The sequence below is a fragment of the Brassica napus genome, chromosome A6 (assembly GCF_020379485.1).
Source record: "Brassica napus cultivar Da-Ae chromosome A6, Da-Ae, whole genome shotgun sequence".
NCBI classification, from domain to species: domain Eukaryota; kingdom Viridiplantae; phylum Streptophyta; class Magnoliopsida; order Brassicales; family Brassicaceae; genus Brassica; species Brassica napus.
The window spans coordinates 13,717,108-13,861,286 of record NC_063439.1 but is presented as its reverse complement, the minus strand read 5'-3'; the positions used below and the strand labels follow the sequence as shown (position 1 = coordinate 13,861,286).

Sequence of the window (144,179 nt, the reverse complement as noted above, 5' to 3'; positions counted from 1 at the left end):
CTTAAACGCAAATGGGAGAAGTCGCTGCATAATGACGTGACAATCATGACTTTTCAGACCTGAAATCTTGCTATTCGTCTTGTCTATGCACCTACCTACTAAACTTTGAAGCGTACCCATCTGGAAATTCTATATCATTTTTCAACCATCGCAGAAATTCTTTTTTTTCCTCCTTCGACAACCGGAATATCAGGACTGGCATCGTTCCATCATCCTTCATACGTAACTCGGACCATCTGCACAAATCAGGTAGATCCATCATCGACTTTGCATTATCTTTTGTATTCATGTGAACATTAAGCACCGTGTTGATAAGATTATCAAAGAATTTTTTTCTCAACGTGCATGAAGTCCAGGTTGTGGTGAAGAAGAAGGTTTTCCCAATACGGCAACTCCCAAAAGATATTTTTCTTCAACCAATTGTGGTCTTTGCCGTAGCCGTTTATTGTACTCGCAGGTTTCTCCTATCTATTTCCTCCACAATCAACAGTTTTCTTTAGTCCTTCGGTGTTGTTGATTCTTTCACGGAGAATTTCTTTTCCCGTCAACCATGGTGGAGGATCATCAGTTACTGTCTGCCCCTTTCGAAAAGTTTGGACATTTTTTCTGTAAGGATGCTCCCTAGGCAAGAACATTTTATGGCAGTCAAACCAGATATGCTTCCTTCCATGTTGCAACCAAAAAGACTTTATATCATCAAGACAATATGGACAAGCTAAACGGCCATGAGTCATCCATCCGAACATCATGCCGTAAGCGGGAAAGTCATTAATTGTCCACATTAGTGCGGCTCGCATCGCAAAATTTTGCTTCTTGGAGACATCATATGCTTCAACTCCATCGCTCCACAAACCTTTTAGTTCTTCAATTAACGGCTGCAGATATATATCAATGGTTTTCTTTGGATGCCTTGGCCTAGGAACTAGTACTGATAAAAAGAAATATTCTCTTTTCATACACATACCAGGAGGTAGGTTAATACGGGGTTAAGATGACGGGCCAAACCGAGTGGGATTCACCGCTCATACCCACTGGATTAAATCCAATTGTAGCTAATCCTAGATAAACATTTCGACTTTCCGCAGCGAAATCAGGATATACTTTGTTAAAATGCTTCCACGCTGCTGCATCAGAAGGATGGTGCATTTCTCCTTCTGGCGACTCATGTTCTTCGTGCCATCGCATTTGTGATGCAGTAGCCTCTTGTTGGTAAAGACGCTTCAACCTCTCTGTAATAGGCAAATAGAACATTCTCTGTTTTGGACGCATTTTCCCCTTTCCATGGTTCTTCTGGTGATATCTATCTTTTCCACAAAACCGACACGCCAACAGTTCGCGATCTTCTTTCCAAAATAACATGCAATTATCCTCACAAATATTGATCTTCACAACAGGGAGACCAAGCGTCTTCGTCAGCTTCTTCATCTCATAATATGACTCAGGAGCTACATTTTGTTGTGGCAAAACATCTCTAAAAGTTTGTAATATCCCATCCGTACATGACTCCACCAAATTATGATCAGTTTTTACTTTCATTAAACGAGATGCCAAATATAGTTGAGAAATACCTTCAACACATCCATCATATAGTGGTTGATTAGCGGTTTCGAAAGCTTCAAACACTCTTTCTTCATATTGCTCTTCATTGGGTTCTTCCATCAAATTCTCTGGTATTTCAGTTGACCCAAAGTCTCCTCCAGAAATGTTCTCTTCATATGGCCCGTCTGCATATCTTGCTTCATCTCCCATAAATTGACATCCCGTCAATGATTCTCCAACGTCATAGTAGATTTATCCATGGCTTCACCATACATAATAATTACTTTTGAAGCCGACTCGATAAAGATGGCAAGATACGGTTCTTACATCACATTGCTTTCGGTTTCCACAACTTACACAAGGAAATAGCATGGTTTTTCGCTCCATGAAAGAATTTTGACTCAAGGCAAAGACGATAAAAACTTCAACACCTTCGCTAAACTCTCTCGAAACGTTATTATCAACTGGATCAATGTGTCGATCCATCCACTCTCGATTTTAAAAATAACAAGACATTGAAATCTCTTTTTTTTGGGGAAAAATGGTTTGATATCACGTTTTGTTTGCTGTTATGGTTGTTGCAACGTGATGGAACTCTCGTGTGTTTGCTTGCTTATATAGAAAAAAACCTGGCCACGTTTCTGCCATGATTTGCCAAGATATTTGCTACGAAATGCCACTAAAATTGCTACGGTTTCGCTATGATTCTTTTCGTGGCAAATATTAGAATCTTTTCTGCGCCCTATCAGACGGATGTGATTGCACTGAGAAAGCTTGCCACAAAATTGCCCACGAAACATTTCATGGCTGCTTCAGTTTTTGTATTTATCACTGCCTTATGTGCAGGATTGGATTGATGGGATTTTTTCGGTGGGCTAGCCACGGCTTTGCTACGATTCTGTTCGTGGCAAATCTTTTTTTTTGTTTTTTCTGGCCGACTAGATAAAATAATAATATATGTCGATACCCTCGATTAAAACGTAGCTTTTACGTTTTTGCCACGAAATTCGTGTGGCATGTTCCTGGTTGTGGCCTTGTGTTTTACTAGTGCAAGAAGGGGATGATGAACTTATTGATTTTGCTTGTTATCTAACCACACCATTCTAGACTTACTAGTTGCAGATAGTACTAAAGATACCAAAGTGGATCAACCTGTCAACTATGTTACACTTGATGAGAGTGTTTGAAGGAACCAAAGCTGACCTCCAACCTAATTGAGCTCAACTCTGCTTGCAATGGGGCTTGGTATACATGGGATCGGATTCTTCAAACAAGTCTGGAAGGTAAACCCTTGTGTAGATTTATCACCCGTTCTCTCTCTATTTTCGAAATATAGATAAAATTATAGTTATTATCCAAAAAGAAAAAAAAATATTTATATATATATATATAGATAAATTAGGAAGATATTCGAACATGATTTGGTGGCTACAACCACTAAGGCTTGCTTCATAAAAATTCTATAGGTAAAGAATTAGAACAGGACTTGGTGACTACAACCATTAATGCTTGATTCACAAATAATCTTAGGACTAGGATAAGATCCGCGCCTTGCGCGGGATTAAGTTATTATTTTTATTATATTTTGGAGAATGAAACAATAGTTTGGCTTCATTTGGATTAGGGGTGTTCAATCCGGATATCGGGTTGGTTTCGGTTCGGTTCGGTTTGGTTTTTTTCGGTATTTCGGTTAGTAAAATATAACTACTATTCTAAATCCATATTTACTTTGACTTTAGTCTTTCACATACTTTTGAAAGATTTCAACTGGATGACTAAATTGATCAGCCAATCTTGTTGCTTTAAATCATTAGTATTTATATATATATATTATATAGTTTGAATATTTATTAAATAAGAATTCAAATGCGTTATATTTTATGATAATTTGTAACTTATTATAACAAAAAAATAATCTATTGATCACAAAATTTTCAGAGTGGGAATCTTCAAATTTCTAATAATATATACACGTTTTGAAAAATTCAAAATATAACATATAAGAAAAAATATAAATGTTTTTATTATATATTTAATGTGATTTTAATATCTTTCAATAATATAAAATAAATAAAAAAAGAATTAAGATACCAAAATTGTTATCAAATATTTATTATTCATAATAATTAATTATCATATATACGTTATTCATATTAGGTAATTTCGTAGCTTCTAATTAAGGAAAGTGCAAAAAATAATTTGGTAGTATCAATTCAATAGTTAGTTTAATAAAAAATATAATGTAAGTTAAGATGGACCAACCTATTTTTCTATGAATAGTATATTTTATATAGTCATTTATTAAATGAGAATTTATAATCATACAGTTCTATGATCATTCATATCGTTTTATAACTGAATATTTAAATCATCTATAACAAAATTTTCAATGTGAAATCTTTAATAAGTTTATAATTTATAAATGTTTTTGAAAATTCATTGAAAGTTCTAATATTAAAATATTTACGTAATCTTATGGTATATATTTTAATCTATATATATATATATATTTCATTATTAAACGATATTTTTTACTCATGTGGTTTTAAAATCATGTGTATATTCTTATAATATTAAATAAAAGTTCATATTAATACAATTTTATGATCATTTGTAACTTATTATGACAAAAAAATAATATATTGATCACAAAATTTTCAGAGTGGGGATCTTCAAATTTCTAATAATTTATAGACGTTTTGAAAAATTTAAAATATAAAATATAAGAAAAAATATAAATGGTTTTATTATATATTTAATGTGATTTTGTAATATCTTTTAATAATATAAAATTAAAAAAAAAGAACTAAGATACAAAAATTGTTATCAAATATTTATTATTCATAATAATTAATTTTCACATATACGTCAGTCATATTAGGTAATTTCGTAGCTTTTATTTAAGGAAAGTGTAAAACATTTTTTGGTACGTTATTTATCAATTCGATAGTTAGTTTAATAAAAAGTGTAATATAAGTTAAGATGGATCAACCTATTTTTCTAAGAATAGTATATTTTGTATAGTTATTTATTATATAAGAATTTATAATCATACGGTTCTATGATCATTCATATCGTTTTATAACAAAATATTTAAATCATCGATAACAAAATTTTCAATCTGAAATCTTTAATAAGTTTATATTTATAAATGTTCTTGAAAATTCATTGAAAGTTTTAATTTTAAAATATTTATGTAATCTTATGGTATATAGTGTTTAATCTATATATATATATTTATTTTATTTTAAATGATATTTTTTACTCATATGGTTTTAAAATCATGTGTATCTTCTTATAATAAAAATGTTAAACCATTGATCATTAATTTTTAACATAATAATTTTAATAATTTGGTCATTTATTTTTGTTTTTAAAAATTCAAAATATAACATATACGAAAAAATCTAAATTTTACTTTTATAGCTAATTTGATTGTTTAATTTATTTTAATAATATAAAATTAAACAAAAAATGATGGAGGAGATATAAATTGTTATCAAATCTTTATTATTAAAATCATTAATTGTCATATATATATTAGTCAATTATGGTAATTCCGTAGGTTTTATTTAAGGAAAGAAAATAGCATATCATATCATTATATCATATAGTTTGACCAACTTATGTATCTAACAACATATAAAAATCGAATGTGTACCTACTTATTTTTCAGTTGAATGTAATTGACTACCTAATTGAGTGCCACCTATGCATTGGGGCCTCTTTTAATTAATACAAAATTGAGGTTACATCTTTTTAAATGTTTCTCAATTAATATATAGGGGATATAGGTAAAAAAGAAGTGAACATGATTTGGTGGCTAAAACCATTAAAGCTTGATTCATGGAACCTTTCCAATCTTGGTCAATGATCTTGCAATATAAGCAAACTTTGACTGAAAGAGAAAATTAGTAGAGATAAAGGATAGGAACTATTGTTTGCCTGCAGGTCCAGATACTTGTTTGAGCATCCTTGTATCCTGCGATCGATACTCCCAAGGTAAAGTGATACCACTCAAATTACCCTAAGGAGTGTTACTCTCATCAAAAGAGGTTCAGATGTAGTATTTAGGGATCGAATCCACAAGGAGCTATGGAACAATTAAATCTAGTGTTTATTAATTCTAAGAGTTGTAAATGTTTAAATGAAATAGCAATAGTAACAAGAGAAGTAAATAGTAAATGTAACTTGGTTGGAAATGATATTAGACGCAGTGCCACTATTCAGGTGTTGGAGATTATAATATCTATAGATGCCTATTTATTGCATGCATGATATGTTAGAGCTCAACCGTTTAACTCAGTGATCAGCTGTCGCATGTTTCACTGGTTAACAAACTAGATCTCGTGTCTCAACGGTTAGTATGTTAACAACGAAAGAGTGTCGATCGATGGTCCTATAGGGACGTCGACCGATAGTCAGTTGAGGACATCGATCGACGGATTCTAGCCAGGCCTATGCGCGAGTATGATATGCGCTATTAAGATACTAAATTGACGTTAGCCCTCTCTAGCAGTCCTAATATGATAGATAGATGTCAGGATGGGATAACAAGGGTGCTTGAGTATGCAATCCTATGATCATGTTCTAGTTAGCAAGGCTAAAACAAGGAATGAATACAAATCTATCATGAATATCACAACAAGGCAGATCTATAGTTTGGGGCTAATCCCACGAACATATCTGAACCCTGGATCTAATAAATGAACTACTCAGACATAGCAAAGCAATTCATGACAATGAAGAAATGGGAATTCATAGTATAGATGAAAAGAAATGAAAACAAAGAGTTCCAATCACGAGTGATCTTCTCTCCAAAACTCTCTCTCTCTCTCTCTCAAAGTAAAACTGTAAAAAAAAAGCTCTCTCTGCCGTCAAAACACTTCGGCAGTATATAATCTACTAGGTTAAAAACTCGTAAGGGCATTTTTGTATTTTAGCTTGGACTTCAAGTCCCCTGGATCCAAAATGTCGCATGTCCAATATCTCGACATCGATCGATGGTACTTGTGTACATCGATCGATATTAATCTTCATTTGTCGAGGCATCTCATGGTGTCGATCGACAGCACTGGATGTGCATCGATCGATTGTTCTTCCTCTCGTCAACCTCTACATGGTCAGCTCGGATGAAATGTCTTTTAAGCTCCAAAATGCTCCAAAGTCATAGCTTTACTCCGAAATGCACCTGAACCTGAAAACATACCTAGAAGAGTAGAAAACATAGATATATATAGAGTAAAACACCTATATATCATGGATGAAAACGGGTCAAATCCAAGGTATATCAACTCCCCCAGACTTACCCTTTTACTTGTCCTCAAGCAAAACATACAAGCAGTCTCTCTGAAAGAGGTTTGAAAAAATATTAGGGACTACAGATTTTAAAGCATAGAAATCTTTTTCTCAACAATTTTGCAACCACATCTAAAAAGTCCTAATCACAGAAGCACACTATGCAATATCCTAGCTTAGCAACCATTTCTAACATAACACAACTCAGCAATTCACGTCTGACATCCCCTCTACTGACTTCATTTCTTGGCATAAATATAAAATGAATGTTTTACCTTGGGAGTATCGATCATAGATGCAAGGATTTCAGACAAGTATCTGGAACTTCAGGTAAAAGTTAGTTCCTAATTTCTCTCTCTCTCTCATTTTCTCTCTTGAGTCAAAGTCTGCTTCCATTGCAGGATCAGTGACCAAGATTGGACAGGCTTCCATGAATCAAAACTTAATGGTGGTAGCCACGAAGCTCTGTTCACTTCTTTTTGACCTATATCCAAGAATTCTTTGTGAAAGCGAGCCTTGAAGATTGCCGCCTCCAAGTCCCGTTTCAAACTCTTTTATTGGAGTCTTTATGAATCAAGCCTTAATGGTTTTAGCCAGCAAGTCCTGTTCAGACTCATCCTAAGTAAGCAATAGATTTTTTTTTTAATGGGTAGAACTGAAATATAAATCACTAACTAATCTAGGGTCGAAATTTAGAGAGAGAAAATGTAATAAATAATCTACACAAGGCGTTACCTTCCAGACCTGTCGGAAGAATCTGATCCCATGTATACCAAGCCCCAAGACAACCGGTTATGTCAGGTTTAGTGTTGGAAATCAGCTTTGGTTACTTCATACGGTCAAGGCAAGTGTGTAGTTGATAGGTTGATCTGCTTTAGCATCTATAGTGCTATCTGCAATCAGTAAATCTAAAATGGTGCTAAAGATTGGTTAGATATTCAAGTTTAAATCAATATAAGATCATAGTCCCATTTTCAATAGCTAAGCATAATTTATTAAAATTCTTTTTATATAAGAATAAAATAAATTATATCAGTAAATCTCCCCCCAGACTTAAATTACACTGTCCCAGTGTAACTCAGTTGGAGTTATGATGGAATAATTCATAAGTACGAAATGTAACAAGTAAGGAAGATACATCTGACCGGATTAGATATCGATCGATGTGAAAATGTTGCATCGATCGTCGTGTGTTTGTCTATATCGAGCGATGTCGACATCTCGTCGGCGGTCGATATTCAGGTCCTCCTACTTGGGTCTCCTAAATCTGAAAGAAATAAAACGAAAGTAAGCAAATGCTAGCTACTAAAACCAAAATAAAATACCTAATAGTGGGTTGCCTCCCACTCAGCGCTTGGTTATAGTCATTTAGCTTGACTGTGGTAGTGATTGGCTATTTGGTGGATAAACAGCTGCTTGTTGGAAAACAAGCATCCACGTCATCTCTGCACATTCTGGACCAAGATGCAATGAAACTTCTTGTGGCCTCATCATTTCTTGTCCACTTGTCATCCATCTTCTTAAGTACATTGGAGATGTTCTGTAGCCTATCTTGAACATTTTCAATGCTGACCTGGTGCCAGCCAATGTTGTCATAGGCGTATGCTGAAAGTTCTGTTAGTTCCTCGTGCATTGACTCTATCGTTTTGTGTATCAGCTGCTCACCGACTGGTGTAGACTCGGCGTCGATCGATGCGATTAAGTGTTCGTTGGTCGATCTCGACGAATTACCATCGAGCGATTTCGCTCGCTTCCTGTCGATCGATGCTGATATCTGGTGTTGAGCTACGAGTTGCCTCTGAATGGCTTTGACTTCTTTCTGTAGCCATTCTGTGTGGCTGTATAGTCCACTGATTCTGTTGTCGAATGGAAAGTAGATGTCATCGCAGCGTTTGTCAAGTCGTTCCTCTATGGTGTCTATAGCAGTGTAGATCTTGGATGTGATCTTGTCAACCTCTGCTGCTGTGTAGGGAAGTAACTCTACAGGATTCTTGCCATCGATCCATGGCCCTTGTAGCCTGTCGATCGAAGATGAGTTTGCCTGCATTTTGATTAGTAATTTTATCAATATCCCTTTGGGCATGAAGAATTTGACTAGACAATTTGTTTAAATATAGCATGACTGGTGATACGAAGCGGTCATGCATGTCCTTGTAAGTTTGCTCCCTATCATCCATGGCTAAGATCTTAGCGTCGAGCGATGTGATGGTACACACGTCGATCGATGTGGCTGGTTGTTGGTCCTTCTTGCGAATAGTGTCCAGATCTTGCTGTAGTAGCTCGATTTTAGTGCTCAGCCAGTCCACGTTGTTGTTGAGAGGGTAGTACACGTCATTTATCCTCGTGCTGATGTATGAGACTTCCCATTCATCCTTGTGTTCTGCTGAACATTGAGGTTCAGTAGGGATATGGGCTGTCGGAAGACTGACGTCGATCGATGGTGCATGTGGTGCGTCGATCGATGCTGAGGTCGTGGCTTCCTTCTCAAGTTGATGTCGTAAACTCTCAATTTATGTCCTCATTTCTACCATACTTCTGAAAAGCTCATTGTAGTCTCTATCCAAAGGTTGATGTGTATCTTCTACCAATGATTTGAGCTTCCCTCCCAGTTTTTCCTGAGCTCCACAAATACCAGTCACCATCTCGTTAATTTCATCTTTGGTGTAGAGTTCTGGTGCCAGTCTTGTGAGTGTGAAGGAAGTGGCTTGTTCTGGAAGACAGATGTGGCTCTCTTCAAAAAGAGATGCTCTTTCCAGTAATTTCCTGATGTCGTCCTTTGTGACAGGTATCATCTCACCAGCTACGCCTCGTGCGTGTCCACACTCATCTCTGTAGACTCCATACTCGTCCCTTCGTTCCCAAGTGAACTTTCTGGCTCCGTACATGTCAAAAGCCCGGTATCCAAATTCATAACGTCTGTCGATCGACGTCGGGTCATCCTTATCGGTCGACGTTGGTGTTATCCTGTCGATCGATGTCCGAGTTGTCCCGTCGATCGAAGCTTGGCCTTTTGTTTGGCATGATAGATCTGGATTGATTTCTGTTGCGGCGACTCCTACGTGTTTGTTTGGATTGGTTTGATTGACGTCTGGAGTGCCACGTTGCTGTGAGAATAGGTTGTCAGGTCCATTGGCCACTTATAGGATATCTGCTATGTCCTCTCTGGACACTTGTAAGATCCTTCCATCTATTGCACGTGCGTTGCCATCTGGGTCCCTGAAAATACCAAATTCATCAGGTGTTAGAAAACCGTAATCAATGTTTGCATTATCATTCAATTTAGAAATAGAAAGCTTAGGTTTAAGAATAGTATCGATCGATGTTGATACAGATGCATCGATCGAGGGCAGAATAATTTCTGCAGAACTTGTGTTCTTGAGATGATTGCTCTTCATGGATTTTCTTGTTGATGTAGACGGAAGAGTGTTCATCTTTTCTGCTTGTCTATCTGCTCTGGTGTGTGGAGGTGGTTTCAGGGGTGCAAAACGTTTTAAATAGGTATCTATAAACCTAGTTGGAGAGGGAATATTCTCCTGCTGCTGGATTTTCGCTGCGGCGCGAATATCGATCGATGTTCCTGTATGGGTGTCGATCGATGTGAGCGGTTATTTTGCTGGACGAGGGTGGGTATCGACCGATGTGGAGTACACTTCGTCGAACGATGTTGGAAACGTGTTGGTGAACTTATGTGTTTCAAATCTTTCATCCTGCAAAGACATTTCTATTGCACGTTCCTTCCAATAATCCTCATAGTATTCCTCTGTATGTTCCTCGTTAGGTGAAGTAATTATAGTGTCAACTGCAAAACTTTCATGGAAACCACTGTCTGCCCAACTGCCTTTGGAATAATCATCACGTCCTCTCTTGCTTGGAGGTTGGAAGGCAAAGTATGGGTAACAATGATTAGGTAGAGCGAAATGGTCAACCGGCTGATCAACGTCGAGCGACGTGTTGTTGCGGTCATCGGTCACCGTTGACTCATTGGAATCGGTCGATGGAAAGGTGTGGGTGTCGATCGATTCCGAGTACTCTGTTTTGTACTCTGATTCGTACTCTGCTCCACAATGGCATGCGCCAATGAAGCCAAGTTCTTTCCCGTAATCCACAGAATTAATAATTTTTCTCTTAGGTCGGATAGGGTCATAGTGGATGTTGGGGTCTATCAGCGTCAGACACAATTTGTTTTTGTTCATGTAACATACAACTCCTACTGTAGCTAGGAAAGATCTTCCAAGCAGAAGTGAAGAGTTCCAGTTAAGTTTGATGTCCATGACATGAAAATCTACCGGGACAAGGGCATTACCAATCTGTACCTCCAGATCTCTGATGATACCTCCTGATCGTTTTTCTGAAAGATCCACGAAGGTGAAGGATTCTGTTGAAGGTTCGATGGTCAAACCAAGATGGTCTGCCATGATCCTAGGGAGGATAGTGACAGATGCTCCTGTGTCACACATTGAATGGGGAAATTCAAAACCCTTGACTACGCATGGTATTGCAAACTTCCCAGGATCACTCTTCTTCGACAATGTGATCATGTGTCTCATCTTCTCTCTGACTTGATGAAACATTCTCTTAATGACCTCCTCAGTTACCTTTGTTTCTCTGAAGAACATCCACAACATGTGTGTGAAGTAAGCTTCATCAAAAGGTTTTTCGATTGGGATTCTGAGGATTCTTTTAGTGAAACCATCCATCTCCTTATCGTTAGCTTCCCTCTTAAGGTTCTTAGGAATTTTCTCCTTTCTTTTCCTTAACCTTCTCCCTTCAGTTTCCTGATCTTCTTGAACTGGTTCTGGTGATCTATTTAAAGGGTTGGGTTTTGGTTAGGGTGGGCTAACTAATGGTTTCGGTGGTGGTTTGAGTGCGTTGATATAGTCATTATCGATTGAGGGTAACCGTACTCGGTATGTCAGAGGTGCCGGCCGATCGATGGGAGGTGTGTTGTGACGATCGACGTCGGACTCATTCTGTCGATCGACGTCGGACTCATTCTGTCGATCGATGGTTGGGTCAACCGATCGATCGATTTTATCATAGAAAGGGGAGGGTGGGTGAGGATGCTTAGCTGCAAATTCCTCATGAGTTAGAATTCGAACTGCATTGCATTCAGTCGATTTAGCGGACGTCGTCGATCGATGACTGGAGTAATCCGTCCATCGATCTCCGTCATGGTCTGTCGATCGATGCGAGTTCATCGACATCGGCCGACACCATTGTGATCCGCCGAGACTCATGGAGCTTTCGATTTCGAAGTCTCCCTCCTCAAGCTTTTCATGTCTCACCACTTGCCAGAAATCATCATCTATGATGGCATTTACGTGGTGTTTTCCTTTGTCAGCTCCTACCTCTCTAGCGAAAGCTTCTTGCCTCTTTGTAGTTTCGCCAGTCCGAATCACTTGCGTTTCAAGTTTTCTCACCTGAGTCCCTAAAGTCTCGATTTTGGTGTTTAGATTGTTGTAAGCGGGGTCTATTTTACCGTTGACATCCATAGTGAGTTGTTGTTGTCCCAACAGTACTCGATCAAGCATTTCTTCGATCTTGCTTTCTTGAGTCTGGGGTGGTGGATTCTGGTAGTAGGAGTTCGAGTAGCTTTTGTTGTTGTTGAAGGGTTTTTGAAATTGTGAACTCTGGTTACTTCTTTGACCATTTCCAAAGAAGTTTCTGTTTCCGCCCTGGTATCCAAATTTCTGGAATCTGGTACCTCCGATGTAGTTCACATTTTCTTCTCCTTCCGTATCTGCTACTTCTCCTTCAGCTAAACAGACTTGCTTCCTAAGAAGCTCGTGCATCACATCTAACTTAGCTCTTACTTCGTCCATCTGTTCCTTCCTGATATAGGCTACAGATTTCTTCCGTTCAGAGTCAGTGTTTTTGGTGCTGCTGCTGTTAGCAAGGTTTTCGATAAGTCTCACAGCTTCTAATGGATTCCGAGTAGTGAAGTTTCCTTCACTCGCCGTATCAAGAGCCATTTGATACTGTAAGGCGAGACCTCGGAAGAAAGTGCTTAGCAGCTGCACTTCGTTAAATTCGTGGTGTGGACAGTCTCGCTGGAAGAACCTAAATCTAATCCACGCATCTTTGAAGGACTCTCCAGCCTCCTGCGAGAATGTGGAAATTTCGTTTCGAATTTCTTCAGCGCGCGCCTCATCGAAGAAGTTTCAAAAGAAAGCATTCTTGATGTCAGCCCAGGATGTTAAGGATCCTGTGGGTAGCTGCCTAAGCAAGTGCATCGCTTCTCCATTCAGCGTGTATCTGAAGATCTTGCACAGCAGGTAATCTTCGGGGACTCCTTCCATCCGAATAGCAGCGATTAAATCCTCGAACCGTTCTAGATGGTCCATAGGATGCTCGTGCGGTAACCCATAGTAGGGTATCTGCGACATGAGAGTGTAGTATTGAGGCTTCAGCTCGAAATTCTGCTTCTGGATCTCCGGAAGTCAAATAGCTGATCTGTTGGAATAGTACTCATCTGGGAGATTGTAGTCGGCCAGTGGTTTCGATCGAGCGTCCTCGTCTACAGGATGAGCAGCTCCTGTAGCATCAGCATTAGGGATTACAGTCCCCTGAGCGTCTATTTTCTGACCTGTTGCATTACGCAGATGACCGTCCTGGTCATACAGGTTTCCATTCTCGTCCTGTGTTAGAATAATAACGTTTACCATTTTTGACGACACGGTATCGATCGACGTACGCGGTGTAATATCGATCGTTGTCGAACGATTAGGATCGATCGACGATGAAGGTCTGGTGTCAGTCGACGGTTGGTTGTGAGTATCGATCGGCGACGAAGTTGTTGCGTCGAGCGATGTGGAACATTGACCTCTACGGATGGTGCGTTCCAAGTGAGCAGGATCGTCTGAGAACAGCAAGTCTTTCTCCTTGTTGCTTCTGGTACCGCTGGGCATTCACCTGAAAAGACAAGAAAAAGATTATGTTAGAAATGAGGTAGAGAAGAGAATAAGAATCAACAAAACTAAATCTAATGGCGATCAAAGATCCTCGACAATGACGCCAAATTTGATACCACTCAAATTACCCTAAGGAGTATTACTCTCGTCAAAAGAGGTTCAGATGAAGTACTTAGGGATTGAATCCACAAGGAGCTAGGGAACAATTAAATCTAGTGTTTATTAATTCTAAGTGTTGTAAATGTAACTTGGTTGGAAATGGTATTAGACGCAGGGCCACTATTCAGGTGTTGGAGATTATAATATCTATAGATGCCTATTTGTTGCATGCATGATATGTTAGAGCTCAACCGCTTAACTCAGTGATCAGCTGTCGCATGTTTCACTGGTTAACAAACTAGATCTCGTATCTCAACGGTTAGTATGTTGACAACGAAAGAGTGTCGATCGATGGTCCTATAGGGACGTCGACCGATACACCTTTACCTACGTCGACCGATAGTCAGTTGAGGACATCGATCGACGGGTTCGAGCCAGGCCTATGCGCGAGTATGATATGCCATATTAAGATACTAAATTGGCGGTTAGCCCTCTCTAGCAGTCCTAATATGATAGATAGATGTCAGGATGGGATAACAAGGGTTCTTGAGTATGCAATCCTATGATCATATTCTAGTTAGCAAGGCTAAAACAAGCAATGAATACAAATCTATCATGAATATCACAACAAGGCAGATCTATAGTTTGGGGCTAATCCCACAAACTATCTGAACCCTGGATCTAATAAATGAACTACTCAGACATAGCAAAGCAATTCATGACAATGAAGAAATGAGAATTCATAGTATAGATGAAAAGAAATGAAAACAAGGAGTTCCAATCACGAGTGATCTTCTCTCCAAAACTCTCTCTCTCTCTCTCTCTCTCTCTCTCAAAGTAAAATTGTAACAAAAAGCTCTCTCTGCCGTCAAAACACTTAGGCAGTATATAATCTACTAGGTTAAAAACTCGTCAGGGCATTTTTGTATTTTAGCTTGGACTTGGGCTTCAAGTCCGCTGGATCCAAAATGTCGCATGTCCAATGTCTCAACATCGATCAATGGTACTTGTGTACATCGATCGATATTAATCTTCATTTGTCGAGGCATCTCATGGTGTCGATCGACAGCACTGGATGTGCATCGATCGATTGTTCTTCCTCTTGTCGACCTCTACATGGTCAGCTCGGATGAAATGTCTTTTAAGCTCCAAAATGCTCCAAAGTCATAGCTTTACTCCGAAATGCACCTGAACCTGAAAACATACCTAGAAAAGTAGAAAACATAGATATATATATAGTAAAACACCTATATACCATGGATGAAAACGGGTCAAATCCAAGGTATATCATAAAGCCTACAGTTTATTTATGTAAAGAATTAAAGTTGGTAGAGGGGATTGTCAGACATGATTTGCTAAGTTGTTGACTAGATGAATTTGGTTGCTAGACTAGGATATGGTATAGTGTGCTTCTGAGACTAGGACTGTCTAAGGTGTTCATTCTAAGTTTTAAATTATATGAGTTCGTTTGTTTTCAAACCTCTTTCAGAGAAACTGCATGTTTGTTTTGCTTGAGGACAAGCAAAAAGGTAAGGTCTGGGGAGTTGATAGACCATGGATTTAAACAATTTTTACCCATGGTTTATAAATATTTTAACTACTAACTAGATGTTGACCCGTCCTTTCAAAGGGTGGGTATATTTTTTATTTTATTTTTTTGGAGAAACTTAATTTTTCTATTTGTGTTTTTTACAGTGTTTTAAAACACGATCCAGACCCGCGGTTGAACCGGTAAACCTGGTGATCCAATCTAAAACCGATTCGGGTTTTGTGAAAAAACGATATTTAAAAACATGTGTTTTTGTAATTAATATAAATTTAATTTAATGTATTTTTTGGTAACAATATTAAATATGTCAAGTTGCATAGTTATATGGGCAATTGTCAATAATAGCATCTTTTGAAGTTTATGTCTCAAAAATAGCACTAGAAGGAGAAAGTCACAAAAATGACATTCATTAAAGGGTAAAATATCCCTAATACCCTTGGTTTAGAATTAAATAAACAAACAAAAATAAATAAAAATAAATAAAATAAAAATATAAAAATATAAAAAAAAGAATATTTTTTTATAGTTTCAGATTATGTGTTTTCAGATTCGAAATTTTTATAATTTTTTTTGAAATATTTTTTTTCGAAATTTTTTTTTATTTTTTTTCAAATTTTCTTTTTATAATTTAAAAATACTTTTTGAAACTGTTTTTAAAATTTTTATTTTTTATTTTAGTATTTATTTTTTATAAAATTTTAAACCCTAATTCCAAAACTCCATTCCTTAACTCTAAACCCTAAGGTTTGGATTAGTTAACCCAAGGGGTATAAGTGTATATTTACCTCTTTAATGAAACCTATTTTTGTGACTTTGAGCCTTGAGTGCTACTTTGGGAACAAAAACTTGGTTTGATGCTATCATAGTCTTTTTCTCTAGTTATATACTTATGTCATATGCATTTCATAAACTATTTTTAAACTTTATCTCTAAAGTTTGCAACACATTATATTTTTTTTAGTAGTTACCTAACATAATTAGTCAAGAATATTCTTATCCAAAAAACCCGACTCATAATCGACCCGAAAATCCAAGTCTCATACTCAGTGTTTTGAAATCCGAGCCGGATCCGTGGTGTAACCGTAAATCCGGTGACCCAAGATAATTTTGGTTTGGGTTTTGTAAAAAACAATATTTAAAAACCTAAGATATCTGAGTATGAGACCATATACATTGGGATAAAATTTATTCTTTTTTAGTTTTTAATTATTTTTAAAATCCGTTTTGTATAGTTTTTAATAGAGAAGTCAAGTTTTTCATTTTTGTTATCTAGAATTTAATCAATTTATTAATAATGTTTTTCCAACATTTTTGTTTGGCGGTTGCTATCTTGGTAGTCCTAAAATATAGGACTTTAGTGGTTATGAACTGCCTTGTTATTTAGATGCCATATTATTTAACGTTAGATTTTAGGTTAAACAGTTATGTTTATTTACGCATGTAAGCAGTTATATTTAAATGCTCTGTTTTTAAAATTTGGACTGAACTAATATCAATTGGACATGTTTCTAATTTAATAGTATTGATTATTAAATTATAGAGTCAATTTAGCATATTTATAGAATCAAGAGTGATTTGGAGGAAAGTGACGATTTTGTAGTATTTTGGAGATATTTGGAGTAAGCATCCGAGATGACCATTGAGCACGACCATCGGTCCACATTGAGGAAGAATAATCGATCGATGTTTACATCTTAACATCGATCGACAGCGAAGTGCGCAGAAAGCCCATTTGGTCTCAGCCGACTTAGAGCCCAAGTCTTCACCTAATTACAAGATTATCCCTGACAAGTTTTAACCTAACTATATAAGCTTTGCCAACATGTTAGAAGAAAAGTATGTTTTCTTATTTGGCTGATTTTACAGAAAACGTTTTCTAGGATTTTTAGTAGATTGGAGAGAAGATCCAAAGAGATTTATGATTGGAACTCCATTGATATCTATATATTTATCTATGCAGTTTTTATACTTTATTGTCGCTATGAATTGGTTGACCATGTCTGAGTAGTTCTCTTGTTAGATTTATGGTTTAAATAGGTTATGAGGGATTAACTCCAACTATAGATTGCTAAGTTATGATATTGATACCACTCAAATTACCCTAAGGAGTAAATTACTCTCTTAAATAAGAGGTTCAATTGCAGTACTTAGGGATTGAATCCACAAGGAGCTGGGGAACCTATTAAATCCAGTCAGGTTATTAATTCTAGGTGTTTGTTGTTTTATGGGTTTAAAAGTAAATAGCAATCCTAATTGAGCAAGTCTATTACTCGCTAACAAGATGATTGGGGGTGTAGCTTTATTGGAAGATATTAGATGCAGGGTTTCTATTCAGGTGTTGGAGATTATAATCTTATAGATGCCTAACAGTTGCATGCATGATATATTAGAGCTCAACTCCTTAATCACAGTGATCTGCGATGGCAATGTTTCACTGGTTAACTAACTAGATATTGGATCTCAACTGTCGTCTTTTGATCACAAGAAAGTGTCGATCGATGATCCTATAGGGATATCGATCGATACACCTTTCACAATATCGATCAATTGTCAGATGACGATATCGATCGATAGCGTCTAGGTAAGCCCTAGGCACAGGTTGATAATGCTCACTAGTCTCCTAGATCAGCGGTTAGCTCTCTCTAGCAGTCCTAGCATGACAGATTAGATTCCGGACAGGATGATCAAGGATGCTTGACACATGCAAATTCCTAGGTTCAATATTCTAGTTAGCAAGGCTAGAACAAGCATTAAGAAAAATCAATCAATGAATATCACAACTAAGTGATTCTATAGTTGGGGCTAATCCCTCTAACCTATTTGAACCCTGAATCTAACAAAAAAACTACTCAGAGATAGCTAAGCAATTCATGACACAAAATATAAGTAAAAACTGCATAGAATAGAACATATGAATCAATGCCAATCACAAATCTCTCTATGATCTTCTCTCATAAAACTTTCTCTCTCTCTCTCTCTTGCTGAAAGTAAGAATACAATGATTGTAAAAGCTCTCTTTTTGCCTCTTAACACTTAGGCAAGTATATAACTATTCGGTTAAAAACTCATCAGGGGTAATCTTGTAATTTGGTGAAGCCTTGGGTTTAAAGTCGGCTGGAACCAAGTCACGCGTTCTGCGTCTCGACATCGATCGATGGTACAGGATGTACATCGATCGATCATAATCTTCAATCGTCGAGGCTTCTCTTATGTATCGATCGATGGCACTGGGTGTGCATCGATCGATTGCTTCTGCATATCGACCTCTAATGGTGAGCTCGAATGAAATCTCTTTTAAGCTCCTAAATGCTCCATAATCATCACTTTACTCCAAGATACTCCTGAACATGAAAACATACCTAATAGGATAGAATATATCATATATGGATAGTAAAACACTTTTATACCATGGATAAAAATGGATCAAATCCATGGTATATCAGATATTCATCTTTAGGATTGTCATTAATGCATGTTTCTAGATTAGCTACCTAGAACTTGCCCTAGAAGTTGTAGACATAAGCGATAGCTTGCATCTCACCCTGAATCCATCCTAACTGAGCTTACATTGCTAGAGTAGGCGAGAGCTCATATAGGAAGCTTAGTAACCATATTCGATCTGCGCATTAACGCTTGACCAAGAGCGGCGATCGATATTCCTATCGAATAATCGGTTGACGTTTCAACAAGTGTATCGATCGATATTCCAATAGAATAATCGATCGACACTGGTCAATAGACAAACCAAAAAAGCGAAAGCCTAATGGTTTGTTATTAAGTGTTGAGCTCTATAATATCATGTATACAATTTGTTAGGCATTTGTAGGATTATAATTCTTAATACCTGAATAAAAGCCCTAAATCTAGCTATTTCCATTTAAGTACCAAAACCCCAATCAATCAATCGAGCAACTTGCTCACAAACCTGCAACTTTACATTTAAATCATTAAGCAACCTAGCTTAACAAATCTGATTAGATTTGTTAAGTTCCTTAGCTTCCTGTGGATTCAATCCCTAAGTACTACAAATGAACATCTTTTTTTGAGAGAGTAATTCACTCCTTAGGATAATTTGAGTGTTATCAACCAGAAATCCTACAGAAACAACTACAGCAACAACAACAGGAGTTATCAAAACTCATCTTACCAGAAGCCACCACCACATACTCAGGAGAGCAAGATTGAAGCGATGCTTGATAGGGTTCTTGAGGGACAGCAGAGCATGACTGTGGACTTCAAAGGGAAGATTAACTCTGTCTACAACAACCTGAACACAAAGTTTGAAACTTTGAGCACTCATGTGAAGAAGCTTGAGATGCAGGTTGTTCATACATGAGAAGCTGCTAAGAGGCAAGAAGCCATAACAAGAGGGGTAGGCGATGATGTGATGAAGCACCACGTGAATGCGATCATAGATGATGATTTATGGCAAGTGGTGAAGCAGGAGAAGCTCAAAGAAGGATATTTCAAAGTAGAGAGTTCTATGAGTTTCGGCGGATCGCATTGGTGTCGATCGACGCCAGATCTCGAACATCGATCAACGGATTGCAAACAAAACCGATCGACAGCCTCTCCAGAGCATCGATCGACGACACCTACAGAGTCAACTGCAACTTTCAATGCCGTGAGGATCATGACTCATGAGGATTTTACAGCAAGACACCCACTTCCGCCCAGCCCTGTTTATGTAAAAATCGATCGGCAAACTTATCCTGCCATCGATTGACAGAGAGAGACCACCGTCGATCGACAACCTCCAGCGCCCATCGAGCGACACGCACCTCTCACATATCGAGTGTAGATGCCAAAGATAGACGTCACCCGTCTCAATGCACTCCGGCCACAACCCAAACCTTCATTTAACCCTCCAGAGACCACCAATATACATTCAGATGATGAAGCAGAGCCTATGGAAGTTGATAAGGTTCTTATGAGGAGAACCTTGAGGAAGAGAAAAGGAAAGGTTGCTAAGCATCTGAAAAGGAGAGCTAATGAGAAAGAGATGGAAAGTTTCGAAAAGAGAGTTTTCAAGATTCCACTTCAGAGAGACCAGAGAGGACATTAGTAGAATGTTCTATGAGGCAAGAGATAAGATGAAGAAGAGGATTACACTGAAGAAGAAGAGTGATCCTGGGAAGTTTGCAATACCATGTATGGTGAAGGGTATTGAGTTCTCACATGCACTGTGTGACACACGCGTATCAGACAGCATCCTACCTAGTGTTATGGCAGACAATCTGGGTCTGAAGGTGGAGCCTTCCACGGAATTGTTCACTTTTGTGGATTGTTCTCAGAGAAGCTCAGGAGGAATTGTAAGAGACCTAGAGGTGAAGACTGGTAATGCCCTAGTTCTAGTTGATTTCTATGTCTTGGATATCAAGCTAAACTTGAACTCTTCTTTGTCGCTTGGGAGAGCCTTCTTGTCAACAGTAGGAGCAGTGTGCAGCATGCAAAGCAACCAGTTGTGCCTGACGCTCGTAGACCCACATGTCTACTATGATCTTAATCCAATCATGAAGCCACAGACGTCCTTCAGAAGAATTGATGATTCAGGACTCATAGCAGCATGCCACTATGGAGCTGAGTACAAGGCAGAGTACTCTAGGTCGATTGAAACTCATACCGCAACATGGATCGATAGTCCCAATCAAAAATAGATCGACAATCACAAGGAAGAATCGATCGACAGTAGTCCAGACGATTGGGAGAATGACTACTACAATCCCACCATGGCGATGCACACTGCTACCCTGCATACAGAGGAGTATGATGAGGATTACGAGGAGGAACGAGCTATAAAGTATAGAGCGATCCTTGCAGAGGAAGATAGACTTCTCCACCTTTCCTCTTGGAAATGGAATACGATGTCGATCGACAAAACCGTCCCAATATTGATCGACATTCGTCTTCGTCAGACAAGCTGCAGACGAGCATCGACCGACAGTGCCTACTACCCATCGATCGACACTAGAGTCGACCATGCACGAGAACGAGATTACTCAATTGGAAGTTGGGCAGATGATCACTATCACGAGAGCTTTGTAGTAGAGACAGCAATATCTCAACCACACGCAGAAGAGCTTCATAAGGGTTTCACTCCTGAGGAACTTCTAAACATGCAAGAACGTGATGAAGTAGATCAACATTGAGCAAAAGCTTGTGGGGAAGGAACACATTTTAGCTGCTTTTTCACGAGAGCTACCCGACCGTCGATCGACATTGACGTCCCATCATCGATCGACAGACGCGGCACTAGGAGATTCCACTAGGAGGAGAAGGATTAGTATGGAGTCTACAAAGATGATCATGGACATGCCAGAGATGTAGATGGACACATCATCCGTGTATCCAAAGATGATATCAGATGTCTTCTGGAAAGAGCCTCAATAGAAGAGCACAACTATCTATGTCTTCCAGGACATGCAAGGTCATTCACACAAACCAAGCTAGTACCAGAATCTACACCAAGGATGAGATCAATGAGATGTTTTATGGAGTCTGTGGAGCCCAAGAAAATAATGAAGGTGACTTCGAGATGAAGCTTGATGGTCTCTACTACCCACTGCATGATAGCATCAGTTGGTTGACTACATGCATGTAGGAGATGAGGCAAGACATAGCCAGGATACAGACACAACATGCGGCCGAAGCAACTACACCAACATCGATCGACAAACATCTCTCAACATCGATCGACGATGACCTCAAACATTCAAATACGATGAAGTCTCAACCAAATTCTTACACCAGAGCAGAGATTGATCAGTTGGTAGAAGAGATCTACAGAACTCTGGAAACATCATAAGAGAGGCTTGATAGAAGATGTGATGACATCTATTTCCCGATGGACCTTACAATGAGTTCTTTGACTTCTCAGATAGAAGCAATACAGATGGAATTAATGGAGATTCAGAGATACATGGCTCGTCGACCAGAAGCATCAACATCGATCAATAGACGCAACAACATATCGACCGACAATCATAGACAGACATCGATCGACGGAGCTACAAACCGAGGGAGGCTAGTACCAAAGATGACATCAGATATGTCTGATACAAACAACCATGGAGAGGAGATCTCAGACGACGCATATGCCACACTCCTAAGGAATGAGTTTCAACTTGAGAGTCTTGAAGAAAGACTGCTGAAGATAGAGAATGAAACTGTAACAATGAAGGACAAATGGCGCAGAGGAGATGAAGCAATGCGAGACTTCACTGGTACATGGCTCAACAAGCGCATAGAGGAGATGAAAACTTACGTCCCAGCAAGTCCTAGATTTCCACATTAGTAGCCAAATCACCTCCATAGTCAAGCTAAATGACTATAACAAAGCACTGAGTGGGAGGCAACCCACTATTAGGTAATATCTAATTGGTTTTTATTAGTTTAGTACTTATGTTAGTTTTTAATTATTGCAGGTCATAAAAAGAAAAAAAATAAAAAAGATCCGAGTAGACGATTGCCATGAGTATCGACCGAAGAAACACTGTCGACATCGATCGACAGAACATCACCTGCCGCGACCGATGACAACACAATTGCATCGATTGACATCTAATACGTTCTGGTATATCGTTCTAACTTGTTACATTGAGTCCTTATGTTTTAGTTGTCACCATAGCTTCGACTTAATTTACACTAGGGACAGGGTAGTTTAAGTCTGGGGGGAGGTTTACTGATATTAGTTTATTCATGAGTCTTATGAAAATATTTTCAGAAAGAGTTTTTATTGAGTCAAGAAGGGGTTAATGAACTTGTTGATTTTTACTTATTATCTAACCTTACTAGTTGCAGATAGCACTAAAGATACCAAAGTGAATCAACATGTCAACTATGTTAAACTTGCTCAGAATGTTTGAAGGAACCAAACTTGACCTCCAACCTAATTGAACTCAACTTTGCTTGTCTTGGGGCTTGGTATACATGGGATCAGATTCTTCAAACACGTCTGGAAGGTAATGCCTTGTGTAGATTTATCACCCTCTCTCTCTCAATTTCGAATTTAGGTTTTTATTTATAATATATATATATATACATATTCTTATATATAATATAGATAGAAATAGAAAAACTTAGGAAAGAATTAGAACATGACTTGGTGGCTACAACCATTAAGACTTGATTCATAAGAATTCTATAGGTAAAGGATTAGAACATGACTTGGTGGCTACAACCATTAATGTTTGATTCACATATAATCCTAGTATATAGGTCAAAAAGAAGTGAACATAATTTGTTGGCTAAAACCATTAAAGCTTGATTCATGGAAGTTTGTCCAACTTTGGTTAATGATTTTGAAAATAAAGCAGACTACAAAAACTCCAAAGCAAACAGGTTAACCCTCGCGTCATTCTTGATCAACTGAATCACCAGAAACCTCAGGAAGATCGAGGCGACTAAGGGAAGGATCCGACACCGAGGCAACACCATAATCAAGATCAAGCGAGATCTCCCGGTCTTTAAGACGCCCCAACTCTTCTTCGAGCTCGAAACCACCTTCGCTGTACCCGGTCAAAGCCTTAATACGAGCTCGCACCTCCTGCAAACGAATTTCTGCAGCCGTCTCTTCCTTCTTCTTTCAGAGATTATCCTTCACCACGGCAAGAACCGTGTCGTACTCTTGGGCAAGAGAACGACGAGCAAGACTGCGTTCCTTGAGAGTTGTCGCCTTGCAACCTTCTATCTCCCGCCTATGCTTTTCCTTCATCAAGTCAATGTCAGTTTGGAGAGCAACCTTCTCCGCCTCGGTAGCAACCAACTTCCCCTTCAATCCCTCGACCTCGACCTCGCGCTGCTTCTCTATCACTCGAATGGTCTCCAACTCACCTCTGAGCTGTTGAATCGTGAGAAGGTGACCTCCAACCTCCTCTTTGCTCGGAAAGTCAGCCAAGCGCTTCTCCATCAAAGCGGTGTATTCGTTACTCGCCTCCATAGCCTAAGCAAAAGCAACAACAGATTCAGGCAATCATCAGCTAACCCGACAGAACATCAGAAGCAATTGCGAGACATATTACCTTAGCATTCGTGACCGCTATCCGCACTTAAGCATCATGCTCACGCATATCGTCCAGAGGAGGAAGCTCGCATCCAGAGAGAAGTTAGAGAACGCCAAAAGAAGTCGAAGAGTAAAATTCTCTTCGAGAAATAGAACAAAGAAAAGAAGAAACTCTAAAAACCTACCAATCTCGTCGGACCACACCCTAGGGATCGTCTCAAAATCAAAGTCGCCGACCGACGCCGGATTAATCTTAAAAACGAATAATTTCTCCCTCCACCAGTATCCCTGTTAGGAATACCGTCTATAACATAACGTCCAGGCCGAGGAGAAAGAATCATTGTTCCAGGGAAGCAATTGTTCCTCTAAATAGAAAACAGCTGCTTCAATTCTTCAAGGCCGAACCTGAGACCCTCCTCTCTAGCTCGGATCCACGAAGTCAAGAAATAGCGCCAGAAATTAGGCGCCATCTGGGCAAAAGCCATCCCAAGCTCCGCGAGCGCCTCGAGAAGGAAGCGAGGAAGAGGAAATGACAAACCTCCGTCTTGGAAATGCGACGTGTAGGCCCCACAATACCCCGGCCTCACAGTCTCTGGAGTTTCGCCATCTTCAGAGGCCTCGATCTCAACGGCATAATCGATTCCCCAGAGCTCGTAAAGGGTCTCGATAAGTTTCGGCTCGATGCTCGTTGGGAGATGAGGACAAAAATTTTCGAGAGCCATAGATTCGAAACAGGAAAAAGAAAATACCAAAGATGATGAAAGAGAAAAAAGGATTGTAGTGTCGAAGAAGACGATCTATCCAGTGAAGTATAATATATATAAAATAAACGGTTCCCGAAACACTAAAGATTAACTGACCACGAACTCTCGATCTCAACCACACGATTTGAAAATGGACGACAAATCAAATCAAGCCGATGCGCGTGATGTCCCACTTTCCGAGAATAGCGACGCCGCCAGGTAACGTCAGTTTTCACCCTTTCGGTTTCCCAAATAAACCAAAAGGCTGGGGGACAAATGTTGGACCCAATTTCGATCAGTACATTAATGGGCCACGATCAAAGATATGGGCTGCAAGGAACTGAAGCCCATAGCAAGCAATCAAGCTCGAAAACGAAAACTTCGAAGTCCCGGAGATCGCAGAGCAGTCACGAAGATCGCGGAGCAGTTACGAAGATCACAAGGTCGACTCACTATAAAGGAAGAGGAACCGACATGAAGAAGGGGACGTTAAGAACCCTAGAGAGAGCTACACAGGGAAATCGGCCAATTCCTACATCAACAAGGACCAACGGTCCCGATCAGTACATAAACATGTTACCTGTGCGAAAACATACATCAACTACTAGAAAGTTTAATTTTCATACGCAAACTTTCAAAATTTAGTTTTATCATACATTGACTTAATTTCCGTTAGTCAAACGTTGAGCTGTCGTTAACCAGTAACAGAAAATTGGCTAATTCCTACATCAACAGTGATCAATGGTCCAGATCAATACATAAACACTTCACTTGTACAAAAACATACATCAACTAATACAAAATTTAAATTCAATACATGAACTTTCGAAATTTTTATAAGACATGCTGTCAAATTATTTGAAAAAAATGCAATTAATAAAGTAGTTAAGTTGAGTGAAAATAAGGAAAAAAAAGATGTAATAAATCTGTTGAAAATAATGTTAGTTTTATTTTGTAATTAAATTTAATAAAATAGATTTACCTAATTTCCACTAGTCAAATAATACCGAAAATAAATGGTATGTCATGTATTGATTAAGTAAAGTTTTTTATTGTATTATGTGATAATTAAACCATAGTACGTAGTAATTGACAGAGAGAAATGAAAATGTTTAGCTTATCGAAGAAATTCTCTTTTCTCTTTGTTCAATTTTGTCTTCTTTCATTATTTTGGTGTTAGTGTTTTCTGTTGTCGTAAAAGTTGAAGAAAAAATTAAAGAGAAAAACTAACTAATAAATTACACACAAAAAAAAATCGTTTGACATACATGATTTATTTTTCTCATTCAATTACCGCGTAATACAGTTTAATTACCACATAATACATTAAAAACCTTACTTAATCAATACGTGACAGACAATTTATCTTCGATATTATTTGACTAGTTGAAGTTAGGTAAATATCAAGCTTTAGCGTATGTTAAAACCAGATTTCAAAAGTTCATGTATTGAATTTGAATTTTGTATTAGTTGATGTATGTTTTTGCACAAGTAAAGTGTTTATGTATTGATATGTATCATTGGTCCCTGTTGTTGTAGGAATTAGCCGGTTTTCTATTACCGGTTAACGACAACTCAACGTTTGACTAACGGAAATTAGGTCAATGTATGATAAAACCAAATTTTGAAAGTTCATGTATGAAAATTAAATTTTGTACTAGTTGATGTATGTTTTCGCACAGGTAACATGTTTATGTACTGATCGGGACCGTTGATCCTTGTTGATGTAGGAATTAGCCGATTTCCCGAGCTACACACATACATCGACCTTGTTTTCATCCCAATCTTAGATCCTTTCTTTAACGATCTCATTTGTATCATTCGATCTAGTTCAACTCATTATATTCTATCTTATTCATCAATAAAGTCCATTTTACCTACTGGAAACTGTTTACATCATTGTGTACTAAAGATATTGTTGCCTACATCATTTGTCTTCCCTAGATCAAACTCCAGATCACTATCAAATACTTAATATATATTTTGAGTGGTGGTGCTTGTTCTGTTCCGGCGAGGACTAGACCGTGAAAGACAAGGCTTATGGAGTTGGATACCAGACAGAAAGAGAAAGAGAAGGAGAAGGAGGCAGCGCAAGGAGACCGCACGCCTAAGGTCAGTGGTGTGAATTGCGGACCATCGGCCTTAGCCGATGGATGATCTGATTGTTCCTTGGGGCCGATTGTGTACCGGTTGCATCCTTTCTATCCCTTCCTCTTCAAACCGCCTTCTCTCTGTATATTGTGTTGATTTATACTTGATCTGATCTGGAGAGACTGAACCAAGGCCTTGGCTGGTTCAGAATCAAATTCCTTGGCCTTTGGCCGAACTTAGGCATGTTCGGATACACCAAAGGATGATCGGATGATCTAGATCGCCTTGTGTGTAATCCGCTTGAGGCCTTGCTTGGGCGCGCTTGATTCTCTTAAGAATCTAAGTGTGGCCGGTTGATATATGTACTGACTGGATAGGTTTTGAGTAGAGAACTCTAGGAACCGAACCATGCAATGATAGATCAGTGTGTTAGGTTATCTGATCATATGTTTGTGTGTTGTGATGTGTTGGTTTCAGGTACGGACTTGGACCGTGGTAAAGGAAAGGAACTGTGAGGACTCCAGCCGTGGGAAGATGTGTGGTGAATGGGTCATTCCTAGTAGATGTGAAGTATTGATAGCCTATTGTGCAAACTGTGAACTTATGATAGACTAGTGTGCAACGATTGAATGATGTATGAATCTCAGTTATTATTTATAAGATGTCGATTTGTCCTACTTGATTCTGATTGTTTAAGTGTGATTGAATAAACCTCAAAACTCTGATAAATACTTAAAAAAATATTACACTTATAATCGGAAGTAAAGGAATCAAACTGAATAGAAATGGTTAGGTAAGTCGCGGTCTGGTTGAATATACGCTTCCAACACGTACATGCTTCCTATTTTTTTTTAAACATCTCGCTCATCCGCTTCAAACAATTCTGCTTCCGCATACCCGCTTCTGATTCCATGTAACATAGCTAGCAGTTCTATGTATCAACAATTCATCAAAAACCCTATTAAACCCATAAATTTAACAAGATGATTACTCAAATATAAATAACCAAAGGATAAAGAATGGCTAATAAATTGCATAAATAGATAGCGTAATAAATACTAGTGTTTCAATACAAATCTTCGAAGGAGTCTTTGATCTTCTCTAAATATAAAACTGGTTTCTAAAGGGTGGTCTATTTGCCTAAGCAATGACAAAAGCTAGAAATACTAGGTAGAAAGTCGGCCAGGGGAAATCTTGTAATATGTGGGAATTCTTGGCTCAAGTTGGTTTTGAATCAAGTCAGGCCCGTCTACTCGGGTGGGTGTCGAGCGACACCAAGGAAGAGGTGATGATCGATGCTTCTTCTAAATCTCGGCTCTGACTTATGATTTCTTGAATAGTTAAAGGTTTCCTCATCCATAAGCTCTAAAATACTCGATAATCTCCATAGTGCTCCAAAAATACATGGACCTGAAAAGACTCTAAAATAGACTGCAAACTTGATATAAAGACTCTAAAAAAACTTATACTATGGCTAAAAACTCGTAAAATCCATAGTATATTAATAAAGATAGGAGTTTTACTCATCATCCTGTGTTGAATACCCAAAAATAAGAAAAGGAGATTTTTTTAAAATGATTTGCATATTGATGTGAGCATGTTACATGAATAATGAATGGGAGAATAAACGACGAGTGGCTGAAGTTGATTAATCAAGAGAAGCTGTTGGAGAGTTTGTTTTAGTGGCAGCCTAGCGGTAATCTCTTGGGATTAGGTGTGTAGCCACGTCAATCCTAAATTTAATTTCTTTTGGAAACTAAATTATTCCTATTTTTGGGCTTAAGCTTCTGCCCAAAAAGTTGACATGGGCTTTAACAGACATCCAGTTCACCACATGGCATTAGTCGGAAGGTATTCCAAATTCGGATTGGCAGTGTGGTAGCCAGTCCACTATGTAATGCTAAGTGTGTTCCATCCGTAGATGACCGGATCACCTGATAGGTGTCAATTTACTAGCTTTGCCATTGTTTATGTTTCACAAGTTGTTTATTAAATATAGAGAAAGAAAGTGTAGAATCTTATCCAAAAAACTCATTTGTAAACTCTTTCTAAAAACGCAATAGATCTTTGATTCTCTGAGTTCATTGTTTGTGGAAGATACTTCTTAATCCGCTATCTCTTGCAGGTGAATTTCGTTTTAGGAACGTTTATTCGAATATTTGGTAACTCATTTACCTTTAACAGTGGTATCAGAGCTATTGTATCCTCAAAATCAATGGCAAAGACACGATCACAAGCATTTTGAAGGAGACAATAGTACGGGAAACAGAGGAAGCTATCGGAAACACATTTGAAGCTTTGGAGAAAGCGTTCGCATTGCAGAACGAGAAAGTGGCGATTCAAAATGAGAAGACTGAACGCAATATAACAGAGATTGTGGAACCAAAACGCTTCCTGTGTCTGGTGACTGAAGATAAGGAGATGTCGTACTTATCACATACGGACAATGATAACTGTCATCAACTATATTTTGACCCCGATAGAGGATGCATGAACTGAAGATGTGCTAGGGCGACATGGTGATGATGACTACAACCTATGTTTTTATAGAATCATTTGGTTCCCGTAAGCAATACTTGGATTTTGATCTATTGTGTGACTATCTCTGTGAAACAGGCTTTCCACAGGTGCTCGTACTCGAATGCGGGGTGAGATTCAGGCTTGTCGACCATATGGGGAGCCGGATGAGACTCATGACCGCCAGAGCCATGCGAACACTTACGATTAACAGAAGCGGTTAAAAATAAAATGCCTCAATATTTTAAATTACAATAATAAAATACTATTATTATATAGTAAAAGGTCAACAAACTAAATATTCATTCTAAATTTTTAAATATAACTTTTTGTTCTTTTTTACAAAACTGATAACCAAATTTTCAAATGCTTATGAATCTTTTTTGAATGAAAAAGTAGCTAATATTACTTATTTTTTTCTTATCTTATTTTATAATATTAGTTGTTTTTTATTATTATTTTATCTGCTTATTTTACTATTATAACTACTAAAATATCACTAAATAGTCATGCTATTTCAGAGAGCTCATGGTTCTTGTCTGGAACATTGCTTCAGGTGGTGGTAGGCCATGGAGTGTGCGCTGAGCTAATGCCCATTGAGCCTCCCTCTCTCCTTTGCCGTAATCTTTCTTTGTTGTAAAGGCGGTCTGCAAAACATTAAACATCTATGAAGATCACAAGCTCCATGAATTCAAACAAAATTCTTTAATTAAATTTTTATTGATTTTTTCTCACTTTTTGTTGGATCATATTATCCCAAGCCTTGCCAGTGAGAGAGTAACGGATGGTGAACTTGAGAATGTCAAGAGGAATGTAGGTAATGATACTGTATAACCATATGACTCCAGCCCATCCCCATCCACAACCTAGGATCCTTGCAAATCCCCAGTTTGCATACACAGCGATCAATGTAGCAACCTTACTCGTTGAACAAGATAAACACAAGTTTCATACTAACAATAAAATGTAAATAAAAATGGTTAGGAATATGGTAACAAGACAATCTTCTCACCAGCTGTGCTATAACAAAGGCTATAAGGAGCAAAAACCCAGGACGTTCGACAAATGACCAACTCCTTGATCTGGTGACAAAAATAAGTGCTTGGCTTATGATGCTCACTTGAAGGTACAGAGCTGCCATAAGCTCTTCCTCATTCTCTTGAATGGACCTCACACCAAATGTTTTCTGAAATTTTATATTGAAAAATAAGTGTAGTAGGGGAATATAATTGATATCATATTGTATCCTACTTACGCTGAAGAAATTAGTATCATGAGCTAGCCAGAAAAAGAGAACTGTGGTAAGAGCCATGTAGGTTCCTAGCACAACACCCGTAGCAAAAATCTCATTGAGCTTCCATGAATCAGGGACAGGAGAAGGTTTAACTCTGTCCTTCGAGATAGTCATGATAGTTCCATCATTAAGGATTGCGATAATCAAAACCATGAAAGGTGCAAAATCAAATCGCCATATCAAAGCCACAAGCATGAATCCCAAAACAATACGAATGGTGATGGAGACAGCATAGATCGTGTAGTTCTTCATCCTCTGGAAGATTGCACGACTTGTAAGAACGGCACTCACTATCACGCTTAGTCCAGGTTCCGTTAGCACAATGTCAGAGGCGCTTCTAGCCGCATCAGTTGCATCAGCCACAGCGATTCCAATATCTGCTTTCTTCAAAGCTGGAGCGTCGTTTACACCATCTCCAGTCATCCCACAAATGTGCTTCCTCTCTTGAAGCTTCTTTACAATCTCATACTTGTGCTCTGTGTAAGCCAAATGAAAAAAATTATATGTATATATATATTGTTCTTGTTGAATATTTAAATTTGACTAGAACATATAATCTATAGTTTGCGATAGTGTGGTATACTAGTTAAAAAAACATTCGAATTTATATATATTACCAGGGAAAACTCCAGCAAATCCATCAGCTTTCTCAATGAGCTCATCGACAGGGATCCCAACTAATGATTCATCCTTTGAATTTCCAAGGAGTGAAGTGGATGGGTACATATTTGTTCCCATACCAAGCCTACGCCCGGTCTCTATTCCAATGGCAAGTTGGTCACCAGTAATCATTTTAACGTTGACACCAAGCTCAAGGGCTCGTCTGATCGTTTCTGCACTATCATGTCTTGGGGGATCAAACAGTGGCAATAGACCAATAAACTCCCATGGACTACCATCGCTTTCCTTGCTCTTTTCAGGTACAGTCTACATTTGAACACAAACGAATGTAAAAGAAAAAAAATACAATTGTAAAAACGATTTTTAAGTGATGAGTGTTTCTGTTACATACTTGTTGAGCAACTCCAAGAGAACGAAGCCCACGTTCAGCAAAACCATCAATCACTTCATGAGCTTTTCTTCTAGCCTCTCCTTGGAGATTGCAGAGTTCAATGATCTTAAAAAAAAAAAGGTGGTATTAGGTAAAAGAGAAAACATATAATAAGTTTCACTAATATAGATCTTAGTTTCTATTACTTGCTCAGGAGCTCCTTTGCTGCTCCGATACCATTCTCCATTTTCATCAATGTATGTAATGGCTGTACGTTTATCGACAGGGTTAAAAGGCAAGAAATGCACCTCTTTGATTCCTTCTCTCGCCTAGTGATCACATCGTGATTAGTTGCAAAATAAGGATAAAGAGTTGACCAAAATCAACCAAGTTTCACAAAAAGAAGTACCTCTTTTGGATCACCCAACATGCCAACAATGGATGCATCAATGGCGTCTTGGTTTTCGATTCTAGACGCTCTTGCAGCCATCAATACAACTGCATCGGTATCCAAGTTACTTGGAAATACTTCAATCAATGACTTGTCTACGGAGAGCTTGTTAAGAGTGAGAGTCCCTGTCTTATCACTGCAGAGAACATCCATTCCAGCCATTTCTTCAATCGCAGTCATCCTCTTGGTGATGGCACCTTGTTGAGAGAGTCTATGTGATCCAATAGCCATTGTTACCGACAAAACTGTTGGCATGGCGATTGGGATTCCTCCAATCAAAAGCACCAAAAGATTATCAATACCGTCTCTATATGTGCGGTGTTGAATAGGGTACATTACTACGATCTCAATCAACATCCCAATTCCAATTGAGCAAATACAGAAGTTACCAATAGCTGTCAAAACCTGAACAAAAGCCAACAAAAAAATATGTTTGTGAGAATGTAGGCTGACGGTTGCATCATCTAACTGTTGTTCGTTTCTGAAATTAGTTTCTTACCTTTTGGAAGTGGCCAACGTTGTTGGTACTGTCGACAAGATGGGCAGCCTTACCGAAGAAAGTGTGGACACCAGTGGCTATGACAACGGCCTCAATCTCACCTTGTTTGCAAGTTGAACCCGAGAATACTTCATCTCCAGGGTGTTTGGTGACTGGAAGAGATTCACCGGTGAGAGCAGATTGGTCAATTTTCAGAGGATCTCCTTGGAGGAGACGAGCATCAGCAGGGACAATGTCACCCAGTTTGACGCTTATTAGATCACCTGGAACTAGAATTGAAGCGTCTTGCTCTCCCCATTTTCCATCTCTCAACACCTACATTGCATTAAAGCTCCTTTTTAAGAATATATATTAAACTTTGTATTATAAAATTTGGATCACTGCATACCTTGGTTTTGGGTGCAAGATTAGCCATGAGAGCTGCAGCAGCATTGCCGGCATTATTCTCTTCAATGAAACTAATGGTGGAATTGATAACAAGTAACACCATAATACCGATGAAATCTTGCCAGTCCGGCGGCTTTCCACCACCATTGGCTAAAACAATGGCCATAATTGCAGCAGACTCCATAACCCATGAGAGAGGATTCCACATAAACCCCAAGAATTTTAAAAACTTGTTTTCTGATTTCTCCTCAAGCTTGTTTGCCCCAAATATCTCAAGCCTCTTCTTACCTTCATCACTTGACAAACCTTCTTTTGTGCATTTTAGTTGCTGAAACACTTCTTCCACAGGGATCCGCTCCTGCAGTTGTCACATAATAATTCTAACATCACAAATTTTCAGAGAAAAAAAGTTTTGCAGTTTCGTCATTAATAAGATACATCAGATAAGTAAAGATATATATATATATATATATATAAAAGTGAAATGTGTTAAATAATTTTTACAAGATCCACGTTCTCATTCTTGATTTCGTCCCAAGAGATTTCAGATGCCATTTTTGCTCCTTAAAAGAGATATGATCTAACAAAAGTAAATAATGAAGAAAGAAAGATATAAAAAGATATATATCCGTTGGAAGAATCAAGTTCTTCCTTCTCTCCTTTCTCTAAAGCCTTTCTCTTAGACGGTCATGGAAGACAGTTCAAGAGGAGGCCATTAGAGGGAGGCAGAGGAAGAAGAAGCTTGTATAAGAGAAAACCTAGGACAAAAAGAAACACAAGACAAGAATACACTTGACACAAATCGTTGTTGTGTTACATTTAAAGCTGTAACCAGAGATCCAACTTTTTTCTCGGAACTATTTTTCCTCTTCCATTAATCAAGTTGTCTGTGGTTCACCTATGTTTTTGCATAAGTTTTGCTGTCTACATTACCTAAATTTCAGTTAGGTTTCTAAAAATACTGCATCTAAAATTTAAAATGTTCACTTTGATAAAAAAAATGTTAAATTGTATCCCAAAATAAACAATACTTCGAGAGTCTAGAAATTCTTCAATAGGAACACCAAATTCCTTTAGGGAATTTGCCAAATATAACCTAAAATTGTTTTGAAATACAAAACTAGACCTCATATTCTATCAACTGCAAACTAACCTAAAGAGATGATAAAAATATTATCTATTTCTTATGCCAAACAAAAAACTTAAAAGTTATTTTATGATTTTATCATTCGAAAGTCTATATTTTAATTTTAAAAAAAAAGTCTACACGGTATCCTTATTCCGAAGTCTACCTCGTAGTTTAGTATAATAATTTTATTTTGAAAATGTATAAAAATAATTTGTGTGAACTTTATTATAAATCATCAATATAAAAATCAATATGAAGTATATAAACTCAAATTTAATACAACTGAATCATTTAAAAATATATATTGGTTTGGTAACCATGTGTTAGACAATGTTTATGGTTTGATAAGTAAAGGTTCAAAGATGTTGTAGGGTTAGATTTTAGATTTAGATTTTTGTTTTATTAACATAAATTTACGTATAAATATTTAATAATTTATGTTTTAAATATTAACTAGTTCTCAATTTCAAAAATATTAAATTATTGATCACAAAATTTTCAATGTGGGACTTTTAATCGTTTTCATAATTTATAGTCATTTTAAAAATTCAGAAATATAACATATACGAAAAAACCTAAAATTTTATTATATGGTTAATATTATTGCTTAATTTATTTTAATAGTATAACATCAATAATTAAGGATATGTAAATTGTTATCAAATCTTTATTATTAAAATAATTAATTTTCAAATATATATTATATTAACTTTTGGTAATTCTGTAGCTTTTATTTAAAGAAAGAATGAAAATATTAATTGTAAATTGTTAATTAATTTATGGTTAGTCTAATGATAAGTATATAGTATATGTTTAGTAGACCAACATATTTCTGGAGACTTTAAGAAGCATTTTAGTGATGACACGTTTCAAAGTTAAAATGTTGTAATGCTTCTCTTTTAATATATAGGAGATGTTTAAAAAATTAAATTAGTTTTGTATAAATTGCAAAATATAAAATCATATATTAAAACTACAAAAACAATAAATAAATAAAGTTAAAATATATATTAAAATTATTAACATAATAAAAATAAATAACAGTAATGAAATTTTTGTAGTAGACTTCCAAAAACGTTTACTAGGTAGACTTCCAACGAAGTTTACTCAATAATTTTAACTTTAGTAGACTTCAAGGAAATTCACTATGTCGTAAATTTTTACTTGGTTACAATTTTTTTCTCTCTCTATATAATGAAAATTTATACACACTCTCTCTAAATTGGTTTCACGGATTTTTTAAATTATCTCTCTTCTCTCTAAAACTCTTTCCATTCTCTCGAAAACTCTCTTATTTCCCTCTAACTTCTTTGAATTTGGAGAAAACATTAGTTTAATTTTTTAATGCAGTAAAATACTTTGAGAAACTACCTATATCTTCTTATGGATTGTACAACACAAATATTAATCTAATGGATATAGAAGATATAGTAAAATGAGAAGTTTACAAAATACCTTAATGTTTGACATGAACAAGTTAGACTATCTTGGTAATGTGAAAAGATAAACTGATTTATGTGAATATCTATTGAAGAACTAGAAGATTCTTTCAGATGATTTTCATATGTTGTTTTCTCACAAGAAAAATTGATAATACGGTTTTCACTATCCATAATATATTTGGAATCTACTGGCATGGATACAAGGAGATGTTGCTGGACTGATCACTGTAGATCCTAAAATCTACCCTAAGTATTTTGTAGTGATTGAAATTTTAATCTGGGAAAGATAAGATGATGTGGGCAACGATATATTTAGAACACAATGATATAATCAGATTCCAGTAGGCAAAGATGGATTTTATTGATGAGTTAGATTGAATACAACAAGAGAAATGAGATCCGACATTACAAACTTGATCGATAAGAGAAAAGACTCAAAGCAAAGTGAAACGAGGTCGATGTGTGTGTATAGCTCTCTCTAGGGTTTTCTGTGTGTCTTTCTTCGTGCCCATCGATCTCTTCTTATAGTGGACCGATCTCGGATTTCTCTCAACTTCTCCGCGATCTCCGGCTCTTCAGATCTATCTTCTTTTGCTAACCAAAATCAGGCTCTTTTGCGCGGCCCGGGTTATTTTGGCCCAATCACATAGTTGACCGAAATTGGGTCCAACAATCACCACTATGCATATTTCTAATCCTTGTGAATTTACGTCTTAAATATTTGATGATTATTATTTATCCATTGGGACACATAAAGACACAATATTAAGACAACAAGCAATAAAAAATTACCACCTTTGGTTTGGGTCAAAAAACCAATCATTTCACATTTAAAACTTTTGGATGTGTAATATACATCCCAGTTGCTTTTTCAAACGAGATTGGAAATATATTTTGGATGTGAATCTCTATTGATCTTATGAATCTAAAGCCATCTAAGAAAGATATATGTAAGACTCGATTTGTAGAAGATATACCATGGATTTTACTACTTTTAGACCATGGTATATGTGCTTTTTAGAGATTATTATATGTGTTTGGAGTTTATTTTAAATTATTTTCATGTTCAGATGCGTTATGGGGAACTTTGGTGATTTTGGAGCCTTTTGAGGTGTAGAACTACACAGACGTTTAGCTACGGATGGAGACCTTCCCAGAGTGATACTGAGCTGATATTTGGACACAAGATATATATTTAGGTAGCTTTCCAATGCCACCGGTATGAGGTCAATAATCACCCTTTAGAAAAAGTTATGAATGTCGATCGACGACACAGCCTTGCTGTTGATCAACAGTGATCCAAGAAGACGGGCCGAGCCTACTTCATGACCGAGTTAAGTCCAGAAGTTACCACGAGTTACCAGAATACCGATGGACTACTCCTAACCCTATTTATGTATATTTATAAGCCATTGTTGCGGCTACGCTTTATTCTATTCATTGTTCTTAGTTTTAGAGTTGGAGAGAAGGGAGGAACTCCTTCAGAGTCCTCTTGGAATTTCATTGGTTTTGGTTTTATTATTTATTTCTATTGCTTCTATTCATCTATGATTTATGTGACATATATCATGTTTGAGTAGATCCACTTCCTAAGTTTAGGGATTTTCTAGGGTTTTGAATGAACTTCTGAACTATACGATTGCTAGGTTAACTATAGATCTTAGACCAGGATTACTTGTAATACTAGGATCTAGAGTAGCTAGAAAAGCACGAGAGTGTGACTGATTATTTAAACATAGAATCATAGGACAATTGAGAGGCATGGTATTGCAATCGATTAACGAAACTGAATCCTACTGGATTAGATACCTAGGCGCATACGAGAGTTGGTCCATGAATTTAGTTGAAACTTATCGATCTGAGCGTCAATGCTTGTCTGACGAAGCATCGATCTATACCTAGTCAGTAGTATCGATCGACGCTCATTACTAGTTCGCATGCGAGAGCTGAACAAAGACTTTGTCATTAGATTAGACTTACAGCGAGAGCTGGTCTTCTTTTGCATTAGATATCGAGTTTTAGGATCAACCCTCAACAACTATAGATATAGTTCTGATAATGATATACCATGGGTTTGACCCATTTTCACCCATAGTATATAAGTATTTTACTATCTATATACTATATATTCTATCATATTAAGTATGTTTTCAGGTTCAGAAGTATCTTGGAGTAAAGTGATGATTATAGAGCATTTGGGAGCTTAAAAGAGATTTCATCCGAGCTGACCATAAGAGGTCGATACGAAAGACGAAATCGATCGATGTACATCCTGTACCATCGATCGATGTCGAGACGCGGAGTGCGCGACTTGCTTCCAGCCGACTTTAAACCCAAGACTTCACCAAATTACAATATTACCTCTGACGAGTTTTTAACCTAATAGCTATATACTTGCCTAAGTGTTAGGAGGCAGGACACAGTTTTTACAGAGTTTTTTTACAGAGTTTTTCAGCCACCATTGTGTTCTTAGGAGAGAAGATCATAGAGAGATTTGTGATTGGAACTCCAATGATTCATCTATTCTATTATATGCAGTTTTTATCTATATTTTGTGTTATGAATTTCTTAGCTATGTCTGAGTAGCTTACTTGTTAGATACATGATTCAAATAGGTTAGAGGGATTAGCCCCAATTATATAATTGCTAAGTTGTTGGTATTCATTGATAGATTGTTCTTACTGCTTGTTGTAGCCTTGCTAACTAGAACATGAACCTAGGAATCTGCATGAGTCAAGCATCTTTGACCATTCCTGTCCTGAATTTAGTCTATCATACTAGGAATGCTAGAAAAAGGCTAACCGCTGATCTAGAAAGCTAGTGAGCATTATCAACCTGCACCTAGGACTTAGCTAGAAGCATCGATCGATATTGTCTTCTGACAATCAATCGATATTGCGAAAGGTGTATCGATCGATATCCCTATAGGGATATCGATCGATGATCCTATAGGGATATCCATCGCTGATCACTGTGATTAAGGAGTTGAGCTCTAATATATCATGCATGCAACTGTTAGGCATTTATAGGATTATAATCTCCAACACCTGAATAGAAACCCTGCATCTAATACCTTTCCAATAAGTTACACCCCCAGTCATCTTGTTAGTCGAGCAATAGACTTGCTCAATTAGGATTGCTATTTACTTTTAAACCCATAAAACAACAAACACTTAGAACTAATAATTTAACTAGATTTAATAGGTTCCCTAGCTCCTTGTGGATTCGATCCCTAAGTACTACAATTGAACCTTTTATTTGAGAGAGTAATTCACTCCTTAGGGTAATTTGGCGCCGTCGCCGGAGAGGTTTGATCGCCTTTAGCTTTAGTGTTATTGATTCTTATTCTTTTCTCTACTCCCATTCTGACACAAAATTTTTTTCTTGTCTTTTCAGGTACATGCCCAGCAGTACCAGAAGCAACAAGGATAAACGCTTGCTATTCTCAGAAGATCCTGTTCACTTGGAATGCACGATCCACAAACACCAACGTTCCACATCGCTCGACGCAGCAGCTTTCACGTCGACTGATTCTCGCACCCAACCGTCGAACGACACCCGACCTTCATCGTCTACGGATCCACATCATTCGAATTCGCTTACATCGATCAATCCTCAGTCGCGAAACATGGTTGTGATTGTTATTCTCAGACAGGATGAGAATGGAGACCTGTATGACCAGGATGGTCGTCTTTGTAATGCAACATGTCAGAAACTAGACTCTCAGGGGAATGTATTCCCTGATACTGATGCTACAGGAGCTGCTCAACCTGTAGAAGAGGCTGCTCAACCAAAGGCACTGGCTGACTACAAACGTCCAGACGAATACTAAAGAAATTTTTGCAGTTGTAAAAAAGTGGTGAAATTTTCAGGGTGAGACAAGAAAAGGGACTAGTGAAACCCTACGTGATTTTGCATTCAGGGGCTGGATCAAATTGGAAAATGTTGATAAGGATTTTAAAACCTTTCAGAGACTTCCTAAAGTTCCTTCTTCTGACTATTGCTTTTTCCACAGCGATAAGGAAACAATATGTGTGGGTACTCAACTAATTGTCATTGGAAGAGAAATAGAGGGAATTGTGGTGTTTCGCTACGAGCGATAGAATCATAAGTGGTTCAAAGGTCCTTCAATGATCACACAGAGGGTCATGTACGGTTCTGCTAGCTATGGAAAAACCGCATTCTTTGCAAGAGGCATTCAAATGGATGACAATGGGAACCCTATTGTTGTGCGAACTGTAGAAAAGTATAATGCTGATGCAAAAAGTTGGACTATGATTAATGGAATGCATAAAGCAAGGAAGTTCAGCTCATGATGTTTCTTGCTTGGAAAATTTTATGTCCTTGGTGGCCGTGATGAGAATGATAAACACCTCACTTGTGGAGAAAGTTATGATGAGACCACAAATTCTTGGGAGTTGATACCTGACATGTTAAAAGACATGACATTCATTACGCCTTCCCAATCTCCGCCTCTTATAGCTGTGGTTGATGACAATCTATACATGTTGGAGACATCTTTGAACGAGCTTCGCGTATATGATATAAACACAAATATTTGGAAGAAACTTGGTGTTGTCCCTGTGAGCGCAAACACTACCTTTGGTTGGGGGACTGCGTTTAAATCGATGGGAGATAGACTTCTGGTTGTTGGCTCTTCTCACTCTTGGCATAGGAAAGGAATAGTCTACTCATCCTGTCCTTCTCCAGACGTGGAAGAGCAGCACTGAGAAGAATTAAAATATTGGTGCAGTGGTGCTAAGCTCCCACAGTTTATTCATAACTGCTGTGTGATATTTGCTTAAAGTTGTTTCCAAGGCAAACTTGTTTTGTATTTGTGCATACAATAATTTTGTGGCCATGATGCCCAAAACAATTAAAATTCTGGTTTTATGTTGTTTTTGTTTTCTGAAATTTTGTTTTGTATTTGGGATACAAATGTTGTTGTTTTTCGTTTATCTTAAGTGCTTATGTTTGTGCCAAAAAACAAAGATTAATGTTGTTTATGTAATGATTATTGAATTTTATTGTTTTGTTTTTCCCATCTTTAGCCATTAATGTCACCTAATCATGTTAATTTAAAATCTCTATCATGTTTCAGTTTGTTTTTCCAAAAATATAGGTTTACAAAATTATATACCAAACTGAAATCATATCTAATTTTTACTTGCTTGGTTTGGATAACTAGAATTTTCAGGTTATTTGGTTTTAACCATAAACAATGGTTGTAATTTTTTAAAATAAAATTGCCTATTTCATTTTACATGGTTTGATGATGGATTTACTAAAAACATAGAATGTACTAATTTAATTTTGGTAAGAAAAATTATTATATTTTATGTGAACCCAAATTGTATTATTTACACAGAGTAGTTGCAAAATAATGGAGTTATAATTAATTAAAAATAAGAAAGCAACAGTTATGACAAATGTGCTTGTTTTTCTATAAATAATGATAAGAAAAATGTTATTATTTTTATAATAATATTCATCAGTTTGATATTAGTGGCTTGATCCCCGTCACTAGTTACTAGATAATCCCAATTTGAAAATCCATGATCAACGATTTGACTTCACTATATTTTTTTCTTTGAAGCCGATTTAAGGAACAATTCGAAGCTATAGGGGCATCAGATTTTTCTTCGTAGAAGTGAACATTGTGAACTACTTAAAAGGGTATCAGAGAAGCCGCAAAATATCTATTGCTTTATAATAAAAATACTTTTTTATAATCTAAGAGTAACTAAATACAGTTTGGTTTGAATCAGATTAATCACAGGGTGTTAAATTAATACTTGACTTTCTATTTCTAAAGTTTATGTGTTATATATACAAATCGACTTTGATCGAAGAAAAAATAGACAAATTGAATTTCATTATAACTGGAACGTAATCTTTTAATTTGAAATGTGACCTTTTTATTTCACAAGTATTAAATTTGTTATTTATTAAGTTCTTTATTAATGCATACATACTTTTTAAAATTCCAATGAATTAAAATAAGTAAGTTAACTGAAAGCCAAAAATTATTCAAAACACTATTTGTCAAAGTGATAAATATTCTCAAGCAATTAACAAAAAAATAGTCAAACCTGCAAAGAGTCACTAATTAGTAGTTTTATGATGTATGGGAAAAACTTAAACAAACTAACAAACGTTTAGTCAAAATCTCTAGAGAATGTATTACTTTGATTTATGGTAGAAGGCTGAATAACCATATTGCATTACTATGGTAAGAAAATTAAACAAAAGATAATAATTATGGTAGAGAATTTAAAACAAATATACTATATATATATATATATATATATATATATGAGTAACTGAGTCATGATTTCATATGTATCTTTTCATCTAACAATATATAATTGGGAATAAAGTGTGAGTTCAATAAAGCTTTTTCTATAAGCTAGTAAGGTACACATGCAAATTTTATAATAAACCTAATAACTAATTATAATAGTTCATACTCAGATTTTTATACTGTATCACTATCAATCATAAAATATATCTATCTTTGTCATAATATGCTTTTTTGAAATTTTATTTTATTAATTTACATTAAATAATACATATTCCCATTTTCATATTTTCTAAGTTCTCTAAATAGTAAAAATTGTAATCATAAAAAGCTTGTAATTATATGTTTTTAGAACTGTGATTTTCCATTTCTATCGTGTTACAAAATTTAAGATTGCATTTATTCTGTTGTTTTATTTATATTAGCTCTCGCAATTGTTTAAAATAATGATTATATTTATTTTTTACTCTCTTGAAGTATCAATTTCTGAATACATCAGAAGTTTACAAAAACATTAACTAATAATTATAAAAAAAAACATTATTGACTTCAATTTAGCTAATGCAATTTTGAATCTCTTTGACTTTCCAGTTTATATAAAAAAAAATATTTCTTGTTTATTTTGAATAAATATTGGGAGTTCTAATTCTTAAATTTGTAATTATATGTAGTAAATTTGTTCAGTCAGTTTTTTGCAACTGAGTGATGTTACTCAAAGTATTATTTTGGAATTTACAGGAAATGATGTCAAAAGATATGGCTAAAATAAATCAAGATATGCTAATGCTAAAGGATGACCAGACTCCTAAAGTTGGAGCTAGCTTGAGCCAATCTAAACGAAGGAAGATTTCAATTGTTGGCATTAAACCCAACATACCTGACCTGAATGTGAAACCTTGTTATGATTCTGATGAGGAAGAAAAAGGAGAAGTTAGAAATATATTTCAGAATCTTGCAGGTTAAAAATCTCATGATGGATGCTATGTTCATCATAAGCTTTTGTACGAGCTTGAGGTCGAGATCTTTGCTCGTCTTCCATGCTTCGAATACTGGAAACTGCAGTTTCTTAACAAGAAATTTTTGCAGTTGTTAAAAAGTGGTGAAATTTTCAGGGTGAGACAAGAAAAGGGACTAGTGAAACCCTACGTGATTTTGCATTCAGGGGCTGGATCAAATTGGAAAATGTTTGATAAGGATTTTAAAACCTTTCAGAGACTTCCTAAAGTTCCTTCTTCTGACTATTGCTTTTTCCACAGCGATAAGGAAACAATATGTGTGGGTACTCAACTAATTGTCATTGGAAGAGAAATAGAGGGAATTGTGGTGTTTCGCTACGAGCTAGAGAATCATAAGTGGTTCAAAGGTCCTTCAATGATCACACCGAGGGTCATGTACGGTTCTGCTAGCCATGGAAAACCGCATTCTTTGCAGGAGGCATGCAAATGGATGACAATGGAAACCCTATTGTTGTGCGAACTGTGGAAAAGTATAATGCTGATGCAAAAAGTTGGACTATGATTAATGGAATGCATAAAGCAAGGAAGTTTAGCTCTTGATGTTTCTTGTGTGGAAAATTTTATGTCCTCGGTGGCAGAGATGAGAATGATAAACACCTCACTTGTGGAGAAAGTTATGATGAGACCACAAATTCTTGGGAGTTGATACCAGACATGTTGAAAGACATGACATTCATTACGCCTTCCCAATCTCCGCCTCTTATAGCTGTGGTTGATGACAATCTATACATGTTGGAGACATCTTTGAACGAGCTTCGCGTATATGATATAAACACAAATATTTGGAAGAAACTTGGTGTTGTCCCTGTGAGCGCAAACACTACCTTTGGTTGGGGGACAGCGTTTAAATCGATGGGAGATAGACTTCCGGTTGTTGGCTCTTCTCACTCTTGGCATAGGAAAGGAATAGTCTACTCATGCCGTCCTTCTCCAGACGTGGAAGAGCAGCACTGGGAAGAATTAAAATATTGGTGCAGTGGTGCTAAGCTCCCACATATTATTCATAACTGCTGTGTGATGTTTGCTTAAAGTTGTTTCCGAGGCAAACTTGTTTTGTATTTGTGCTTACAATAATTTTGTGGCCATGACGCCCAAAACAATTAAAATTGTGGTTTTATGTTGTTTTTGTTTTCTGAATTTTTGTTTTGCATTTGAGATACAAATGTTGTTGTTTTTCGTTTATCTTAAGTGCTTATGTTTGTGAAAAAAACAAAGATTAATGTTGTTTATGTAATGATTATTGAATTTTATTGTTTTGCTTTTCCCCTCTTTAGACATTAATGTCACCTAATCATGTTCATTTAAAATCTCTATCATGTTTCAGTTTGTTTTTTCAAAAATATAGGTTTACAAAATTATATACCACACTGAAATCATATCTAATTTTTACTTGCTTGGTTTGGATAACTAGAATTTTCAGGTTATTTGGTTTTAACCATAAACAATGGTTGTATTTTTTAAAAATAAAATTGCCTATTTCATTTTACATGGTTAGAAGATGGATTTACTAAAAACATAGAAATACTAATTTAATTTTGGTAAGAAAAATTATTATATTTTATGTGAACCCAAATTGTATTATTTACACAGAGGAGTTGCCAAATAATGGAGTTATAAATAATTAAAAATAAGAAAGCAACAGTTATGACAAATGTGCTTGTTTTTCTATAAATAATGATAAGAAAAATGTTATTATTTTTATAATATTATTCATCAGTTTGATATTAGTGGCTTGATCCCCGTCACTAGTTACTAGATAATCCCAATTTGAAAATCCATGATCAACGATTTGACTTTACTATATTTTTTTTTCTTTGAAGCCGATTTAAGGAACAATTTGAAGCTATAGGGGCATCAGATTTTTCTTCGTAGAAGTGAACATTGTGAGCTACTTAAAAGGGTATCAGAGAAGCCGCAAAATATCTATTGCTTTATAATAAAAAATACTTTTTTATAGTCTAAGAGTAACTAAATACAGTTTGGTTTGAATCAGGTTAATCATAGGGTGTTAAATTAATACTTGACTTTCTATTTCTAAAGTTTATGTGTTATATATACAAATCGACTTTGATCGAAGAAAAAATAGACAAATTGAATTTCATTATAACTGGAACGTAATCTTTTAATTTGAAATGTGACCTTTTTATTTCACAGGTATTAAATTTGTTATTTATTAAGTTCTTTATTAATGCATACATACTTTTTAAAGTTCCAATGAATTAAAATAAGTACGTTAACTGAAAGCCAAAAATTATTCAAAAAACTATTTCTGTCAAAGTGATAAATATTCTCAAACAATTAACAAAAAAATAGTCAAACCTGCAAAGAGTCACTAATTAGTAGTTTTATGATGTATGGGAAAAACTTAAACAAACTAACAAACGTTTAGTCAAAATCTCTAGAGAATGTATTACTCTGATTTATGGTAGAAGGCTAAATAACCATATTGCATTACTATGGTAAGAAAATTAAACAAAAGATAATAATTATGGTAGAGAATTTAAAACAGATATACTATAAATATATATCTGAGTAACTGAGTCATGATTTCATATGTATCTTTTTCATCTAACAATATATAATTGGGACTAAAATGTGAGTTCAATAAAGCATTTTCTATAAGCTATTAAGGTACACATGCAAATTTTATAATAAACCTAATCACTAATTATAATAGTTCATACTCAGATTTTTATACTGTATCACTATCAATCATAAAATATATCTATCTTTGTCATAATATGCTTTTTTGAAATTTTATTTTATTAATTTACATTAAATAATACATATTCCCATTTTCATATTTTCTAAGTTCTCTAAATAGTAAAACTTGTAATCATAAAAAGCTTGTAATTATATGTTTTTAGAACTGTGATTTTCCATTTCTATCGTGTTACAAAATTTAAGATTGCATTTATTCTGTTGTTTTATTTATATTAGCTCTCGCAATTGTTTAAAATAATGATTATATTTATTTTTTACTCTCTTGAAGTATCAATTTCTGAATACATCAGAAGTTTACAAAAGCATTAACTAATAATTATAAAAAAAACATTATTGACTTCAATTTAGCTAATGCAATTTTGAATATCTTTGACTTTCCAGTTTATATAAAAAAAAATATTTCTTGTTTATTTTGAATAAATATTGGGAGTTCTAATTCTTAAATTTGTAATTATATGTAGTAAATTTGTTCAGTCAGTTTTTTGCAACTAGGTGATGTTACTCAAAGTATTATTTTGGAATTTACAGGAAATGATGTCAAAAGATATGGCTAAAATAAATCAAGATATGCTAATGCTAAAGGATGACCAGACTCCTAAAGTTGGAGCTAGCTTGAGCCAATCTAAACGAAGGAAGATTTCAATTGTTGGCATTAAACCCAACATACCTGACCTGAATGTGAAACCTTGTTATGATTCCGATGAGGAAGAAAAATGAGAAGTTACAAATATATTTCAGAATCTTGCAGGTTTAAAATCTCATGATGGATGCTATGTTCATCATAAGCTTTTGTACGAGCTTGAGGTCGAGATCTTTGCTCGTCTTCCATGCTTCGAATACTGAAAACTGCAGTTTCTTAACAAGAAATTTTTGCAGTTGTTAAAAAGTGGTGAAATTTTCAGGGTGAGACAAGAAAAGGGACTTGTAAAACCCTACGTGATTTTGCATTCAGGGGCTGGATCAAATTGGGAAATGTTTGATAAGGATTTTAAAACCTTTCAGAGACTTCCTAAAGTTCCTTCTTCTGACTATTGCTTTTTCCACAGCGATAAGGAAACAATATGTGTGGGTACTCAACTAATTGTCATTGGAAGAGAAATAGAGGGAATTGTGGTGTTTCGCTACGAGCTAGAGAATCATAAGTGGTTCAAAGGTCCTTCAATGATCACACCGAGGGTCATGTACGGTTCTGCTAGCCATGGAAAAACCGCATTCTTTGCAGGAGGCATGCAAATGGATGACAATGGAAACCCTATTGTTGTGCGAACTGTGGAAAAGTATAATGCTGATGCAAAAAGTTGGACTATGATTAATGGAATGCATAAAGCAAGGAAGTTCAACTCAGGATGTTTCTTGCGTGAAAATTTTATGTCCTCGGTGGCAGAGATGAGAATGATAAACACCTCACTTGTGGAGAAAGTTATGATGAGACCACAAATTCTTGGGAGTTGATACCTGACATGTTGAAAGACATGACATTCATTACGCCTTCCCAATCTCCGCCTCTTATAGCTGTGGTTGATGACAATCTATACATGTTGGAGACATCTTTGAACGAGCTTTGCGTATATGATATAAACACAAATATTTGGAAGAAACTGGGTGTTGTCCCTGTGAGCACAAACACTACCTTTGGTTGGGGGACTGCGTTTAAATCGATGGGAGATAGACTTCTGGTTGTTGGCTCTTCTCACTCTTGGCATAGGAAAGGAATAGTCTACTCATGCCGTCCTTCTCCAGACTTGGAAGAGCAGCACTGGGAAGAATTAAAATATTGGTGAAGTGGTGCTAAGCTCCCACAGTTTATTCATAACTGCTGTGTGATGTTTGCTTAAAGTTGTTTCCGAGGCAAACTTGTTTTGTATTTGTGCTTACAATAATTTTGTGGCCATGACGCCCAAAACAATTAAAATTGTTGTTTTATGTTGTTTTTGTTTTCTGAATTTTTGTTTTGCATTTGAGATACAAATGTTGTTGTTTTTCGTTTATCTTAAGTGCTTATGTTTGTGAAAAAAACAAAGATTAATGTTGTTTATGTAATGATTATTGAATTTTATTGTTTTGTTTTCCCCTCTTTAGACATTAATGTCACCTAATCATGTTCATTTAAAATCTCTATCATGTTTCAGTTTGTTTTTTCAAAAATATAGGTTTACAAAATTATATACCACACTGAAATCATATCTAATTTTTACTTGCTTGGTTTGGATAACTAGAATTTTCAGGTTATTTGGTTTTAACCATAAACAATGGTTGTATTTTTTAAAAATAAAATTGCCTATTTCATTTTACATGGTTAGAAGATGGATTTACTAAAAACATAGAAATACTAATTTAATTTTGGTAAGAAAAATTATTATATTTTATGTGAACCCAAATTGTATTATTTACACAGAGGAGTTGCCAAATAATGGAGTTATAAATAATTAAAAATAAGAAAGCAACAGTTATGACAAATGTGCTTGTTTTTCTATAAATAATGATAAGAAAAATGTTATTATTTTTATAATATTATTCATCAGTTTGATATTAGTGGCTTGATCCCCGTCACTAGTTACTAGATAATCCCAATTTGAAAATTCATGATCAAAGATTTGACTTTACTATATTTTTTTTCTTTGAAGCCGATTTAAGGAACAATTTGAAGCTATAGGGGCATCAGATTTTTCTTCGTAGAAGTGAACATTGTGAGCTACTTAAAAGGGTATCAGAGAAGCCGCAAAATATCTATTGCTTTATAATAAAAAATACTTTTTTATAATCTAAGAGTAACTAAATACAGTTTGGTTTGAATCAGGTTAATCATAGGGTGTTAAATTAATACTTGACTTTCTATTTCTAAAGTTTATGTGTTATATATACAAATCGACTTTGATCGAAGAAAAAATAGACAAATTGAATTTCATTATAACTGGAACGTAATCTTTTAATTTGAAATGTGACCTTTTTATTTCACAGGTATTAAATTTGTTATTTATTAAGTTCTTTATTAATGCATACATACTTTTTAAAATTCCAATGAATTAAAATAAGTAAGTTAACTGAAAGCCAAAAATTATTCAAAAAACTATTTCTGTCAAAGTGATAAATATTCTCAAACAATTAACAAAAAAATAGTCAAACCTGCAAAGAGTCACTAATTAGTAGTTTTATGATGTATGGGAAAAACTTAAACAAACTAACAAACGTTTAGTCAAAATCTCTAGAGAATGTATTACTTTGATTTATGGTAGAAGGCTGAATAACCATATTGCATTACTATGGTAAGAAAATTAAACAAAAGATAATAATTATGGTAGAGAATTTAAAACAGATATACTATAAATATATATCTGAGTAACTGAGTCATGATTTCATATGTATCTTTTTTCATCTAACAATATATAATTGGGACTAAAATGTGAGTTCAATAAAGCATTTTCTATAAGCTATTAAGGTACACATACAAATTTTATAATAAACCTAATCACTAATTATAATAGTTCATACTCAGATTTTTATACTGTATCACTATCAATCATAAAATATATCTATCTTTGTCATAATATGCTTTTTTTTGAAATTATATTTTATAAGTTTACATTAAATAATACATATTCCCATTTTCATATTTTCTAAGTTCTCTAAATAGTAAAAATTGTAATCATAAAAAGCTTGTAATTATATGTTTTTAGAACTGTGATTTTCTATTTCTATCGTGTTACAAAATTTAAGATTGCATTTATTCTGTTGTTTTATTTATATTAGCTCTCGCAATTGTTTAAAATAATGATTATATTTATTTTTTACTCTCTTGAAGTATCAATTTCTGAATACATCAGAAGTTTACAAAAACATTAACTAATAATTATAAAAAAAATATTATTGACTTCAATTTAGCTAATGCAATTTTGAATCTCTTTGACTTTCCAGTTTATATAAAAAAAAATATTTCTTGTTTATTTTGAATAAATATTGGGAGTTCTAATTCTTAAATTTGTAACTATATGTAGTAAATTTGTTCAGTCAGTTTTTTGCAACTGAGTGATGTTACTCAAAGTATTATTTTGGAATTTACAGGAAATGATGTCAAAAGATATGGCTAAAATAAATCAAGATATGCTAATGCTAAGGGATGACCAGACTCCTAAAGTTGGAGCTAGCTTGAGCCAATCTAAACGAAGGAAGATTTCAATTGTTGGCATTAAACCCAACATACCTGACCTGAATGTGAAACCTTGTTATGATTCCGATGAGGAAGAAAAAGGAGAAGTTACAAATATATTTCAGAATCTTGCAGGTTTAAAATCTCATGATGGATGCTATGTTCATCATAAGCTTTTGTACGAGCTTGAGGTCGAGATCTTTGCTCGTCTTCCATGCTTCGAATACTGGAAACTGCAGTTTCTTAACAAGAAATTTTTGCAGTTGTTAAAAAGTGGTGAAATTTTCAGGGTGAGACAAGAAAAGGGACTTGTAAAACCCTACGTGATTTTGCATTCAGGGGCTGGATCAAATTGGGAAATGTTTGATAAGGATTTTAAAACCTTTCAGAGACTTCCTAAAGTTCCTTCTTCTGACTATTGCTTTTTCCACAGCGATAAGGAAACAATATGTGTGGGTACTCAACTAATTGTCATTGGAAGAGAAATAGAGGGAATTGTGGTGTTTCGCTACGAGCTAGAGAATCATAAGTGGTTCAAAGGTCCTTCAATGATCACACCGAGGGTCATGTACGGTTCTGCTAGCCATGGAAAAACCGCATTCTTTGCAGGAGGCATTCAAATGGATGACAATGGAAACCCTATTGTTGTGCGAACTGTGGAAAAGTATAATGCTGATGCAAAAAGTTGGACTATGATTAATGGAATGCATAAAGCAAGGAAGTTCAGCTCAGGATGTTTCTTGCGTGGAAAATTTTATGTCCTCGGTGGCAGAGATGAGAATGATAAACACCTCACTTGTGGAGAAAGTTATGATGAGACCACAAATTCTTGGGAGTTGATACCTGACATGTTGAAAGACATGACATTCATTACGCCTTCCCAATCTCCGCCTCTTATAGCTGTGGTTGATGACAATCTATACATGTTGGAGACATCTTTGAACGAGCTTCGCGTATATGATATAAACACAAATATTTGGAAGAAACTTGGTGTTGTCCCTGTGAGCACAAACACTACCTTTGGTTGGGGGACTGCGTTTAAATCGATGGGAGATAGACTTCTGGTTGTTGGCTCTTCTCACTCTTGGCATAGGAAAGGAATAGTCTACTCATGCCGTCCTTCTCCAGACGTGGAAGAGCAACACTGGGAAGAATTAAAATATTGGTGCAGTGGTGCTAAGCTCCCACAGTTTATTCATAACTGCTGTGTGATGTTTGCTTAAAGTTGTTTCCGAGGCAAACTTGTTTTGTATTTGTGCTTACAATAAATTTCTGGCCATGACGCCCAAAACAATTAAAATTGTGGCTTTATGTTGTTTTTGTTTTCTGAATTTTTGTTTGGCATTTGAGATACAAATGTTGTTGTTTTTCGTTTATCTTAAGTGCTTATGTTTGTGCAAAAAAACAAAGATTAATGTTGTTTATGTAATGATTATTGAATTTTATTGTCTTGTTTTCCCCCTCTTTAGACATTAATGTCACCTAATCATGTTCATTTAAAATCTCTATTATGTTTCAGTTTGTTTTTCCAAAAATATAGGTTTACAAAATTATATACCACACTGAAATCATATCTAATTTTTACTTGCTTGGTTTGGATAACTAGAATTTTCAGGTTATTTGGTTTTAACCATAAACAATGGTTATATTTTTAAAAAATAAAATTGCCTATTTCATTTTACATGGTTAGATGATGGATTTACTAAAAACATAGAATGTACTAATTTAATTTTGGTAAGAAAAATTATTATATTTTATGTGAACCCAAATTGTATTATTTACACAGAGGAGTTGCAAAATAATGGAGTTATAAATAATTAAAAATAAGAAAGCAACAGTTATGACAAATGTGCTTGTTTTTCTATAAATAATGATAAGAAAAATGTTATTATTTTTATAATATTATTCATCAATTTGATATTAGTGGCCTGATCCCCGTCACTAGTTACTAGATAATCCCAATTTGAAAATGCATGATCAACGATTTGACTTTACTATTTTTTTTTCTTTGAAGCCGATTTAAGGAACAATTCGAAGCTATAGGGGCATCAGATTTTTCTTCGTAGAAGTGAACATTGTGAGATACTTAAAAGGGTATCAGAGAAGCCACAAAATATCTATTGCTTTATAATAAAAAATACTTTTTTATAATCTAAGAGTAACTAAATACAGTTTGGTTTGAATCAGGTTAATCATAGGGTGTTAAATTAATACTTGACTTTCTATTTCTAAAGTTTATGTGTTATATATACAAATCGACTTTGATCGAAGAAAAAATAGACAAATTGAATTTCATTATAACTGGAACGTAATCTTTTAATTTGAAATGTGACCTTTTTATTTCACAGGTATTAAATTTGTTATTTATTAAGTTCTTTATTAATGCATACATACTTTTTAAAATTCCAATGAATTAAAATAAGTAAGTTAACTGAAAGCCAAAAATTATTCAAAAAACTATTTCTGTCAAAGTGATAAATATTCTCAAACAATTAACAAAAAAATAGTCAAACCTGCAAGGAGTCACTAATTAGTAGTTTTATGATGTATGGGAAAAACTTAAACAAACTAACAAACGTTTAGTCAAAATCTCTAGAGAATGTATTACTTTGATTTATGGTAGAAGGCTGAATAACCATATTGCATTACTATGGTAAGAAAATTAAACAAAAGATAATAATTATGGTAGAGAATTTAAAACAGATATACTATAAATATATATCTGAGTAACTGAGTCATGATTTCATATGTATCTTTTCATCTAACAATATATAATTGGGACTAAAGTGTGAGTTCAATAAAGCATTTTCTATAAGCTATTAAGGTACACATGCAAATTTTATAATAAACCTAATCACTAATTATAATAGTTCATACTCAGATTTTTATACTGTATCACTATCAATCATAAAATATATCTATCTTTGTCATAATATGCTTTTTTGAAATTATATTTTATTAATTTACATTAAATAATACATATTCCCATTTTCATATTTTCTAAGTTCTCTAAATAGTAAAAATTGTAATCATAAAAAGCTTGTAATTATATGTTTTTAGAACTGTGATTTTCCATTTCTATCGTGTTACAAAATTTAAGATTGCATTTATTCTGTTGTTTTATTTATATTAGCTCTCGCAATTGTTTAAAATAATGATTATATTTATTTTTTACTCTCTTGAAGTATCAATTTCTGAATACATCAGAAGTTTACAAAAACATTAACTAATAATTATTAAAAAAAACATTATTGACTTCAATTTAGCTAATGCAATTTTGAATCTCTTTGACTTTCCAGTTTATATAAAAAAAAATATTTCTTGTTTATTTTGAATAAATATTGGGAGTTCTAATTCTTAAATTTGTAACTATATGTAGTAAATTTGTTCAGTCAGTTTTTTGCAACTGAGTGATGTTACTCAAAGTATTATTTTGGAATTTACAGGAAATGATGTCAAAAGATATGGCTAAAATAAATCAAGATATGCTAATGCTAAGGGATGACCAGACTCCTAAAGTTGGAGCTAGCTTGAGCCAATCTAAACGAAGGAAGATTTCAATTGTTGGCATTAAACCCAACATACCTGACCTGAATGTGAAACCTTGTTATGATTCCGATGAGGAAGAAAAAGGAGAAGTTACAAATATATTTCAGAATCTTGCAGGTTTAAAATCTCATGATGGATGCTATGTTCATCATAAGCTTTTGTACGAGCTTGAGGTCGAGATCTTTGCTCGTCTTCCATGCTTCGAATACTGGAAACTGCAGTTTCTTAACAAGAAATTTTTGCAGTTGTTAAAAAGTGGTGAAATTTTCAGGGTGAGACAAGAAAAGGGACTTGTAAAACCCTACGTGATTTTGCATTCAGGGGCTGGATCAAATTGGGAAATGTTTGATAAGGATTTTAAAACCTTTCAGAGACTTCCTAAAGTTCCTTCTTCTGACTATTGCTTTTTCCACAGCGATAAGGAAACAATATGTGTGGGTACTCAACTAATTGTCATTGGAAGAGAAATAGAGGGAATTGTGGTGTTTCGCTACGAGCTAGAGAATCATAAGTGGTTCAAAGGTCCTTCAATGATCACACCGAGGGTCATGTACGGTTCTGCTAGCCATGGAAAAACCGCATTCTTTGCAGGAGGCATTCAAATGGATGACAATGGAAACCCTATTGTTGTGCGAACTGTGGAAAAGTATAATGCTGATGCAAAAAGTTGGACTATGATTAATGGAATGCATAAAGCAAGGAAGTTCAGCTCAGGATGTTTCTTGCGTGGAAAATTTTATGTCCTCGGTGGCAGAGATGAGAATGATAAACACCTCACTTGTGGAGAAAGTTATGATGAGACCACAAATTCTTGGGAGTTGATACCTGACATGTTGAAAGACATGACATTCATTACGCCTTCCCAATCTCCGCCTCTTATAGCTGTGGTTGATGACAATCTATACATGTTGGAGACATCTTTGAACGAGCTTCGCGTATATGATATAAACACAAATATTTGGAAGAAACTTGGTGTTGTCCCTGTGAGCACAAACACTACCTTTGGTTGGGGGACTGCGTTTAAATCGATGGGAGATAGACTTCTGGTTGTTGGCTCTTCTCACTCTTGGCATAGGAAAGGAATAGTCTACTCATGCCGTCCTTCTCCAGACGTGGAAGAGCAGCACTGGGAAGAATTAAAATATTGGTGCAGTGGTGCTAAGCTCCCACAGTTTATTCATAACTGCTGTGTGATGTTTGCTTAAAGTTGTTTCCGAGGCAAACTTGTTTTGTATTTGTGCTTACAATAATTTTGTGGCCATGACGCCCAAAACAATTAAAATTGTGGCTTTATGTTGTTTTTGTTTTCTGAATTTTTGTTTGGCATTTGAGATACAAATGTTGTTGTTTTTCGTTTATCTTAAGTGCTTATGTTTGTGCAAAAAAACAAAGATTAATGTTGTTTATGTAATGATTATTGAATTTTATTGTCTTGTTTTTCCCCTCTTTAGACATTAATGTCACCTAATCATGTTCATTTAAAATCTCTATCATGTTTCAGTTTGTTTTTCCAAAAATATAGGTTTACAAAATTATATACCACACTGAAATCATATCTAATTTTTACTTGCTTGGTTTGGATAACTAGAATTTTCAGGTTATTTGGTTTTAACCATAAACAATGGTTGTATTTTTTAAAAATAAAATTGCCTATTTCATTTTACATGGTTAGATGATGGATTTACTAAAAACATAGAATGTACTAATTTAATTTTGGTAAGAAAAATTATTATATTTTATGTGAACCCAAATTGTATTATTTACACAGAGGAGTTGCAAAATAATGGAGTTATAAATAATTAAAAATAAGAAAGCAACAGTTATGACAAATGTGCTTGTTTTTCTATAAATAATGATAAGAAAAATGTTATTATTTTTATAATATTATTCATCAGTTTGATATTAGTGGCTTGATCCCCGTCACTAGTTACTAGATAATCCCAATTTGAAAATGCATGATCAACGATTTGACTTTACTATATTTTTTTTCTTTGAAGCCGATTTAAGGAACAATTCGAAGCTATAGGGGCATCAGATTTTTCTTCGTAGAAGTGAACATTGTGAGCTACTTAAAAGGGTATCAGAGAAGCCGCAAAATATCTATTGCTTTATAATAAAAAATACTTTTTTATAATCTAAGAGTAACTAAATACAGTTTGGTTTGAATCAGGTTAATCATAGGGTGTTAAATTAATACTTGACTTTCTATTTCTAAAGTTTATGTGTTATATATACAAATCGACTTTGATCGAAGAAAAAATAGACAAATTGAATTTCATTATAACTGGAACGTAATCTTTTAATTTGAAATGTGACCTTTTTATTTCACAGGTATTAAATTTGTTATTTATTAAGTTCTTTATTAATGCATACATACTTTTTAAAATTCCAATGAATTAAAATAAGTAAGTTAACTGAAAGCCAAAAATTATTCAAAAAACTATTTCTGTCAAAGTGATAAATATTCTCAAACAATTAACAAAAAAATAGTCAAACCTGCAAGGAGTCACTAATTAGTAGTTTTATGATGTATGGGAAAAACTTAAACAAACTAACAAACGTTTAGTCAAAATCTCTAGAGAATGTATTACTTTGATTTATGGTAGAAGGCTGAATAACCATATTGCATTACTATGGTAAGAAAATTAAACAAAAGATAATAATTATGGTAGAGAATTTAAAACAGATATACTATAAATATATATCTGAGTAACTGAGTCATGATTTCATATGTATCTTTTCATCTAACAATATATAATTGGGACTAAAGTGTGAGTTCAATAAAGCATTTTCTATAAGCTATTAAGGTACACATGCAAATTTTATAATAAACCTAATCACTAATTATAATAGTTCATACTCAGATTTTTATACTGTATCACTATCAATCATAAAATATATCTATCTTTGTCATAATATGCTTTTTTGAAATTATATTTTATTAATTTACATTAAATAATACATATTCCCATTTTCATATTTTCTAAGTTCTCTAAATAGTAAAAATTGTAATCATAAAAAGCTTGTAATTATATGTTTTTAGAACTGTGATTTTCCATTTCTATCGTGTTACAAAATTTAAGATTGCATTTATTCTGTTGTTTTATTTATATTAGCTCTCGCAATTGTTTAAAATAATGATTATATTTATTTTTTACTCTCTTGAAGTATCAATTTCTGAATACATCAGAAGTTTACAAAAACATTAACTAATAATTATAAAAAAAAAAACATTATTGACTTCAATTTAGCTAATGCAATTTTGAGTCTGTTTGACTTTCCAGTTTATATAAAAAAAATATTTCTTGTTTATTTTGAATAAATATTGGGAGTTCTAATTCTTAAATTTGTAACTATATGTAGTAAATTTGTTCAGTCAGTTTTTTGCAACTGAGTGATGTTACTCAAAGTATTATTTTGGAATTTACAGGAAATGATGTCAAAAGATATGGCTAAAATAAATCAAGATATGCTAATGCTAAGGGATGACCAGACTCCTAAAGTTGGAGCTAGCTTGAGCCAATCTAAACGAAGGAAGATTTCAATTGTTGGCATTAAACCCAACATACCTGACCTGAATGTGAAACCTTGTTATGATTCCGATGAGGAAGAAAAAGGAGAAGTTACAAATATATTTCAGAATCTTGCAGGTTTAAAATCTCATGATGGATGCTATGTTCATCATAAGCTTTTGTACGAGCTTGAGGTCGAGATCTTTGCTCGTCTTCCATGCTTCGAATACTGGAAACTGCAGTTTCTTAACAAGAAATTTTTGCAGTTGTTAAAAAGTGGTGAAATTTTCAGGGTGAGACAAGAAAAGGGACTTGTAAAACCCTACGTGATTTTGCATTCAGGGGCTGGATCAAATTGGGAAATGTTTGATAAGGATTTTAAAACCTTTCAGAGACTTCCTAAAGTTCCTTCTTCTGACTATTGCTTTTTCCACAGCGATAAGGAAACAATATGTGTGGGTACTCAACTAATTGTCATTGGAAGAGAAATAGAGGGAATTGTGGTGTTTCGCTACGAGCTAGAGAATCATAAGTGGTTCAAAGGTCCTTCAATGATCACACCGAGGGTCATGTACGGTTCTGCTAGCCATGGAAAAACCGCATTCTTTGCAGGAGGCATTCAAATGGATGACAATGGAAACCCTATTGTTGTGCGAACTGTGGAAAAGTATAATGCTGATGCAAAAAGTTGGACTATGATTAATGGAATGCATAAAGCAAGGAAGTTCAGCTCAGGATGTTTCTTGCGTGGAAAATTTTATGTCCTCGGTGGCAGAGATGAGAATGATAAACACCTCACTTGTGGAGAAAGTTATGATGAGACCACAAATTCTTGGGAGTTGATACCTGACATGTTGAAAGACATGACATTCATTACGCCTTCCCAATCTCCGCCTCTTATAGCTGTGGTTGATGACAATCTATACATGTTGGAGACATCTTTGAACGAGCTTCGCGTATATGATATAAACACAAATATTTGGAAGAAACTTGGTGTTGTCCCTGTGAGCACAAACACTACCTTTGGTTGGGGGACTGCGTTTAAATCGATGGGAGATAGACTTCTGGTTGTTGGCTCTTCTCACTCTTGGCATAGGAAAGGAATAGTCTACTCATGCCGTCCTTCTCCAGACGTGGAAGAGCAGCACTGGGAAGAATTAAAATATTGGTGCAGTGGTGCTAAGCTCCCACAGTTTATTCATAACTGCTGTGTGATATTTGCTTAAAGTTGTTTCCGAGGCAAACTTGTTTTGTATTTGTGCTTACAATAATTTTGTGGCCATGACGCCCAAAACAATTAAAATTATGGCTTTATGTTGTGTTTGTTTTCTGAATTTTTGTTTGGCATTTGAGATACAAATGTTGTTGTTTTTTGTTTATCTTAAGTGCTTATGTTTGTGAAAAAAACAAAAATTAATGTTGTTTATGTAATGATTATTGAATTTTATTGTTTTGTTTTTCTCCTCTTTAGACATTAATGTCACCTAATCATGTTCATTTAAAATCTCTATCATGTTTCAGTTTGTTTTTCCAAAAATATAGGTTTACAAAATTATACACCACACTGAAATCATATCTAATTTTTACTTGCTTGGTTTGGATAACTAGAATTTTCAGGTTATTTGGTTTTAACCATAAACAATGGATGTATTTTTTAAAAATAAAATTGCCTATTTCATTTTACATGGTTAGATGATGGATTTACTAAAAACATAGAATGTACTAATTTAATTTTGGTAAGAAAAATTATTATATTTTATGTGAACCCAAATTGTATTATTTACACAGAGGAGTTGCAAAATAATGGAGTTATAAATAATTAAAAATAAGAAAGCAACAGTTATGACAAATGTGCTTGTTTTTCTATAAATAATGATAAGAAAAATGTTATTATTTTTATAATATTATTCATCAGTTTGATATTAGTGGCTTGATCCCCGTCACTAGTTACTAGATAATCCCAATTTGAAAATGCATGATCAACGATTTGACTTTACTATATTTTTTTTTCTTTGAAGCCGATTTAAGGAACAATTCGAAGCTATAGGGGCATCAGATTTTTCTTCGTAGAAGTGAACATTGTGAGCTACTTAAAAGGGTATCAGAGAAGCCGCAAAATATCTATTGCTTTATAATAAAAAATACTTTTTTATAATCTAAGAGTAACTAAATACAGTTTGGTTTGAATCAGGTTAATCATAGGGTGTTAAATTAATACTTGACTTTCTATTTCTAAAGTTTATGTGTTATATATACAAATCGACTTTGATCGAAGAAAAAATAGACAAATTGAATTTCATTATAACTGGAACGTAATCTTTTAATTTGAAATGTGACCTTTTTATTTCACAGGTATTAAATTTGTTATTTATTAAGTTCTTTATTAATGCATACATACTTTTTAAAATTCCAATGAATTAAAATAAGTAAGTTAACTGAAAGCCAAAAATTATTCAAAAAACTATTTCTGTCAAAGTGATAAATATTCTCAAACAATTAACAAAAAAATAGTCAAACCTGCAAGGAGTCACTAATTAGTAGTTTTATGATGTATGGGAAAAACTTAAACAAACTAACAAACGTTTAGTCAAAATCTCTAGAGAATGTATTACTTTGATTTATGGTAGAAGGCTGAATAACCATATTGCATTACTATGGTAAGAAAATTAAACAAAAGATAATAATTATGGTAGAGAATTTAAAACAGATATACTATAAATATATATCTGAGTAACTGAGTCATGATTTCATATGTATCTTTTCATCTAACAATATATAATTGGGACTAAAGTGTGAGTTCAATAAAGCATTTTCTATAAGCTATTAAGGTACACATGCAAATTTTATAATAAACCTAATCACTAATTATAATAGTTCATACTCAGATTTTTATACTGTATCACTATCAATCATAAAATATATCTATCTTTGTCATAATATGCTTTTTTGAAATTATATTTTATTAATTTACATTAAATAATACATATTCCCATTTTCATATTTTCTAAGTTCTCTAAATAGTAAAAATTGTAATCATAAAAAGCTTGTAATTATATGTTTTTAGAACTGTGATTTTCCATTTCTATCGTGTTACAAAATTTAAGATTGCATTTATTCTGTTGTTTTATTTATATTAGCTCTCGCAATTGTTTAAAATAATGATTATATTTATTTTTTACTCTCTTGAAGTATCAATTTCTGAATACATCAGAAGTTTACAAAAACATTAACTAATAATTATTAAAAAAAACATTATTGACTTCAATTTAGCTAATGCAATTTTGAGTCTGTTTGACTTTCCAGTTTATATAAAAAAAATATTTCTTGTTTATTTTGAATAAATATTGGGAGTTCTAATTCTTAAATTTGTAACTATATGTAGTAAATTTGTTCAGTCAGTTTTTTGCAACTGAGTGATGTTACTCAAAGTATTATTTTGGAATTTACAGGAAATGATGTCAAAAGATATGGCTAAAATAAATCAAGATATGCTAATGCTAAGGGATGACCAGACTCCTAAAGTTGGAGCTAGCTTGAGCCAATCTAAACGAAGGAAGATTTCAATTGTTGGCATTAAACCCAACATACCTGACCTGAATGTGAAACCTTGTTATGATTCCGATGAGGAAGAAAAAGGAGAAGTTACAAATATATTTCAGAATCTTGCAGGTTTAAAATCTCATGATGGATGCTATGTTCATCATAAGCTTTTGTACGAGCTTGAGGTCGAGATCTTTGCTCGTCTTCCATGCTTCGAATACTGGAAACTGCAGTTTCTTAACAAGAAATTTTTGCAGTTGTTAAAAAGTGGTGAAATTTTCAGGGTGAGACAAGAAAAGGGACTTGTAAAACCCTACGTGATTTTGCATTCAGGGGCTGGATCAAATTGGGAAATGTTTGATAAGGATTTTAAAACCTTTCAGAGACTTCCTAAAGTTCCTTCTTCTGATTATTGCTTTTTCCACAGCGATAAGGAAACAATATGTGTGGGTACTCAACTAATTGTCATTGGAAGAGAAATAGAGGGAATTGTGGTGTTTCGCTACGAGCTAGAGAATCATAAGTGGTTCAAAGGTCCTTCAATGATCACACCGAGGGTCATGTACGGTTCTGCTAGCCATGGAAAAACCGCATTCTTTGCAGGAGGCATTCAAATGGATGACAATGGAAACCCTATTGTTGTGCGAACTGTGGAAAAGTATAATGCTGATGCAAAAAGTTGGACTATGATTAATGGAATGCATAAAGCAAGGAAGTTCAGCTCAGGATGTTTCTTGCGTGGAAAATTTTATGTCCTCGGTGGCAGAGATGAGAATGATAAACACCTCACTTGTGGAGAAAGTTATGATGAGACCACAAATTCTTGGGAGTTGATACCTGACATGTTGAAAGACATGACATTCATTACGCCTTCCCAATCTCCGCCTCTTATAGCTGTGGTTGATGACAATCTATACATGTTGGAGACATCTTTGAACGAGCTTCGCGTATATGATATAAACACAAATATTTGGAAGAAACTTGGTGTTGTCCCTGTGAGCACAAACACTACCTTTGGTTGGGGGACTGCGTTTAAATCGATGGGAGATAGACTTCTGGTTGTTGGCTCTTCTCACTCTTGGCATAGGAAAGGAATAGTCTACTCATGCCGTCCTTCTCCAGACGTGGAAGAGCAGCACTGGGAAGAATTAAAATATTGGTGCAGTGGTGCTAAGCTCCCACAGTTTATTCATAACTGCTGTGTGATGTTTGCTTAAAGTTGTTTCCGAGGCAAACTTGTTTTGTATTTGTGCTTACAATAATTTTGTGGCCATGACGCCCAAAACAATTAAAATTGTGGCTTTATGTTGTTTTTGTTTTCTGAATTTTTGTTTGGCATTTGAGATACAAATGTTGTTGTTTTTCGTTTATCTTAAGTGCTTATGTTTGTGCAAAAAAACAAAGATTAATGTTGTTTATGTAATGATTATTGAACTTTATTGTCTTGTTTTTCCCCTCTTTAGACATTAATGTCACCTAATCATGTTCATTTAAAATCTCTATCATGTTTCAGTTTGTTTTTCCAAAAATATAGGTTTACAAAATTATATACCACACTGAAATCATATCTAATTTTTACTTGCTTGGTTTGGATAACTAGAATTTTCAGGTTATTTGGTTTTAACCATAAACAATGGTTGTATTTTTTAAAAATAAAATTGCCTATTTCATTTTACATGGTTAGATGATGGATTTACTAAAAACATAGAATGTACTAATTTAATTTTGGTAAGAAAAATTATTATATTTTATGTGAACCCAAATTGTATTATTTACACAGAGGAGTTGCAAAATAATGGAGTTATAAATAATTAAAAATAAGAAAGCAACAGTTATGACAAATGTGCTTGTTTTTCTATAAATAATGATAAGAAAAATGTTATTATTTTTATAATATTATTCATCAGTTTGATATTAGTGGCTTGATCCCCGTCACTAGTTACTAGATAATCCCAATTTGAAAATGCATGATCAACGATTTGACTTTACTATATTTTTTTTTCTTTGAAGCCGATTTAAGGAACAATTCGAAGCTATAGGGGCATCAGATTTTTCTTCGTAGAAGTGAACATTGTGAGCTACTTAAAAGGGTATCAGAGAAGCCGCAAAATATCTATTGCTTTATAATAAAAAATACTTTTTTATAATCTAAGAGTAACTAAATACAGTTTGGTTTGAATCAGGTTAATCATAGGGTGTTAAATTAATACTTGACTTTCTATTTCTAAAGTTTATGTGTTATATATACAAATCGACTTTGATCGAAGAAAAAATAGACAAATTGAATTTCATTATAACTGGAACGTAATCTTTTAATTTGAAATGTGACCTTTTTATTTCACAGGTATTAAATTTGTTATTTATTAAGTTCTTTATTAATGCATACATACTTTTTAAAATTCCAATGAATTAAAATAAGTAAGTTAACTGAAAGCCAAAAATTATTCAAAAAACTATTTCTGTCAAAGTGATAAATATTCTCAAACAATTAACAAAAAAATAGTCAAACCTGCAAGGAGTCACTAATTAGTAGTTTTATGATGTATGGGAAAAACTTAAACAAACTAACAAACGTTTAGTCAAAATCTCTAGAGAATGTATTACTTTGATTTATGGTAGAAGGCTGAATAACCATATTGCATTACTATGGTAAGAAAATTAAACAAAAGATAATAATTATGGTAGAGAATTTAAAACAGATATACTATAAATATATATCTGAGTAACTGAGTCATGATTTCATATGTATCTTTTCATCTAACAATATATAATTGGGACTAAAGTGTGAGTTCAATAAAGCATTTTCTATAAGCTATTAAGGTACACATGCAAATTTTATAATAAACCTAATCACTAATTATAATAGTTCATACTCAGATTTTTATACTGTATCACTATCAATCATAAAATATATCTATCTTTGTCATAATATGCTTTTTTGAAATTATATTTTATTAATTTACATTAAATAATACATATTCCCATTTTCATATTTTCTAAGTTCTCTAAATAGTAAAAATTGTAATCATAAAAAGCTTGTAATTATATGTTTTTAGAACTGTGATTTTCCATTTCTATCGTGTTACAAAATTTAAGATTGCATTTATTCTGTTGTTTTATTTATATTAGCTCTCGCAATTGTTTAAAATAATGATTATATTTATTTTTTACTCTCTTGAAGTATCAATTTCTGAATACATCAGAAGCTTACAAAAACATTAACTAATAATTATTAAAAAAAAACATTATTGACTTAAATTTAGCTAATGCAATTTTGAATCTCTTTGACTTTCCAGTTTATATAAAAAAAAATATTTCTTGTTTATTTTGAATAAATATTGGGAGTTCTAATTCTTAAATTTGTAACTATATGTAGTAAATTTATTCAGTCAGTTTTTTTGCAACTGAGTGATGTTACTCAAAGTATTATTTTGGAATTTACAGGAAATGATGTCAAAAGATATGGCTAAAATAAATCAAGATATGCTAATGCTAAGGGATGACCAGACTCCTAAAGTTGGAGCTAGCTTGAGCCAATCTAAACGAAGGAAGATTTCAATTGTTGGCATTAAACCCAACATACCTGACCTGAATGTGAAACCTTGTTATGATTCCGATGAGGAAGAAAAAGGAGAAGTTACAAATATATTTCAGAATCTTGCAGGTTTAAAATCTCATGATGGATGCTATGTTCATCATAAGCTTTTGTACGAGCTTGAGGTCGAGATCTTTGCTCGTCTTCCATGCTTCGAATACTGGAAACTGCAGTTTCTTAACAAGAAATTTTTGCAGTTGTTAAAAAGTGGTGAAATTTTCAGGGTGAGACAAGAAAAGGGACTTGTAAAACCCTACGTGATTTTGCATTCAGGGGCTGGATCAAATTGGGAAATGTTTGATAAGGATTTTAAAACCTTTCAGAGACTTCCTAAAGTTCCTTCTTCTGATTATTGCTTTTTCCACAGCGATAAGGAAACAATATGTGTGGGTACTCAACTAATTGTCATTGGAAGAGAAATAGAGGGAATTGTGGTGTTTCGCTACGAGCTAGAGAATCATAAGTGGTTCAAAGGTCCTTCAATGATCACACCGAGGGTCATGTACGGTTCTGCTAGCCATGGAAAAACCGCATTCTTTGCAGGAGGCATTCAAATGGATGACAATGGAAACCCTATTGTTGTGCGAACTGTGGAAAAGTATAATGCTGATGCAAAAAGTTGGACTATGATTAATGGAATGCATAAAGCAAGGAAGTTCAGCTCAGGATGTTTCTTGCGTGGAAAATTTTATGTCCTCGGTGGCAGAGATGAGAATGATAAACACCTCACTTGTGGAGAAAGTTATGATGAGACCACAAATTCTTGGGAGTTGATACCTGACATGTTGAAAGACATGACATTCATTACGCCTTCCCAATCTCCGCCTCTTATAGCTGTGGTTGATGACAATCTATACATGTTGGAGACATCTTTGAACGAGCTTCGCGTATATGATATAAACACAAATATTTGGAAGAAACTTGGTGTTGTCCCTGTGAGCACAAACACTACCTTTGGTTGGGGGACTGCGTTTAAATCGATGGGAGATAGACTTCTGGTTGTTGGCTCTTCTCACTCTTGGCATAGGAAAGGAATAGTCTACTCATGCCGTCCTTCTTCAGACGTGGAAGAGCAGCACTGGGAAGAATTAAAATATTGGTGCAGTGGTGCTAAGCTCCCACAGTTTATTCATAACTGTTGTGTGATGTTTGCTTAAAGTTGTTTCCGAGGCAAACTTGTTTTGTATTTGTGCTTACAATAATTTTGTGGCCATGACGCCCAAAACAATTAAAATTGTGGCTTTATGTTGTTTTTTTTTCTGAATTTTTGTTTGGCATTTGAGATACAAATATTGTTGTTTTTTCGTTTATCTTAAGTGCTTATGTTTGTGCAAAAAAACAAAGATTAATGTTGTTTATGTAATGATTATTGGACTTTATTATCTTGTTTTTCCCCTCTTTAGACATTAATGTCACCTAATCATGTTCATTTAAAATTTCTATCATGTTTCAGTTTGTTTTTCCAAAAATATAGGTTTACAAAATTATATACCACACTGAAATCATATCTAATTTTTACTTGCTTGGTTTGGATAACTAGAATTTTCAGGTTATTTGGTTTTAACCATAAACAATGGTTGTATTTTAAAAAAATAAAATTGCCTATTTCATTTTACATGGTTAGATGATGGATTTACTAAAAACATAGAATGTACTAATTTAATTTTGGTAAGAAAAATTATTATATTTTATGTGAACCCAAATTGTATTATTTACACAGAGGAGTTGCAAAATAATGGAGTTATAAATAATTAAAAATAAGAAAGCAACAGTTATGACAAATGTGCTTGTTTTTCTATAAATAATGATAAGAAAAATGTTATTATTTTTATAATATTATTCATCAGTTTGATATTAGTGGCTTGATCCCCGTCACTAGTTACTAGATAATCCCAATTTGAAAATGCATGATCAACGATTTGACTTTACTATATTTTTTTTCTTTGAAGCCGATTTAAGGAACAATTCGAAGCTATAGGGGCATCAGATTTTTCTTCGTAGAAGTGAACATTGTGAGCTACTTAAAAGGGTATCAGAGAAGCCGCAAAATATCTATTGCTTTATAATAAAAAATACTTTTTTATAATCTAAGAGTAACTAAATACAGTTTGGTTTGAATCAGGTTAATCATAGGGTGTTTAATTAATACTTGACTTTATATTTCTAAAGTTTATGTGTTATATATACAAATCGACTTTGATCGAAGAAAAAATAGACAAATTGAATTTCATTATAACTGGAACGTAATCTTTTAATTTGAAATGTGACCTTTTTATTTCACAGGTATTAAATTTGTTATTTATTAAGTTCTTTATTAATGCATACATACTTTTTAAAATTCCAATGAATTAAAATAAGTAAGTTAACTGAAAGCCAAAAATTATTCAAAAAACTATTTCTGTCAAAGTGATAAATATTCTCAAACAATTAACAAAAAAATAGTCAAACCTGCAAGGAGTCACTAATTAGTAGTTTTATGATGTATGGGAAAACTTAAACAAACTAACAAACGTTTAGTCAAAATCTCTAGAGAATGTATTACTTTGATTTATGGTAGAAGGCTGAATAACCATATTGCATTACTATGGTAAGAAAATTAAACAAAAGATAATAATTATGGTAGAGAATTTAAAACAGATATATACTATAAATATATATATCTGAGTAACTGAGTCATGATTTCATATGTATCTTTTCATCTAACAATATATAATTGGGACTAAAGTGTGAGTTCAATAAAGCATTTTCTATAAGCTATTAAGGTACACATGCAAATTTTATAATAAACCTAATCACTAATTATAATAGTTCATACTCAGATTTTTATACTGTATCACTATCAATCATAAAATATATCTATCTTTGTCATAATATGCTTTTTTGAAATTATATTTTATTAATTTACATTAAATAATACATATTACCATTTTCATATTTTCTAAGTTCTCTAAATAGTAAAAATTGTAATCATAAAAAGCTTGTAATTATATGTTTTTAGAACTGTGATTTTCCATTTCTATCGTGTTACAAAATTTAAGATTGCATTTATTCTGTTGTTTTATTTATATTAGCTCTCGCTATTGTTTAAAATAATGATTATATTTATTTTTTACTCTCTTGAAGTATCAATTTCTGAATACATCAGAAGTTTACAAAAACATTAACTAATAATTATTAAAAAAAACATTATTGACTTCAATTTAGCTAATGCAATTTTGAATCTCTTTGACTTTCCAGTTTATATAAAAAAAAATATTTCTTGTTTATTTTGAATAAATATTGGGAGTTCTAATTCTTAAATTTGTAACTATATGTAGTAAATTTGTTCAGTCAGTTTTTTGCAACTGAGTGATGTTACTCAAAGTATTATTTTGGAATTTACAGGAAATGATGTCAAAAGATATGGCTAAAATAAATCAAGATATGCTAATGCTAAGGGATGACCAGACTCCTAAAGTTGGAGCTAGCTTGAGCCAATCTAAACGAAGGAAGATTTCAATTGTTGGCATTAAACCCAACATACCTGACCTGAATGTGAAACCTTGTTATGATTCCGATGAGGAAGAAAAAGGAGAAGTTACAAATATATTTCAGAATCTTGCAGGTTTAAAATCTCATGATGGATGCTATGTTCATCATAAGCTTTTGTACGAGCTTGAGGTCGAGATCTTTGCTCGTCTTCCATGCTTCGAATACTGGAAACTGCAGTTTCTTAACAAGAAATTTTTGCAGTTGTTAAAAAGTGGTGAAATTTTCAGGGTGAGACAAGAAAAGGGACTTGTAAAACCCTACGTGATTTTGCATTCAGGGGCTGGATCAAATTGGGAAATGTTTGATAAGGATTTTAAAACCTTTCAGAGACTTCCTAAAGTTCCTTCTTCTGATTATTGCTTTTTCCACAGCGATAAGGAAACAATATGTGTGGGTACTCAATTAATTGTCATTGGAAGAGAAATAGAGGGAATTGTGGTGTTTCGCTACGAGCTAGAGAATCATAAGTGGTTCAAAGGTCCTTCAATGATCACACCGAGGGTCATGTACGGTTGCTAGCCATGGAAAAACCGCATTCTTTGCAGGAGGCATTCAAATGGATGACAATGGAAACCCTATTGTTGTGCGAACTGTGGAAAAGTATAATGCTGATGAAAAAATTTGGACTATGATTAATGGAATGCATAAAGTAAAGAAGTTCAGCTCAGGATGTTTCTTGCGTGGAAAATTTTATGTCCTCGGTGGCAGAGATGAAAATGATAAACACCTCACTTGTGGAGAAAGTTATGAAGAGACCACAAATTCTTGGGAGTTGATACCTGACATGTTGAAAGACATGACATTCATTACGCCTTCCCAATCTCCGCCTCTTATAGCTGTTGTTGATGACAATCTATACATGTTGGAGACATCTTTGAACGAGCTTCGCGTATATGATATAAACACAAATATTTGGAAGAAACTTGGTGTTGTCCCTGTGAGCACAAACACTACCTTTGGTTGGGGGACTGCGTTTAAATCGATGGGAGATAGACTTCTGGTTGTTGGCTCTTCTCACTCTTGGCATAGGAAAGGAATAGTCTACTCATGCCGTCCTTCTCCAGACGTGGAAGAGCAGCACTGGGAAGAATTAAAATATTGGTGCAGTGGTGCTAAGCTCCCACAGTTTATTCATAACTGCTGTGTGATGTTTGCTTAAAGTTGTTTCCGAAGCAAACTTGTTTTGTATTTGTGCTTACAATAATTTTGTGGCCATGACGCCCAAAACAATTAAAATTGTGGCTTTATGTTGTTTTTGTTTTCTGAATTTTTGTTTGGCATTTGAGATACAAATGTTGTTGTTTTTCGTTTATCTTAAGTGCTTATGTTTGTGCAAAAAAACAAAGATTAATGTTGTTTATGTAATGATTATTGAACTTTATTGTCTTGTTTTTCCCCTCTTTAGGCATTAATGTCACCTAATCATGTTCATTTAAAATCTCTATCATGTTTCAGTTTGTTTTTCCAAAAATATAGGTTTACAAAATTATATACCACACTGAAATCATATCTAATTTTTACTTGCTTGGTTTGGATAACTAGAATTTTCAGGTTATTTGGTTTTAACCATAAACAATGGTTGTATTTTAAAAAAATAAAATTGCCTATTTCATTTTACCTGGTTAGATGATGGATTTACTAAAAACATAGAATGTAGTAATTTAATTTTGGTAAGAAAAATTATTATATTTTATGTGAACCCAAATTGTATTATTTACACAGAGGAGTTGCAGAATAATGGAGTTATAAATAATTAAAAATAAGAAAGCAACAGTTATGAAAAATGTGCTTGTTTTTCTATAAATAATGATAAGAAAAATGTTATTATTTTTATAATATTATTCATCAGTTTGATATTAGTGGCTTGATCCTCGTCACTAGTTACTAGATAATCCCAATTTGAAAATGCATGATCAACGATTTGATTTTACTATTTTTTTTTTCTTTGAAGCCGATTTAAGGAACAATTCGAAGCTATAGGGGCATCAGATTTTTCTTCGTAGAAGTGAACATTGTGAGCTACTTAAAAGGGTATCAGAGAAGCCGTAAAATATCTATTGCTTTATAATTAAAAATACTTTTTTATAATCTAAGAGTAACTAAATACAGTTTGGTTTGAATCAGGTTAATCATAGGGTGTTAAATTAATACTTGACTTTCTATTTCTAAAGTTTATGTGTTATATATACAAATCGACTTTGATCGAAGAAAAAATAGACAAATTGAATTTCATTATAACTGGAACGTAATCTTTTAATTTGAAATGTGACCTTTTTATTTCACAGGTATTAAATTTGTTATTTATTAAGTTCTTTATTAATGCATACATACTTTTTAAAATTCCAATGAATTAAAATAAGTAAGTTAACTGAAAGCCAAAAACTATTCAAAAAACTATTTCTGTCAAAGTGATAAATATTCTCAAACAATTAACAAAAAAATAGTCAAACCTGCACGTAGTCACTAATTAGTAGTTTTATGATGTATGGGAAAAACTTAAACAAACTAACAAACGTTTAGTCAAAATCTCTAGAGAATGTATTACTATGATTTATGGTAGAAGGCTGAATAACCATATTGCATTACTATGGTAAGAAAATTAAACAAAAGATAATAATTATGGTAGAGAATTTAAAACAGATATATACTATAAATATATATATCTGGGTAACTGAGTCATGATTTCATATGTATCTTTTCATCTAACAATATATAATTGGGACTAAAGTGTGAGTTCAATAAAGCATTTTCTATAAGCTATTAAGGTACACATGCAAATTTTATAATAAACCTAATCACTAATTATAATAGTTCATACTCAGATTTTTATACTGTATCACTATCAATCATAAAATATATCTATCTTTGTCATAATATGCTTTTTTGAAATTATATTTTATTAATTTACATTAAATAATACATATTCCCATTTTCATATTTTCTAAGTTCTCTAAATAGTAAAAATGGTAATCATAAAAAGCTTGTAATTATATGTTTTTAGAACTGTGATTTTCCATTTCTATCGTGTTACAAAATTTAAGATTGCATTTATTCTGTTGTTTTATTTATATTAGCTCTCGCAAATGTTTAAAATAATGATTATATTTATTTTTTACTATCTTGAAGTATCAATTTCTAAATACATCAGAAGTTTACAAAAACATTAACTAATTATTATTAAAAAAAACATTATTGACTTCAATTTAGCTAATGCAATTTTGAATCTCTTTGACTTTCCAGTTTATATATAAAAAAAATATTTCTTGTTTATTTTGAATAAATAGTGGGAGTTCTAATTCTTAAATTTGTAACTATATGTAGTAAATGTGTTCAGTCAGTTTTTTGCAACTGAGTGATGTTACTCAAAGTATTATTTTGGAATTTACAGGAAATGATGTCAAAAGATATGGCTAAAATAAATCAAGATATGCTAATGCTAAGGGATGACCAGACTCCTAAAGTTGGAGCTAGCTTCAGCCAATCTAAACGAAGGAAGATTTCAATTGTTGGCATTAAACCCAACATACCTGACCTGAATGTGAAACCTTGTTATGATTCCGATGAGGAAGAAAAAGGAGAAGTTACAAATATATTTCAGAATCTTGCAGGTTTAAAATCTCATGATGGATGCTATGTTCATCATAAGCTTTTGTACGAGCTTGAGGTCGAGATCTTTGCTCGTCTTCCATGCTTCGAATACTGGAAACTGCAGTTTCTTAACAAGAAATTTTTGCAGTTGTTAAAAAGTGGTGAAATTTTCAGGGTGAGACAAGAAAAGGGACTTGTAAAACCCTACGTGATTTTGCATTCAGGGGCTGGATCAAATTGGGAAATGTTTGATAAGGATTTTAAAACCTTTCAGAGACTTCCTAAAGTTCCTTCTTCTGATTATTGCTTTTTCCACAGCGATAAGGAAACAATATGTGTGGGTACTCAACTAATTGTCATTGGAAGAGAAATAGAGGGAATTGTGGTGTTTTGCTACGAGCTAGAGAATCATAAGTGGTTCAAAGGTCCTTCAATGATCACACCGAGGGTCATGTACGGTTCTGCTAGCCATGGAAAAACCGCATTCTTTGCAGGAGGCATTCAAATGGATGACAATGGAAACCCTATTGTTGTGCGAAATGTGGAAAAGTATAATGCTGATGCAAAAAGTTGGACTATGATTAATGGAATGCATAAAGCAAAAAGTTGGACTATGATTAATGGAATGCATAAAGCAAGGAAGTTCAGCTCAGGATGTTTCTTGCGTGGAAAATTTTATGTCCTCGGTGGCAGAGATGAGAATGATAAACACCTCACTTGTGGAGAAAGTTATGATGAGACCACAAATTCTTGGGAGTTGATACCTGACATGTTGAAAGACATGACATTCATTACGCCTTCCCAATCTCCGCCTCTTATAGCTGTGGTTGATGACAATCTATACATGTTGGAGACATCTTTGAACGAGCTTCGCGTATATGATATAAACACAAATATTTGGAAGAAACTTGGTGTTGTCCCTGTGAGCACAAACACTACCTTTGGTTGGGGGACTGCGTTTAAATCGATGGGAGATGGACTTCTGGTTGTTGGCTCTTCTCACTCTTGGCATAGGAAAGGAATAGTCTACTCATGCCGTCCTTCTCCAGACGTGGAAGAGCAGCACTGGGAAGAATTAAAATATTGGTGCAGTGGTAATAAGCTCCCACAGTTTATTCATAACTGCTGTGTGATGTTTGCTTAAAGTTGTTTCCGAGGCAAACTTGTTTTGTATTTGTGCTTATAATATAATTTTGTGGCCATGACGCCCGAAACATGTAAAATTGTGGTTTTATGTTGTTTTTGTTTTCTGAATTTTTGTTTTGCATTTGGGATACAAATGTTGTTGTTTTTTGTTTATTTTAAGTGCTTATGTTTGTGAAAAAACAAAAATTAATGTTGTTTATGTAATGATTATTGAATTTTATTGTTTTGTTTTTTCCCTCTTTAGCCATTAATGTCACCTAATCATGTTCATTTAAAATCTCTATCATGTTTCAGTTTGTTTTTCCAAAAATATAGGTTTACAAAATTATATACCACACTGAAATCATATCTAATTTTTACTTGCTTGGTTTTGGATAACTAGAATTTTCAGGTTATTTGGTTTTAAACATAAACAATGGTTGTATTTGTTTTAAATAAAATTGCCTATTTCAGTTTACGTGGTTAGATGATGAATTTACTAAAAACATAGAATGTACTAATTTAATTTTGGTAAAAAAAATAATTATATTTTATGTGAACCCAAATTGTATTATTTTACACAGAGGAGTTGCAAAATAATGGAGTTATAAATAATTAAAAATAAGAAAGCAACAGTTATGACAAATGTGCTTGATTTTCTATAAATAATGATAAGAAAAATGTTATTATTTTTATAATTTTATTCATCAGTTTGATATTAGTGGCTTGATCCTCGTCACTAGTTACTAGATAATCCCAATTTGAAAATGCATGATCAACGATTTGATTTTACTATTTTTTTTTTCTTTGAAGCCGATTTAAGGAACAATTCGAAGCTATAGGGGCATCATATTTTTCTTCGTAGAAGTGTACATTATGAGCTACTTAAAAGGGTATCGGAGAAGCCGCAAAATATCTATTGCTTTATGATATACTTTGGATTTGACCCGTTTCATCCATGGTATATAAGTGTTTTATTCTATATATATCTATGCTTTCTACTCTTCTAGGTATGTTTTCAGGTTAAGGTGCATTTCGGAGTAAAGCTATGACCTTGGAGCATTTTGAAGCTTAAAGGACATTTCACTCGAGCTGACCATGTAGAGGTCGACGAGTGGAAGAACAATCGATCGATGTGCATCCAGTGCTGTCGATCGACACCAGGAGATGCCTCGACAGATGAAGATTAATATCGATCGATGTACACAAGTACCATCGATCGATGTCGAGACATTAGACACGCGACATTTTGGATCCAGCGGACTTAAAACCCAAGGCCAAGAAAAATTACGAAAATGCCCTGACGAGTTTTTAACCTAGTAGATTATATATTGCTTAAGTGTTTTGACGGCAGAAGAGCTTTTTAGTTACAGTTTTACTTTGAGAGAGAAGAGAGAGTTTGGGAGAGAAGATCACTTGTGATTGGGAAATAGACTCTGCCTAACAATCTGAACACCAAAATCAAGACCTTAGGGACTCAGGTGAGAAAACTGAAACGCAAGTAAATTCAGACGACGAGGACTATAAAGAGGCAAAAAAGCTTTCGCTAGAGAGGCAGGAGCGACAAAGGAAAACACCACGTAAATGCCATCATAGATGATGATTTCTGGCAAGTGGTGAGAAATGAAAAGCTTGAGGAATGGGACTTCCAAATCGAAATCGACATCGATCGACAGACCATGACGAAGATCGATGGACGGATTACTCCAGTCATCGATCGATGTCGTCCGCTAAACTGACTGAATGCAATGCAGTTCGAATTCTAACTCATGAGGAATTCGCAGCTAAGCATCCTCACCCACCCTCCCCTTTCTATGATAAAATCGATCGATCGGTTGAGCCAACCATCAATCGACAGAGTGAGTCCGACGTCGATCGTCACACCCCACCTCCCATCAATCGACGGGCACCTCTGATATACCGAGTGCGGTTACCCTCAATCGATAATGATTATATCAACGCACTCAGACCACCACCTAAACCATTAGCTAGCCCACCCGAACCAAAACCCAACCCTTTAAATAGTTCACCAGAACCAGTTCAAGAAGATCAGGAAACTGAAGGGAGAAGGCTAAGGAAAGGAGAAAATTCCTAAGAACCTTAAGAGGGAAGCTAACGAGAAGGAGATGGATGGTTTCACTAAAAGAGTCATCAGAATCCCAATCGAAAAAGTTTTTGATGAAGCTTACTTCACACACCGGTTGTGCATGTTCTTCAGAGAAACAAAGGTAACTGAGGAGGACATTAGTAGAATGTTTCATCAAGTCAGAGAGAAGATGAAACATAGGATCACATTGACGAAGAAGAGTTGTCCTGGGAAGTTTGCAATACCATGCGTAGTCAAGGGTGTTGAATTTCCCCATTCAATGTGTGACACAGGAGCATCAGTTAGTATCCTCCATAGGATCATGGCAGACCAGCTTGGTTTGACCATCGAACCTTCAACAGAATCCTTCACCTTCGTGGATATTTCAGAAAAACGATCAGGAGGTATCATAAGAGATCTGGAGGTACAGATTGGTAATGCCCTTGTCCCGGTAGATTTTCATGTTCTAGACATCAAGCTTAATTGGAACTCTTCACTTCTGCTTGGAAGATCTTTCCTAGCTACAGTAGGAGCTGTATGTGACATGAACAAAAACAAATTGTGTCTGACGCTGATAGACCCCAACATCCACTACGACCCTATCCAACCTAAGTGAAAGGTTATTAATTCTGTGGATTACGGGAAAGAACTTGGCTTCATTGGCGCATGCCATTGTGGAGCAGAGTATGAATCGGAGTACGAAACAGAGTACTCAGAATCGATCGACACACCCAGTTTTCCATCGATCGATTCCAATGAGTCAACGGTGACCGATGACCGCAACAATACGTCGCTCGACGTTGCTCAGCCGGTTGACCATTTTGCTCCACCTAATCATTGTTACCCACACTTTGCCTTCCAACATCCAAGCAAGAGAGGACGTGATGATAATTCCATAGGCAGTTGGGCATACAGTGGTTTCCATGAAAGTTTTGCAGTTGACACTGTAATTACTTCACCTAACGAGGAACATACAGAGGAATACAATGAGGATTTTTGGAAGGAACATGCAATAGAAATGTCTTTGCAGGATGAAAGATTTGAAACACACACGTTCACCAACACATTTCCAACATCGATCAACGAAGTGCACTCCACATCGGTCGATACCCACCCTCGTCCAGCAAAACAACCGCTCACATTGATCGACACCCATATAGGAACATCGATCGATATTCGCGCCGCAGCAAAAATTCAGGAACAGGAGAATATTCCCTCTCCAACTAGGTTTATAGATACCTATATAAAAGGTTTTGCATCCCTAAAACCACCTCCACACATCAGAGCAGACATACAAGCAGAAAAGATGAACACTCTTCCATCTACATCAACAGGAAAATCCATGAAGAGCAATCATCTCAAGAACACAATTTCTGCAGAAATTACTCTGCCCTTGATCGATGCATCTGTATCAACATCGATCGGTACTACTCTAAACCCTAATCTTTCTATTTCTAAATTGAATGATAATGCAAACATTGATTATGGTTTTCTAACACCTGATGAATTTGGTATTTTCAGGGACCCAGATGGCAACGCACGTGCAATAGATGGAAGGATCTTACAAGTGTCCAGAGAGGACATAGCAGATATCCTTCAAGTGGCCAATGGACCTGACAACCTATTCTCACAGCAACGTGGCACTCCAGACGTCATTCAAACCGATCCAAACAACCACGTAGGAGTCGCCACAACAGAAATCAATCCAGATCTTTCATACCAACCAAAAGGTCAAGAATCGATCCACGGGACAACTGAGACATCGATCGACAGGGTAACACCAACGTCGATCGATAAGGATGACCGGACGTCGATCGACAGACGTTATGAATTTGGAAACCGCGCTTTTGACATGTACGGAGGAGCCAGAAAGTTCACTTGGGAACGAAGGGACGAGTATGGAGTCTACAGAGATGAGTGTGGACACGCACGAGGCGTAGCTGGTGAGATGATACCTGTCACAAAGGACGACATCAGGAAATTACTGGAAAGAGCATCTCTTTTTGAAGAGAGCCACATATGTTTTTCAGAACATGCTACTTCCTTCACACTCACAAGACTGGCACCAGAACTCTACACCAAAGATGAAATCATCGAGATGGTGACTGGTATTTGTGGAGCTCAGGAAAAACTGGGAGAGGAGCTCAAATCATTGGTAGAAGATACACATCAACCTTTGGATAGAGGCTACAATGAGTTTTTCAGAAGTATGGTAGAAATGAGGACAGAAATTGAGAGTTTACGTCAGCAACTTGAGAAGGAAGCCACGACCTCAGCATCGATCGATGCACCACATGCACCATCGATCGACGTCAGTCTTCCTACAGCCCAGATCCCTGCAGAACCGCAATGTTCAGCAAAACACAAGGATGAATGGGAAGTCTCATACATCAACACGAGGATAAACAATGTGTACTACCCTCTCAACAACAACGTGGACTGGCTGAGCACTAAAATCGAGCAACTACAGCAAGATCTGGACACTATTCGCAAGAAGGACCAACAACCAGCCACATCGATCGACGTGTGTACTATCAAATCGCTCGACGCAAAGATCTCAGCCATGAATGAGAGGCTGAGGACTTACGAGCACATGCATGACCGCTTCATATCACCAGTCATGATAGATTTACACAAATTGTCTAGTCAAATACTTCATGCCCAAAGGGATATTGATAACATTATTAATCAAAAATTTTTGCAGGCAAACTCATCTTCGATCGACAAGCTACGAGGGCCTTGGATCGATGGCAAGAATCCTGAGGAGTTACTTCCCTACACAGCAGCAGAGGTTGACAAGATCACATCCAAGATCTACACTGCTATAGACACCATGGAGGAACGACTTGACAAACGCTGCGATGACATCTACTTTCCGTTCGACAACAGAATCAGTGGACTAGACAGCCACGCATAATGGCTACAGAAAGAAGTCAAAGCCATTCAGAGGCAACTCGCAGCTCAATACCAGATATCAGCATCGATCGACAAGAAGCGAGCGAAATCGCTCGATGGTAAGTCGCTGAGATCGACCGACGAACACATAATCGCATCGATCGACGCCGAGTCTACACCAGCCGGCGAGCAGCTGATACACAAGATGATAGAGTCATTGTGCAAGGAACTGACAGAACTTTCAGCATAAGCCTATGACAACATAGGATGGCACCAGGTTAGCATTGACAACGTTCAGGATAGGCTACAGAACATCTCCAATGTACTTGAGAAGATGGATGACAAATGGACAAGAAATGATGAGGCTACAAGAAGTTTCATTGCATCTTGGTCCATAATGTGCAGAGATGACGTGGATGCTTGTTGGAAAACAAGCAGCTGTTTTTCCACCAAATAGCCAATCACTACCACGGTCAAGCTAAATGATTATAACCAAGCGCTGAGTGGGAGGTAACCCACTATTAGGTATTTTATTTTGGTTTTATTAGCTAGCATTTATTTACTTTCGTTTTATTTCTTTCAGATTTAGGAGACCCAAGTAGGAGGACCTGAATATCGACCACCGACGAGACGTCGACATCGCTCGACATGGAGAACCACACGACGATCGATGTAACATTTTCCCATCAATCGATATCTAATCCGGTCAGATGTATTTTCCCTACTTGTTACATTTCGTACATCCTGAACTATTCCACCTTAACTCCGGCTGAGTTACACTGGGACAGTGTAATTTAAGTCTGGGGGAAGATTTACTGATATAATTTATTTTATTCTTATATAAAAGGAATTTTAATAAATTATGCTTAGCTATTGAAAATAGAGACTATAATCTTATATTGATTTAAAACTTGAATATCTAACCAATCTTTAGCATCATTTTAGATTTACTGATTGCAGATAGCACTATAATGCTAAAGCAGATCGACTTATCAACTACACACTTGCCTTGAAACGTATGAAGTAACCAAAGCTGATTTCCAACACTAAACCTGACATAACAGCTTGTCTTGGGGCTTGGTATACATGGGATCGGATTCTTCAGACAGGTCTGGAAGGTAACGCCTTGTGTAGATTATTTATCACATTTTCTCTCTCTAAATTTCGACCCTAGAATAGTTATGAGTTTCTATTTATTTAAAAAAAATATATATTAGATCTATTGTTTACTTAGGATGAGTCTGAACAGGACTTGGTGGCTAAAACCATTAAGGCTTGATTCATAAAGACTCCAATAAAAGAGTTCGAAACGGGACTTGGAGGCGGCAATCTTCAAAGCTCGCTTTCGCAGAAGAACTCTTGGATATAGGTCAAAAATAAGTGAACAGAGCTTGGTGGCAACCACCATTAAGTTTTGATTCATGGAAGCCTGTCCAATCTTGGTCACTGATCCTGCAATGGAAGCAGACTTTGACTCAAGAGAGAAAATTAGAGAGAGAGAAACTAGGAACTAACTTTTACATGCAGCTCTAGATACCTGTCTGAAATCCTTGCATCCTATGATCGATACTCCCAAGGTAAAGCATTCACTTTATATTTATGTGATATACCTTGGATTTGACCCGTTTTCATCCATGGTATATTGGTGTTTTACTATATATATATATATATATATCTATGTTTTCTACTCTTCTAGGTATGTTTTCAGATTCAGGTGCATTTCAGAGTAAAGCTATGACTTTGGAGCATTTTGGAGCTTAATAGACATTTCACCCGAGCTGACCACGTAGAGGTCGACGAGAGGAAGAACAATCGATCGATGCGCATCAGTGCTGACGTTCGATACCAGGAGATACCTCGACAAATGAAGATTAATATTGATCGATGTACACAACTACCATCGATCGATGTCGAGACATCAGACACGCGACATTTTGGATTCAGCAGACTTAAAACCCAAGGCCAAGCTAAATTACGAAAATGCCCTGACGAGTTTTTAACTTAGTAGATTATATACTGCCTAAGTGTTTTTGACGGCAGGAGAGCTTTTTGGGTAGAGACCTTTTTGTTACAAGTTTTGGAGAGAAGATCACTTGTGATTGGAACTCCTTGTTATCATTTCTTTTCATCTATACTATGAGTTTCTATTTCTTCATTGTTATGAATTACTTGTTATGTCTGAGTAGTTCAATTATTAGATCCAGGGTTCAGATAGGTTTGTGGGATTAGCCCCAAACTATAGATCTGCCTTGTTGTGATATTCATGATAGATTTGTATTCATTGCTTGTTTTAGCCTTGCTAACTAGAACTTGATCATAGGATTGCATACTCAAGCACCCTTGTTATCCCATCCTGACATCTATCTATCATATTAGGACTGCTAGAGAGGGCTAACCGCCAATTTAGTATCTTAGTAGGGCATATCATACTCGCGCATAGGCCTGGCTAGAACCCGTCGATCGATGTCCTCAACTGACTATCGATCGACGTTGGCAAAGGTGTATCAGTCGACGTCCCAATAGGACCATCGATCGACACTCTCTCGTTGTCGACATACTAACCGTTGAGACACGAGATCTAGCCTGTTAACCAGTGAAACATGCGACAGCTGATCACTGAGTTAAGCGATTGAGCTCTAATATATCATGCATGCAACAAATAGGCATCTATAGGTATTATAATCTCAACACCTGAATAGTGACCCTGCATCTAATATCATTTCCAACCAAGTTACGTTTACTAGTTACTTCGCTTGTTACTATTGCTATTTCATTTAAACATTTACAACTCTTAGAATTAATAAACACTAGATTTAATTGTTCCCTAGCTCCTTGTTGATGTGATCTTGGCTTGCAATGGAACTGAAGAGATGGATCAGCTTGAACCAGAGCTTAAGGAAGTTGAAGAAAGAACCAGGGAGCTGCTTGAACATGAGGAAACAAATGAGAAGGACCTAGAAGTACCTATTGGTCCAATGACAAGATCAAAGCAAGCAAGATTTCGACAAGCTCTTCATCAACTACTTCACACTATCCACGGCAGTCTAGAGTGTGCTTATCCAACCACTCTGGTTGTGATTCAAGCCATCTAAGACAATCATCAAGAGAGGTGTTGTGACTTGCACTCTTTTCCTTAGTTTGGTTTTGTCCCAATGGGTTTTCCAAACAAGGTTTTTAATGAGGCTTGGACACAACACTTATACATGAGCCTCTTGATGAAACTAAGCCTAAACCAGGCCCATTTCCTACTCTAATTTCGTGCATGAAGAAACCAGGAGCTTTTTCTTATTTTCAAATTTAAATTTAGTCTTTGTTTTAATTGTTTTGTGTGTTTCCAAGAAGCTGTGCATGTACAGTCTTCTTCTCTTTATTCTCTGATCAAAACTCTCAATAAAATCATCAAACTCTTTTCTAATAAAAATTCTCTCTGAATCTCGTTTGATCAAACTTGTTCTAAGTGTATTTCGGATCCTTGATCCTTACCTTGCAAGCAAACCCTTGATAGTCCAAGAGTCATTCCGCAACTCTTAGAAGTATCACTCAATCCACTGCTTATTTCATCATCACAATCATTGGAGAACATTCAGGGACGTGATCATCTCACCTAGGATCACTTCAAGTGGTATCAGAGTAGATCTCCATCATCAGGTTGTGTTTTTCCAGATCTGCAACTTGTAGACTTTTCATATTCTGTTATCAGATCTGTTCTAAAATCTAGATCTTGTTAGAAACGTGCTTATTAGGGTCAGATCTACCTAGAAAAAGTTTTTAAATTGCTAAATAATCTGATTTGATTTTCGAAATTACAGAGAAAAGAATCAGGGTTCTTCATAAAAAAATTTCAGAAATCTGATTATTCTAGATTCAATCCTATTACTTTCTGTTATATTATGTTTCTGTGATTTCTTTTACTGGTTTTGTGTTTGGAAATTCAACAGGAACCATGGAAGAAGAAAGCAGACAGAACAATGGAATGGATCAACTACTACTTGATGCTTTGACTGCACGCATGACTACTTTGATGACTACTTTGATGGATCAGAGACTAGAAAACTTCAGAACTGAGGTTTCCCATTCAGAACGTGAGAGATCTAGGAGGAGTCCAAATCAGTCTGCTTCAGAAAGCTATTATAGTCATACCAACATATCCAATGGCACCAGGAGAAGGAGACGTAATCAGGAAGCAAGGCCACAAACCAATGATCCTCTTGGTGGTTTGAAACTGAAGATTCCTGAGTTTAAAGGTACTGCTGATCCTGAAGAGTATTTAGAGTGGGAAAAGAAGATTGAACTTGTGTTCAATTGTAGAGACTACACACAAGAGTACAAAATGAAGCTTGCTCCTACTGAGTTCAAAGAGTATGCGCTAAGTTGGTGGGATAACTTGGTTACAGCAAGAAGAAGGGCTGGAGATTTTCCTGTTGAAACCTGGAACCAGATGAAGGTGATTATGAGGAAGATATTTGTACCGAGCCATTACCACAGAGAGCTTTACTTCAAGCTCAGAACACTGTCTCAGGGAAGTAAATCAGTTGAAGAATATTATAAGGAGATGGAAACCCTTATGCTGAGAGCTGATATACAAGAAGACAGAGAAGCAACAATGGCCAGATTCATGGGTGGTCTAAACCGAGACATCATGGACAGACTTGAAGTTCATCATTATGTTGAGATGGAAGAGCTTCTGCACAAGGCAATTATGTTTGAACAGCAGTTGAAAAGAAGAAGTTACAAGTCTAGCTGTGGAACAAGCAATCCACACTACCAGAAGGACGAAAAGACCAGAGAATCCAAACCATTCTCCAAGCCTAAAGTGGAGGAACAAAGTATTAAAGGAAAGGAAGTAGCCACTGCATCCAAAACCAGAGACATACAGTGCTACAAGTGTAAAGGTTATGGACACTATGCCAGTAGCTGCTCCAACAAAAGGGTAATACTCATCAGAGAGAATGGAGAGATTGAATCAGAGGAAGAGGAACAATCTGAGTCTGAAGAAGAAAGAGTGGAGATGCCAGCTCGTGGAGAGTTACTTGTCGCAAGAAGAACACTGAATCTGCAAGCCAAGATTGTTGGAGATGAGCAAAGAGAGAATCTGTTTCATACTCGCTGTATGGTTCAAGGCAAGGTGTGCAGTTTGGTTATAGATGGAGGAAGCTGTACCAACGCTGCAAGTGAAACCATGGTTGAGAAACTTGGTCTGAAGATCATGAAAAGGCCAACAACTTACAAGTTACAGTGGCTTAATGATGAAGGAGAGCTGGAGGTGAAACACCAAGTCAAGATACCATTGTCTATTGGGAAGTATGAGGATGAGATATTGTGTGATGTCTTACCAATGGATGCTGGACACATACTGCTTGGAAGGCCTTGGCAATCCGATAGAAGAACTCTTCATGATGGGTTCACAAACAGATACTCGTTTGAGTACAAGGGAAAGAAGATTGTCTTAGTTCCTTTAACACCGCAAGAAGTCCATCTTGATCAGATAGCTTTGAAGAAGAATACAGCTTCATCAGAATCAAAGACAAAACAACCTGCCAATCTGTTGCTTCAACCAAAGGGAAGTTCTTTACCTCACTTGCTATTTGTTTTTAAAGAATGCCTAAACATAACAAAGCCAGTGCAGGATCTTCCTAGCAAAATACAGATGCTTTTGCAGGAATTCAAAGATGTTTTTTCCAGAAGAAGCTCAACAAGGATTACCACCTATCAGAGGAATAGAGCATCAAATTGATTTTATTCCAGGAGCTTCACTTCCAAACAAGCCAGCCTATAGAACCAACCCTGTGGAGACCAAGGAACTACAACAACAAGTCACTGAGCTTATGGAGAAAGGTCATATCCGTGAGAGCATGAGCCCATGTGCAGTTCCAGTCTTGCTTGTACCAAAGAAAGATGGTAGTTGGAGAATGTGTGTCGATTGCAGAGCCATCAACAATATCACTGTAAAGTATCGACACCCCATTCCTAGATTAGATGATATGCTTGATGAATTGCATGGTTCTAGCATCTTTTCTAAGGTTGATTTGAAAAGTGGGTATCACCAGATTAGAATGAAAGAGGGTGATGAGTGAAAAACCGCTTTTAAAACAAAACAAGGGTTATATGAATGGTTAGTGATGCCATTTGGGCTGACGAATGCACCTAGTACTTTCATGAGACTAATGAACCATGTTCTTAGATCATTTATAGGTCATTTTGTTGTGGTTTACTTTGATGACATTCTGATCTACAGTAAGAATTTGGATGAACATATTGAGCATCTTAGAAAGGTTCTAGAAGTACTTAGAAAAGAATCCTTGTTTGCTAATCTAAAAAAATGTACTTTTGGAGCAGATAACCTTGTCTTTTTAGGTTTTGTTGTGAGTGCAGAAGGTATTCAGGTTGATGAGGAAAAGATTAAAGCAATCAAAGAATGGCCAAGCCCAAAGACAGTTGGTGAAGTGAGAAGCTTCCATGGTCTAGCCGGTTTCTACAGAAGATTTGTCAAAGATTTTAGTACTTTGGCTGCACCACTGACTGAAGTAATCAAGAAAAACGTGGGGTTCAAGTGGGAACAAGCACAAGAAGAAGCATTCCAAGCCTTAAAAGAGAAACTCACCAATTCACCAGTTCTTTCTCTCCCTGATTTTTCTAACACATTTGAAATAGAATGTGATGCATCTGGTGTTGGTGTAGGTGCTGTGCTTATGCAGGAGAAGAAACCTATAGCTTTCTTTAGTGAAAAGCTTGGAGGGGCTACTCTGAACTATCCAACGTATGACAAAGAGCTCTATGCGCTTGTGAGGGCTTTGCAAACTTGGCAACACTATCTCTGGCCAAAGGAGTTCGTCATCCACACTGATCATGAGTCTCTCAAACATCTCAAAGGACAACAAAAACTGAACAAGAGACATGCTAGATGGATTGAATTCATAAAAACATTTCCTTATGTGATCAAGTACAAGAAAGGTAAGGAAAATATAGTTGCTGATGCACTATTTCGAAGGTATGTTCTCTTAAACACTCTTGAAACCAAACTACTTGGATTTGAACATATCAAAACTTTATATGCCACTGATTCTGATTTTAAGTATATATATGCTTCTTGTGAGAAGTTTGGTCGTGGTAAATACTTCAAGAGTGATGGTTTTCTCTTCTTTGAAAATAGACTATGTGTGCCTAACTCCTCTTTGAGAGATTTGTTTGTCAAGGAAGCTCATGCAGGTGGACTTGGAGGACACTTTGGCGTGGCTAAAACACTGAATGTAATGCAAGAGCACTTCTATTGGCCACATATGAGGAGAGATGTAGAAAAATCTTGCGAAAGGTGTGTCACTTGCAAACAGGCTAAGTCCAAAGTCCAGAACCACGGTCTGTATACTCCTTTACCCATTCCTTTGCATCCATGGCATGACATTTCAATGGATTTTGTTGTTGGGTTACCTAGAACTAAAACTGGAAGAGATTCTATGTTTGTAGTCATTGATAGGTTCTCTAAAATGGCTCACTTTATTCCATGTCATAAGACTGATGATGCTGTGAATGTTGTTAATCTGTTCTTTAAGGAAATTGTTAGACTTCAAGGAATGCCTAGGACAATTGTTGTTGATAGAGACACTAAGTTTCTTAGCTTCTTTTGGAAAACCTTGTGGTCTAAATAAGGAACTAAACTGTGTTTCTCTACTACCTGTCATCCACAGTCTGATGGACAAACTGAAGTTGTCAATAGAACATTGTCTACCTTGTTGTGTGCATTGATTAAAAAGAACCTTAGAACTTGGGAAGAATGTTTGCCACATGTAGAATTTGCTTATAATCATGCTAAGCATTCTGCAACTAAGTTCTCTCCATTTGAAATTGTCTATGGTTTCAATCCTTTATCACCTTTGGATCTAATGCCTTTACCTTTGAGTGAAAGAGTTAGCTTGGATGGACAAAAGAAAGCTGAACTTGTTAAGCAGATACATGAGAAGGCACAATATAGAAAACAAGACCAAGTTGTATGCTAAGTATGCTAACAAAGGAAGAAAGGACATGATCTTTGAAGAAGGAGACTTAGTTTGGATACACCTGAGGAAGGACAGATTTCCTAATGAAAGAAAATCTAAACTTATGCCTAGATTGGATGGTCCTTTCAAAGTCATCAGGAAGATCAACAACAATGCCTATCAACTGGATCTCCAAGGTAAGTATAACGTTAGTTCAAGCTTCAATGTTACTGATTTAGTTCCTTATTGTGCAGAAGAAACGGATTTGAGGTCAAATCCTTCTCAAGTGGGAGAGGATGATGTGATCTTGGCTAGCAATGGAACTGAAGAGATGGATCAGCTTGAACCAGAGCTTAAGGAAGTTGAAAAAAGAACCAGGGAGCTGCTTGAACCTGAGGAAACAAATGAGAAGGACCTAGAAGTACCTATTGGTCCAATGACAAGATCAAATCAAGCAAGATTTCGACAAGCTCTTCATCAACTACTTCACACTATCCAGGGCAGTCTAGAGTGTGCTTATCCAACCACTCTGGTTGTGACCATCTAAGACAATCATCAAGAGAGGTGTTGTGACTTGCACTCTTTTCCTTAGTTTGGTTTTGTCCCAATGGATTTTCCAAACAAGGTTTTTAATGAGGCTTGGACACAACACTTATACATGAGCCTCTTGATGAAACTAAGCCTAAACCAGGCCATTTCCTACTCTAATTTCGTGCATGAAGAAACCAGGAGCCTTTTCTTAGTTTCAAATTTAAACTTAGTCTTTGTTTTAATTGTTTTGTGTGTTTCCAAGAAGCTGTGCATGTACAGTCTTCTTCTTTTTATATTCTGATCAAAACTCTCAATAAAATCATCAAACTCTTTTCTAATAAAAATTCTCTCTGAATCTTGTTTGATCAAGCTTGTTCTAAGTGTATTTCGGATCCTTGATCCTTACCTTGCAAGCAAACCCTTGATAGTCCAAGAGTCATTCCGCAACTCTTAGAAGTATCACTCAATCCACTGCTTATTTCATCATCACAATCATTGGAGAAAATTCAGGGACGTGATCATCTCACCTAGGATCACTTCACTTGTGGATTCGATCCCTAAGTACTACATCTGAACCTCTTTTGATGAGAGTAACACTCCTTAGGGTAATTTGAGTGGTATCATTATGCTAAGAAATGAAGTCAGTAGAGAGGATGTCAGACGTGAATTGATGAGTTGTGTTATGTTAGAAATGGTTGCTAAGCTAGGATATTGCATAGTGTGCTTCTGTGATTAGGACTTTTTAAATGTGGTTGCAAAGTTGTTGAGGAAAAGATTTCTATGGTTTAAAATCTTAAGTCCCTAATATTTTCAAACCTCTTTCAGAGAGACTGCCTGTATGTTTTGCTTGAGGACAAGCAAAAAGGTAAGTCTAGGGGAGTTGATATACCTTGGATTTGACATGTTTTCATCCATGGTATATAAGTGTTTTACTATATGTATATATATCTATGTTTTCTACTCTTCTAGGTATGTTTTCAGGTTCAGATGCATTTCGGAGTAAAGCTATGACTTTGGAGCATTTTGGAGCTTAAAGGACATTTCACCCGAGCTGACCATGTAGAGGTCGACGAGAGGAAGAACAATCGATCAATGTGCATCCAGTGCTGTCGATCGACACCAAGAGATGCCTAGACAGATGAAGATTAATATCGATCGATGTACACAAGTACCATCGATCGATGTCGAGACATTGGACACGCGACATTTTGGATCCAGCGGACTTAAAACCCAAGGCCAAGCCAAATTACGAAAACGCCCTGGCAAGTTTTTAACCTAGTAGATTATATACTGCCTAAGTGTTTTGACGGCAGAAGAGCTTTTTGGTTACAGTTTTACTTTGAGAGAGAAGAGAGAGTTTGGGAGAGAAGATCACTTGTGATTGGAACTTCTTGTTTCCATTTCTTTTCATCTATACTATGTATTTCTATTTCTTCATTGTTATGAATTGCTTTGCTATGTCTGAGTAGTTCAATTATTAGATCCAGGGTTCAGATAGGTTTGTGGGATTAGCCCCAAACTATAGATCTGCCTTGTTGTGATATTCATGATAGATTTGTATTCATTGCTTGTTTTAGCCTTGCTAACTAGAACTTGATCATAGGATTGCATACTCAAGCACCCTTGTTATCCCATTATGACATCTATCTATCATATTAGGACTGCTAGAGAGGGCTAACCGCCAATTTAGTATCTTAATAGGGCATATCATACTCGCGCATAGGCCTGGCTAGAACCCGTCGATCGATATCCTCAACTGACTATAGGTCGACGTAGGCAAAAGTGTATCGGTCGACGTCCCAATAGGACCATCGATCGACACTCTTTCGTTGTCAACATACTAACCGTTGAGACACGAGATCTAGCTTGTTAACCAGTGAAACATGCGACAGCTGATCACTGAGTTAAGCGATTGAGCTCTAACATATCATGCATACAACAAATATGCATCTATAGGTATTATAATCTCCAACACCTGAATAGTGGCCCTGCATCTAATATCATTTCCAACCAAGTTACATTTACTATTTACTTCGCTTGTTACTATTGCTATTTCATTTAAACATTTACAACTCTTAGAATTAATAAACACTAGATTTAATTGTTCTCTAGCTCCTTGTGGATTCGATCCCTAAGTAATACATCTGAACCTCTTTTGATGAGAGTAACACTCCTTAGGGCAATTTGAGTGGTATCACTTTATAATAAAAAAATACTTTTTATAATCTAAGACTAACTAAATACAGTTTGGTTTGAATCAGGTTAATCATAGGGTGTTAAATTAATACTTGACTTTCTATTTCTAAAGTTTATGTGTTATATATACAAATCGACTTTGATCGAAGAAAAAATAGACAAATTGACTTTCATTAAACTGGAACGTAATCTTTTAATTTGAAATGTGACTTTTTATTTCACAAGTATTAAATTTGTTATTTATTAAGTTCTTTATTAATGCATACATACTTTTTAAAATTCCAATGAATTAAAATAAGTAAGTTAACTGAAAGCCAAAAATTATTCAAAAAACTATTTCTGTCAAAGTGATAAATATTCTCAAACAATTAACAAAAAAATAGTCAAACCTGCAAAGAGTCACTAATTAGTAGTTTTATAATGTACGGAAAAAACTTAAACAAACTAACAAACGTTTAGTCAAAATATCTAGAGAATTTATTACTTTGATTTATGGTAGAAGGCTGAATAACCATATTGCATTACTATGGTAAGAAAATTAAGCAAAAGATAATAATTAGAGAATAAGACAAGGATAGCACCAAACCAAGTTTTTGTTCCCAAAGTAGCACTCAAGGCTCAAAGTCACAAAAATAGGTTTCATTAAAGAGTAAATATACACTTATAACCCTTGGGTTAATTAATCTAAACCCTAAGGTTTAGAGTTAAGGGATGGAGTTTTGGAATTAGGGTTTAAAATTTTATAAAAAATAAATACTAAAATAAAAAAATAAAAATTTTAAAAACAGTTTCAAAAAGTATTTTTAAATTATAAAAAGAAAATTTGAAAAAAAAAAAAATTAAAAAAAAATTTAGAAAAAAAAATTTCGATGAAAACATTTAATCTGAAACTATAAAAAAAAATTCTTTTTTTACCATTTTTTTATTTTTATTTTATTTATTTTTATTTATTTTTGTTTGTTTATTTCATTTTAAACCAAGAGTATTAAGGATATTTTACCATTTAATGAATGTCATTTTTGTGACTTTCTCCTTCTAATGCCATTTTTGAGACATAAACTTTAAAATGTGCTATTATTGACAATTGCCCTAATAATTATGATAGAGAATTCAAAACAGATATACTATAAATATATATCTGAGTAACTAAGTCAAGATTTCATATGTATCTTTTCATCTAACAATATATAATTGGGACTAAAGTGTAAGTTTGATAAAGCATTTTCTATAAGCTATTAAGATACACATGCAAATTTTATAATAAACCTAATCACTAATTATAATAGTTCGTACTCATATTTATTTTTATACTGTATCACCATCAATCATAAAATATATCTATCTTTGTCATAATATGCTTTTTTGAAATTATATTTTATTAATTTACATTAAATAATACATATTCCCATTTTTATATTTTCTAAGTTCTCTAAATAGTAAAAATTGTAATCATAAAAAGCTTGTAATTATATGTTTTTAGAACTGTGATTTTCCATTTCTATCGTATTACAAAATTTAAGATTGCATTTATTATGTTGTTTTGTTTATATTAGCTCTCGCAATTTTTTAAAATAATGATTATATTTATTTTTTACTCTCTTGAAGTATCAATTTCTGAATACATCAGAAGTTTACAAAAACATTAACTAATAATTATTAAAAAAAGACATTATTGACTTCAATTTAGCTTATGCAATTTTGAATCTCTTTGACTTTCCAGTTTACATAAAAAAAATATTTCTTGTTTATTTTGAATAAATATTGGGAGTTCTTATTCTTAAATTTGTAATTGTATATAGTAAATTTGTTCAGTCAGTTTTTTGCAACTGAGTGATGCTACTCAAAGTATTATTTTGGAATTTACAGGAAATGATGTCAAAAGATATGGCTAAAATAAATCGAGATATGCTAATGCTAACGGATGACCACACTCCTAAAGTTGGAGCTAGCTTGAGCCAATCTAAACGAAGGAAGATTTCAATTGTTGGCATTAAACCCAGCATAACTGACCTGAATGCGAAACTTTGCTATGATTCCGATAAGGAAGAAAAAGGAGAAGTTACAAATATATTTCAGAATCTTGCAGGTTTAAAATCTCATGATGGATGCTATGTTCATCATAAGCTTTTTTACGAGCTTGAGGTCGAGATCTTTGCTCGTCTTCCATGCTTCGAATACTGGAAACTGCAGTTTCTTAACAAATTTTTTTTGCAGTTGTTAAAAAGTGGTGAAATTTTCAGGGTGAGACAAGAAAAGGGACTTGTGAAACCCTACGAGATTTTGCATTCAGGGGCTGGATCAAATTGGGAAATGTTTGATAAGGATTTTAAAACCTTTCAGAGACTTCCTAAAGTTCCTTCTTCCGACTATTGCTTTTTCCACAGCGATAAGGAAACAATATGTGTGGGTACTCAACTAATTGTCATTGGAAGAGAAATAGAGGGAATTGTGGTGTTTCGCTACGAGCTAGAGAATCATAAGTGGTTCAAAGGTCCTTCAATGATCACACCGAGGGTCATGTACGGTTCTGCTAGCCATAGAAAAACCGCATTCTTTGCAGGAGGCATTCAAATGGATGACAATGGAAACCCTATTGTTGTGCGAACTGTAGAAAAGTATAATGCTGATGCAAAAAGTTGGACTATGATTAATGGAATGCATAAAGCAAGGAAGTTCAGCTCAGGATGTTTCTTGCGTGGAAAATTTTATGTCCTCGGTGGCCGAGATGAGAATGATAAACACCTCACTTGTGGAGAAAGTTATAATGAGACCACAAATTCTTGGGAGTTGATACCTGACATGTTAAAAGACATGACATTCATTACGCTTTCCCAATCTCCGCCTCTTATAGCTGTGGTTGATGACAATCTATACATGTTGGAGATATCTTTGAACGAGCTTCGCGTATATGATATAAACACAAATATTTGGAAGAAACTTGGTGTTTTCCCTGTGAGAGCAAACACTACCTTTGGTTGGGGGACTTCGTTTAAATCGATGGGAGATAGACTTCTGGTTGTTGGCTCTTCTCACTCTTGGCATAGAAAAGGAATAGTCTACTCATGCCGTCCTTCTCTAGACGTGGAAGAACAGCACTAGGAAGAATTAAAATATTGGTGCAGTGGTGCTAAGCTCTCACAGTTTATTCATAACTGATGTCTGATGTTTGCTTAAAGTTGTTTCCGAGGCAAACTTATTTTGTATTTGTGCTTACAATATAATTTTGTGGCTATGACGCCCGAAACAATTCAAATTGTGGTTTTATGTTGTTTTTGTTTTCTGAATTTTTGTTTTGCATTTGGGATACAAATGTTGTTGTTTTTCGTTTATTTTAAGTTCTTATGTTTGTGCAAAAAAACAAAGATTAATGTTGTTTATGTAATGATTATTGAATTTTATTGTTTTGTTTTTCCCCTCTTTAGCCATTAATGTCACCTAATCATGTTCATTTAAAATCTCTATCATGTTTCAGTTTGTTTTTCCAAAAATATAGGTTTACAAAATTATATACCACACTGAAATCATAACTAATTTTTACTTGCTTGGTTTGGATAACTAGAATTTTCAGGTTATTTGGTTTTAACCATAAACAATGGTTGTATTTGTTTTAAATAAAATTGCCTATTTCAGTTTACATGGTTAGATGATGAATTTACTAAAAACATAGAATGTACTAATTTAATTTTGGTAAAAAAAATTATTATATTTTATGTGAACCCAAATTGTATTATTTTACACAGAGGAGTTGCAAAATAATGGAGTTATAAATAATTAAAAATAAGAAAGCAACAATTATGACAAATGTGCTTAATTTTCTATAAATAATGATAAGAAAAATGTTATTATTTTTATAATATTATTCATCAGTTTGATATTATAGGTTTGATTCCCGTCACTAGTTACTAGATAATCCTAATTTGAAAATCCATGATCAACGATTTGACTTCACTATATTTTTTTTCTTTGAAGCCGATTTAAGAAACAATTCGAAGCTATAGGGGCATCATCTTTTTCTTCGTAGAAGTGTACATTGTGAGCTACTTAAAAGGGTATCGGAGAAGCTGCAAAATATCTATTGCTTTATAATAAAAAAATACTTTTTTTATAATCTAAGAGTAACTAAATACAGTTTGGTTTGAATCAGGTTAATCATAGGGTGTTAAATTAATCCTTGACTTTATATTTCTAAAGTTTATGTGTTATATATACAAATCGACTTTAATCGAAGAATAAATAGACAAATTGACTTTCATTATAACTGGAACGTAATCTTTTGATTTGAAATGTAACTTTTTATTTCACAAGTATTAAATTTGTTATTTATTAATTTCTTTATTAATGCATACATACTTTTTAAAATTCCAATGAATTAAAATAAGTAAGTTAACTGAAAGCCAAAAATTATTCAAAAAAATATTTCTGTCAAAGTGATAAATATTCTCAAACAATTAACAAAAAATAGTCAAACCTGCAAAGAGTCACTAATTATTAGTTTTATAATGTATGGGAAAAACTTAAACAAACTAACAAACATTTAGTAAAAATCTCTAGAGAATTTATTACTTTGATTTATGGTAGAAGGCTGAATAACCATATTGCATTACTATGGTAAGAAAATTAAACATAAGATAATAGTTATGATAGAGAATTCAAAACAGATATACTATAAATATATATCTGAGTAACTGAGTCAAGATTTCATATGTATCTTTTCATTTAACAATATATAATTGGGACTAAAGTGTAAGTTCGATAAAGCATTTTTTATAAGCTATTAAGGTACACATGCAAATTTTATAATAAGCCTAATCACTAATTATAATAGTTCATACTCATATTTTTATACTGTATCACCATCAATCATAAAATATATCTATCTTTGTCATAATATGCTTTTTTGAAATTATATTTTATTAATTTACATTAAATAATACATTTTCCCATTTTCATATTTTCTAAGTTCTCTAAATAGTAAAAATTGTAATCATAAAAAGCCTGAAATTATATGTTTTTAGAACTGTGATTTTACATTTCTATCGTGTTACAAAATTTAAGATTGCATTTATTTTTTTGTTTTGTTTATATTAGCTCTCCCAATTGTTTCAAATAATGATTATATTTATTTTTTACTCTCTTGAAGTATCAATTTCTGAGTACATCAGAATTTTACAAAAACATTAACTAGTAATTATTAAAAAAATAGTATTGACTTCAATTAACTAATGCAATTTTGAATCTCTTTGACTTTCCAGTTTACATAAAAAAAAAATATTTCTTTTTTATTTTGAATAAATATTGGGAGTTCTAATTCTTAAATTTGTAATTTTATGTAGTAAATTTGTTCAGTTAGTTTTTTGCAACTGAGTGATGTTACTCAAAGTATTATTTTGGAATTTACAGGAAATGATGTCAAAAGATATGGCTAAAATAAATCGAGATATGCTAATGCTAAGGGATGACCAGACTCCTAAAGTTGGAGCTAGCTTGAGCCAATCTAAACTAAGGAAGATTTCAATTGTTGGCATTAAACCCAACATACCTGACCTGAATGTGAAACCTTGTTATGATTCCGATGAGGAAGAAAAAGGAGAAGTTACAAATATATTTCAGAATCTTGCAGGTTTAAAATCTCATGATGGATGCTATGTTCATCATAAGCTTTTGTACGAGCTTGAGGTCGAGATCTTTGCTCGTCTTCCATGCTTTGAATACTGGAAACTGCAGTTTCTTAACAAGAAATTTTTGCAGTTGTTAAAAAGTGGTGAAATTTTCAGGGTGAGACAAGAAAAGGGACTTGTGAAACCCTCCGAGATTTTGCATTCAGGGGCTGGATCAAATTGGGAAATGTTTGATAAGGATTTTAAAACCTTTCAAAGACTTCCTAAAGTACCTTCTTCTGACTATTGCTTTTTCCACAGCGATAAGGAAACAATATGTGTGGATACTCAACTAATTGTCATTGGAAGAGAAATAGAGGGAATTGTGGTGTTTTGCTACGAGCTAGAGAATCATAAGTGGTTCAAAGGTCCTTCAATGATCACACCGAGGTTCATGTACGGTTCTGCTAGCCATGGAAAAACCGCATTCTTTGCAGGAGGCATTCAAATGGATGACAATGGAAACCCTATTGTTGTGTGAACTGTAGAAAAGTATAATGCTGATGCAAAAAGTTGGACTATGATTAATGGAATGCATAAAGCAAGGAAGTTCACCTCAGGATGTTTCTTGCGTGGAAAAATTTATGTCCTCGGTGGCCGAGATGAGAATGATAAACGCCTCACTTGTGGAGAAAGTTATGATGAGACCACAAATTCTTGGGAGTTGATACCTGACATGTTAAAATACATGACATTCATTATGCCTTCCCAATCTCCGCCTCTTATAGCTGTGGTTGATGACAATCTATACATGTTGGAGACATCTTTGAACGAGCTTCGCGTATATGATATAAACACAAATATTTTAAAGAAACTTGGTGTTGTCCCCGTGAGCGCAAACACTACCTTTGGTTGGGGGACTGCGTTTAAATCGATGGGAGATAGACTTCTGGTTGTTGGAACTTCTCACTCTTGGCATAGGAAAGCAATAGTCTACTCATGTCGTCCTTCTCTAGACGTGGAAGAGCAGCACTGGGAAGAATTAAATATTGGTGCAGTGGGCCAATGGAGATATGCAGATTGGCGTTTTCATGGTGCCATCTGAGAGTATAAGGTGGCAGATGCGTCTCTCGAGCAATGCCTAGTTTGTCCACAGCCTCTTCGGAGATTATGTTTCTGCTACTACATGTGTCAATCACAAAACTGCAGATACGTCTTTTGATCGTACATGTGGAACAAAAAAAGTTAGTTCAAAATCACTTTCCTTGCGGTGTGAGACACGTCCTGCATAGAACAAGTGTCACATATCGCATGTGGTGTGGTGGTATAGTCAATGACTTGGTCATCATCTTCTTGAGAGTCATAAACTTCATGGTCGTTGAATGCATCATTGGTTCATAACCCTCGGTGTGTTGCATGAGGACATGTTGCTGTATGTGGTCCGATTCTCCACAAGAGTAGCAACAAACGGCGCTCAGTCATGTTGAATGTCATAGTTGTTGCTCGTCTTGTACCATTAGTTTACTCGAAGATTTAACGGTTTCACCAGCCTCCTTCGTTGATGTTGATGGATTGTTGCTTCCCGTATGGTCTTGAGTACGAACCCGAGGTGTCGATTGTATCCAGCTAGATGATCATGATTGATATTCAAACGAACCCGCTCGTTTATGTGCCTCGCCAATTATGGACCTAAACTATGCCATCGCTGTCTGTAATTGTGGTCGTAGTCCCTCAATGAAACGAGAAATGTTGGGGTCAAAAACGGTTACGACGAAGTTAATATCCAAACCTCCACAAAAACAATTGTGAATCTCTTTCCGCGAAAAATTATGTCACGACACATGATCTCGAGATAAAACCTCGTTCGAGTTCCGGTTAGATCAAACACAAGTTGTCGCATGGTAACGGAAACGTATCTAAACCAGCCACAGATAGGTTAGAGTGTGACGGTCGGAACACGGACAAACCAAGCTCAGTCACTACGCAACGACCGAACATGCACACTACCCGGTCGCTACGTAGCGACCGAGATCGAGCCAAGCTCGGTCGCTACATAGCGACCGAGCTCGAGCCAAGCTCGGTCATTACGTAGCGACCGAGCGCGCGTCCCGCTCGGTCGCTATGTAGCGACCGAGTGCGCGTCCCGCTTGGTTGCTACGTAGCGACCGAGCTCGAGCCAAGCTCGGTCGCAACGTAGCGACCGAGCTTTTCTGAAACGTCGATACGACACGAATCCATGCATTCTCGTCTACCCTTTAGTGCTATCTCCCGAAGACCGTAGCAAACCCATTTCGTGTTTCTCGTCATTTGAAGGCATCAATCGAGCTTTACGATAAAAACCGCAGAAAGTTTGTTTTTATTGAAAGAAGTCGTAATAAACGTTTCGAGTCATAAAACGGCCCAAAGAGACCTAAGACATGACTCGAAGCCCACTTTACGGTTTATTAACAAGCCCATAAACCATAGGATGGTTTACGCTTGGTTCGCAAGGAAAGATAAATGTCAAGTTTCCGCGGATAAATACGAAATTTTGAAGATAATTACAAAGATCGGGAAAATGGAATATCTCCATTTTTAGGCTATGACGGCTTAAGGGCAGAAGGGGAAAAGCGTAAACCGGGCTAGGAGGGAGTATATAAGGAGTCCTAGGCGAGAGGCATGGAAAAAGAAATTTTTCACAGCAAACTTAGCACTTAGAGCAATTAGGCAACTTTCCGTTTTTGTTATTTCGAGATGCGACTCAATTAGGTTTAGCCGTCTTAGGGTTGCTAGAACTAGGAATATCGCCGACAGCTCTCGAGCCTAGGCTTATACTTTGTTGTAAACGCTCATACGCAAATTCGGAATAAGACTTCTCTTTGCTCTCTTTTTACGATTTTTATACTTTGTCGTTGTTATCTCATGTTCTGATTGCTTAGTGTGTGGTATTAGCAGATATCCGGGCATGTCAACTGACGCTTAACCAGACATGTCAACTGACGACGCGGACAACGTGCAAACTCCTCTCAACGGAGGCAGCGGCACTGATCTCCACACTCCAGCAGCAGACGTATCCGCGGCCAACGCACCAGCCAACGCTGCGGCGCTCGAAGAGTTTAAAAAGATGTTCGCCACCTGTGAAAAAAAGGTCGGAAGAACAGGATAAGCTTGTGAGCACCTTGACCAAACAGGTTGAAACCTTAACGGCAAGGACTCAAGCAATCCGTCCCCGCGGAACCATGAAAGTTCGCGGGAAAAGACTCGACTTTGCAACCCCGCTCGTCAGGCCTGGGACCACGCGGGAACGACCTTCGGGTCAAAACCCTAGCGAAAAATCCCCTGTCAAAAAAGGGAAACCTGAGAATCATCCACCTCCCGCGAAGAATTCAGAGGATAATGAAGTCGAGCACGTCGACTTGGATCCCAGCGACGTCTCCAACGATACCATGCTAGCTGAGTGAAAATACCAAAGTGGATCACCTGCCAATAACAACCATGCTAGCTGAGAAAGTCTGAAGGAACCAAAGCTGACTTCCAACCTTAATCAACTCAACTTGCTTGTTTTGGGACTTGGTATACATTAGATCGGATTCCTCTTTCAGGTCTGAAAAGTCTGTAATTTTTTGGTTTCCTTCTCTCCTCTCTTCGGCATCCATAAAGAAATAAAAAGAAAAGATTTAGATGATTTTCTGAGATGCAGAGGGGTAGGTACATTACCGATTATCCATATATTCTAATTTAAACGAATGATCACATATTGTTGGAAGTGACGGGTAGGTACATTACCGATGACCTCACTATTCGCCTACACTTTGCCAAGAAAAGAAAAAAAACAAATCGAAAAGAAGACGAATAATGGACTGTATCAACATCATTATTCATTGGAATTAAGATAAAATGATTCAGAGAAGTGAGATATATGGAGAAAAAAACCAGAATAAGACTATATGTTTACTCAGATACCTGCTGAGATAAGAGTCCATGTGTTCTTTGATCGATACTCCCAAGATTTAGCCTACACATTTATATGCAGAAATGAGGTCAGTGGAAGGGTATGTCAGGCGGACTCAGCTAAGCAGTAGGCTGGATGGTTTAGTTGCTAAGGTAAGGTCTAGTTCATGAGGTGCCTCTAAATTTGGAACTGATCTGATGTGACTTGAAACATTGCAGACGTAAAAGTAGAAAATTTAAAATTGTGTGTCCCTGCGTTTTCAAACCTCTTTCACGGGATTACTCTATGTTTTGCTTAAAGACACGCAAAAGGGTAAGTCTGGGAGAGTTGATATACCATGAATTTTACCACTTTTAGACAATGGTATATGTGATTTTTAGAGACTATTATATGTGTTTGGAATCTGTTTTAGAGTATTTTTCAGGTTCAGGTACGTTCTCGAGAACTTTGGTGACTTTGGAGCATTTTGAGGTGTAGAACTGCACATATGGGTCAGATGTTTATCTATTGTTGGAGACCTTACCACGGGGTGATTAAGCTGATATTTAAAAAAAAAAAGATACATCTTTGAGTTAGCTTTCCAATACCACTGGTATGAGGTCAATCAGCACCCTGTAGCAGAAATTATGTATGTTTTACTGAAGAGTGGTACGTCTGCCTCGTGAGAGGAAGTTTTCGAGGAGATGAAGGAATGTCGATCGACGACACAGCCTTGCTGTCGATCGACAGTGATCTCAGAAGACGAACCGAGCCTATTTTATGCCCAACTTAAGCCCAGAAGTCACCACAATTTACCATAATATCCATGGACGACTCAGAACCCTAGTTACGTTTTTTTCTAAGTTGTTGTTGACGGCTATTCATTGTTCTTAGTTTGAGGGTTGGAGAGAAAATATGAACTCCTTCAGAGTCCTTTTGAAACTCGATTGGTTTTGGTTTTATTATTTATTTTTATTGCATCTATTCATCTATGATTTCTTTAACAACTATCATGTCTAAGTAGATCCACCTGCTATGTTTAGGGATTTTCTAGGATCTTGAATGAACTTTTAAACTATAGGATTGCTAGGTTAACTATAGATCTTACACCAGGAAGGCTTGTAATACTAGGATCTATAGTAGCTAGAAAAGCACGAGAGTGTGACTGATTATTTGAACCTATAATCATAGGACAATTGAAAGGCACAAGAGTGCAATCAATTAACGGAACCTGAATCCTGCTGGATTAGATACGTAGGCGCATACGAGAATTAGTCTAGAAATTTAGTTGAACGTTATCGATCCGAGCATTAATGGTTGTTTGAGGAAGCATCGATCGATACCTAGTCAATAGTACTGATCGACGCTCATTCATTGTTCCAATACGAGAGCTAGAATAAAGATTTAGTCAATAGATTAGACTCTTAGCGAGAGTTGGTTGTCTTTTGGATTTGATATTGAGTTCTAGGATCAACCCTTAGTATCTATAGATTGAGTTCTGATTACCTGAATGAAACAGTAAGTCTAGCAACCATCCTTCCATCAAACAACTCATCAATCAATCGAACAACTACCTTGTTCAACTGTTTACTTTATTTACTGCTTTATATTATTTGACCTAGCATACTCTGAAGCTATAAGTTTATTGTGTGAAGTATCGAGACTCTGTGGATGCGATCCTTAAGTACAGCACCCGATCTCTTATTTGAGAGAGTTGATCTTAAAGGTTAATTTGAGCATATTATAGACCGAAACAAAGTTGGTCTTTCCAACATAAAGGGGAGAAAATAAACCGGAAAAGAAAGTATGTTGAAATGAATTATCATTGATCTTCGGACAAAAAAGATGTGGAATAAAAGTCCAAAAGATAATTCAGTTATAAAGCTTAGTAAAATAGTTTCCAGACACATTTATTGACCCAAAAAATAGAGTGACCAAGTCATATATACCAGTTGTAAATGCTCCAATAAGAACTGATATCCTAGAAGGAGAAAATCAAACTACTACTGAGTTGGAGTCACACTTGAAGCGTGATAGACATATTGGTTCAAGAGATAAAGTTCTCGTAAATGAAAAGGAGCATAAATTGATAATAGTCAACCCGAGAAAACAAAGTTATCTCCTAAAAGAGACATTAAACATGACTGAAAAAATTTCAGGTGCCTGAGACAATAAAGAAATCTTAATAAACTATGTCATGTACAAAATTAAATGGAACCGATAAGAAAATCATCGTCGATGATATTTATACATGCCAAGTTGCAGTCTATATGATAAATGAGAAAGAAGATGATATCACTCAAATTACCCTAAAGAGTGTTACTCCATCAAAAGAGGTCGAGTTATAGTACTTAGGGATCGAATCCACAAGGAGCTAGGGAACCAATTAGATCTAAAAAATTTATAATAAACTAGGCTAATAGATTACAAAGCAGTAAAATAGCAATTAAATAAACAAAGCAGTAAACAAGTTGAACAAGTCAATTGTTCAGCTTGGCAAGGGTTGTTCGATGGAAGGATGGTTACTAGATCTAGGGTTTCTATTCAGGTGTTGGAGATTATAATTCCTATAGATACCTATTTGTTGCATGCATGATATGTTAGAGCTCAACCGCTTAACTCAGTGATCAGATGTCGCATGTTTCACTGGTTAACTCGCTAGATCTCGTGTCTCAACGGTTAGTATCTTGATCACGAAAGAGTGTCGACCGATGGTCTTATTGGGACATCGACCGATACACCTTTACCTACGTCGAACGATAGTCAGTTGAGGACATCGATCGACGGGTTCTAGCCAAGCCTATGCGCGAGATGATTTGCCCTATTAGGATGCTAAATTGGCGGTTAGCCCTCTCTAGCAATCCTAATATGATAGATAGATGTCAGGATGGGATAACAAGGATGCTTGTGTATGCAATCCTATGATCAATATTCTAGTTAATTACTCTAGAACAAGCAATAAGTATAGATCTATCATGAATATCACAACAAGACAGATTTATAGTTTGGGGCTAATCCCACAAACCTATTAGAACCCTGGATCTAACAGATGGATCTACTCAGACATGAAAACAAAAATCATAGATGAATAGATATAAAACTGAAATGAAATAGATAAATAAAACCAAAGGAGTTCCAGGAGGACTCTGATAGGAGTTCCTCCCTTCTTTCCTAACAAAACTATGAATCAAAGAAAGTGTGTAAAAAGCGTCGCCGTCAACAATGGCTTAGAAATAACATAAATAGGGTTTCTGGTCGTCCAAGGGCATTCTGGTAATTTGTGGTTACTTCTGGGCTTCACGCAGTCATAAAATATACAAGGCCCACGATCTGGGATCTCCATCGATCGACGTGCAGAGTGATGCATTGATCGACGTGGCTTTCTCTTCTCGGCAGCTTCATCTCGCGAGGCAGACTGACCACTCTTCAGTAAAACGGGCATAACTTCTAATACAGGATGCTGATTGACCTGAGACCGGTGGCATTGGAAAGATAACTCAAAGCTCTATTTTGTGTCCAAATATGGGCTCAATCTAACGGTCGGAAGGTCTCCATCCATAGCTAAACATCTGATGCGTCTGTGCAACTATGCACCTCCAAAGGCTCCAAAAGACTCCAAAATTACCAAATTTCTCCTAAACGTCCCTGAACCTGTAAATACTCTAAATAGACTCCAAAAGATAATAATTGTATCTTAAAACACTTTAAAACACTTATAGACCATGATTAAAAATTGGTAAAATATATGGTCTATCAGAAGACCATAAAATAAAATCTATTAAAAATGTACACAAAGAAATGATAGACCGAGTAAGAAAGAATCAATAGACAAAGATATAAGCTCTTGTGAAAAGAGAAGTATTTGGACTAGTATTCGATACACAAAATGGTGTAAAACAAGTGAGATAGAATTGAGTCATTGTGTCAAAAATGATAAAACGCAACTGATTATGAAGTGATATATTCTCATGTAGTAGATGTAACTACACTCAAGTTCTTTATCAGTCTGACAATAAAAGAATAACTTGACTTATACAGCCCACTAGATAATCCCTAAAGATAAAATCCATGAAAGATTTTTTTTTTTTTTTGACAACAAAAGGCTATAAAACGAAGAAGATTCCTGGTTCAAGAGCCACCTCGGGGGAATTGAGTCAACATAAACCATAGCAGATGGCGAAGTCCTAGCATCTCGTGCCAACTTGTCCGCCAAAATATTTTGCGCCCTTGGTATATGTTGGATAGTAAAGTTAAGAAAGAATTCCTTACATCGCAGAAACTCCTCCATGTGTGTAGTGAACGCGGGCCATTCTGTCGGTGAAGACACCATCTTCACCAATTGAGAACAGTCTGTTGCAAACACCACCTCTGAAACTTGTAGGGTCTTCATGCACTCCATCGCCCATATCAAAGCTTCACATTCAGCATGTAAAGGTGAAAGACTCCTGCGAATAGACATTGCACCCATCATAGTATCAGTTGATCCATCTTTTTTGTAGACCCATCCCTGTCCTGTATAAGGATCATTTTCCTTCCATGCTCCATCTATATAACACTTGTTAACTCCATGTGGAAAAAGATTCTCTGCAATATGTAGAGAGTCCCGATTTCTAGAATCTTTTGTCTGAGCTTCAGCCCACAAAACACCTTCTATCTCTGCCATCCGAAGAATATCAAAAGGAGTTTTTATCTGATTCTTAAAAACTTTTGCATTTCTATTCTTCCAAATATACCATAAAATCCATGGAAAAAAATTCAAATCTGATTCCTTGGGTAACCGCCAGAAAATATAATCCATATTTGTAAAAAGTGACTGGGTGGGGAAAACTCCTGGGCATGATGGAATATTAGATAAAGTCCACATTTGTAGTGCTAGTGGACACTCAAACAGAACATGATTAATAGATTCTTCCTCTGCACCGCATATTTGACATTGTACATCACATTTTATCCCTCGGGAATGAAGATTCTTAGTTACCGGAAGACTGCCAGAAAGTATCTGCCAGACAAAATGTTTCAGCTTTGGTGAACATTGAAGTTTCCAAGAATGAGCCAAAAGTGGTTTAGTATCTGGTCCGAAAACTCTATCCTGAGATCCCATATCCGGAAATAATTTATCCGTTCTATATCCTGATTTAACCGTATATCGACCGTGGTCCGTAAAATGCCATCCATATGAATCTGGTTTTGGGTTACGGCTAATGGCTAAACTCCGTATAATATCCACATCTTCCTGGTGAATATATACATTGAGCAGATCCAAATTCCAAGAGAGATCTACTGGATTATTTAAATCTTCCACCTTAAGTAATGGATTCAAATATTGATTCGAACATTTTGGTATTGCTGACCTCGGGCGAGGAGCAGGGATCCAAGGGTCATTCCAGACTGAAATGCTTGAACCAGTTCCCACTCTTTTGATTAGCTCTTTATTAACCAGAGATCTAGCCGACGTAATACTTCTCCACCCATATGAGGGAGAATATGATCTGATTGGATCCAAAGGATCAGATTTCCTATAGTATCTTCCTTTAAAAACTCTTGCGAAAAGAGAATCAGGTTTATCTATTAACCTCCATAGTTGTTTCGCCAATAACGCTGTATTGAAATTTTGAATATCTCTAAAACCAATACCCCCATCTGGTTTATCTTTGCACATTTTATCCCATGCAAACCAATGCATTCCTTTTGTATTGCCACTGCCACTCCACCAGAAATGAGCCACCGTACTGGTAAGTTTTTTCGTAACCGTTTTTGGTAAACGAAAGCAAGACATAACATGAGTTGGCATAGGGGATGCCACTGCTTTAATTAGAACTTCTTTTCCTCCTTTCGTAATAAATCGAATTGTCCAATTATTGACCTTATTATTAACCCTTTCATTAAGAAAATCAAATATCTGTGTTTTAGATCCACCAAGACTTTCAGGGATCCCCAAGTATGTTCCCATACCACCAATTGTAGTAATGCCCAAAACCTGCTGGACCTCCAAACGTACTACCTCAGGTACCTTATGTCCAAACTGTAGTGAAGACTTCAAGAAATTAATTTGTTGCCCCGATGCTCTTTCATAGTCTTTCAAAATTTGTAAGATAATCTCACATTCTTGCCTATTAGCTTTGCAAAAAAAGAGACTATCATCCGCAAATAATAAATGTGTAATTGCCGGACTACCACGCGCAATTTTTAACCCCGTTAATAATTTCTCTTCTTCTTTTTTCCGTATATTCGCTATTAGTGCCTCAGTGCACAAAATAAACAAATAAGATGACAACGGATCACCCTGACGAAGTCCACGGTTTGGTACAATGTGCCCTTTTGGTTGACCATTAATCAAAATTTTATATTGTACCGATGTAATACAAGACATTATCCGAGATACCCATCTTTGTGCAAACCCCAGCTTTAGCAACATCGCTTCAATAAAAGGCCATTCAACCCTATCATACGCTTTGCTCATATCTGTCTTTATAGCCAAAAATTTCTCCTTACATGAATTATTCGTTCTTAATCCATGAAACATTTCCTGTGCAATTAAAATATTGTCTGAAATCAATCTTCCAGAGACAAAGGCAGATTGAGTTTCTGATACCAATTGTGGTAATAGCCTCTTCAGCCGTTGACAAAGCACCTTCGAAATAATCTTATAACCCACATTACATAAACTGATGGGCCTCAATTCCGTCATTCTACTTGGTCGCACTGTCTTTGGGATGAGACAAATATTGGTCATATTCATCCTCTCCTCCAAATATCCAGTCCTAAAAAACTCGTTAACCATATTTGTGATATCTGATCTAATAATCGACCAAGATTGTTGGAAAAACAAAGCCGTCATTCCATCCGGCCCTGGAGCCTTTTCAGGATGCATCATGAATAAAGCTGATCTCACTTCCTCCTCTGATGCCCAAGCAGTTAAAAACCTGTTTTGATCCTCTGTAATCAAAGTAGGTACCTCCCTTAGAAATTCTTCATAGCCCGAAGGCGATGTCGTCGCAAACAAATCATTAAAATAATTTACCGCAACGCCTTCTACCTCAGATTCCGATGTTACCCAATTACCATCACTATTGTGCAAACCCACAATTTTATTTTGTAGTCGTCTCTGCTTCGTCAGAGCGTGATAGAATTTTGTATTTCTATCTCCTTTTGCATGCCAAGTCGTTCTACATTTTTGTTCCCAGTATAACTCCTCATCCCTATAAGCTTCTTTTAATTTTCTAGAAACCTCTAGCATCTCCTCATATGTTTTGGTACTATCACACTGAATGTCCTCCAAAGCCTTTTGGAGAGAATTAATCTTCTCCTTCCCATATGGAGGATTATTTTTCCTCCACACCGAAATTTCACGTCTACAGTTAATAATTCTATCTACAACACCCGAACAATATCTTGGCCTCTCCGTATACCAACCTTTCGAAATGGAGTCCATAAGACCATCCATACCAATCCATCTCTTATCAAACCGAAATTGCCTTCTCGATCGTACGTGTTTCTCATCTAAATTCGTCACAATAGGCCTATGATCCGAACCTACCATTCCCAAATACTCGACAAAGGCAGACGGGAATAGGGTGTGCCATTCCACATTCCCTAAAGCCCGATCTAATCTACACTTTACCGTCTGTTTATTCCTCGTCCCACTCCATGACAAAGTGTTTCCCACCGAAGGAAATTCCAAAAGACCACAGTTGTCGATCATATTATTAAAACCGACAAAAGTGGATGCGTGCCGTAACACCCCCCCCCCCCCCCTTCCTTTTCATGATTACCTCTTATTTCATTTAGATCTCCAATAATAAACCATGGTTCCAATCTATTTATACCAATTCGAGTAAGACGTTCCCAGACGTAGTCTCGAAGACCCTGAACCGGATCCCCATATACAAAAGAAATAAAAATTGTTTTCCCTTTATATGTGGTTTCAATATCTATTATTCTATTACTTGAATAGATAATAGAGACCGGTGAATCATGATTATAATAAAGAGCCAGTCCTCCACTCCTCCCGATAGGATCCACTGTGTGTAGGTATTTGTAACCAAAATGAAATTGAAAATTCTGGGAAAAACCAAACTGTTGTTTCGTTTCTGATAAGAAAAGAAACGCCGGTTTATGTTTATGCCATATCTCCCTCAGATAACTGATCGTATATTTACTCCCCATTCCTCTACAATTCCAACTCAATATTTTCATATCCAAGCCTTATATTGTTTTTCCCTTTCTTTTAAATAAAATTTTTAAAAACCTCATCACGATAATTGTAACTATTACAATAAATCGTTTCCAGATATGATAATCTCTTATAGCTAAAACCCACATATATCCCCCTTTTTTCCATTGTGTAAACCTCCTATGAATTTTATGTTGAGAAATACAAAACAAAAAAGCATTTGTAGACCCATAATACACATCTCGTCCAAACCAATTAATTAGAGAAGAAAACTGAAAACAAGTTTCATTAGCCCCATGCTTTACACACAAATACAACCCACAGAAAACTAAATCCAAATCTCCAACTCCACCAGCCCCCACGGCCCTCAAGGAATTTATAATCTCACCAAGACCATTAATAGGAGAAACCTTATATTCATAATAACGAAAAACATTCCAAAAGATGAAGAAACTATCATCAAGAACCAGCAGTTTTCTACCATCAATATAACTTATAAAACTTAACCGAAGAGATAAACAGACCACCACACTGAGGCACCTGTTATTTCCAACTCGAAACGTAATATCTGTTTGGTCGTAACATACGCAGCACCGCCAGCAACAGTTCCCAGTATGAAAAGCTAGCCAAAACGCATACATCTCCCCATTTGAAAACCAAACAAAAATACCATTCTGCCAACTTCTCTCCTGGCGCCACTTTGCATACAAATTGTATGACTTGGAGACCAAATCACAAGTCTCATCCTGACTGCCCATTCCTGTAATAACAACATCCATCAAGCTTATCACTGGAATAGACCAGTAACCATTCCGGATCATCATCAATTTCATTAAACCTTTCCACCCCCCATAATAACACCTATAGAAAAACCTAAAGGCCAATTCCCTAACCAAACCACAAATACATACTTCCAAATGACCTCTTATACTCAAGCATATACCAAGACAAATAAAGCGGGAACCAACTCCTTTATTCCATCTCCCTGACTTTATCAGAGGCAAACCAAACCAAGATAACAAAATATGAAAAACCAGAGACTTTATATCAAAGGCCCTACACTTATTCATAACTTAAATTAAAGAAAAACAGCAGGGGAATTAATCCTGATCTGGTTTCGGCTTAATCAAAGCCTTCTTAGTGGGAACTGGACCCTTGTCTCCCGCCTTATTTCCTTGCTTTGCCATTGCCTTCTTCCTTGGAGAGACTAGACTCTGGACCAGTCTTTTCTTCGCATTCCCTCCCATTGCTGCAGCAGTGATCTTCCCATTCTTCTTCTTTGGGGCCTGGTGCTCTTGTTCTCCTACAAAGTCTTCACTTTCAGCTATGGGAAAAGCTTCCTCAACATCCATGGAGTTTAAATCACCAAGCACCTCTCGCTCAGAGCTCACATCATCCACGCCATCCTCCATCAACTCATACTCCAAATGCCCATCTTCATCATCCAGACCTGCCACCATCTCCGACGACACCACCTCATCCTTATTTCCCATCTCCATCACCCGCATTCCCTCATTCTCCACACTTGAACACTTAACTATATTATTCTCCTCCATTACCTCTGCCTCTACAACGCCTGCCTCCGTAGAGAAACCCATTTTTTCCATAACATCGTCCCTCCTCTGACCCGTTTTAACAAAATCTCCACCTGATGAAACAGCAAGTCCCTCCTCCTGACCTTCACTCTCAAACATTAGAGCTTTACGGGCCTTAGACTCTGAGACGTCTCCCTTTTCCCACTCTTGAAAGCCTCAAGCATTAGCTTTTGTTGAGTATCCAAATGTCCTCCCACTCCCTTGTTCCTCAACCCATTGATACCACTCGTTGCCATAACATAGCTATCATTTAACTCTTGAGGTGGAAGATATCCAGCCTGTCTAACATACTTCGCCGTTGGTCTCCCTTGATCTCTATACCTTCTCCCTGGCCCCGGTTTAGCTACACCCCCTTGTCTTCCCTCATAAGCAATACCTTTCCCTTTTACATCCTGCTTTCCCATCCCCTGTTGGTTTTGCCTCCTACTATCTCCACCAGAAGTGTTCTCCGTAAGTGAAGCCTCCACTGCCCCCTTATAGCTTAACGCTTTCCCTCCTTGATCCGGCTTGTCAGATGGACCAACATCCCCTTCCTCCGTTGTGCCCTTTGTGGTAGGACACCTAGATTGGTCATGTCTCAAGCTCGAACACGTCCTGCAGAAGCCATGAAGACGATCATATCGCAGCGCAATCACTGTCTCCTCCCCACTATGAAACTCCACAGTGATGGAGAACACCAGCGGCTTAAACGCATCCAAGATCACCCGGATCTTCCCATCATTAATATCAATGGCATCATCACCACGAACCTCCCCCAACGCCTCGCCAATACTCTTGAAAGTCGGTTCCGCCCAAAAGTGTAGAGGAACTCCAATAGCCCTCACCCAAAAAGTAATCTTCGAAGGATAATTATCCTCCACCACAGGTTCCCATCTCACCACAGACAACATCCAATTATCAAAATGAAAAGGCTCCTTCTTGAGCACTTCAACGATATCCTCTTCCTCCTGAAAATCAAACTGGAATCTTCCAAGACCCAAATCTGCACCCACCACCCTCTCTTCGACATTCCAGATACGTGGGAGATGATAAAGCAACCCATTCATCTCCTGCTTGGGAGGATTCATACACCGGCCAATCAGAGTCTTTGAATACCCCATGATAAGCGTGGAGTTATCAAACTTCGGAATCGAAATCTTCAAACCCCCACTTGGCGCCTGCTTCTTTTGACCCCCAGACTTCACAAGCCATTGTCCTTGAGACATGATTATCCTCACCCAACAAGAAAGAAGACAAAAGTATAAAGATATATAAATCAAGAGTGAACAGATAGTATGATTAGACAAAAGCTCACAAGGTATTATATATATACACAAGGAGCACGTAAGATTTCTATCAATCTCCAACTTTAATTTCCAAAAATTATCAATTGCAATCCATTTTGATATCAAAAAATCAATCTTCAACCAAATTAAACGTCTATCAAAGCCTAAGAAATCCACCCAGAACATTTTATATCCATAAACGACCCTAACACTCAATCGAGACCATTCATCAGTATCATAGGAGATTCGGCAAAATCCGTAGGAATCACAATCTCTGGAGATACTCCCCAATCTCCTTTGTATAAACAGACACATCCAATATTCCTTATTGCATAACACATATGAAAAAAGGAAATAATCGATTCGCTGAAAGTCTACCCAAAAATAATCATACAGAAACCAAGAAATTACCATTACAAAGAGAATCCCGAAATCCTTTATCCTCTCTTCCATTAGATCCCAAAAAGGGAGAAGTGTCTCCTTAAGATCCTTCAAATTCCAAATCGGAATTTCCTTAAGATTCCCATATCTCCCGAGAAAATAAAGACCCCCAGATACCACCAGATTCGAATCACCATTTATCGTTGCTTTGAGAATCAAAACAATCCCCCTCTCCTTATGATAATCCTTGCTCCGATCTCCCAAAAACACCAGGGAAAGTTGAATCTGACTCAGATTCATCTTAGATTCATCTTCAATTGGCAGTCGCCTTTTCTGTCGCCGGAGCGTTTTTAAATTTGTTTTTTTTTTCTTTAGTTAAGTTTAAATCCATGAAAGATTAATGATACTAAAATTATACTCCCCCTGAAAAATCTAGATATTCAATCGAATTAAAGAATATATATTTTTCATGAGTATAAGATATATTATAAGGTTAACAAATATACGCATTCGTATTTATCAAGGGATTATGAATGAACATAATCATTGATTGATTTGAATATATCAAAACTCTTAAAGACTTATAGAAAACATAGTTTGGAAGAATTTATCTTGAAAGACTACATTCTCTTTATCTATTACAAATAAACATCTACAAACAGATGTTATCCCAGTAAGTCCTTAAAGGATCATAGTAAAATGCTCATATATGTTTGGTTCTATATACCATAGTTAAATCGTTATTTGAGCAAGTTATTCATCTATTTCATAAAGAAACATGTGTATTCATAAGACGATAATATAAGTCATAATAGTAACTTTTATAACAAGAGCATAAATAACTCGTATGTAGAAGATAGACATTTAGACTATTGCATGTAAAGAAATTTGAAATGATGTCCAAATACACTACAAAAAGATTGTATATGTTAAAAGAGAGTTATGGACTATAAATCTTAGGGGTGTGATGGATCCGGACATCCATCAAATTTAGGATATCTAGGAAATTTAGAGTATCTAGATTCGGATTTGGATCCTTGTGTCAAGTATACGGATCGTGCTTCTGGATATCCGGATTTTAGATATCTTTATAAATATTATACTACATGAGGATATACGGATCTGGATCTGAATCTGGATCTAGATCTAGATCCTGATCCGTAAAAATAATTAAAAAAAATTATATTTTTTAAAAATACTAAATTTTAAAAATAATACATAAATTAAATATTTATACAAGATTTATAAATAAATATCTATATATATAATAAAACTAATTTTATATATATATATTAATATATCAGATATAATTATTAAATAAAATAAAAAATTAATATATTTTAAATATACGGATCCAGATCTAGACCGGATCTAGGATCAGATCTTGATCCTGGTTAATAAGTCCCAGCCCTAATAAGTCAAATGACCATATGTATGGAAATCAGACGAGATTATTGATTAAGGTTATGCTCAACTCCTCAAAGATGTGTATGATTGGAATATCTAGAAGATGATACTTCCAAGAGGAGAAATATATGATGTCTGGTTATACTCTCTTTTCCTCATCATAGTTTTATCTTACTAGACTTTTCTATGAAAAAGTTTAACGACAACAGAGAACCTATATAAATGATAGACTTTCAAGTCAAATATTATAGTTATAAAGATAAGTCTGTCACTATTCGAAAAGTTTGTCATACATTGATGACATCATGTATAAAAGATGATGATCAAGAGAAAACATAACAAACATTTTAGAAGAATGACAATGAGATTGTTTACAAATTTGATTCAAGTGAAGATTTAACATCATAAATTTATCGAGGAGTGTCTGACTATATATTTTTTTTGGCAGCAAACGGCTATTCTATTACTCAAGCTTGAGGTGGTATGGGAAGCCAGACCGGAATAGAACAACCAATAAAACATAAGGGTCTATGAAAAGAATGTGCATTCCTAGCTAACGAATCTGCAAATTCTTTTTACGTCCTTGGAAAGTAGCTGATCTTAAAGTCTGAAAAACACAACCGAAGAGTTTGAATTGTTTCAAGTTCAGTTGAGAAATTGGACCAAGCTTGTGGTTGTTCTATCATTGCAATCAGATCCTTGCTGTCCGTCCCAAACCTCTGACTGATCGAATGTTGTAGCATGCTCTCCATTGCCCACTGTAGCACTTCCATTTCTGAATGTAAAGCTGTTTGCCTCCTCCTCAGGTTTCTTGACCCCATGACTATATTTGAAGGAGCTATATTTCATCATAAAAGGATTATATTAACTCGAAGATCTCATGTTCTCATGGGTGAAAGTTAATGCCCGTTGTACTCTTTTCTCCTTCACCATGGTTTTTCTGGTAAGATTATTAACGAGGCATCATCTTACGTGCTTTATGACTTATTTTGTGTAATGTATATTCAAGGGTAGTGTTATGAATATTAGATATTGATGACCATTAAATAGATAAATTCATAGGATATTCTAGGCTATATTTATATATTTACTCTTTTTTTTGTATGGTTATTATGCTATTACAAACTATGAGAAATATTACATAGACAATATTACCGACAACTTTACATGCCTTATGAAGATTCACGTCTGACTGTATCACCCTGAGCTACCCTATGAAATCCATTCCTGATGGTACTCTTTGCGTCATGCTAAAGATCTTTTTGTAATTATTTTCCTTTTTTTCTGCATAATTCGCATTCTCCGGGAATTGAAACACATATCTCTTGGTGTAGAAATTGCATTGTCTGGGATTTGAATCCCAGACCTGGGTGTAAATGCCTATAAACCTTGACAACTTGGCCACAGTGCTTCCACCATATCTTATATTTAGTGTATCTCCAAATATTGTATCCCTATATTTTTTTTTCTTTTTGACGTCGAACGGCTATTCTATTACTCAAGCTTGAGGTGGTCTGGGTAACCAGACCGGAATAGAACAACCAATGAAAAATAACTCCCTACGGAAGGTTCTAGCAGTCTTAGCTAAAAAATCAGAAAACTAGTTGCGCACTCGTGGTATATGTGTGATTTTGAAGTCCGGGAAGCAAATCAGCAGCGTCTCTATCTTCTCAAATTCTGTCGCGAAGCGTGGCCACTCGTGGGGTTTCTTTATCATTGCAATCAGCTCCTTGCAGTCTGTTCCAAAGTTCTGGCATGGCGAGTGTTAAAGCATATTCTCCATCGGCCATCGCAATGCTTCTACCTCCGAATGCAGTGCTGATTCACATCGAGTGTAGTTCCGAGTTCCCATGAGTTGTATTTTCTCCCCACTGTCCATCCAGGCCCATCCACATCCACTAAATCGATCGAGAGCTGTCCAAGATCCATCTAACAGGCAAATATTACCCAAGCTTAAGACTTGGCATTCCTCATTATAGCTATCATGTACCATATGTGGTATCATCTCATTTGCGTTAAACCATGCTTGACACTCACTTTCTGCGTATCGAACTAGTTCCAAAGGGTCTCTGTCTATTCTCCTGAAGAGTTTATCATTACGAGCCTTCCAAATGTACCATATTATCCAGGGATAAGGATCTCTGTCTTGGTCTGGTTCTAAGATATCATTCTTCCTCCAGAAAAGATAATCCATGTTTGTGTAGACACTTGACACTGGAAATGTACCTGGGCATGAAGGAGTTGTTGATAAGGACCATACTTGGAGAGCCGGAGGGCATTCAAATATTGCGTGAGTTACAGATTTTTCTATTTCTCCACACCTTGGCCAATAATTATCACACCTCATATTCCTCCTTACAAGATTTCTCGTTACTGCCACCTGACCCGTTATCAATTGCCATTAAAGATGGCACATCTTCCTATGGAAAACACTAACAATTCTCTTTTTATTTGGATTTTTTTTTCAAATATGATCGAAATTTTCAAGTCAAACAAAAAAATAACTCATATTTTTTTTTGAAACTTTTTTTTTCTATTTATCCTAAAAGTTTGAGTTATTCACGAAAATGCCATTAATTGTTTTTCTTTCTTTTTTTCAAAAATGAGTCTTTTACCTTATCATCTTCATCTTCACCAGATATTTACAATATTGACATTTCCATCAATACACTAACCACCATGAACAACCAATTTGAAGCACTTAATGCACCAAAGTTTTTATTTTTACTCTTCATATCTCATTACTTATACACACAAATCACATCTCTTTCACTCTCTCTTCAAATTCATCCAAGAAAACCAATATTTTGATTCCGAGCTTTGTAAAGTTCATAGATACATTAAAGCTCATGATTTGTGGTCATTAACGACTTTGTAGCTTTTGTAGTGAAGTTTTGGGTGCTTGGTGAAATTAAGCAAGTCATCTCACAGGTTCAAAGTATGAAATCTTTTTTATTCTCAGATCTGTTTGCGAAGACTTTCAGAAGACTTAGGGAAGACTTTCAGAAGACTTCGTTAGATGTGTTTTCCATCAAGAGGACTTCTAGGGCTTCTAACTTTTCTTCATTATGAAAAAAACCGAAAAATCCCATAGAAGACTTCTCGAGAAGTCTTTTCGGATAAACAAATTAGTTTTGCAATTGACCAAAGTTTGTCTGAAATTTGACTTTGTATAGAAGACTTCTCCGGAAGTCTTCTCGGGAAAAACTTTTATTGAAATCTTCTGAAAGTTTTCCCAAAGTCTTCTCACTGTCACAAGAAGTCTGCGTGGGTTACTTTTCCAATTAAAAAAATAAAAGCAAAACATTTAATATAAGTCTTCTCAAATTTTATTCCGAGTTTTGGTCAAACCTTTGGGTACGAGAGAAGACTTCTACAGAAGTCTTATGATGAAAGACTTTTATAGAAGTTTTCTCACGAAAGACTTCTATAGAAGTCTTCTCAAGAAAATTTAAATATAGTCAATTACAAAAGTATCCCGGTAGACTTCTTACGACATTGAGAAGACTTTCAGAAGACTTCTATAGAAGTCTGAGAAGCATTTTCGAGAATTTTTCAAATTCAAAAGTAAGCTAATATTTACAAAGGAAGACTTCTCAATGTGTCTTATGTACAGTAGACTTCCTAAGAAGTATTCCTTCGTAAATTTGCAATTGCAAAAATGACCTAAATAGAAGACTTCTTCGTCAATGTTTAATAAACTTTTATTTTCTCTACAATTAAAATGACTTTTTAATATTTTCTTATTAATTCATGTGTATTAGTAAATATTAGGGCTCGTGGATGAAACTCATAACTTATTTGGTGATAATTATGAGATTTCAAATATTTATGTTTACTAATGTTTCTAGCTAATTCGAAAAGACTTCTTAAGAAGTCTTCTACGTTAGATTTTCTAGAGTGTTAAGCAACTTCAAGGTATGTTTTTTAACTTTCAAAAGTGTTTAAGTAATTTCAAGAATATCAAGTCATGTGGTTAATGTGTCTTTTTAGATAATAAAAATAGTTTTTAACTTACATGAGATTTAAAATTTCGACTTTCACTTAAAATTCAGGTTTGATCTTTTGTGAATTTAATCTAAGTTTTCTTGTGAAGTCTTCTCCCTGAGTTTTAGTAAATTTGACTAAGCTTTTGTAATGTTGTGTTTTGTTATGAGTGGGTAGAATGGCTAAAAAACATTTGGTATGATCTATCAATAACTTCAATGATGTCAAGTACTTTAGGCAGAACATAAACATATCTACCAAATTATTTTGATTAACATCTATTCAAGTTTACAAAAGAATTCACAACTAAAATAGTACACATACAAATCATAAAACAGAGTATAAACAAAACTATTACACATGGAGCTAGATATCATTCCGCAACATAGATAAGCTTGGACTCCACTTGACATCATTCCCTTGTACCACTTTGGACAAAAGACTTCGGACGACTTCCCGAAGATTTCTTGAGAAGTCTTGTAACATAAAATACATTAGAAAAATTCCCAAGAAGTGCTTCAAGAGTTTTCCAAGAGTCTTATAAGAAATCTTTCAAAGTCGGACTCAGATCTGAAAAAATCTGCATATTCAAAAGCATTCAAATGGCTTCAAAACAGAGAAAGTTTCAAAAACAAATTTTTTGTGCATAAATAATAAACAAAACAACCACATTAGGTTGAATCTATAACTTTTTAGAATCTAATATATAAAACACACAAAATACATATCTAAAATTTGTACCACTTTGGCCGGAAGACTTCGGAAGACTTCTTGAAGATTTAGTGAGAAGTCTTCTAGAATAAAATGCATAGAAGACTTGCCTAGAAATCTTCCGAGGAGTCTTCTGAGAATTGTTTCAAAGTTTCTTTCAGATCTGAATAGGCTGCAAACTCAAAAACATTCAAGTGGCTTTTAAATAAAGAAAAACTTCAAAAATATAATTTTATGATTAAATAACAAACAAAACAGTCACATTAGGTTGAATCTATAGCATTTTAGAATCTACTATATAAAACACACAATAATACATATCCAAAATTTATAGATTTACTTTTAAATGAGTGAAAGATGAGAATCATGTAATACAAAAAAAGATAAATTAGTGAAAAGAAATAAGAAAAAAATGAGAAATGGATTTAAAGTTAGGTGTTTTGATGTTCAAATAGATTAGAGAGAGGTTAGGAGCATTTTAGAGTGAAAAACATTACATTTTCGTTGCAGACATTTGGGAGGAAAAAATAGAATGTGTACATTTTCTTTATAAATAGAGACAAAAATTCTAATTATGTTAAATATTTTTGATACATAAGACTTCTTGGAAAGTCTTCTAAGAGAAAACTTCTTATGAAGTTTTGTAGACCTTAAAATCAAATACATGAGAAGACTTCTAGAAGACTACGCTTCAGACGGGAAACCTAAATTCTACTAAAATTTAGACGGAAAATCTAAATTCTACTAAACTTTAGGCGGGAATGTGTCAAAAGACTTCCAAACCAAAACCTAGATTCTCTTGGAAAGTCTTCTAGAAGTCTTTTGGAAATCTTCTTGGATATTCTTCTAGGAGTCTTCCAAACCAAAACCTAATCAAATAACTAACTAAATAACAAATAATAAAGTTGATTTTAAGAAGTTGGATCAGTATTCAAAAAACATGAATGAACATGTTCTCTCACACTATTTAATCTTTAAATGGATATAAGGTGACTCGAGGGTTAATCCATAAGGAAAATAAAACAAGAAAATACAAAACTATGCCTACCTGTTCATTTGAAGGAAGACAGTCTGAAACATGAGTTACAACAGCAAGTTGATCTCTGCATCCTGTTGCAGTGACAACTGGGCCACCAAGGGAGATAACATGTTTCTGAAGGAAACGACATGTTATTTTCAGATCAAAAAAATCAAAGTATTTCACTAGTGAGGTACACATTATACACTAGCACCCCCTAGTTTAGTTAGAAACTGTGGAAGTCGGTAAATAGACTAAATCAGTCATTCCCTAGCACTCAGTTCAAGTTAGTTTTTCGAGAATTGCAGATTCTCATTGTAACTACAGGATGAAACAAACATTCAACTACATAACCTTTTCATCTCATAATACAGTATACACCAGTAAGAGACAAACATGGAACATAACACAACAGCAAGTTCAGTAGAGAAAAACGCACTTTAAGGTAAACAACGATCAATCAATTGCGTAGACTATCAGCTTACGTCAATGGTGACACATGATAAACCATAGACAGCAAAAGAAGAGACCTGTAAACCACCCTCGCTAAATATGTGAAGCAAATTGAGGCTTGTAATCGCAGCTACCAAACCAGAACCGTTAGCGACAACCTTCACCTCTTCAAACCTCATTGTCCACTTCATGTTTTCAATAAAAACAAAGCAAGTCAATTATTTTCTATGCTGGTCTGTAAGTTGGGATGAATTAAGTGTAAGGAATCTAACCTCACTATTACTGGCCCAGCTTCTGAATGGTCGATACATAAGAACACTCATGTTCTTTTCTCCCTTGCTGGGGTTTGCAAAGACACCCACTTTCACTTATTACTATAACATATTGTATGTTACTAAACCTTAAACCAAAGTCTTCTTGAAGTCTTCTAGATCCTATAATCAAATAACTAAACAAAAAACACTTCCTTAAACTTAAAAAATGTTTAAATCATGTTATTAGATATGCACTAAACACATATAGGTCAAACTAAAAAAAATTAAAAAGATAACATATGTTACCAAACCCTAAATCAAAGCCTATCATGACTCAGTCTACATTCACTCATCTATTTTAAAAATAATTTAATTTTAGTAAAACTAAATTTCCATCATTTAGAAATGTTTATTAATACATGATTTCGATTTTTTTCTCTTTTAAAATATTTTTTTATAAATTACTTTTAAGATCTAACATATGAGAAAACTTCTCGAAGACTTCGATTTAGGAGGGAAACTTAAATTCTTCTAAAATTTAGGCGGAAACCCTAAATTCTACTAAAATTTAGACGAGATATGTCACAAGACTTCTTGGAAAGTCTTCTGTGAGTCTTCCAGACCCTATAATCAAATAACTAAACAAAATAAAACACTTTCTTAGACTTTTAAGATACATAGAAAGTGTTTAAATAAAGTTATTAGATAGTCGCTAAATACACATAGGTCAAATCTAAAAATAAAAAGATAAGATTTCAAAATCTAACCCTAAAAATACCAACAATACTATAACATATGTTACCAAACCCTAATCCAAGAACTATCATGAGTTAATTTATATTCACTCATCTATGTTAAAAATAATTCAATTTTAGTTAAACTAAATTTACATTATTTAGAAATATTTATTATTACATGATTTCAATTTTTTCCCATTAAAATATTTTTTATAAAAAATTAAATTGTTTTAAATATCTACTAAACGAGAAGATTTAGAAAGAAATCTTCTCTGAGAAGACTTCTTTGTAAGTCTTCTCACGCGGAGGGTTATAATAGTAAAATTCAATACACGTTTTTGTTTAGTCATAAGAATGTTGTTGTAATTTCACTAGCCTTTTGGGTTACTTTTGCATTTGAATGAATTTGGGATACACTTTTGTATTTAAAATCAAGTTTTGAGTCATTTTTGGCAATATTCCTCTTTTTTCTTTTACTTTTTTTTTCACAACAACAATGACGATTTTGACTAAAATTTTATGAAGAGTTAAATATTTGATAAAAAACTTATTTGTATAATTATTTTGAAATATTTATCTATTTGTTTTTTTTTTGTTGAAATGTTAAATTTATATATCAACAAAAGAAAAATTGTTTACAATACTGAAATTTTGAAAGAGCTATTGCAGTTCCATCATTTTAATTCTTTCCCAGCCATCTTTGCATAAGGAGGCTACTGAACTCAGGGTTCCTGCCGCGAAGGGAGGAGATTCTGTTCCGTATGGTTCTGTCTAGTAATCACACAAGCTGAGCCGGGGAGTTCCAAGAGTTGTTATGTTTCCGACCATTGCGTTCTCTCCACAGTGAGTAGATTGATCCTTGAAAAGCCAGCCGAAGCAGGCAGGAATCAACCTTATTACGGCGAGGAGAAAGCAGGGTGTTGATGGTAATACTCCAGTCTGGATTTGGCCGAGGCAGAAGAGAGCCTGTCAAGTCAGTCCAAACAGTATAGGAGTACGGGCACGCAAAGAATAGGTGGTCTCGGGTTTCGTCTGGCTCGCCACAGAGCCTGCAAACCTGAACCTCTCCCCACGCTCGAGTCCGATCGCCTGTCGAAAGTCTATTACGCACGGCCAGCCACGCTATAAACGAGAACCGTGGTATTGCTTCCGAGTACCATATTATTTTACTCCACTCCACAACATTCCCGTGATCTCGAAGTTGGTCCCATGTCTTGGATAATGAGAACCAAGTTTTGTAACTGTCATCTCCATGTTTCCATAGCACACGGTCACCTCCTGCATCCTCTACCGGGGGTGGAACAGAGTTGATGGCAGCTATCATCGCCCGTAGGTGACAGCTACGACATCTTCTTATGTTCCATTGCCCAGACGAGGCTGCGTCGGAGACTGTGGCATATCTGCTAATACCAAGAATCATGGTACCCGAGTCACCTGCAATATCTATCAATTTTCCCATATTCAGCCAGTTATCAAACCAGAAAAGAGTGTCCTTCCCGTTACCTATTTCACACTTTAGGAGAATAGCTGCTTGGTGGCGGAGCTTTAGCAGTTTACGCCATATCCAAGAGCCTGCTTGAGTGTCCTTGACATCCCAGAAACATCGATTGTGCAGTAGGTTTGTGCGAGTCCACGCAACCCAAAGGGAGCCTGAGTTTGTTAGGAGCCGCCAAATCAGGCTCAAGACAAATACCTTTGATGAATCAACCAGACGTCGAATACCCAAACCTGCCTCTTCCTTTGGAAGACACACTTCAGCCCAAGCCACTTTTGCTTTCCTACTTGAGTTTGGCGAGCCAGACCAGAGAAAAGCACTACACATGCTTTCAATCGTTTCAAGACAACGCTTCGGTAACCTGAAAACAGAGCACCAGAAGTTCGTAATACTTACAATCACCGAATTTATCAGTTGAAGTCGTCCAGCATACGAGAGGGCTCTACTTGACCACGACAAGAATTTAGATCTGATTTTATCGATAAGAGGCTCATAATCATCACGAGTCATGGATTTGGTCGTAAGTGGAAGACCCAAATATCGTATCGGAAGCGTATCAATGGAGAGATTGAGACGATTCACCTCATCAATAAACCCTTGGTGAACCTTTCCTCCCATGTAAATGGCCGATTTGGAGGGGCTTATGGCAAGACCCGACCAGCGCTCAAATTCGTGTAGAACTGAGAAAATACTTTGCAAGGAGCGAGGTTCACCATCAGTGAAGACCATGACATCGTCCGCAAAGCTCAGGTGAGTAAGATTTATCTGAGAGCAAGTAGGATGGTAACCAATGTCACCTGAAGCAGCGGCTTTGTTAAGCGCAAGAGAGAGCACATTGATGGCAATATTTATCTATTTGTATGGCACATGAAACCAACTAATTAATACTATTAAAACATAAACAATTTTTATCTAGTTACAAATAGTCTAGGTTGGACCATTACATTTAACTAGCTTCCCTATTATTTCTACTTATATCTAACTTAATTATTATTCAATATATTCTCTAGCCTAAAATAAACAAACTAAATAAACAGTCTATTGTTTTTTAACACTAAATTTAAGTAACTAATCAATTATATACTAATTCTTATATATATACAGCTATATTTAATTCAAATGCAAGAAACAAATTCTTCAAACCTCTCACCAAATACATAATAATATAATTCTTACAGACAGAGTATTAAAATTATATATATTTATATATTTGATAAAATAAATCTTAATATTTAATTATATGATGGAGCATGTTATTATTGATATTTTTAGTATAGTTTTACGGGTTATTCTAAGAAAACATGTAAAATATTTATCAAAAATAAAAGTTATTTAATAAAACATAAAATATACTTTAAATTAGGCTTGAGCGTTCAGGTACCCGTTGGGATACGAGTTGTGTATTTTATTTTTTGGTTCTAATTTTATCACATCCTAGGTTCCATTTTGGTAATTTGTAAGTACGGATCAAGTTCAGATATAACATATCGATTTTGATTATAATTTATATCACATCCTAAAACCCATAGAATAACCATATATCGTTCGGATAAGGGTTATATTGGTTTGGTTCGGATATATCTGAAATTAAATCCAAAAATTAAAAGAAAAACGTAAGAAATAAATATTTATTTATATAGAATTGGATATTTAATGTACTTATTAAAAATTAAATAATTATATCATTTAAAAATCAATATATAATTGAATATTTGAAGTACATATTTATGTTTCAAATATTTGTATTTGTGATTAATTTGGACATTTCATATCAGTTTTTCGGATTATTTTGGTTTTTCGATTTTCAAGTTGTCTGTTCGGCTAATAGAATTTTGGGTTTAGATATGTTTTGTCCATCCTACAAAACTCATTCTGGTATTTCTTATATTTAGGACCTAGTATGGATCGCTTTTTGTTCTGTACTCGGTTCGGATTTTGGGTTACAGATTTTATACCATGCCAAATTTAAGTAAAGAGAAAATATGATTCATTGAAAATTTATTATTCTGCGCTTTGAAAGCACAAATCAAAATATAGTTAAACAATTAAAAACAGAACAAAAACACAAAATATCATAAAATGTCAAGTTCAGTTCAAACACACAACAATGTCAATAAAAACCCCAGTCTATCTTCATGTACTTTATTGTTTAAGGCATTTTCGGTTTATTGGTTCAAAATCACAATACTAAAAGGGCAATATATTGTATTGTGAGGCTGCCACGTCCTCAAAAAAAATCAGCCAATAATATGTCTCTATTTTGCCAGTTCACTTCTTTTTGTCGACATGGACTTTTAAAATTGTTTGTGGCCCATTTGAAATTTTTTTGCTATCTTCTTCAATCGTCTCCCCGACGATTCCCATCCACGGCCATGGTTTTCACTCTCTCCAAATCTCTGTTACTCTGAATAATTGACTCTTCTGTTTACACTTTCATTTAAGATGTATCTTTTCACCTCCTTTTTCTTTTGCTCATATATTATCTCTTTCTCGATTCTTCATATACCCTAATCTACAACCTCTTCGAACGAAGATCAAACTATGGCCATGAGATCTGCTTAATTGTACCGGAAAGTATCCAGCCAAGTCAGAACTAAGCTTTGAGCTTCTCCTTATCGGCGAGCAAGTATCATATTTTTTTAACTTCTTCTTCCATGATCCAAATCAATCTTTGTTGTATTCTTCGCACTAAAACCATAAAGTCCAGCGCAACAATGGCCCACAACTCGAAATCTACTGCGTCAATAGCACAACGAGTTTACAAAAATTGACCTTCTCCTCGTTGTGCAAGCCGCTTTGGTTTTCAAATCCACCAATTCGGGTTGGTCATCAGACAACCTTATACTCATTGAGGAAAAAGCATTGGTTCATATTTTTTTCCCGTTCTTTGTTGTTTGTAAATTTATCTTCTGTTGTTTGTACAACATCTAGAACATGTGATCAAGCCAACCTTTCCAGGCGTCCATATGATTATTAACAGAAAATGTGAGAGCTGGAATATAAACTTAGTAGTCATGGAAAGCCTCTACCATCTGAAACTGGGGTAAAATTGTGTATTTTTCTATCTTTAATTTTTATTCTTAGATATTAAGATTTGATTACTGTTAAAAAAAGGGTTTGATTACTGTTATGGTGCAGGGAAAGTTATTACTTTTCGACCAAATATTCAAGAAGTGTGTTGATGTAGTGTATGTCTTTGCCACTTTTGCTGCTAATATTTATAAATTTAAACCATGAGTTGTTATAGTAATTGTGTTCCTATAACTCTTAACCAATATAAAGTGAATCAGAAACAAAACAAAACACGCAATAACCATCTTTCATCTTTCTTTGTGTGCTTCTTTTACTACCAGGTTCATGCGACCTTGATGGATCTGGTTCACAAGTCTGTGAATGAGACGGTACGTTCTGTTCTTCTGTTTGTACTATATATACGATCTTAAGACTTATTTACTTTGGCTCAGTGTTATAGACGGCTTGAACATGTGTAAGGATTGAACCAATACCAAACTCTGAGTGCGGCGATGAAAAATACAGCCATAGAGTCAGTGAACAAGAAGTGGGAGGGAAGTAAGAACGCAACACTGCAGCTGGTGGACATGGAGTGCAGTTACCTCACTGTTGATTTCTTCAGGAAGCTCTCCACAGCTCTGAGAATGCCGAGTGTTTTGCTCCATTGTGGTCGGTGTGATTCAGTCCAGAGAATATTGCTGATGCTTAGGTATGAAATTGTGACTGCCTATACTCTTGCAAATGGTGGTTTGGCAATGAAAAGTGTATGTATTGAAGGAAATTGTGTTATTTCTGGTCAAACCATGAATACCAATTCCAAAATTCAAAATGAGAATTCGGGGGACAGCTCCACTTTGCATGCAAATCTTTCATGTTAATTTTTTCCGTATTCTTCTTCTCACGGGTAGTTTTCCATTAAAATATTCCATTCCATCCTTGCTTCTTTTGTTTGACAGCTAAGCTTCCACAGACCATAGACAGGAAGAGGAGAAGCGTTTTTTGAGGGAGCTATTGGGGGCAGAGAGGAAGCGCAAGAGAAGAAGAAGAAGAAAAGGTACAAGAGAGAGAAAAGTGTGAAGCTGGATAGAGAAAAGCTGCTAGAGTAAGAATGAGACAAGAAAAGGAATTTGCTGTTGGAAACGGAACTTGGGAATGGACCGGCTGCTACACAAGTAAGTTATAATTTCTTTCCGACTCACTGCTTATAATTCGCTCAATAAAGGTCACACAATTACTTAGTCTATGCAAAGAAAATCAATACTCTTTAGTTCATTGCAACAATCTTCATACTAAGACATAATATTTGCAGAGGTTTCTGAATCAATGGACGTGAATTGCCGTATTACATAATACATAGAAGAAACAATTTCAAGAGGCATGGCCGAAAACGTCTGCTTTCTCTGGTTAGAGTAAGACAACATTGGATATACTTGGCGCGAAGCTTTCATGGAGAGAATTGAGACGGACTATGGTTGTTCTTTCTTATACTTGGATCTCTGAAGAAAGAAAAAACATCCTTTTTATTTAATCACAACTACTTATCAAATATGTGAAAGCGGTGGGAAAATGGGTTCGGTGGTTATGGCTGAGGGATACTTTGTTTTGTTATGGTTATGGAACAATGTGGGTTTCTATTTAACCACCGGACTGACGCTGTGTCTGTTGAGTTAAGGAAAAGAGAGTCTGTTTTTGTAGTATCTTCTGTTCGAGGTTTACACTCTTGCAGGAATGGTGATCTCACCAAACTCGAGAGGTATCACAATCGGAGACCTTGGTTCTATCGTGGTATTAATTATTTTGGGCTTGGTAGTTCTTCCATGATGTTGTCCTCGGTCTGTGTGAGGCCAAACTGGTTCCATCATCACTACCTTTTTGAATCATAAGGCAACTTTCTACTTGAACTTTAAAAGGTAACACAAAAACTCTGAATCTGATGAGTGATGACTAATTGACGCTACTTTTCTGTGCTCACTTAGTCACTGTCATGGATATGGCTTTTCTCAGATGTCATGGAGAATTAAAGTAAGCTGAGGCTGCGCCTTCAACACAAAATGGAGAACTTTACGGTTGTAGCATAAACTGAAAAGAAGCTGACGAAAACACATCAACTTGACAATCGAGCAAGAGAAAGAAATGAAAGAATTTTTATACAGCCCACTAAATTATGACATGTCCATCTACCTCTTAGAGTCAATTTCAGTGTGTTTTTCAGTGTCCAGATAAATGAAAAATGTACATGTTTGGGTCTTAGTGATGCACTGATGCCTCTTATCACTGTTTTTTATATTAATATTAATTTTATTTGTTTGTCCCCAAGACATTTACAGATTTGGAATGAGAGGACCTGGGGCAGTAATAGCGACATCAACAACATGGAGGGGTTACTCAAGCAGGGATCTCGTTCTTAAAGATTTTGAGTGGGTCATACCCATCCTTTCTGGTTCATAGAACGGATCAAAATAACTCCACAAGTGATTGCTGAAGCCAAAGACCGTTTTACCAATATGGTGCTTCAGAGATGCAAGATGACATACAGAGTTTGTTTTGAATGATCCAAAGAAGATCAGTTAGCCGTTGTGAAGTCGAGATAACATTTCTTATTTAAACTGAGAGAAAGCGAGCGAGCCAGGTACAAACGATGGAGAGAATGTGGTGGAGCTTTTGTTTGGTTTTGGTTTATGCGCAGAGAAACACAAGCAAAGGAAGCAACATTGTTCTTATTCAGGTCATTCTTGCTCTTAAATATTTCTCAGCTTTTGTTTTCTCAGAAGGCCACATCTCTGCTATAGTGTCTCAATTTAGATTATCATCACTTGCCTTGATGCTCTGTAGTGATATATATTGTCTTCTCCTGTATTACAAAATGATTTCTATTCAAGATGAACCCAAGTATCTCCAATCTTTTTATTGTTTTACATCCATGAATACACAGAGACTTTTCTGTCCAGCACAATGAAAGGACTTTTCTGCAAGCCAAGCCTTACAAGGACCATCCTACCATTGCAAGATGACCTTAAGGTACTTTTGAGTAGAAGTTTCCCAAATTAAACTTTTTTTAAACTTAATCATGTATTTGGTTAACATGTTTCAGCATTTCTCTATGGTTATCAATAGGTTGTCCAGGCAAAGTTTGCAAAAACTGAAGTAGGTAAGTTAATCAAGATTTCCCTATGATTTATTAGTTAAGTATTGGTGCCATGCCTTAGTCTGCTATATGTTTGGATCAACGGTTTCCAAGGAAGCTCGAGCTATGGTTCTACATGGTGCTGAATACTGTTTTATCTCACTGCTTTTGGCTGTGAAGTTCAAGACGAGGGATTGGATTCACGTGATCATTGGAGTAGAGTCATGAAAGGGCATACTGGAGATAATATGGTGAGCTATTAAGTTTAATCTCTGTTCATTTTCAAAGCCTCTTAGTGTCATCTTGCTTGACTTCGATCTTTGATTACAGTTGGAGTGGCTTTGTTAAAATACAATGATGGTCCTATCCAGTTTTGAAGCCAAATCTGCAAGTTTGAATTCACCTTGCATCCGCTCCAAGGTAAATAAAGAACGTAAGTATTATTATATCTTACTGCAAAGTAAATTTTCCTGAATAACATGCATGCATACCCTGGTAAAATTGTGAAAAACTCAACAGAAGCAATAGAAATTGTCCACAGTTAGCTAATCTGGATATATGAATTTTTTCACACACTAATAGAATATCTGGTTGCCCTTTCGAGTGATCTTTATTACCAACTGGTTGTTGAAGACACTGATTGTGGGGCAAGTTAACAGCAAAGGCGGAATATCTGGTTGTCTTTTCGGGTGATCATTGTAACTTTTGTTACCGTTTATCAGACGGGACCCAGGACCAACTTGAGGAGGGAGACAAATATAATCCACTCGAAGTCCCTGAGTGTCCAAAACTGTGAGAAAAAATCTAATCATAGTTGATAAATTTGGTTTCTTCAGATTAATAGCAATGGACAGTAAATGTATGAATTGCACCTGAATTACACTTGCTTGAGAAGGTCATTGGGTCATAATCAAGTGGCAGACTTATAATTGTCGACATTATGCTTACTAGGACTGGTCCGCACTACGCGCGGAATATACTTTACATGTGATATATAATAATATATTATTGTATATTTTCATTGGAAATGTGTTTCGAATGAATCAATCTTCGCACGAAATTATATTTATTTAATTTAGTGTTTTGTTTTTTTTATATTTTTGATATGTTTTTTTTTTTGCTGTTAAATATTTTGAGACATTGTATTATTTTTATTATTATTTTCTCTTTCTGTTGTGATTTTAAATTTTATGAAAATACATTTTAGTCTCACCCTTGTATGTGTCTGAGTTCAACTTAAAATTATTTTTTATTCTTCTTATAGATCATAAATTTGTGTAAGCATTTAGAACTATTTTTTTTGTATATAATTGAAATGGTTATACAATTTTAAAATGTTTGTTAGCATGAAGTTTTACATTGCTCCGTGAGATCTTAGCATTCAAATTATTGTTTGTATTTCTTAGTATTTTATTATTATAAATTGTATTATTTTAAAAATTACTTTAAATAATGCAAAGGTGAAGAATTAAATCATTATAAAATACCATTATTTTATAGTTGGGTAACATAATGGAAAATAATATTAGTTACTACTATTTAAAAAGTATATGACTGAATAATTTAAATGTTATTATATTTAAAATGTTATTAAATGACATATGATCTTTCACATTTTGTAACTTAGCTTTCTATACACATACATTATATAATTTTGTTAATAAATAAGTTTATTTCTAACTTATTTATATATAACTCAAGAGTAAAAAATAATATTAAAATTATTCTACATACATATTGATGATGAAGAGATATTCACAAAGGTCTCATTTTTTTCTGGTTGCGACAGTTGTACTTCCGTTTGATACTTCTTGTCCTTTAACATAATTCTCCCAAATCTGTAATATATCAAAAAAAAAGTTTAGCAAGTAATGCTTTGTCCTTACATTGTTTGGGAGTTTTTTTGACAAAGAGAATGGTAGAATAACACGTCTTTTTGGGTAAAAACGATTTTATAAATGATTTTTTTTCATATTTATATTAAAATGATTTTTCATATTTTTATTTATTTATAAGGCTTCGTATGTTTTCGTCTTTGTATTGTAGTTTATTGTTAAGAACATTGTATATTTCATGCAGCTTCTTCCTCAACTCTTGTATATTGGAAACATGAACAAATGATTGCGAAAACTTTAAATTATTTTCTGTTATCACCCGTTGCCTTCCATGGCATATCTGGTGTTATGGTTTACGACTTAATGTTAAGAGTTCTTTAATAGGAAGACTGGTGATTCCTGATGTCTAGGTGCAAAAAAGCCGCTAAAATTGTCCTCAGATACTTGCACATCGCTCATACCTAGCTCATATAATAAAAGTTACTATATGCGCTACAGAGCTATGGAAATATTATAAATTATAGATCATTGCCAAAGAAAAAAGACTGGATCTTCAATCTATAAGTCCATGGCCATAAGAGCAAAATATGTAATGAACAATTGAGAGATATTATTTTCATTAAGATGAATTCTTACGTAGACATATAGTTGCAGAAGAGTCATAAACTATCTTCCCTTTGAACTGTCTACACTTCATTACTTCTCTAACCACATAGCAAGTACGATGCTTTTTATTAAGAGTATATTGAGCAACTTTTCTACATTTGGTTACTCAATGATTACTTTAAGAATACATGCAGAACCTTTTTCCTTGATGGTTACCGGAGTAAAGTTCGCTTTCTCCGTCGCAAGACCTCGGGTGAGAGATTTCTACCCCTCATGGTTTCAGATATTCCACCGCTTCGGCTTAACTTTCACAGCTAGCCCACATCTTCTAATCATCCGAGATCTTCTTAATCTCATGTTTCAATTTTTGAGTTCATCGTATATTCAAAAACCTGAAAAATATGTACATACAACGTTAATTAGTTAAAAGAAGACGGACAAATCATATTCACCCTAAATTAATATAGTTCAAGGGGTTGGATATATAAGTTAGACAAACATATGTAAACTTTATAATCTATTCAAAACATAAACATAAATTTAGGACCTGGTTGTTAGCATCTCTGGTTTGTTTATGAAGAACAGATCAAAATCAGATCATGCATAAAGTGCAACAGTGAGTGACTGTGGAGATAAAGTTAATAATCATCATCTCTCTTACCATGGACTTAACACTCGCTGGCTCTAAATTGTCGAACCTAAACTTCTTCAAAGTCACAATCCTCCATGTTTCAGCTGCTTGTGCACTGAACACTCTAATGTCCAATCTTCAAAATCCATAGAAAGAATAAGAGCAAATAATTTATTTTGAACTGCAAAAATTCAAACGCAACGACAATTGAATGTATACATGACATAAAATTGTAACGAAGCACATAACATAATATTCAAATTATTAATCCCATCCTTACTTACAAATCGCCAGAGACCTTTGAGTCAAGAAGAAGCATATCGACTGATTTACACGCGCCCACTCACAAACTCTCTCAACTTTCTCTTTCGCGTTTCTAAGGTTTGGAGTCTCAGCGGCGTAAAGCGTCTTCGCCGGAGCTGATGTAGCCTCCTACCCGTCGGAATCCTGCGCTTAACAACGGTACAGTACAGATCCGGTGTGTCTTGGTAGTATTTCATCTCCCTCTTGTCGAAATGGGAAGGTCTGTGGAGTGAAAGACCCGAGGAAAGTTTCTTCTCTCTGGTGGTTCATCGTTTCGATCTCGGCTTTGAGGACGGCGGAGAGACTGCCGTTAAACGCTTGTAAGCCATCAGGGAGGGAAGCTTATCGCCGATAGATGCTAGAATTCTTGGTGTCGGTGGATCTGTCAAAAGGGATGGCGGTTCTCTTGCGATTTGTTTCTCGCTGGTTCGAGTCCCTCTCCTCACCGCCGTGAATGGAGTGAAGTACGTTGAGGCTCAGACTCCTGTTACGACGAAGGTCTCGAGCGGCGGCGGTAGTTAGGGTTTGGTGTCGGTTAATCTTCGGAGACTGACGATTGTGGCCGCGGGGCAGCTTTGGGGGAGCTATATCCTTGACGGTGAACGGCGACAGGCTGGGCTTGGACACCTTTGGCTCCGTTAGCTCAGGGATCTCGTCTGGAAAGCACCCAGTATTCACCGGAGGGAAGCTTTTGTTTCCATTTTCTTTCTTTCCCACGACCCAGCCTCACGTTCTAGGTTTCTCTTGGACTGGGCTTTTGGGCCAAATAATTCATTTCGCGGATCAAAAACGAAACCAATCCAACACTGCCTAAAACGGTGTGACTAGGGATGTCAATTGGGCACATTGTCCATGGGCGGTCCATGTCCAAATCGATATGGACTAATATGGTCACGCCCAAATCTGCCCGAAATATTTTTTGTCCAAATGGACTATGTCCAGATACGCCCAAAGTCCAATGGACAAAACCAGATGGATATGGGCCGCCCAAATACGCCCATAATTTTAAAAATATCTAGGGTTAATATTTGGGGAAAAAAAATCTGAAATCACAAATTTACAATCTGTCTCTCGAGTCTTGACTTGCCTCTCCGCCTCGTCTCTCCATCTCTCGAGAAGTGTCTCTCCGCCTCGTCTTTTCATCTCTCGAGCTGTGTCTCTCCATCTCGACTCTCCTCTCCAACTCTCACTTTGTCTTCGAATCGCTTCAGATCGCTTCATCGCGACTCTCTTCTCTTTGCGATTTGATTGCTTGTGTCTCTCCATCTCGACTCTCCTCTCCGTCTCTCACTTTGTCTTCGATTCGCTTCAGATCGCTTCATCTCGACTCTCTTCTCTTTGCGATTTGATTGTTTTTAGGTTGATGGGTTTGCGAGGAGGAGAAGAAGAAAGTTTAAGACTTTAATTATCTTTTGTGAAACATGAAATTTAAATTTAAGTATCTTTTGTAAAACATGAAATTTAAGTAAGTTTAAGATGTTATATATATATGACATTTCTAATCTGTACATTTTTAAGTTTAAAAATTAGACATTTTACATTAAACGGACATCTGGATTCCATGGACAGTCCATCTGGTCATGGTCCTATTTGAACATGGTCCTATTTGGACATGGTGCTATTTGGGCTCGACCAAAAATGTCCATAAAAAAATAAGCCCATCTGAACACGCCCAAATCCACCCAGTCCGTCCAATTGACATCCCTAGGTGTGACATGGCAAAAACCAAGTTTTTCATTGGTTGATTTTTTAGTCTGACGTGGATAGGCTCAATGGAGCTCATATATCCCTTTTATTATAGTATATATAGATTAGTTATTAACTTATATTTATTAATTTTTTTCTTTTGAAAATTTGTATCATATTTCCATACGAATAAGTTTTAAAAGCGTTTCTTTTAAAGGTTTGAGTTCGTTAGTCCTATAAACATGTTATGGCATCTAACAAACTCATGAAATGAGGGAAAAACATGGAATCTAATGGAACATTATTATATTTTCTTAATCTTAATTTCGAATTCGTTTTGCTACATGGAAACAACAGTTTTGACATGATTTGAGGATTCTTTTAATGTACATCAGTTTTAGATTTCAATAGCTCTTCATTTCCTCATTGCCATACACACATAAGAACAAATTCATATAAATTATTTTTAAAATGCATATTGATTGATTTTAACGTTCAAACAAAGTTTGAACTATACACTAATTTAACCATATTTTCATAAAAACTCAAGTAAAAGAGAAAAGAATAACAAAACTTTAACTAAGATTCAATTTACTTTTTCTAAATTTGTTTACTAGCTTATATGTATTTTTTATATTTTGAAAAGAAAGATGTGAATTTGAATAATATACAATTTGTAGTCACCAAAAACAACACAAAAGAATAATTCTGTCTAATAATTTATTATCTAAGTATAAAAAATATAATATAAACTCTAAAATAAAAAAATTATATAAATATATATATATGAACAAATCAGGGCATAGTCTAGAAAAATCTCTAGTATTATAGAACAATTGAAAATAGTTTTACAATACATGTAACTAAATCCGAACTAAACTCTACTAAACGCAAACTGAATCTAAATCCAAAGAGACTGAAATTCATGAATCCAAAAATCCGGAACTCGAATGCACATGAACCTAAATCCGATTAAGATCCCAATTGTCCAACCCTAGGTTTGTTCTGGAATGATAATAAATTTTAATTTATCCAAAAAAAAAAAGTGTGAAAAGGGGGAAATATAATTCCCGGGCATCACACACTCAAATTCGCGCCGAATGGGAACCAAAGAGGGATAAAAAAAGTAAAACCCTAACAGCAACAGCAACAGGAGGCAGAGGCGACAAATGCGATGAAGTCACGAACGCTTAAACTCCGTGAAGCCCATAAAGTCGGCGGAAGCGGCGCCGCGTTTTGCTCTATTCTCTGGGACCAGAAAGCGCAACACTTTGTCACTTCATCTTCTTCGGATCCATCCATCTCCGTCCACGATGGACGCTCGCCTTCCTCTTCGCCCCCGACGATTCTCCGCCATCACCAAGACGGCGTCACCGCCTTGGCTCTTAGCCATGACTCTTCCTTCCTCGCCTCTGGATCTATAGATCATTGCGTTAAGCTCTACAAATTCCCAAGTAATTTCTTAGCTATTGTTTCTTTGGTTAGTTAGTTCATCTAACAAGCTCCCTTTTAAAATCAGGTGGAGAATTTCAGACAAACATAACCAGATTCACGCTTCCGATTCGGGTGCTTGCCTTTAATGGCTCAGGGAGTTTATTGGCAGCTGCTGGAGACGACGAAGGGATCAAACTCATCAACACCGTTGACGGCTCCATTGTTCGAGTTCTAAAAGGGCATAAAGGACCTGTGACTGGCTTAGATTTCAACCCTAATGGTGAGCTCTTGGCTTCGCTTGACTCAAACGGGACTGTTCTATGCTGGGAACTCCAGAGTGGAATCGTTTCCTACACCCTTAAGTCTGTTGCTCCCGACACTGGTTTCAGCACTTCCGTTGTGAATATCCTTAGATGGAGCCCTGATGGTCGGATCCTCGCCGTGCCTGGTTTGAGAAACGACGTGGTGATGTATGATAGATTCACCGGGGAGAAGCTTTTTGCCCTGAGAGGAGACCACCTCCAGTCTATATGCTACATAACGTGGGCTCCTAATGGCAAGTATATAGCTACTTCTGGTTTGGATAAACAAGTGCTTCTCTGGGATCTTGATAAGAAACAAGACATAGACAGGCAGAAGTTCGAGGAGAGGATATGTTGTATGGCCTGGAAACCAAATTCTAATGCTTTGTCTGTGATTGATGTCAGGGGTAAATATGGAATTTGGGAGTCTTTGGTTCCATCATCAATGGTTGCTCCTACTGTTGGCATTCCAGACATACTACCAAAGAGGAGGAATGAGATTCTTACTTTTGATGAGGAAATGGAGGAAGAACTATCTCCAAGTTTAAATGATGATGATGATGGAGAATCTCATCAGCCTAGCAGGAAAAGAATCAGGAGAAAAACCGTCATTGATGATGATGTTGATCTAGATGAGGAATTTTATGATGATGGTAGCAGCATACCTGGCTACAGGAAGAAATCACACGGTGTGAGAAGTGGGCTTCCCAGAAGCATTGCCCGATCAACCAACTTCAAAATGCAAAAACCTTTTCAACCGGGTGCAACACCCCCGGAACAAGGAAAGAGGACATTCTTGTGTTACAATATGTTGGGATGCATAACTACAATTGAACACGAGGGAAACTACCGTATTGAGGTGCTTGAGGCTTACCTTTGTCATGCTTCTAATTTCTAATGTCTTCCTTATATAAGTTCTCCATAAAGAAAAGATTCTTGTGTGTAATTTCTGGATGTTTTTCTTCTTGTCACTCTAAATGCAGACAGATTTTCATGATACTGGAAGAGGTCCACGAGTTTCATCAATGATCGACATCTATGGCTTCACTATGGCATCAATAAATGAAAGTGGATGTGTCTTTGCAAACCCGAGCAAGGGAGAAAAGAACATGAGTGTTCTTATGTATCGACCATTCAGAAGCTGGGCCAGTAATAGTGAGGTTAGAATCCTTACACTTAATTCATCCCAACTTACAGACCAGCATAGAAAATAATTGACTTGCTTTTTTTTTTTATTGAAAACATGAAGTGGACAATGAGGTTTGAAGGTGAAGAGGTGAAGGTTGTCGCTAACGGTTCTGGTTGGGTAGCTGCGATTACAAGCCTCAATTTGCTTCACATATTTAGCGAGGGTGGTTTACAGGTCTCTTCTTTTGCTTTCGATTGTTTATCATGTGTCACCATTGACGTAAGCTGATAGTCTACGCAACTGATTGATCGTTGTTTACCCTAAAGTGTTGTAAATCGTTTTTCTCTACTGAACTTGCTGTTGTGTTATGTTCCCTGTTTGTCTCTTACTGGTGTATACTGTATTGTCAGATGAAAAGGTTATGTAGTTGAATGTTTGTTTCATCCTGTAGTTACAATGAGAATCTGCAGTTCTCGAAAAACTAACTTGAACCGAGTGCTAGGGAATGACTGATTTAGTGTATTTATCGACTTCCACAGTTTCTAACCAAATTAGGGGGTGCTAGTGTGTAATGTGTACCTCACTAGTGAAATACTTTGATTTTTGTGATCTGATAAGAACATGTCATTTCCTGCAGAAACATGTTATCTCCCTTAGTGGCCCAGTTGTCACTGCAACAGGATGTAGAGATCAACTTGCTGTGGTAACTCATGTTTCAGACTGTCTTCCTTCAAATGAACAGGTAGGCATAGTTTTCTTTTTTTCTTGTTTTATTTTCCTTATGGATTAACCCTGGAGTCACTTGATATCCATTTAAAGATTAAATAGTGTGAGAGAACATTTTCATTCATGTTTTTTGAATACTGATCCAACTTCTTAAGATCTATCTTTTTGATGTGGTTTCATTACATGAAACTTCTATTTTTAAAAGAACTTTGAACTTTGACCAAAAAAGGAAAAAATAATTATTTGATGGACATTTCATTTATCTACAAATATGACAAACAAACATACGCCCAGGTTGTTATGTACGGTACATCCGCTAATTCTTGTGTTTACAATATGCAGGTGATGGAATTTAGAGTCTTGAACATAAGCAAAATGACTCAACAGTTGAACGGCCGTGTTGCCTTAACCCCTGGCTCACATTTAACATGGATAGGATTCAGTGAAGAAGGTTCTTTCAGCTCATTTGATTCTGAGGTTAGTTTGGCTGACTCATTTGCTATGTTTTTGGTATTCATTTCATAAAATATGGATTACAACAACAACATTTTTATTGCAGGGTGTACTGAGGGTTTTTACTAGTCAATATGGTGGCTCGTGGATCCCGGTCTTCAGGTTTGTTAACGTAGCTATCTACAATTTCTGACAAGTTCCTTATTATCTTTTCTCAAATGGTATTTGTACGTTACTGAATTCATTGTCATTTTCAGTACCACCAAAGTGAAGAAACAGGAAGAAAACTACTGGGTGGTTGGTTTGAATACGACCAGTTTATACTGTATAGCTTGTAAACACCCAGAACGTTTCCCACAGGTAATATATATTATAGTTGCCGAGACTATGGTATGGTGTTTACTGTATCTGCAAAAGGATAGGATGCCTCACCACTCTTCTGCCTTCCATTTCAGGTGACACCAAAACCAATCCTTAGTATTCTGGACCTCTCCCTCCCGCTTGCATCTTCAGATTTAGGAGCAGCATCTCTAGAAAATGAGTTCATTCTAAAGCAGCTGCGTTTATACGAGGTTTTCCTCTCTCCTTGTTACACCATTTATAATTGCTATTATGTCTCCCTTCATTTTCGTAAGAAGTTTTATCTGAGTTGTTCGCGTCAGGAATGTGTGAGTGAAACTGTCAAAGTTTTTTAGGTAACAAACAGGGAGGAGAAATCTGCGTATATTTTCAAGCAATTCTAATATATCTTTTCCTCCTGATCCCAGACTCAAAGAAGGGTGGACGATATGGCTTTTGCCGAGGTGGACACGACAGCACTTGAAGATGAGGCTTTCGACCTGGAAGTTTCTCAAGATAGATGCATACTAAGGCTCATCAGCTCGTGTTGTAGCCGTAAGTCAATTATTTTACATTTGTTGTTCGTACACGCGTTTGTGAGCGCTTACATACTTAGAACATGTCGAATTCTATGTGAAGTTATTTTCCAGATTTTGACAACAATTTTCTTTACTTTCTTTTAGGTGACAAGTTTGTAAGGGCTGGTGAACTTATGAGGTTACTCTCTCTAGAAAAATCGATGAGAGCCGCAATAACACTGGTTACCAAACTCAAGCTTCCATTCTTGGCAGAGAAATTCTGTAGCATACTCGAGGTACTCCTTTGCAAAGACCTTTTAGCAATTCTTATATTCTGCACAAAAGAAAGAAAGAAAGTTCAACCACCGATTCTCATTCTCATGATGCTAACTTATGGTTTTTCACTAACAGGAAAAGTTGCTCGAAGAAGCTAACGAGGCTACCGAAAATCATCCGCAAAATCCAAGCAGAGAAGTGGTTAAATCCAAGGTCCAGAATTCTTCGGCTCTGGTTCAGACAAGCGAAAACACAGAGGCAGTTCTGAAAGCTTCTGCACCTAAACCGTCTGCTACTACACTTGTTAGGAAAGCAAAAGTTTCAGAAGGTCTCAACCTGGGAAAAGAACAAATAAAGAGAGACGAAACTGACGATGTGAAGAAACGAGAGGTAAATAAATTGAACTTGATGAAGAATCCTGTGAACAGTGTTAGTAGTGAAGACAAGGGACTGAGAAAGGAAGCGAATCAACAAGACGCACGACCTTCTTCAAACCCGTTCCTGAAATCAATTGTTTAATGAGTTTTGGATGTTTTTGATTCTGGTTTGGCACCGTCAGCCTCTACGTCACTTTCTGCCAAACTCTCTGTGTTCAGTTAGAAATGACTTTCAAATCTATTTCTCTGTCAGCATGTATGTGAGTTTCTTCATGGGTTTTCCCAAACTTAACTTTGTTGTCCAGTTCGATGATGTTGGTATCTCTATGACCTTGAAAGTTTTCAGCTCATGCTCTTAAACCCCAACACAGAGACTTCTTTCTGCTTTTTTTTTTCTTTTGAGCAAGACTGGTTTCTGCTTTTATTAGAATTTCATTCCTTTCTTTTCCGGTAAACCCAGCAGAATGTTAATCCCTTTTCTGGATAATCAACAGATAATGGCCCAAGAAAAGGTGCAGCTTCCTTGAAGTTGATCTGTTTCTGTGCAGAAAAGCCTTGTTTATTTTTATCAATCTATTGTTCAGTACAGAACATTTTTCTTAGTGTGTCAGTAAGATTTATCAACTTTATCACTAATGACACTAAAGATGGTGAGGAAGATTTATCACATAAATCCGGCTTACTAAAGGTATTGACAACTTCCATGGGCGAAACCAACAATCCTGTCCAACGGCTGGTAGCGAGTTCAAACTAAGTGGATACCAACCAATACAAAATCTCCAGAGTAAGGCACGGTATATACGCGGAGTAGTTGGAACGAGTTGAAGTGTATAATATACAAGCAAATACCATTATTTTACATACCATTTCTGAGTTGTTTCACTTGATACATAGAATACTTCCTTCGAGCTGTATCATCTTCGGCTTTATTCATTTGTATGTACCATATTCATTGTCAATAATAAAATCCAGTTCGAGCAAACTATCTTAGAGATCTACTAAAACAAAATCTCTTTCCCATTATTTTCCTAAACCTTACTTTGTTTTTATTAAATTTTTGATTACGGGTTTTACCTTCAATTATTTGGCGCTGTCTATAGAGAGGCCATAAAAAATCTTTAACTCAAAAGCCTAATCAAAGATCAGCCATATCAAAATGGATCCAAGAACCAAGAAATTCACCAAGAACAACACACTGATTCACCGTACCGCTCCAACTTTCCCAGACACATCTCAGTCCCCGAGCTATCCCATTGAGGGGTTGAGCCTTAGCATTCACCGACTTCATCCAACCATCTCTTCTACTCCACTTAACACTGAGTCTTAAGGCTTCATCTTCCGCCATGAAGTTATGGGTGGATCTGAGCTTCAATATATATGATCCCATTGCTCGTTGGCTTTCCCACCGGATAAGACTTTAAAGCGTTAAAGAGTTGTAGCGACCCATTTTGCTCAGTTCTTATTTTTTAGTCTCTGTCTCACAATTCTCCATGATTACGGACAATGACCCCCATCTTTGGGCAGTCCGTCATAGGATGTGGGCCATTGCACACAAAGCATCCTCTCTTAAGTACACATTGTCTTGGTTGGTCGGGCAGTATCCTGTCTCTCCCCTACCCTTGGTCACAACCTTCTCCTTCCTCTTAAAGGACTCGAAAGTACCTGAAGTGGAAAAGGCAGTCCATGATTCGACCACCGCGATAGCTTCATCGACAGACTGCACTTCTTGTCGCTGCAACTCTTGCTTCGCCGAAGACTGCAACCCATCAGAAAAGTACTAGACGAGATCTTCGTCTATCATGTTTGTAATCTAAACATGAGAGTAGTGAACTCCTTTACATAGTAACAAATTGTACATTGCTCTCTAAGTTCCCTCAACTTCAAACGGGCTCCATATACACCATTCTTTGGATGAAATTGTCACAAAACTCCTTCAAATCCTTCCAAGTATCAATTCGGAAAGTTTCCCGTTCGATGATGGTATGCTTCTTCCGCCACCACATCGCCGTGTCCCCCAAGTAAGACGTCATGGCCTTCACCTTTGCATGCTCATCCACCATGTTGAGATTATCGAAGTATTGCTCTATCTGCCAAAAGAGGAGAGAGAGAGAGAGAGAGAGAGAGAGAGAGAGAGAGAGAGAGAGAGAGAGAAGTCTCTTAGAGGGAAATCATGAGCAGATCCTATAGAAAGAGAAAGAGGGTGGGCATTTACATATGATTTCCGACTTGTTCTACTTAGAATACGCTCTTCGAGTCATATTATCTTTGATATTATACTTTTGTATTCGTCATATTTATTGTCAATATTAAAGTCCAGTTTGATCAAACTATATTAAAATTCTACTCACATACACTCTCTCAGACCGAATTCATAAACCTAACTTTTATTCTATTATATTGTTGATTGCGGGTTCTAATCCCACACTAGGGTTCCACAAGTTTGATCTTTTGTTGTTTAGACTATTACAGATGGATCATTTACGGGAGATGGTAAGGAGGCAAACAGTACAAGTTTTATACACTGGAAGTAGTGTTATTGTTTCGGATAGGCATGAGGATTATGAGCTGGAACTTGCAAGCCTCTTGCAGTTACCGGCAAACACAAGATGAATGTATTGGTAGAAAAGAAGTTGATAACCTAGGTACTTGTTCTGCAGTTCTGAATACATAATCGTTTTAGCTTATGTTTAAATTGTCTGCACAACATATATTTTTCAGACCATAGACAATTTAAGATCAGAATACAGGTGTTCAAAACTGTTTGTCCTGATGGTTTTAAAGCTAGATGCATATGAAGAGTTTGATTAATGGACTTAGAAATATGTTTCTGCAAACAAACCAATTATACAGCAATTCAAATGAGAAATAGGGCTAAGTTGTTATGGTGGATAAAGAGCTAAGACTAGCCAAATAAAGATGAGGGTAGTAAGAGTTTCTTACTACAGGCTACTCTCTACAATAGAACATTTAAGGTCGTGCTCTTTTGTTGCTACATGCAGGGCACTTGTACTGTTTGATATGCTCAGCTCTAGCTGGAGTTATCTTCACACACTTCCCATGGAACCATACCTCGCAAACGTCACAGCAGATCCAGAAATCATCAGTACCAGTACCATCACCGTCTCCACAGGCACCACAGAGGGTTTCCCCGTGTTCATCCTCATCCTCTTCCTCTGATCCATCTTCCTCATTGCTTGCCTGCACGGCCTTTGAGTTTTTGCCATCCGAAGATCTCTGCATTCCGAGACAAACAATATATTATATATTAACCTACAGCTGAAAACCTAAGAAGAAACTCAAAACTAATCCAACCAACAATGTAAAACTTTAAGTTGGGTTTCAGGTAAATAGTCTTTACCACTTTCGAATCAGACTTGGATAGATTGCCATATCGATTTGCAGCAGAGGACTTTTCCTTTGTTTGCTTTTTCATATTTCCAGTGACTACTTCAAAAATGGTAGGAACCCCATTGATCATATCAAACAAGCGTTTCCTGAATTAGACAAGCCATACAAGTTAGCAATATAAAACAGACATGTGTTTAAAATCATGAAACCATCTACCTATCAGCTTTGTCGAAAGCGAATCTGGACCCGAAGTAAAAAGAGACGGAGAGCAACCAAGTGTCGCTGTGGATAGCAACAAGAGAAAGCCATTCCTTCTCAGAAAGCCCATCTCTTGCAAAGTTAATGCCTAAAGCTGGCTCTGGAAGCTCTGGAGGCACCTCTTCAGCTGGTAAGTTAACTTCCCATTGTTCGTTTGGTAACCCATACAAGCAAAGATTCTCTTTCTCTGATTATCATAGAAAAACAAATAATTATAAGAGTAAGGATTGGGAAGAAAATCGAGCGAAAGAGAAACCCTAACCTGGGTCGCATTGCTGGTAAAACTCTCCAACATCTGCAAAAGAAAAAGAAAACAAAAAATGAAAAAGAAAACAAAAAATGAAAATCAATTAGATCGGAGATGAAATTATAAATACAAAAAAAAATGAGATAAAATTGCGAATACCGGAGGTGAGAGCTTTGACAATGGCGGCTCTACGGCCTTTGAAATCTCTGAAAACTTCTTCGACGGTGCGAGGATTGTAAAGACCAGCTCCTCCTTCCATAGCTAGCTATCTCTCTCTCTGTGGTTTGGATCCTTTTTAAAAAATTAAATCGAGAAGACGCCGTGGACTGTGCTCAGACCAGACCCGATCTTCTTTCTTATTGACAAAAAGTCTGGAGTCAGTTTTTGCTTTTGGTCAAAGTTGGGTTCGGGTCGGATCGTAGGTACAAACCGAAAAGCCCAGGCTCGTTAATTAATTATTGGACAATGGATATTTTTATTTGGTGGGGAGGGGTGTTAAATGAAAACAAACCTCAACTAGACCCATCCATATATTTGGACAATTCTCTCAAATAGATTTTTTTTTTAAGTTTTTGTCACAAAACAACTCTAAAAAAAGATAATAACCAAAATAACTTTTTTTTTTTATTTTGAAAATTTTAATATTTATTTTTTATTATTTTTAATTGGAAACTCTATCCCCAAAACTTCACCCCTTAACTCTAAACCTTAAATTTAGATCAGTTAACCGTAAGGTAAAAATACATTTTTATCCTTCAATAAAACTTATTTTGGTCATTTTCTTTATTGAAAGCTATTTTTGTGACAAAAACTTAAAAAAGGTTATCGAAGGGAATTTATATATATACATATTTTGGTTCCTTCACAACTTTCATTAACCAAGTGGATAATACATGATTGTTACATATACACAGATTAAACCAAACATACAATAGAGTCAACTAATATCACCTACGATCACATAGATAGATTCTATGCTACCCAAACGATACCCTATTGTAATTTTGCCCGTCCAAAACGAGCTAACTACACATCAGAATAAGCCGCCTCTTAAAGTGAACTAAACGCTAAAGTATAGAAAACTTGGAAAATGGCCTAAGTCTGATCAAGGGAGTAAAGAGTCGTCCCAATAGTACGAAAATGGGTTGGGTCCCTTCACGAAGTCCATAAATGTGATGATATTGGGGGTGATTGGTTGGGTTTTATCTCCATACTTTAGCTTTATTTATTTTTAAATCACTAAATTTTACCAATCATGTTGTAGCTTTACTTTTAAAAATTAAAGTCTACATGAAGTTTTTATTTAGTTTTACCAATCATGCTTTAGCTTTATTTTTAAAGCTACAACAAAAAAAAATAAAGCAAAATTTTTTCTTATGTATTTTAGGCAAAAATGCTACATCATCTTTTTATAGGCTATAGAATCTGTAAATATTTTTTAAAAAATATCTATAATATCAAATAAATTATATAATCATAAAAAAAACTTTTATAAATATTTTAATTTTGGATTTGAGTGTTTTTTAATTATTAAGATATTTAAATAATATAAATATTACTTACTTATCACATTTTAAATTACAATAAATTTTGATACTTTATAAAAAAAATATTAATATAAATTATTTTAATTCATATAAAATAATATTTTTATATATACAACACATATTTCATATATTTTATTTTAAAATATCTACAGCCTATAACTTACAGCTACAACAAATTTAACTACAACAAAAGTCTCTGCAGAAAAAGTCTACAGTAACAACTTTACAGTGACAACCGATTTATCTACAGCTAAACATCTACAACTAAAATTTTAAAGCCACAGTCGAACCAATCATCACCATTATTTATGAAAGCAGTTAGGGATATATGGAAAAGTCTCGGAGCAGTGCATCAAATTTGATAAGTCATCTCTACTCTTTGGTAAGAGAGTCCTTGGGAATGTGAAGTAAACAATCAAAGATGATTTAGAGATTCAAAATTAAGGTGGAATGGGCTCATACTGGGAATACCATAAGGTATTAGTGGTAAAAAATGCAAACATTTTGCCTTCTTATAGAACATATTACAACATAGAGTTGATGGGTGGTTGGCAAGATGATTGTTAAAAGGAGGAAATGAGGTTCTTATTAACTCTATTACACTAGCTTTTCTTAACTATATTACGTCTAGGTTTTGCTTCCCTTAGAAATTTGTGAATGCAAGAGCCACGATTCTGATGGAGTTAAAATCCACCAAAAAGTGTTATATGGGAAAATGGTAGAAACTTTGCATTCCAAAAGATGAACCTGGTCTTGGTTCTCTTATGATCCACGAATTTAATCTAGCGTTGTTGGCAAAACAATTATGGAGACTAGTACAATTTCTGACTCTTTGCTTGCGTGAGTGATGTGTGGCAAGTATCACAAACTTAGCTTGCCTTTGTGGTTAAGTTCTCTAGATAATGCTTCTTATGTATGGACAAGTCTTTTAGCTTTGAAGCCATTATTTACGTTGGACAGAAAGTGCATTTGGTTATGAGGTTAGAGCTTGGCATGCTCCTTAGATTCTGACAATTCCTTTGAGGTTGGCATGGCCTAACATTCCGGTAGTCCACTTGAGATTATAATTATTGATTTTTTCAAGATAATCCTAAGGAAGGGAATGTGAAAGTACTTAAGAGTTAAGTTGTATCGGAAGACATACCGCTTACTCGGAGCTTGTCCATAAGCTAAACCACCCATCAATATTTTTTTTGTTGAGCTATATGAAGAGTGGTCTGTACACTGTCAAGTCGGAATATCAGGTAGAAAGGAATGTCCTAAATCGAGAACCTGATATTGTATACTTAGAGTCTATTATCATTAAGCTTCAAGTCTTTACTCGTAAAATTAATGCTCCTCAAAAGATGCACCATCTTATATGGCAGACTGCAACACACTACAAGAAAACAGAAGTTTAACGAGGAAAATTAACGAGGAAAAACAATCCTCGTAAAAGTACGTTGATTTTGCGAGGAAAGTACGTGGAAAAAGAAAAGCATCGTTATTTCCTCGTAAGGTCACGACAAAACAGATTCGTCGTAAAGACGATGTAAATTGGCGTGGTTTTTACGAGGAAACACTATTTCCTCGTAAATACGACGTAAACTTCGCGAGTTCTTTACAAGGAAATAGTTTACGTGTACTTAACGAGGAAATATTGAATCCACCAACTTGGTAGGTGCCTCACGCTTTTTTTTTTGCCATCTTATTAATTTTCGTCGTAATTTCATAGGAAAATTACAACTACCAGATTCGAAATTTCCTATAAATATGGATGTTTGAACATCATTTTAAACACACCAACAACAAAAAACGTGAAAGAAAAAAAAATGGCTGGCTCTGTACTACAAGAAAACGTAAGCTTAACGAGGAAATTTAACGAGGAAAAACAATCCTCGTAAAAGTACGTTGATTTTGCGAGGAAAGTACGTGGAAAAAGAAAAGCATCGTTATTTCGTCGTAAGGTCACGACAAAACATATTCGTCGTAAAGACAATGTAAATTGACGTGGCTTTTACGAGAAAACACTATTTCCTCGTAAATACGACGTAAAGTTCGCGAGTTCTTTACGACGAAATATTTTACGCGTACTTAACGAGGAAATTTTGAATCTACCAACCTGGTAGGGGGCCCACGTTTTTTTTTTGGCCATCCAATTAATTTTCGTCGTAATTTCATAGTAAAATTACAACTACCAGATTCGAAATTTCCTATAAATATGGATGTTTGAACATCATTTTAAACACACCAACAACAAAAAACGTGAAAGAAAAAAAATGGCTGGCTCTGGGACTATTTACGAGTTGCAGAATTGGATGTATATGCATAGAGATGCTAACGGGAGAGTGACGAAAGAATACCTTGCGGGGCTGGAGACATTTATGCACCAAGCAGATTCAACACCGCTCGCCCAAGAAAGTGGTAAGATGTTCTGTCCTTGTCGGAAATGCAACAATTCGAAATTGGCAAACCGTGAAAATGTTTGGAAGCATTTAATAAATAGAGGTTTCACACCAAATTACTATATCTGGTTTCAACATGGGGAAGGTTTTAATTATGATCAGAATGAAGCTAGTAGTAGTAATAGCAATTTTCAGGAAGAACCGGTTAATCATCATTTGCATAATGAACATAGTTACCATCAGGAGGAGATGGTAGATTATGATAGGGTTCATGATATGGTAGCTGATGCATTCGTAGCTCATGATGAAGATGAAGAACCTAATATAGATGCAAAAAAGTTTTACGGAATGTTAAACGCGGTGAATCAACCACTTTACAGTGGTTGTAGAGAAGGTCTCTCTAAATTGTCGTAGGCT

General features: G+C 35.6%; 8 protein-coding genes, 2 long non-coding RNA genes, 1 other non-coding gene and 8 pseudogenes across 25 annotated transcripts; 15 read left to right on the top strand and 4 right to left on the bottom strand.

Moving 5' to 3' along the window:
• The first annotated feature begins 12,864 nt into the window (after positions 1-12,864).
• LOC125575962 lies at positions 12,865-12,970 on the top strand. Its single transcript, XR_007314502.1, has one exon. It is a non-coding gene; the product is annotated as a small nucleolar RNA R71 (small nucleolar RNA).
• Positions 12,971-30,255: 17,285 nt separating this feature from the next.
• On the bottom strand, positions 30,256-34,170 carry LOC106403625 (annotated as a pseudogene). Its single transcript, XR_007340005.1, has 11 exons — positions 33,875-34,170; positions 33,372-33,728; positions 32,984-33,298; positions 32,443-32,889; positions 32,240-32,362; positions 32,055-32,159; positions 31,660-31,969; positions 31,004-31,518; positions 30,761-30,934; positions 30,484-30,666; positions 30,256-30,395 (listed from the first exon to the last, which is right to left on the bottom strand). The product of XR_007340005.1 is annotated as an ATPase 8, plasma membrane-type-like (transcript).
• Positions 34,171-42,024: 7,854 nt separating this feature from the next.
• Positions 42,025-44,222, top strand: LOC125575761 (annotated as a pseudogene).
• A 66-nt stretch (positions 44,223-44,288) lies between these two features.
• Positions 44,289-48,026, top strand: LOC125575760 (annotated as a pseudogene).
• Positions 48,027-49,450: 1,424 nt separating this feature from the next.
• On the top strand, positions 49,451-51,284 carry LOC125575759 (annotated as a pseudogene).
• A 928-nt stretch (positions 51,285-52,212) lies between these two features.
• On the top strand, positions 52,213-55,076 carry LOC125575754 (F-box/kelch-repeat protein At3g27150-like). The gene has a single exon (XM_048734823.1). The coding sequence runs from the start codon at positions 53,540-53,542 to the stop codon at positions 54,878-54,880; it is 1,341 nt and encodes a 446-aa protein (XP_048590780.1). The 5' UTR covers positions 52,213-53,539; the 3' UTR covers positions 54,881-55,076.
• On the top strand, positions 55,076-60,428 carry LOC125575755 (annotated as a pseudogene).
• A 170-nt stretch (positions 60,429-60,598) lies between these two features.
• On the top strand, positions 60,599-61,948 carry LOC125575753 (F-box/kelch-repeat protein At3g27150-like). Its single transcript, XM_048734822.1, has one exon. The coding sequence runs from the start codon at positions 60,604-60,606 to the stop codon at positions 61,942-61,944; it is 1,341 nt and encodes a 446-aa protein (XP_048590779.1). The 5' UTR covers positions 60,599-60,603; the 3' UTR covers positions 61,945-61,948.
• Positions 61,949-64,133: 2,185 nt separating this feature from the next.
• LOC125575756 lies at positions 64,134-66,788 on the top strand (annotated as a pseudogene).
• Positions 66,789-66,797: 9 nt separating this feature from the next.
• Positions 66,798-68,947, top strand: LOC125575757 (annotated as a pseudogene).
• Positions 68,948-71,208: 2,261 nt separating this feature from the next.
• LOC125575752 lies at positions 71,209-73,099 on the top strand (annotated as a pseudogene).
• Positions 73,100-90,149: 17,050 nt separating this feature from the next.
• On the top strand, positions 90,150-91,343 carry LOC125609948 (F-box/kelch-repeat protein At3g27150-like). The gene has a single exon (XM_048781575.1). The coding sequence runs from the start codon at positions 90,150-90,152 to the stop codon at positions 91,341-91,343; it is 1,194 nt and encodes a 397-aa protein (XP_048637532.1).
• A 2,340-nt stretch (positions 91,344-93,683) lies between these two features.
• On the top strand, positions 93,684-94,382 carry LOC125609947 (F-box/kelch-repeat protein At3g27150-like). The gene has a single exon (XM_048781574.1). It carries the CDS (start codon positions 93,684-93,686, stop codon positions 94,380-94,382), a length of 699 nt encoding a protein of 232 aa, XP_048637531.1.
• Positions 94,383-94,421: 39 nt separating this feature from the next.
• LOC125609946 (F-box/kelch-repeat protein At3g27150-like) lies at positions 94,422-94,946 on the top strand. The gene has a single exon (XM_048781573.1). It carries the CDS (start codon positions 94,422-94,424, stop codon positions 94,944-94,946), a length of 525 nt encoding a protein of 174 aa, XP_048637530.1.
• Positions 94,947-101,512: 6,566 nt separating this feature from the next.
• Positions 101,513-105,484, bottom strand: LOC125575751. The gene has a single exon (XM_048734821.1). It carries the CDS (start codon positions 105,451-105,453, stop codon positions 101,794-101,796), a length of 3,660 nt encoding a protein of 1,219 aa, XP_048590778.1. The 5' UTR covers positions 105,454-105,484; the 3' UTR covers positions 101,513-101,793.
• A 16,076-nt stretch (positions 105,485-121,560) lies between these two features.
• On the top strand, positions 121,561-126,456 carry LOC111202237. 12 transcript variants are annotated; one of them, XR_007314329.1, is made up of 12 exons: positions 121,561-122,048; positions 122,159-122,270; positions 122,342-122,415; positions 122,581-122,628; positions 122,700-122,948; positions 123,196-123,411; positions 123,549-124,149; positions 124,244-124,964; positions 125,188-125,257; positions 125,354-125,387; positions 125,446-125,614; positions 125,694-126,456. It is a non-coding gene; the product is annotated as an uncharacterized LOC111202237 (long non-coding RNA). The 12 variants fall into 12 exon arrangements; XR_007314333.1 differs by having other exon boundaries at positions 121,564-122,048; positions 122,159-122,415; positions 122,692-122,948; positions 124,244-124,471; positions 124,567-124,964; XR_007314331.1 differs by having other exon boundaries at positions 121,564-122,048; positions 122,159-122,415; positions 122,692-122,948; positions 125,694-125,783; positions 126,200-126,456.
• Positions 126,457-127,786: 1,330 nt separating this feature from the next.
• LOC111198623 lies at positions 127,787-131,334 on the bottom strand. 3 transcript variants are annotated; one of them, XR_002652701.2, is made up of 3 exons: positions 128,720-129,495; positions 128,466-128,616; positions 127,787-128,196 (listed from the first exon to the last, which is right to left on the bottom strand). It is a non-coding gene; the product is annotated as an uncharacterized LOC111198623 (long non-coding RNA). The 3 variants fall into 3 exon arrangements; XR_002652702.2 differs by having other exon boundaries at positions 128,466-128,571; positions 128,720-129,494; XR_002652700.2 differs by having other exon boundaries at positions 128,466-131,334.
• Positions 131,335-131,500: 166 nt separating this feature from the next.
• Positions 131,501-136,328, top strand: LOC111198624 (protein ENHANCER OF LHP1 1). Its single transcript, XM_022687394.2, has 12 exons — positions 131,501-131,878; positions 131,944-133,019; positions 133,144-133,320; positions 133,410-133,523; positions 133,927-134,031; positions 134,358-134,492; positions 134,575-134,630; positions 134,726-134,828; positions 134,924-135,040; positions 135,236-135,362; positions 135,491-135,621; positions 135,737-136,328. The coding sequence occupies exons 1-12, from the start codon at positions 131,599-131,601 to the stop codon at positions 136,118-136,120; spliced, it is 2,805 nt and encodes a 934-aa protein (XP_022543115.2). The 5' UTR covers positions 131,501-131,598; the 3' UTR covers positions 136,121-136,328.
• A 2,436-nt stretch (positions 136,329-138,764) lies between these two features.
• Positions 138,765-140,218, bottom strand: LOC111198625 (PHD finger protein ALFIN-LIKE 3). The gene is made up of 5 exons (XM_022687395.2): positions 139,991-140,218; positions 139,847-139,879; positions 139,543-139,771; positions 139,337-139,472; positions 138,765-139,212 (listed from the first exon to the last, which is right to left on the bottom strand). Exons 1-5 carry the CDS (start codon positions 140,088-140,090, stop codon positions 138,946-138,948), a joined length of 765 nt encoding a protein of 254 aa, XP_022543116.1. The 5' UTR covers positions 140,091-140,218; the 3' UTR covers positions 138,765-138,945.
• Positions 140,219-144,179: the final 3,961 nt, after the last annotated feature.

Excerpts from the sequence above, each read along its gene's own strand:
- LOC125575754 (XM_048734823.1), top strand. The coding sequence starts at position 53,540 with ATGTTACTCAAAGTATTATTTTGGAATTTACAGGAAATGATGTCAAAA.
- LOC125575753 (XM_048734822.1), top strand. The coding sequence starts at position 60,604 with ATGTTACTCAAAGTATTATTTTGGAATTTACAGGAAATGATGTCAAAA.
- LOC125609948 (XM_048781575.1), top strand. The coding sequence starts at position 90,150 with ATGCTAATGCTAACGGATGACCACACTCCTAAAGTTGGAGCTAGCTTG.
- LOC125609947 (XM_048781574.1), top strand. The coding sequence starts at position 93,684 with ATGCTAATGCTAAGGGATGACCAGACTCCTAAAGTTGGAGCTAGCTTG.
- LOC125609946 (XM_048781573.1), top strand. The coding sequence starts at position 94,422 with ATGATTAATGGAATGCATAAAGCAAGGAAGTTCACCTCAGGATGTTTC.
- LOC125575751 (XM_048734821.1), bottom strand. The coding sequence starts at position 105,453 with ATGATCGACAACTGTGGTCTTTTGGAATTTCCTTCGGTGGGAAACACT.
- LOC111198624 (XM_022687394.2), top strand. The coding sequence starts at position 131,599 with ATGAAGTCACGAACGCTTAAACTCCGTGAAGCCCATAAAGTCGGCGGA. Across the intron at positions 131,879-131,943 it reads TAAGCTCTACAAATTCCCAA|GTGGAGAATTTCAGACAAAC; the intron begins GTAATTTCTTAG and ends TTTTAAAATCAG. Across the intron at positions 134,493-134,574 it reads TCAGCTCATTTGATTCTGAG|GGTGTACTGAGGGTTTTTAC; the intron begins GTTAGTTTGGCT and ends TTTTTATTGCAG.
- LOC111198625 (XM_022687395.2), bottom strand. The coding sequence starts at position 140,090 with ATGGAAGGAGGAGCTGGTCTTTACAATCCTCGCACCGTCGAAGAAGTT. Across the intron at positions 139,772-139,846 it reads TTACCAGCAATGCGACCCAG|AGAAAGAGAATCTTTGCTTG; the intron begins GTTAGGGTTTCT and ends TATGATAATCAG. Across the intron at positions 139,213-139,336 it reads CCAAGTCTGATTCGAAAGTG|AGATCTTCGGATGGCAAAAA; the intron begins GTAAAGACTATT and ends CTCGGAATGCAG.